General features: G+C 36.7%; 1 protein-coding gene across 1 annotated transcript; it reads right to left on the bottom strand.

Annotated features, from left to right (window-relative positions):
- Nucleotides 1–4,602: 4,602 nt before the first annotated feature.
- On the bottom strand, nt 4,603–67,930 carry LOC108680747. Its single transcript, XM_047882981.1, has 22 exons — nt 67,840–67,930; nt 61,913–61,918; nt 42,915–43,065; nt 23,484–23,713; nt 22,939–23,125; nt 21,474–21,711; nt 20,408–20,513; nt 17,932–18,258; nt 16,884–16,942; nt 16,520–16,581; nt 15,959–16,047; nt 14,573–14,678; nt 13,990–14,144; nt 13,595–13,678; nt 13,209–13,305; nt 12,100–12,308; nt 10,648–10,737; nt 9,024–10,251; nt 8,320–8,835; nt 7,836–7,946; nt 7,286–7,468; nt 4,603–7,090 (listed from the first exon to the last, which is right to left on the bottom strand). Exons 3-22 carry the CDS (start codon nt 43,062–43,064, stop codon nt 5,921–5,923), a joined length of 5,397 nt encoding a protein of 1,798 aa, XP_047738937.1. The 5' UTR covers nt 43,065; nt 61,913–61,918; nt 67,840–67,930; the 3' UTR covers nt 4,603–5,920.
- Between the last annotated feature and the right edge of the window lie 57,995 nt (nt 67,931–125,925).

Below are 125,925 nucleotides of genomic sequence, written 5' to 3'. Positions count from 1 at the left end.
AGATGTTCATACGGAACGTCAAGATGTTCATACGGAACGTCAAGATGTTCATACGGAACGTCAAGATGTTCATACGGAACGTCTGGATGTTCATACGGAACGTCTAGATGTTCATACGGAACGTCAAGATGTTCATACGGAACATCAAGATGTTCATACGGAACGTCTGGATGTTCATACGGAACGTCAAGATGTACATACGGAACGTCTAGATATTCATACGGAACGTCTAGATGTTCACACGGAACGTCTAGATGTTCATACGGAACGTCAAGATGCTCATACGGAACGTCTGGATGTTCATACGGAACGTCAAGATGTTCATACGGAACGTCTAGATGTTCTTACGGAACGTCAAGATGTTCATATGGAACGTCAAGATGTTCATACGGAACGTCAAGATGTTCATACGGAAAGTCAAATTCTTCAAAACAAACGACAAAATATTCGTACGGAACGTAAAATTGTTCATAACGAACGACAAAATGTTCGTACGGTACGTTAAAACGTTCATTCGGAACGTCAAGATGTTCATAACGAACGTGAAAATGTTCAAAACGAACGTAAAAGTTATAGTGTCTATATGTTGATAAGTTAACACCTAGATTTTATTATATGAAGGGCTTAGCTGTTCACATTGTAGAGGAGTGGAACCTATACTGTGTTGAATGTCTTTTTAATAAATAAAGCAGACGCGTTCGCGATGTTGCCGGATTGACCCTGAAGTCCGGGTTAGTAGCCACTAATAACCTTATTCTGTTTTCGCCACCACAGGGAAGAGGTGTGTATTGTGTACTTATCACCGATGTTTTAAAGTAGGACCAGTGCTGTTGTCTTTTATTTCATTATCTTGCAATCAAGTGTGTGAAATTATAACTGTCCAAGTTTAGGTTTTAGGAATTCTTGTTAAGCTTTATTATGTGTTTATGGCTTATCCAATTTGTAAACTCAGCCGTAATGTTCATCTCTCATACAGGGAGACCTTGGAAGCCTAGACTCGACTTCGATTCTTACACACTTGTTGTCATCTCCTGTGTTGAATAAAATCTTAATATTTGGTCATCTTTGTTTCCTTCGTGTGATGAACTGCGAGAAGCATGTCGAACCTGAAGGGTTATAGCGGAATAGGTTATAGTTTCGAATTACGCCCAGTCAATAAGGGCCCCGTAACAACATGTGTCTATATGTTCAAATTGAACGCCTACATTCTGATATGGAACTTTCGGATGTGCATATGATCTGTTAGTATGAAACGCATTGATGTTCATAATAAACGTCTAGATGTTCGTATCAAAAGTCTATATATTTTTCGGAAATGCTTAGATATTGAAAAGCATTGTTCACAATAAATGAGCGTTTCAAAACATTTATAATCTAGTAAAATTCGCTATAAAATTTTTTTCGGCGAAATGAAACGAGTAATCAAGTGCATTAAAATTAAGTTTTTGGTGGATTTTTAGAAAATTTAGTTGCCGATTATGGTGGCGCCGAGCCAACCACTGACTCGTTCATCGTCTGAAACCCTTTGCAATTCCTGAAAAGTAAGACCGTTTCTAGAAGTCCCATCGTCTGAAAGTTATAAAAAATTTTAATTGGAACGTCCAATCTCACATGCTTTCATTGTTACAGTAATTGAAACTAGTAGTCTCGTCGTGACGCTGCAACGCACGTCGCCTAATTAAAGGGCTACCTGGCTCTTTGTCCAGACTTTTTCTTAAGAGCCAATTAAGTAAAAAATTATATTCAGACTACTTACGATTACCTTTACAAATTGCCCATTGTAAAGAGGATGCATGAATCAAATGACACCACAATTTGTCAAACTATCCAATGACGTGAAAAAATATGTTCAATTACGAAATTGAAAATAAACGAGAAACAGTCCATGATATAAGTTATTACATTATTTTTTATTTTCAAATAACATTAAGAGACTTTATCAATATTTTCCACATCCTAATTTATGACAGAATCGGCTTTTTAGAAAAAAATATCTTCTTATCCATGCTCTATTGGAATCAAGCGTTCATTAAGGTAAAGATACGTCCAAATCATGTGGACACATGAGAAACTTTTTAATGACCTCAAGTTGTGCTCACTGCAGCTAACTACGATCGCAGATCCCAAACTAAAACACATCGCAACTCGAGGCCAAACTTGCGCAGCTCTGAGCTCCGCCGCCTGATAATCTCCGAGCGCGAGAAGAAGCGTGGGCACTAAAGCCTTGATCCTGCGCCGAGGATCCTGTCCCATAACGCCAGATTTTTCTCCTGATAGCACGGGTCGTCCGCGGAGTTTTTGAAACATCAAGGAGCCTTTGCTTAATTTCGCCATAGGATTTTTCAGGGGAACAGTTGCTGGGGGCTGGTGTCTTGGTCGCTCCTTCCTCTTGTGTCCATGGATAAAGGATCAGGCCTTAAGAATGACTTTGCATTTATTACCGGCGTTTTTTCATTAGCGAATTCCTTCCTGTGCATTGATAAATAGTTGGCAGTCATTAGAAATGTTGCATATGGAATAAATAACGCGTGAATTTCTGCAACGCAGCATATGCGCAGCTAGGTATGGCTTTAAAATACTTTCAAAATATTTTAATCGTCTCAGCCGGCAAGTGTCTGTACATTTTACAAGGAGTTGATTTCATTTCTAAAAGGAATGACGATTGGTGTCGAACATAGAGTAATCACCTTATACATGTTAATTGTTTTATATATATACCAATTGAGTAATACTATAAATTTGGTACATAAACCCCACGGCTAATTGATCTAATTATGTTTTTATGTTTGTACATTCTTTATAATCAAGAATGAATCAATTTCGGTGTAGCTGAGGTGATAACAAATGGCAACATGAGATTAACGATGCCTTCACATCAATCACTTTGATCGTCCTTCTGATGAACTTTATTTCAAACGTACATCATTGAGAAGGAGAGGGGTGGTGTCAGTTAATGTGTCTGCACTCCGAGGCTTTGTATTGCAAATTATTGAACCTCATTCATTTTCCATAACTATTTTACATAGGTACCATCCCATTTCAAGATCGATGTTTCATTTTTTTCTCAAATAAAACTAAGATGCAAAACTTTATATATATTCCGGTTGGTAGCGCGGATTCCAAATCATTCTAATTATTTAGTTTGAGTTTAAAGCGCATGCAGTAAACCTAATATAATTCCCATCAGGGATTACCTAATCTCGAGGAATTTAAAAACATTTGGAATAATGACCATGACGTTCAAATAATATTCAGCTCTATCATAACTAAGGATACTAATGAATAACAAATAGTTCTCATAGTTCCATGCTTATTTTACCTGCTAAACTGGCATAGACGATATTAGGCAAATTTTGTTTTTAATTCCACCTAAAGGGTTTGTTTTAATTCCACCTTCGCCATTAGGAATAAATTTCTCATTGAGCAGATATAATGATCTGGTGGAACGAGTCCTTTTGATGCTGTGTGAGTTGGTCGTTATAGTTCCGGGAAAGGAACTAATGATCATCATTATTATAGGTAGTCAAATTTTATATTTATATCTTTAAATTTAATCGCTACATGAAAAACACATTTCTTTGCCAATTTACAGTGATAATTATTCGTTTCCTAGGCATTTGGGATCATTCCCATTTATGAATTCTTTTCATAAAAAATATTTCAATGTAAAAATTAGCAAGAATTGCAAAAAATGGACTATTTTCCAGTTTTGAAAACTACAACAGAGAAAGCTCACAAGGATGTAGAAACACTGACAAATTTCAGCATATATTTTTTCAATTATAACAATTCCCATGAAGCGCAAGGTTCTTCAATAAGAACTTACATTCCTAAATAATTAAATCATGTGAAGATGCGGGGCACAGTAAATCCGGTTGACATTAAACTCCTTACGCAAACTTATAGGTGTACGTACACATGATAAAGATCTCTCAAGGGAAGAACCAACACCATACGCGATAAAATAAAGCTATGCCAGATGAGAATAATTATTGAGGCTTGTAGATCAAACAAAAAAACAAATGTATTTTTTGTGCCTTGAAAAAAAGAGTCATGAGTAGTATGAATGGAAGAAAGAAGTGCTTTGTCCATGTAAAACAGGAGAACCACGATCTCGAGCTCAATTGTCAGTCAAGTCTTGGAATTCACCAGGAGAAGGAAGCATTGAAATTCACTGTGGTTTAATGGTGCTAAAGTAATTTCGCGTCACAAGCATCATGAAGTTAACAGCATTCAATGCTCAAATACAACAACATTCGATGCTGGAATATAACAGCATTCGAAGCTGAAATATAACAATATTCGATGCTGAAATATAACAGAATTCGAAGCTGAAATATAGCAACATTCGAAGCTGAAATATTGCAACATTCGAAGCTGAAATATTGCAACATTCGAAGCTGAAATATTGCAACATTCGAAGCTGAAATATGACAACGTTCGAAGCAGCTACAACAAAACTGAACGATGCTCAAGTCTCAACGTAAGCCTAGTTTTGACCAATCTTTTTTTCAAATTCTGTTGAATCTACAATAATAATTTTGAATTTGGCATCTCCTAACAGTTTTTCCTAAATTTTTGAACAACTATTTAGATATTATTTTAAAATATAAGCTGGTAATGAAGTTAAATTAACCAAAAAAAACTGAAGATTCCAAGCGCGCGTAGTCACTTGACTTCAATTTATATAGAACAAAATGGCACGTTTTGTCTAACCCTGTCTAGAAACAATATTTTTAAATTATTTTGGATGCATGATACAAATTAAGGTAGATACTCGGAACATATATAAGCTATTGCAACGCGGATAAAGCTCTGTGCCATGACTAACTTATTTAATAATCTTTCTAAAGCACACTCGATTATTTGCGGAGGCCAAGGAAAGGAAGAGTTTTTCATTGCTGAAGTTTTCTGTCGCGTGATGCAAGTTTGCCCTAGAGCAAAAAAACGCAAGAACCGCCCGCACAATCGAAGTATCAACCACAGCAGTGCTAAATTTCCTTAACGTTTGGTCGAAATCAACGGTTGATTCACTTACAGTATAAATGCTGGATCTGATACGCTAAGTTTTTTTGTCCAATTTTTCGATCCATACGCGTCAATACCGCACAGAGCTGGGTTTGTCATGGCCACTTGTGCAACTAAATAACATAGTGCATATTAATTGAAAAACACATCCTTAACGTGATACATAATTTCTATATGATCCAGAAAACTTGTAAATATCTGCATGAATTTCGTCGAGTAGTACCTTCTATGGTCAATTCATTTGCTCTGGGGTGAATTCACATCCCAGACCCTGATGGACCAAATATAGCAACCTGAAGGTCGGAAACAGCAGACATAGACTGTAATCAGTACTTAGCATTCACTGACATTACTTGCATTGGGGGAATAAAGATGAATGTAATGCATGCAGCAATAATAGTGGCGCCTAAATATGGACCCCAGGATTCCAAAGAAAAAATATTATTCTCGCCTGAATGGCCCTTGTTTCGTCCCATGCAGTTCTGAAATATATTTTTTTATCGCAGATTTAAGAAGTGGGAATTGAAGGAAAGCTTGATGGTTACCTACAAGCGGGATCAGAAGCCGGGTTATTTCTACAGAACAAACTCTTACTATAAAAGTTACAATAAATACGCTATTAAGCTTGAACGAATACGCACATTAAACTGAACAGCTGTTTTTATTTGAGTTCCGAAGAAGACCATTGTAATAATAATGTGGCCGCTATTTTGTTCTCACTTATTGCCAATTCGGATTCCATTTATTTCTTACGGTGTTCATTCTATGTTGATGTAACTCGATTGATAGTAAAGTTTCCTATATTTAAATAGATGAGCATATTTTTTAGCAAATATGTGAGATGACCTAATAATTATTGCAGCAAAAATATTCTCATCTTCGTTAAAATGTGCTACCTAGAGGAGTAGAGGATCGGCTGACTCTCCTGTAAAGTCATACTGCGAGGTCCGAGTCCTCGAGCTCTCGAGCCGGAGGTTAGGTTAGTCATGGAACGCTGGAGGTTGGCGAACATGGCGGACACCGTAGCCGGTCCGCTACGGGTTTCATTTGCTATCTCTAACACCGGGGATGGCCCTCGTAAGGGACTTCTCGTGAATTTTGGTGATGTTTCTGTAGAATTAGGAGGTGAACACATGCTTCGTGACCTTCTGAATGCCGCGTTGTTACTGCTGTTTTCTCGCAGAGCTGAAAATTTCTTTGAGCCGGTGGTAGAGAAAGGCTCATCGCCTAAAGATCGCTGTTTGGCAAGCCTTCTAAATCGTTCTCGGCTATGGTGGAGTCGATCTAAAAGGAATCGTTCAGGTAGAGTCAAACTAGCCAAAGTATTCATCAATTGATGAATCGGTTTATGACTTCTTCCCGATTTTTCCAATTCAGTAGTTCGCGTGAGAATGTTTTGCGAGTAGCTTCGGTAGAGAGAGCAAAACTCTTCATCCAAAACTGGTCTCTCTTCTAAGCTGTATAGTCGAATATAGGGCTTAAGGCTGTCCCTTTGAGACTTGACAAATGTTTGGAGACTAACGACATCCCTGTCGGTGAGGTCATCTAAGTCTTCGGTGGCCAAGGCGCTGTGAACGTCAGCCAGTTCGCTACGTAGTTTTCCAGTGGCAATATCCCTGTCAACTCTACGAGCCACTGTTCTTTGTTCGTCGGCTAGTTTTTGAGCAAGCATTTGAACTTCCCAGTCCTTACTATTGAGTTTATTAGACTTGAGACCTTTTTCTACTTGATCCAGTTGATTTTCTTCCTCCTCCTCTTCCAGGTACCCATCGATAAAATCTTCGTCAATTGTCATTTCTTCAGGTACGTCGGGTTCGGGTGTGACAACAATAACGTGCTCATCGTCGGACGAGAACGAGTACACGTCGTCGTCTGTAGAGGACTCGAACTCAACTATGGAATGTGACCGAGCAGAGAGCTGACCTCGGCGCCTGTCTACGACTTCGTTGGCCGAGAACCGTTGCTGAGGCCATGACTGAGGTTGCGGTGAGATCGGAATTTTCCTTGTACCTACAGTGTCGTTTGGAGAGTGATGGATGATGGATTCGATCGAAGTGCAGCGCTGTAAGAGGACGTATATTACTTCAGTAGAGATAGAGTTCAAACGTCGATCTCAGACATGAAAGATTTGCAAGTTGATGTATTAATTCTCAGCTCTATCATTGGAAAGTTCTAGGTGAGAACTTTCGTCAAACAATAATTTGTTTTTCTAACTCAAAGGTAACACTTAAGACAGATGAATATTATGTTAGCTTACCATGAATAGAGGTTCTTCTTCGTCGGACCCTGAATTGCTGGCATCGAAAGAAGAACCACGTAACTGTTCAGAGTCAGCTCTTCTGACGAGTCCATTCCGTTCCGACGCCTCGAGAGCTGAAGGTTCGTTCACCGGATCGCTTTCATTCGCGCTTGATACGAGTGAATTCACGGTGGTGTCAGGCTGCGGGGCAAAATGTTCATTACTTTACCATTACTGAAATTGATTAATTGACCCGTTAACAAAAAATGCAACTTATTCCTTGATGCTTATATAAGGTGTGCTAATCTTTAACCAGCCGCTCATGTTGTTCATTATTTTTTTGCTGAAGTTCAAATGCGACATCACATCTCGCCAAACTACTAGTCTAAAATATTGTGTAACTTTAAACGAAGTACAAAAAACGAACGATTCACATAAACAACGATTCACATAAACGAAGCAAAAGAATCAATATTTTAGGCGAAACGATTGTTCCAGTTCACATCGCTACTCAATAATTTTCTGCGAAGGCCGACTTAACATCGCCATCACAGGGCAAGATACTTACGACGCCCATGCTGTTCATGAAGTCAGCAAGTCTTCGGATGGTGGCGTCTCTGTCGACAATTTCTTGGTGTAAAGCAGCCATTCGGGTTTCCCAAGCGCTTTCGATGTCAGCCTGTATTAACGATAAACACAAGCTGCAATGGGTAATGATATATATGCGTGAAATTTAGGCAAATGCATTAATTAAGAGTCTATTGTGTCATGCTCAGAGACAAGTTGTGCATACAACTCAAGGCTGGAGGTGGAGAAGTTTGGATTTGCATGAACTTATGCTATTCTTGAAAGCTTGAAGTTACCTATCACATGCCTATGATTACTTAATAACTGAAATGTAAGATTTAACCTGAATATTAATTGCAGTTTTGATATTGTCTTGAAGCCAAAGAAAAAGCACATACAAAATTGTAAAAATACAGATATTGAAAAGTTTAAAGTCCAGCTTTTCAGCTGCATTGCAAATTCTCTGATAACATCCTATGTTGTACCATCTTATTTTGCAAGATGATCCCAACGCCATGGGCAAGTGCCTCGGACTCAGAGATGGGACGCGGATCTTTCCCAGCCGACCCCAAACGAGTGATGAGTTTACTCATACTGTCAGCCGACAGTCCATCCTTCGGCTCCGAAAATTTGATGGCATTTCGTCCTCTTTGGTTGGATGAAGGACTTGTTACTGATGTCTGTCGCATTAAACTGTGTGAAAGTCTACCGTCTTCAGATGTGCTGTTTCTTCGTAAAGCATCTTCGATGGTGCCAGTATAGGGAGGAGAGTTCAAAGTTTTCCGTTGGAAAGAAACTGATTTATTAAACTTGGCTCGGCGGGCGGCATATCCTTCAACGGTAGGAGCTCGCATCAGCTTTCTCAAGTCGGAAACACGCATGAATTCGCTCTTAGCTTCCTGGTTGGACATTTTCTTCAGGATGCTCTTTAGAACTCTCCGTTCCGCGGTATCGCTGCTTTCGGGAGATGAAAGCGAAGGAGGAGTTTCATCCGATGGAACCTGCAAAGGCAATATTAATTGATTGAATGCAAAAAGAATGTCACTTACGATTAATGAAAAATTAACTGGCTAAGTTCCCATTTAACTAAGAAATAATACATAAATTTAGCAAAATAAATTGGCACTAGCCCTGAAAAAATTAATGTTGTCAAAATAAATGCAAAATAAAGATGCCCATCATTGGTTACCTTCAAAAACTTCGGCTGGATTGGTTGGGTTACCAAGTTTTCTTTCAAACACCCGTCATCTTTGGTATTAATTTCTTTGACAACGACATTGTCTTTTTCAGAGTCTGTTTTGGTCTCCACTGTCTGAGGCTGTTCATTGTGTGTTGGGGGATCCGTCACCTTTTCATCGCTGCTTTCTTTCTTGGATAACGAAGAAGAGGATGTTGACGATGTAGACGAGAATGATCTCTTGCGCTCCTTAGAGCCAGTGTCCACTTCACATTTTTTTATATTCATGTCTTTCTCAGAACCGAATAGGCCTTCTCCCATTGCCCGCCTAAAGCTATCACTTCTCTGAACGCCCTCTTTTGGCAGGTCTTCGGGGTCATCAACCTTGCCAGCAATCGTCGAGTCTAAACTTGGCATAGCGGGAGCATCATCAGTTGTTATCGTTGGGATTGTTAGCTCCCTTCTAAAGCTCTTATTATCCTCGGATGATTTTTCGTTGCTCGTTCCATTATTACTTTCTTTATTTTCTACTTTAGGATTCGTGTCTTTATTCAGATCGTTGATTGTGGTGCCTCCAATAGTGTCTGGTAGGATGATTTGATCACCATTTGGATTTTTCTCCAGTACCGCCTTTCTTAAGGCTTTGAGTGGTCCTAATGTTTTCTTTGCCGTAATATTGGTCATGGAAGCATCACACGCTTTGTCTTTTACGGTTTCGTTCGAATTTGTATCGTTATTTGAGGCCATAATGGAAACTTTCGTTTCTTTACTTGAATCGAATGATGGAACAGAAACCACTGTAGTTTCTTTTGCTATACTCGAAGTGGGAAGGAATCTTGCGGGCCTTGTAAGCCTGGAGGCATTTGCTTTTTCCGACTGTTGCCTCTCCCTCTCTAGTCGATCTTCTTTTGCTTTCAGGAGCTTCAGCCTCGCGAACAGAGGTAATCCCGCTCCTATAACTTCAGGTTCCTCTTCAACCACCTCAACTTTCAGTTTATTAACTGGTTTACTTGCGCGCTCTCTCTCCTCCCTCTCTTCCTTTTCCTTGAGGAGTCTCAGACGTTCTATCAACGGAAGCCCGGCTCCCAACACTCCTTGTGGCTCATCCATGGACGATCTTCGCTGGGTCGTCGCAGGGTGAGTGTCGTCGCTCGTCACCCGTGACATCCTCTTGAGCACTCCGCGCACGATGCCGCTTGACGTGTCGCTGCTGCAACCACTTTCATCTCGACCGAATCTTCTGAACGAAAACAACATTTCAATGAACATCAGCGAAAGTAGCCAAGCTACCGGGTTTATCATCTCGAGCATATCTTTGAGAGACGAGATTCTTGTTCGAATTTATCATTAAAATGTAATGTAATTTAATACCTCATTTATTTTACATCAAAATTTGTGGTGAATTTTACCAAAAAGGAATATTACACTAAATTTTTATATATTTTTACTGTAACTCGTAGTAGATTCTTTAAAATTTATCAGAAAATTAATATTTCGCATTTCCTTTGGATGGTTGGTCGCAGAATTTTGCATTTATTCGTAATGTTTGCCACAATAGTTACACCTGGAAGGAGCTATCAACTGAGAAGGTACTGTGAAATGATTGAAAAAAATTGTTATTAAAGACGCATTGTACCTGAGGATCCTCTTGACGACGGGTGTGTCGCTCATCGCGTTGCTTTTCCCGTCAATGGCTATTGATTCCATTTCAACTGCCTCAGTTTCTCTGAAATGTTCAGAAATATAATGACGAGAACATTCATCAACGAGTTATAGATTACGAGGCATGTTTAAGAGTAAGTTTTGTTTTTAAATTACGCCGCCGTAGCACTGCGGCCGCCGTTTAGCACAGGTGCACTGTGTAGCTACAACGGTTTGGAAGCCACAGACGCCAGTACAGAACCTTCCGATCGAGTCTACATCGTGTACGTGATTTCAAATGCCTTCAGCTATAGAAAATCCTGCCGACTGCGAAGTGTGTGCGTTTTTCTGTGCCCAAGGCTTCAAATCCGTAGATATAAATCACCAAATCAGTGAGGTGTACGGTAAACACATCATGAGTGATGGAATGGTGCGAACATGTGTCAGGGCATTTAAAGATGGCTGCACAAGCATTCATGATTAGGAACGAAGTGGGAGTCCCTTCAGTAATCACCGATGATTAAATTTAAATAGTAAACTGTAAAGTGAACGAGAACAGATGATTCACGGTTTCGTCCTTAGCTGAAAAGTTTCTTGTTGTCACAAGAATCGTTCTTTACGAAAGTGTCTAATCATGCGACAAGCTTCTTTGCCGATGGCATACACAAGCCAGCCCCATGATACAATAAATTGCTCAATATTATGAATTATGAACAAAAGTGGGGTAAAGGATGGTCTTCTAAGCAAAAAATTATTTTATGAAAAACTAATTGCTTTTTTATGTCAGAACGGGTCTACTGTTAAAATACGCCTCTTATTATCGAGCATCACAATTAAAATTGTCCATTCTTCAACCTGCCTCTTTAATCTTAATAATCTTATAAAAAAGTGTTATTTGATATAAATCACAGTCATTTATAACTTTGCACAATGCATTTATAATGATTATAAAACAATTATAATTATTTCGCAACCACACAAAATGAAACTCAGATTATAGTCTTGCTTTGGTGAAAAAAATTATTGACTACCGCTCCTATATGAAGAAAAATAAAATTATCCTTAAGCTTATTCCTTCTAATGATTATCAAAACTGCTCTTCTTTTAACCTAAATCTACTTTAAGCCTAATGCAGATTTGTTTTCCATGCTTGGTAGAGCCTTCAATAATTTCATGCTTGGAAAAGCCTTACAAACACTATAACTCTCCTTCATTATACTAAAAACAAATTATACGTCAAATTGTCCTCACAAACACTATAACTCTCCTTCATTATATTTAAAACAAATTAAACATCAGATTATCCGCACCGTGTCATTGCTCTGCTCTTCCTGAAGTGGTAGAGCCTTCAATAATACATGCTTGGAAAAACCTTATCAAATCCTCACAAACACTATAACTCTCCGTCATTATACTTCGTACAATTTATACATCAGTTTATCCGCACCGTGTCATTGCTCTGCTCTTCCTGAAGGCGTTTCTGAAGGCCGAGACGTCAGAGCGTATTTTGCTGACGATGCGCTTGGTGGGCTTCTCCTCGGGGCCGTTCTCGCGGGTGGGGGACGGACTGTCGTGCTTGCTACTCGAGGACGAGCAGCTCTTGCTGTTGTGGCGCGCGTCCATCAGGCGCTTGCGGCCCAGGCTTTGCAGGATTTCCTGCCAGTTTGAAAATTCATTGAGAATGAGAATTCATTAAATTCATTGAGTTCAATGAGAATTCATTAATTTGTATCTTTATGAGAGTGCAGTTCGTTCTTCGTAACTGTGAAACTACTAAACATTCGCCAGGCAATTGAGAGTCAAAGTCTAGGTAAGCTGGGTTAGCTTGAATGGAACTACCGTAACTAAATTTTTTAGTTTTAATTGTACAACCACTGATTAAAATTTAATACCATCTGCGAATTTTTTAATACGTTTCACGTGTATGCTGATATTATTATTTTATCTGCACATCACATCCTTACATCGGCCTTCTAATTAAAATCTGTTAAAATAATGCAACAAATGATACATTTATAGTTTATTAAATTCAATCTATTTCCTGATAAGGACAAGTGTGACATGAATGATGACATAAATGATGTTGTAGCAGGAAAATTACATTCCTAACTTGTCCCGGTTTCTGCCCGTGGGCCCCCTACGAGGATGAACAACAATTTATAATATTGTGAGTGACATAAAATGTATTTAATCAAACGAGAGAATATTGTGACTTCATACAGGGTTGAGATCATTCGAAAAATGAGCCCATGCACAATCAGAGTCTAAAAGAGACGAATTTTGAAACCGCTAGGAGTACACAGAAGCCGACCTATGCTTATAGTAAATAATCTTTCAACAGCCGAATAGCAATAACATTTATTTCTACAGCCGTATAATGAAAATTATTCATGTAGAAATCCCGCTACTGACACCAAGTACTTCCTTAAAAAAGATTTATACACTTATTAATCTCCAGCCTTGCTTGAATAAATATGGCGGCTTACAACTAAATGCGCGGCCAAAAGCTGGCTCGCTAACATGTTAAATTCTGAGGAATTATTATTAATTGTTTACCTGGGCCTCTGGATAGTCTTTCATGGCAGTGAGTACGTCTTCTCGAGACAGACTGAAGAGCTCTGAGTATCCCACTGACCTCACATCAGCCGTACGTCTGAAATTAAAAAAAAATGCTTAATATGATGAGAAAAACTAAAAAACTTACATACATTTTTCCAGAGCAACCTAGCCTTGTAATAAATCATATAATCTCTAAAACAATTATGAAACAGGGACCAAAAACAGGTTAAAATTTAAACTTTGATTTTCATGTTACGAGCTTCCTTAAAAATTTGAATTCATATGGCAAATGTTGAAAGTAACGCTCGCACGACTAACATTTAACGCACTAAGGTTTATGTAATAAAGCGTTGTAAAGCACACACTTAAATACTTCTACTAACTTGTTTAATCCATCCAGATTTAATATTCCAATCTCCCCGAAGAAATCACCAGCTTTCATCGTCGTGAGCACTTTTCCCGTCTCACTGAAAAATAATTAATTTTATAATCACTCTCTATGGTGAGTGACATGTTTCCATTAGATATCTGGTTACAGGAAGAACTTGCTCACGATCTATACAGTTTCTTAAGAAATATACTTTTAATATATAACAAATTTCTGATAAGCTCGAAGCTCGATGAATTTTAACTATTAAATATGAATGCGCTATCTTGTTGATTAGATATGTCTTGCTTGGTTTCATCAATTATCTTTGATTTTACTCAGAAAATAATAAAATAAAATTATCATCAGCATGATGAAACTTGAAATAATTCTTCTATAATATTTATTTACCTGATGACCTCTAAGATACCATCAGCGATGATGAACATTTCCCTTGCGACCTCCCCTTTTCGACAGATCAGGTCCCCAGGAGTGAAGATGTAAGCCTTCATCTTCAGGACCAAGTCGTGAAGAAACTCTGGCTGACACTCCTTGAAGATGCTCACCTGTAATCGACATTCATGAGCGTAAAGGGTGAATACTGGATATATTCATGAAAAGGCTCTACAACTTCACATAGGTACTCATTATGGATAAATAGTAGTGTATTTCTTTCCCGCAATCTTCCAATGGCACTTTCTGAGATCAAGCTAATTTCTGTCCCACTATCAACTACAACACACAAACTAACATCATTTGCATCAACCCGAATTCAGGCAATGCTGCGGACTTGGTGCTAATCACTGTTTAATTTGCGTCAAAAATCTCAGTGGTTCTCGCGTTCCATGAAAGATAAAAATTTTTACTCGAATTTTAGATAGGCATGCACAGTTACTGTTCTCATTTTCTGTATAAAATACATGGCTAGTCGGTGTGTGAGAATATAAAATGTTAGCCTTAAAGTTTAAGAGTTGAGTTCTCTAACAAAACTGACTTTTTTAAGTGTGCACAGGTTGACGTGGAGAGCGAGTTCTGTCCGCAGTTTGTCTGGCAGAAGTCCAAGAGCCGAATTGATGTCGCCTCCACCTTGTATTCGGCCTCTGCCAAAAAATGATTCATTGTGAAAAGGCCCAATGAATTTTATGATGCGTTCTATAATAATCCAACTTTTATTGAACTTTCGGCCTAATTGAAGAGATAAATATTCTGCAACTTTTACAAAAGCAGTGACGTGTAGCTGCTAAAAACCTTTTGTGCATGTGAAACTAAAAATAAATTGAAATCGGCAAAATATATTTTCTGTTGGATAAAAACAATTCCAAGCACTAATGGCTTCGATTAGTCTTTTTTGGTAAGCCATCATCCTGTCCTGATGACACTTGAGCGCAAAATAAATTAATTTTTGTTTTAAGGCTAAAGTAGAACTTTTTTATAAACTTCTCAATCCCATTTCTAGATCTTATTCGATACCGTAGCATTTGTTACTAGATAAATTTAGAAATTTTCATCGAACTTAACTGAAATTATTCTTACTTTTTGAGTCCAGGATATGATGCTACTAATACAATGGAAACAACAATTCCCTATCAATACAAACAAATGCTTTTGTCGTAACTAAACCGAATATTCTAAATGTTTCCACATGCGCCAAAACTCAAATTTTAATAAATATAGTGGTGATTCTCGATCGATATTTTTTTAATTATATGCATGTGCGAGGTTAGGTTAGAGATGAAGAGTATCGGGGGAGAGTGTAGCTTGCTGCGCAATTAGTCCCGTGCGTGTAGGGCTCAACTAATTGGGTTTTATCGAGGACTTTCCAATCAAGCTTCTCATTGGTTGGCTTCTCGTCTCCGAAGTTGGATAAAAAAACCTTTCCCGAAAAAATTTCACGTTGATGTCATCACCGAATGTCCACGTGACGCAACATTCTCATCGAAATGAGCAAAAATTTTCAAGAATTTTTTCACCTAAACTTGTTTGCAATGTTACTTTTATATGTTCCGCTCTCCTTTACGTTATAGTTTCGGTTTATGTTCGGTTTTGGTTCATCTTGGAGAGGATACCGGACTGACACAGCTTTTTTAGGAGATCAAGTTCTGCTGTGGCAGCTAATTTAGAGGACATGGCTTCACAGGGAATAGTTTTTTTGCTCGATGCCTCGAGGGGATGAAAACAACTCAAGTTAATACAAGAAGCGTTGTAGAAGGTAACATTATATATTTTTTTGATAGAAGCGTTGAGGAGTCAAAAGTGTTGATTGATAACTGAAATCTTTGTTTTTTCGAACTTTATAATATGAAGGGGGCATGTGACTTTAACTTAAGTTACGTAAATACTAATTTGCTTTTCTATTATTATTATTATTATTATGACTGACCTGGACCAGGAGTAGTCATACCATCTCTGCACGCGCCTCTGCATTTCACGAGGCACTTTGTGATGCCGCATGTAAAGCTTTGCGCCATCCTGTTCGTAAATATACAGAGTGATGTTAATTCACAGGAACATTTTTAGGGATGGAAAATTAGAATACGCTTTAAAAATAAACGTTTTTTTTTAACTTAAAATGTAATTGATGATGTATCCTAGTTCCAAACTGATAAATAGAGGAAATAAAAAATATGTGGTATATATAGAAATTAGAGACTTGTGATCGATTAACATGCCATTTGTCACCCCCCATTTGGTGAAAATTTTCTAGTTTAATTGATTAATACTCAGTCTAACATGCTTAATTACAGCCCCGCGTTGACATCAATGTTAACAAAATTCCAATAACTATTTAATTTTTATTCGTTTAACTGTTTAGTTTTTAATTCAAGGCAACGATAACTTTTTTAGTACGATATTTTTACTCTATTCAAGTGTGACAAAATGAACAAAGTTCATATTAAAGAAAATATTTTAATTGATACCTGCCAGCAGTTTAAGTACGCACCAATAATCTTTCGAACTCCAGCCTGTTGGCGTTTCTGTTGGTTATGACGTTGCCAACTTGTCCTGAAAATCAAAAAAGAATAATGTACCATCATAAGAACACGAAGACATTAAATCATTTCCTTTGCCACGGCGAGCACTCACGGTATAAATATTATTCAGTGGTACATACATTTTTTTCATCATCCAATTGAAAGTTTAATAAAAGTTGTAAATTTTACATTTTACTAGAGAATAATTTCGTTAATAATTTTTGTGCCAGCGAATTAATTTAGCAAAGGTTTGTTCTATATTTTCTGAGACCTATATATTGGTAGAATATTACTCCAATATTTGCCAACGCAGTTTCTAATATTTTTACTCACCCACGATTGTAGCGAAAATGAAGACTCCGATGAGGTAGCTTACGATAGTGAAGACATATCTGCAGCAAACACAAAATATTGGATATTTCTGAACAGGTTCTGGTTAATATAAATGGACTAACCAACTATAACTAATTGTTATTCTTCCAAGACTATAAGTTACAAAATTATTGCCTGATCTCTTAAAATCAGGCAACCAATTAAAAAAATTATTCCATATGACAGATTAACCCAAACGCTTGTAGATATTTTATTATGGTGAAATCAATTTTCATATTCTCAATAGGAAGGTTGCAGTAATAGCTAAGCATGTATCATCACATTGGTTATTTTTCAATGAGAGGAATTATGATCAATAAATCTACACTGGATAATCAAGCTACTGGGACTCAAGCCGTCAATGCATTATACTGGGATTACTACTTGCATGTGTCAACGTACACATATGAGCAGCACCAGCAACAACAACGACTACGCCTTACTCTAGAGTAGCAGCTATTTATTCAAGGATAACCCCGTAGTTTTCGAACAAAGATACCTTTTTACAAGAAAGACAAGAAAAAATAACGAAAGACGAGAGGAACGTGAAAACTTATCAAGAGCGAATAAGTGGAAGAGTTGATCTGTCCTGAGAGGGAGTCGATTGAATGTTTAGACTAGCACATGTAAGGTTTGGATCAGTGTTCGAAAACATTCGGGTGAGTTAAAGCCAGAATGAAAGAGAAAGAGAGAGAAATTGAGAGCTAAAGACAGCTATACAGATATCGGGAACACGAGTCACAAGGATGGCTGGAAGTGTCACGTGCGGCTCAAAACAAATGAAATCGGGGCTGGGAGGGAGCAGGATTCTAAACGAGATCTCGGACAGACCAATCTCTTACACCACGCTTATTGAGAACTGGTTATTTAGTTAATCAGTAATTTAGACGCTGAGATTTTGTTGAGTGCCTCTCATCTCGTTTTTTTTTTTTCTTTTACACCTGGTGAAATTTTGTTTATTATCGATCCTTTTTCAAAAAGTACGGGTTTATGTACAGACGACACGCACCCAGTGTTGGTTCTTATCAGCAACAGCCTCGACTTGTGCTTCCCTTTTTTGCGCTTGGCATCGTCCCGTACAGAAAGGTCCGTTCTTGAGTCCAGTACATTTTTGGTGAAGTTATTTCCAGAAATGTTTTCACCCGCCGCCACGTACGTATATTCTTCCAGCAGAAACGAGTCGCCCGCCAGCTCTTCACTTGGCCCTTCATTCTTGTCCCGAAGAAACCCCTCTTGACCTCTCATGGGAGTCGAGGTTATGTTTGTTCCAGCAAGAAATTCTTCTATTTGTGTATCGTTGGGCTGTGAAGTTTCTGCTGCGTCATCTGTGCGGTTGCTTTAGCCGAACCAGTACAAAAATCAACAACGGTATTTTTTGTGAAGTCTCAATAACTTCTTCGGGTCACACGAAGGGGGGAAATTGTTCCAATTGTTGTAAATCAGGTTATGCAAATGACTGTGGAATAAGAACTGGCGCAAATAATTGCAGCTGAATTTCTTAACTTGATTGATGAAGCAAAAAATATCTTTGTTATTTCAAACTTAAAAAATCTCAATAATAATTTTTTTAATTGTTAAATATGCCTAATCTATTACTCCACTTCGCATACCGTAGTAATTTACTAGTGTTGCAGCATTGTAATACAGGAAAAAATTTATGTTCTGTTAAAAGATTTGCTCATGATTATGTGAGGAATCAAAAATAAGTGATCATGACCCATTTTCAAATGATGGGAATTATCGAAGATTGTTCGGTGCACTACGAAGTATGATCGTTAGAATTAATAAAATGGAAATTTAACAATGTAAAGAGACATGACCTTTATATTTAATAACATGGAGCGTTAACAATGTAAAAAGATGCCGGGTGCTCTAATTGAACTTTTCAATTTGTATAGTTTAATTATTTATCATTTTAATCGGAATAAGGATGAGCATCAGATCAGCCTTTCTACTCCAAATAATTATTATTCTATACTAATATGTGAATCAGTGACTCTTTCTACGGCAGGATTTAATATTTCTTAATTAAGTCGGCAGATTTCAATTTAGATTCTCAAATATTGAAGTATATGAAAAGTTTTGTACCTAGAATGAAATATTTCGTCGTAAATAACGGAACGGAAAATTTAAACTAGAATGAATATTTTCGGTTACAAAGTTACCGGTCGTTAATAGATGCACAATTACTAATAAAACCATTAAAATTCGAGAACTTAAAAATTTCAAAACCGAGTGTTTCTATCATAATAAGATAGATTAGATTAGTTTCTATTAGATTAGTTTCTACAGAAAAGAATAAAAGTAATTGTCGCAAAAGAGGAAGAATGAGAGCAGAGAGCACACGTAACACTTCTAACCACCTCCTCTACGCTGGAGAAAACATGAGCAATGCTGATCGAGTAGAGTAAACTCGTGTAACGAGTTCCACACTAACTAATAAGGTAGAAAGAGTTAGATTTTAATCTAAAATTATGTTAATGCACGAAGTGATACTATAACGCTGGTCATTTTATTTGACGTATCAAACAAAATCTAATTTAGAAAGCAGAACTACACATTGATCTTAGACTACAAAATAATTGCAATTTTACGTCGTTAAAAAACGTAAACGTAGAAAATGTTTACAATGTATAATAATATGAATATTAAAGAGTTAGAAAATGTTTCAGAAATAATTGTTACATCACAGGCAATCGGAAACTGCACTTTTACATGTGCCAAATATTTGTTCCGATGCATTCAAACGTGTTGGTAATTTTTCAATTGTGGTGCAGGTTTTCTAATAATTGTTAATTAAATATCGCTAATAAAGTAGAGAATAGAACAGTTTAGTTAAGTGGAGCAGTGTTAAATTATTTCATGATTCAATGAAGTTTGTTTTACTCTTTGACGAATGAGACCATTTCAATTTGCAGCAATTATGTTTCTCTACAAATGACGAGCAAAAACACATCAGCTTTAAATGAAAATTCGTCCACATAAGGTAACAAAACATAGGACTGAACATAACATTTGTCCCCTGTAAAATTTTCCTAAAAAAAACTCTGGGAATCAATGTGATCGAGAATCCAAAGCTTATGATAATTCCAGAGAAGTTCTAGGCAGGAGCCAGGCAGCACAGCCGCGGCACCTTGAATTTATTCGATACCAAGAAATTCAACACGACGCTTGAAGCACTTAGGGAACTTTTATCTTTACAAAGGACTTTTATTTAACAGTCATCAAATTCAGAATATTAATACGTCACTACGACCGCCTTTGTGGTAAAAATAATCAAACAATAATTATAATTTTCGTTCAGGCACGATTCTATGGAAAAATATATTCATACGTTAACTGGGATTTCGCATTTCATTATAACCATGCATAGATGAAATTATGTCAGTACGTTTGCAGGATTGATTTAACATTCGCACGGAGAGGACACGCTCGGTTTATTGTCAGGTCGGCAGACGAACATCAATTTAAGGAAAAACACTTACTGCTTATTTGTCTCCGGTGTTGGCAGGTCTCCGATGGTCGTCAGGGTTAAGGTTGACCAGTAAACTGAGCCCAGGTACTGACGTGACAATTCCTGGAACTCGGGCCCTGAATTCAAATCATTTATGGATGATTTTAGAAATTGTGTCAGTTTAAAAGATTTATTTATATGTAGAATCTTGAATTTATAAGATACTTCTCCAGCCTCCAGTTTTTTCTAAATTTATAAAATTTATAAAATAAATTTAAAAAATACTTCACTAGCTTCCATTCACAGGTATCACTGAATAGAAAACTCCGAAGCTGGAAGATTGTAGTTTTTCTTGGGAGATTCCCATTGAAAGAGGAACTCATGACACTATGCAAATTTCACTTGAGGAATGGACTTTATACTTATTCTTGGTTAAAATAGGCATGAGAACACTGATCGGTCTAATCTAGAATGGTTAAGCGGAAACAAGCGGCTGAATTTAATTTGAATACAATTGCTTTTCATGATTCATGTAACGGGGAAATGAAATAAAATTCCGAAAAAAATCTTCTTGAAAAAAATGGATGTTTCTCGCTTGTCCATAAATAATGAAATGAAAAAGGACTCATAGGAGAAAATAACATCGGCATGGCACATAAATTTAAGCTAAAAATAGAATAGTAAAATACTACGCAAGTATCGGAAGGAACAACGCTCCAGGTCAATAATAATTGGCGTGGCGTGATTGACGACGGGTCAATATTGGCAGCTGAAATTGCTTTCAGGTCTGGTGGCTCTCACTGAGAGCGAACCTAATAGATTTAATGTGTTCGGAACCAGCCCTCCGAGACCCACGCAAATATATGCTAACAAAATTCAAAGTCATTTGTATATGGATGGATGAACACACAAATAAAAGTTTGAAATTTTTGCATAAAAATAAAAGGGAAAATACTTTAAATACTCAATTTTTTCGGATTCAAAGCTGGTGATTTTGGGTAAAAAAGCATGAGCATGTACTAGAATGCATTCTAGCATGTGCTAGAATGCGTAGAAAAAAAGCATGTACTAGAATGTAAATGCAACGTTGAACTTACTTGCATTGTATGGATACACCCAATCTCCTCTGAAATTTTCTGCTTTGGAAAGGATGAAGTAGAAGCAGCCGAACCAGTGAGCCAGCAATAGGAGGATGTGAACCAGGTTGAGAACCCTCCACAGGTTCGGATACAAGGTTCTACTTTCTACCATGTAGTAGTAGTTGTAGACCCGGTACACTTTCAAGAACCGAGGGCAGCGGAACATCGGATAACTTTTTTCAGCGGTTCCGTGCATCTGCGGAGAAATGATTCTGTTGGCTGCATAGTAAAAATTCTCCGCTTACTGAAACTCACTGTGACTACTGCAACTAGTGCAACTCCTGCACTTACTATAATTGCTGTACTAACTGCAACTCCACCAATTCACGCACTTACAGCAGCTCCTACACGTACTGCAAGTACGTAATGCATTCACTGCGAGTATATATACTGAAGCTCATGCACTTGCTGCAGCTACTGCACACCTTCTAACTACAGTAATAACAGCAACAACTATAACTGCAGCACTTACGCTATCTACAGTACTAACTGCAACAACTATAACTCCTGCACTTACTGCCACTAGAGTACTTACTACGGTCATATTGCTACCATCGATATAATTTTGGTGCAAGTTACGTATACTTCATTCCTATCCATTATTGGTGGGCATGTGCTCATCGGAATAAATTGTTTTTGAGATAGGTAATAAATTTTTTATTTCTGATTTAGATTAATAGAATTCCATTGCACTCCCTGCAATTTCTGCATTAGATGCCCGATTTCAACTTCCACAACATTCAGTGGCCCGATTTCAACTTATACCATGACATATCGATCGAAGCTTGCTCTCAATTATCGTGAATCGTTTCTTTTGATTTCATTTGGAAATACAAATAATTATTCCAAGGTTACAAACTTTAGATTATGTTTAGGAAGAAGAATTATCGTACGTAATTACGCAATGTCCACGAGTGAACGACCTTATACTAAGTTACTGTAGATCGGTGTCAACAGTTAACGAGTGTTATAATATACTTTCAAATATGTTATTGTTTTCAATTATCAATTTTAAATGTTATTTTTATACTCAAGCAAACGATCGGAACCGATATTTTACAAATTGATCGACATCATTTAATATTCCAAATATTACCATAAATATTATTACCATTTGTTTATGACTGGCATCATAATCATAAAATCAATATTATTCCCGGCCTAAAGCATAAATAATCTGTCCATTATAAGATTTGCCTATGACTGATGACCAACATTGCAGCAATAAATATTATTCACGACTGATAAATCAATAATTATGTTAAAAACACTTTTCATAATTAAAATTTTACAGCAGTAAACATAATTCACGACATAGATTTAACAAATCATTATACTCTGTCAGCATGATACTCTGTTAATAGTAACATTTCCCGATGACGAAACACTACTATTAATGTAATAAATATTATTCAGGACTGACCGCCATCATAAAATAGTCAAAGGGAATGACTGCGATGAAGTCGAGGAAGAAGAACTTGCTGTTGCGGTAGTGAGTGGACAGCTTCTCTGAGTCGTAGACGATGAGGCCTTGTTCCAAGTACCCCGTCCTGTACTGTACCAGGATGTCCAGCACCAGCACCAGGTCCGTACTGATGTCCAGTGCACTCCTGAGGGACATGAGAATAACTCTTAAAACATAGCTTATGGACATAAAAAAACGTAAAATATAGCTGATGGGCTTCGATTTAATGGTTCGGGGACTGTAATATACATATTATAAATTTAATAACCTACATTCAGAAGTGAAATAATGCGAGAGTCATATGGGAAGATCATTCATGGGAATTATTAACAAATATTTTTGACCCTATGAGAGGTAAAATTCGGCGTGGCATAACGGCTCATGAGGTCTTGCCGTACCATATGGGGATTCTTACTATATTATGAGGAAACTTGAGGTTACACCGTACTATGAGAAGACTAAAGATTACGAAAGATTATAGAAAACTTAGGGTAATTGCGTACCATAAAGGGACATAGTTCTCCTGGAGCTCTGGGAAGGACTGCCGTACGATGGCGGTCCAGAGGTTGTACAGCACGCAGATGGTGAGGACGCACAGCCAATAAAAATAGGCGTTGCCGTAAGGATTAAGCACCGTGAGGTGATGACGCTTCTTCCATTTACGTCGCACTTTATTAGGAGAACCTGACGAGTTCTTGCTCTCGTCTTCTTGATCCGCCTGGTCGACAGTGTCCTGCATGCGGCAGAAAACAGAGAGATAAGATTGGAGGTATTTGATATGCATTCAAATCTGAAATCGGTTGCCGGTTTTATTGGTGGATTTTAGCTCTTAGTTGCGTTGCTGATTAAATAAACTTATTAACGAGTATTAATTTTATTGCAGTAGCTGAATGTCCCGTGGCTAATTGCCTGTCTTTAACTTGCAATGATCACGTATAATAGATTGGAACCGCTTCTCGTTAGTATAAGTCCGCGGCAATTGAATTACTACTTTTTGCAAAGTCGCTTGCAGTCAATGCAACAATACTGCATAATGTGCGATTGTGCGGATTTTTTTAGGAATTGTTTGAAAAAAACGAAAATCTAATAACTAGAAGTCAGTTAGATCAATAATCAATATCCTTGCAACTTCCTTTTTCATAAGTAATAATTCACAACCTGTAATCTGAATGCTCTTAAATTCAAGTTAAAACAAAATAGTCTTGATATTGGCTCCTGCTTAGTCTCATATAAGATCCAGTAATTACAGTATCATATTCATTTAAATAACATTCCTGTGTAGATCTTGAAACCTGATCTCCTAACCGTGATTCAGTTAACAGTGAGTGAGAGAACATTTCTCGTGTTTAATTTTTAAGTACGAAACACGGTTTTAAGACGCTAACTTTGTCTGGTCGCACGACTCACACGCCTTACCTGACCCACAAGACGCTTAGTACAACCAAGCGTTTGGCACAAGTTTGGACCTAAAGAGACGCACACCGCGCCTGCAGCATTCTCAGTTATAACGATACTAGTGTGCGCATTATCAGATAATTCAGCGAATCATTACTGTTAATGAATCATTACCGTTATTCAATGAATCATAATTCAATAAAAGATTATTGATAATTCAATGAATGGTTCATTGAATGCACTGTTACGGCGCGATATACCAGATTTGAGCGGAGTCATATTGTATTATAAATGATACGCAGATTCGTCGAAGAAAAATCCTATAATAGACAATTATGTGAGCAATAATTATCAATTTTGTTTTCAGACATATTTTGTTTATAGAGTGAAAAAATATACAAATTATAACCTTGAATTACTCATGGTAATCGATCACGTTCAAAACAACGCACAGTTAAAGCCGATTCCAATGAAAATGGCACATGTCAATGTCACCCAGTCAAGTCAGTCTGCCAGCGATATGTTTTATATACATAGGATCCTTTTACATCCGGCCACTTCTCGGCATTAGCCTGTAAATGCCTTTGCGGACCTGCTCTTGACTGCCGCTTTGAGGATAACTCCATTACGGGAAGGAAGAAAAGCGCAACCATAAACTGTAGGTAACACGTAATTTTGGCTGCATTACACGTAGGAAGAAAAGCACGGCCGTAAACTGTAGGTAACACGTAATTTTTATCTGCATTACACGTAGGAAGAAAAGCACGGTCGTAAACTGTAGGTAACACGTAATTTTTATCTGCATTACACGTAGGAAGAAAAGCACGGTCGTAAACTGTATGTAACGCGTCATTTCGATTGAATTACGCGTAGGAAGAAAAGCACAGCCATAAACTGTGTGTAACTCATCCTTCTAACATCATTTCAACAGTAAGAAGCTCTTTCTCGTCCACTGTCAGTACCACTTCGCCGCGCAAGAAGTGAACCCAGTGAAAATTTGCTGACGCGGCAGCTTCTGATTTGGATTACCAGAAGCTGAGGCGACTCTAAATTTAGTTAGGGAAGCTTGGTCTTAATCAAGATGACACTACCACGACATTGTAACTGCATTTCGTCATGAACCGCCAATACAAGTGACATGACTTGCCATCTACCACCGTTGGTCATCAAACAAATGGAATGGTTCATTTGTTTGCTGGATGTTTGATGTATTTGTTTGATGTCTGTGGGCGCGCCGATATCATGGTCCTAAAGGGCTCGTGTTATATAGGAGGCCTGGAGGAGAGACCCAACGACTGAACGCTTGGCGTCGTGCCAGAACCTCCGCACCTCCGTTCGATGATCCCACACGTTCTAGCACCTCTGCTTTCTTCTCTTTAACAATTATTGCCAGGTGTTACCCGACACAAGTAACTCAAATTGTATTGTTATAAAGACACAAGTTTTCACCGCGCTCAAAACTTTTTGAAAGTTACTCATTTTGTTCGTACAATAGTCGTATATATGGCGGTGAAGAGTTCTTAGCCCTTTCATCTCGTATACATTTACCGTCGTCAATGTCACTCGTATCTAGGGGTTTGGGACTGAGAAATCCCGTCAGTTATGAAAAGGTAATTAAACGGATGACTAACAGAGCCTCAACTACTTAATTGCCTGGCGCCAATCACTGGAGTATTCACTCAATTTTTCTAATCAATATAATATTCCTGAAATCTACACATTTTCGATTAGCTTTACCAAACTGGGAATCAGGTGCCCGTTATACAGTAGCTTCTTCGTGGTACTGCTTATAGTCCTATTTTTAGGTCCTCAAGTAACATGAAGAATAATCCTGCACTTATCCAAAATTGACATTGTTGTATTAGTGACATTGAGTGCCTGCACACGATTTTCAATAACAATGATCTCATTTCAAAATGAAGGTGAACTCAAAAGAAACTCGAATTTCTTGAAAAATAGTTGGAACAAAATAATTTAATTAAAATGATAATTTATGAACAAATATGAAATCGATTTTTTACCGTCGTATAAAAAAATATGGTATAAATTAAACAGGCGTATAAATCAATATTATTTTTAAACTCTATGCAACTAAGATAATTTCAAGCTGTTCGACCAAGATCACACACCATGCTCACAGCTTGGGCTATCAAAAGCTATGGTTCTAGTTCTATATAGGAGATATTTGTGATGACGACTTCCATAAATCTTATAATATTCTTCCCTCATAATTTTGTTTGAATACTACAATAAATATTACAGGCATAAAGTGTCAGTTATTACAATAAGTTTTGGCAACCACTACATTAACAAGTCAAAACAGTACTCTTTTTTTATGAACAAATTTTTTACGAACAAATCTCACTTTAACCCACCTTTTTGTTACCCACTTATTACTTTGACCCACTTATAAGTACCCGCTCTTTTGTCTTTTCACTCTTTAATAAATGGCAGTTAATACCATTAATAGGATTTAATCGTAACGATTTAAACGCAAACAAGAATGACGCATGAATTAAGAAATTTCGTGCTCGTGTTCGTAAAGCGAAGATGCAGGCTTGCAATTGCAGGGCTCAGTGTTAAGGGAAAAATTACGACAGCTTTGCTCTAAACTTAATTTATTTACGAAACAACTGGCAACAATTTCATCCTCGAGCAAAACTTTCACAGATCAGACGGCTGCAGAATTCGAGAACCACGTTTCCGAGAAAGGAAGTTTGAGACTAGCAATTTAGGTGTTCAGTGTTCTGTAGGAAATTTACCAGCTTTAAGATCACTTGGCTGCTTAAGTCGCAAATTCGCCAGGAATATAAAAGTAAAGAAAATAACCAAAAAGTTCACCATTTCTAATAAGAGAAAACGTTTCGGAGTCCAGCTCCATCGTCACGTCAGTTCAAAACCTAGAACACAGTACCTGTGTTCTAGGTTTTGTCCAGCTCCATCCAGTTCAAAAGGTTAGTCCAGTAGCTTTTCCAGTATCCAGTGGGTTAGTCCAGCTCCATCGTCAGTTCAAAACCTAGAACACAGGTACTGTGTTCTAGGTTTTGAACTGACGTGACGATGGAGCTGGACTACGAAACGTTTTTTCTTATAAGAAATGGTGAACTTTTTGGCTATTTTCTTTACATTTAAATTCCTAGCACAGCTTTGTCTTATTTATTTCAAGTATGACCGCCACCGGAGCCTAAAGCTGATAGCTCAGCGCCGCCTGTAGGTGTGTCCCCCCGCTCCGGGAACAGCGCCTGATCTCTGTATGCCAACACTCACGTGAATGAATGGGGGAGAATGAATTCATTGTCTTAATAGGGACATGCGTTTTGCTTATGGCACTGATACGTCATTTGCCGGGCCAAAGTGGGTCAGGATGACCCACACAAGAGCGAAAAGTGCAACGCTAGTTTCACATAAACCCACTAATTTTCCTGTGTGCAGTCTGTGTTCGCGTGGGCAATCGAGAGAGGAACTCAATCGAGAGGATGTTGTTGGGAGCTCAAGTTTGATTTGCTTGCTGCAACTTGAACGATATCATTGCACGCAACGCTCTCCTAATGTTAATTCTAAAATTGAGTAACGTCATTTCTGCGATGACAATTCAATATTTATTCAAGTCTATTATCCTTTTAATTTATATTTTTAAAATAGGTGAAAAATTATATCCAAAGTTTATTACTCTTCTTGGCTGTCAACTTACAAACACGCAAGCGTAACTAATTATTTTCAAATCATGTCTTACTTATCTATTATAATGAAACAATAGTGACCAACTCCATACAATCAGCATTTCACACAAGATAATGCGTATGAATTTAAATTCGGTCAAATAAAATAACGATTAAAGTAGCAGCACTGAACTGCCTCTGGGCGGGCTTAAATGCACTGGAAAATTCCTTCGTGGAAAAATATTTTGATTTATGTTAGGCATAACCAGCCCATTTTTACAGCGCAACTCAGACCCTGGATACATCTGCGTTGTTCTGCCTCAGCACTGAACTAGAATATAAGTTCAACAAAGTTTGCATGTATCTTTAAAACACTGATAATATTCACGTTTTTAAGCATGCACATGAGTTTTCATCTGGAATCATTTAACTGGAAACTTACCTGAGACTTACGGCATAGAATTATATGCTAAATTTTTCACGACAGTTGTCTCGATACTTACTATACTCAATCAATAATAATTACTCCTAATTATTAAAATGATTAGGCTAATAATGTGGAGAGACGGTGAAAATAGGCACTTAGCAAAAATTATATCCAAATTAGAGCAAAAATAAATTTAAAATTTTGAATTTAATTGTCTTAAAATAGTTATTATTGTCTAAAATTTAAAATGTTGTAGAGGAAATAGATTTATTGCTGATTTTTATGTTGCAATGTATTAGGTTTAGGATTTTGATTTTGTCATTTTCAGTTTTCAATCACCTTAGCTGTGACCTCCAGCAGTATTTCGTTTTGTCGATCATTGTGTCTTGTGTCCTTGCCGTGGAGGTACGTTAATCGATAGCTCTGTGATTATATTTGTGTTTGTTCAATTTTAGAAGTGATTTAAGTTTCGTGTTATTGATTATTTTTGCGTGTTAATTTGTTTATTATATATTCATTCTTTAGTTAGTTATTTCAAGCGTTATTTTGTTCTATTTTCAGGAAGGCCTCGATGTTCGAACTTGATAGATGAGCTCAAGATATGAACTCGATATTTGGACTTGATTATTTAACTTTGAAGTGAAGTGAAAGTGATGGAAACGCACGGTTAAAGTCAAGTTAAAGTCAGGTTAGGATTAGGGTGTTAGGTTTGTTGTATTTTTGCTTCTATTTATTCATTGGTAATTATATTTACTTTCAACTGCTTATTTATTGAATATCCTTGGTCTTGAAAAATTGCTTGAAGTCTTGAACGATCACGTGCTATGTGTCGGGGAGACGTCAGCTTATCAGCTTAATAAGAGATAGTCCCCCAACAATGTAACGTCAAAAAAATATCCCATCAGCCATATCCTGCTTGTCATAGCATTCAGTACTAAATCAATGCCTAACAATTATCCGTGAAGATTATATCATCTTGCTTTCTAAATAGCACCTACAGAGTTCATCACTCTATTCTTAGCTCAGTAATACCATATAGAGATTTTACCCGAAATTCTGGATTGTCATGAAGTATGCAATCACATATTTTTCCTCGGCACATACGTACATTTAAATTAGCCGCCATTAACGATTGTTAAATTTTAACAGGAATTTAAAAGTTAGTTCAAGAAATCAAATCCGATAAACTTACCATAAGTCCTCAGGGTTCGTACTAAACCAAACATGGATTTTTCCTCATTCGCTATATTCCCCATAAGCACTGCCCTTGCATTACACACTGATATTCCACCGGTCATTCTCTCATCCCCTCTCCTCTACATTATTTGCAACTTCCAAACAGATCTCGGGGGCGCAATGTAGTTACATCTCAGACTTGATTTCTCTGGAGACGTTGTTAACCGCGTAACTGGCGCGGATGGACTGCATAGCGACTGGTATCAGGATTTTTACATGCAGACAGCAACTAGATCTGTACCAAGAACTTCTCTCAGTCACGGTTATATCACGGGATCGGAGAAGAATCAGCCGCAGTCCGCAGTGCAAGGTACAGTGTAATATGATAAAAAGAAGTTACCGTGTTAAATATCGTGTAATTGGATAAAAACAAGTTACCGTGTTAAATATCGTGTAATTGGATAAAAAGAAGTTACCGTGTTAAATATCGTGTAATTTTATAAAAAGAAGTTACCGTGTTAAATATCGTGTTATTGGATAAAAAGAAGTTACCGCGTTAAGTATCGTGTAATTGGATAAAAAGAAGTTACCGTGTTAAATGTCGCGTAATTTGATAAAATTAAGTTACCGTATTAAATATCGTGTAATCATAGAATAAGAAGTTACCGTATTAAATATCGTGTAATTTGATAAAAAGAAGTTACCGTGTTAAATGTCGCGTAATTTGATAAAATTAAGTTACCGTATTAAATATCGTGTAATCAAAGAATAAGAAGTTACCGTATTAAATATCGTGTTATTTGATAAAAAGAAGTTACCGTGTTAAATATCGTGTAATTAGATAGAAAAAGAAGTTACCGTGTTAATTATCGTGTGATCGGAGAAAACGAAGTTACCGTGTCGAATATCTTGTGATCGGAGAAAAAAAGTTACCATGTTATATATTGTGTAATCGGAGAAAAGTTATCGTGTAATCAGAGTATGAATCTCAGTTCGGTGATGGCGCTGTGTAAGAACATACATACCACTAGTAGATAAAGAACTTGTGTGTCAAGTTGGCTCCATGCTCCTGTTTGAATTCAGGCGGAAAACTTGTTCACTATTTTTAAAGTTTCTCTGATTAAAATGAAAAACTGAAAAAAATCTTTTATACTAATCACAGCAATAAGCAAACATTATAGAAGAACGTAATTAACAGAAGGAACAAAAATGTATAAGTAAGGTATTTTGTATTTAAATGTATTGAACGCAAATACCTTTTAAAGTATTTGTATTTGAATGCATTGAGCCAGGCTCACATCTGAACTTAGCTGTTGAACGTTGGCTTGATAATTATGTGCGTATGTACAACAGCTCTTGTCTCACAATAAGGGACTGAAACATGCCCATAAGGACACGAGAAAAAGATCCTTATGAAGAGTATATAGTAAGTATTCGATTATAAAGTCATTAGGGTAGAATAATAACTTTTCAAATCATATTACTGCAAGGGTTTGCCGGATTTTCTACTCAAAATAAGGCGATGCGGTGGACAGTTGTTTTCTGAAGTTTTTGTGGTTTTTGCATAAAATAAGTTTTTTGGCAATGACGGTATTCCTGATGATATTGTTATGAAGGATCGCTGTAGGATACTGATGATTTCTCGTTGAGAATTTAAGTCACATTTGACGTGACCTCGTTGTTAGGGAATAGTATAAATTTGTTCATATTTCATAGTAATAATTTTTCCATTTTCATTTAGAGCTTTCCACACTTTAGGTTATGCAAACATCCAGGATTCATTCCTTCATGTTTCAGTTACGCGCTGGTAAGGACTGCCGCACGGCACAAAGCAATTGTACAGATGTGAGTTCCCGAATACAATGTGATTACTCAGTATCTTATCTCAACTGAAACCTTTTCATGAGATACAGTAGTGATAAAGAGGTAGTCCCCTATCATCGTATAGAAATAATTGGTATTTGTCATTGCTCGTGATTTCCCCATAAAGGTACGTGTTTTTTTCGAGTACAAATCGTGTTCACTCTGTTTAGTCATGCAAGTGTTGAATCTGTGGTTTTTATTAGCGATGGCGAATTATGTAGTTGTTTATGCTTCATATTCTGCAGATAAATTCTTCATTATCTCGAATTTGTGGTTATTTGCAAGTTTTAGACATTCAAGTTAAGTGATAAGTCGATCAGCCTGAAAGTTGTAAGCTAAAATGAACCCCAAAGTTTATGTTTTTCATAATTTGCATATGAATTTTGTTGCCTTGTCTTTGTTTTTCTGCTATTGTTTTTCTTCATTAGTACTATATCATTATTCTGCTTAAGTCACATGCTCATCATGAATTAAAAAGCAAAGAAAATTCCGAATAAATTCACCACATCTTCAGAGACAAATTTTCGGACACCATGCAGCTTCACCACCAGTTTATAAACTTCATTGAATACAAGCGTAGAGTACCTAAGTAGAGAGAAACGGTAAAGGAAACATAGAAACCAATCGAGTTAAAATTTCAAGAAGATAAGAGAAGTGATCGCGTAATCGCTGTAAATTTTTAAATTGAAACCTTGTCTTAATAACGTACATTGTAAATTGATGGGTTTTTATTACCACGTTTTTTTAGTTTCGCTTCGTCTCTGTCTGTCATCAAAAGTTCGAACCTTAATTTAGAGCACTTCTGATGATCCTAGGAACTTGAAATTTGACATGCATGCTTATGTTTCCTAACAATTCAAGATTTGATCAACAGAAGTAATAATTTAAAACTTTTTTCTATAATTTTTTTTAATTAAAAAAACTTAAAAATTCACGGTTGGGAATCGGGTCTTTTTTTTTGTCGAACATCCAGAAGTGCCAACCCTGAAAAATGATTTGAATTGCTAAAATTGCTAAAATAATAAGTAGAAAATAAAATAAAAAAATAAACTTCTAAAAAACACGTTTTCTTAACGGACAAAAAAGAAAAACAGTAACTCTTACATAACATTAAAGTTATGAAGAGTGTTATGTAATGTTATGTAAGAGTAAAAGTTTTTTTGTCCCTTAAGAAAACGTGGTTTTTAAAAGTTTTATTCATTTATTGTATTTATGTTTTGTTTGCCGTTGTCTCATTACGTTCGTTTTATTCTCTTTCGTGTATACATTAATTTTCGCCAGTGATTGCGCTAGAATTCTATGAAGGTTATGAGCTGAGCTGGTCTCCGAAACGCCTTCTTTGAATACATGGTGGATATACCTGGCGTATTCTTTGCTTTTACTTTTTTATTTATTACTTTAATCAGATGGAACCCAAAATTATTTCATTTTAATCAATACAATGTAGAGCTCTTAAATGTATCGTTATTTTATTGTTAGGTATTAGTCTTTTATTTAATAAATTTGTTGTCAAGTTGGAATGAATGTTAGAAGGTTTGAATAGTAGAATTGGAAGAATGTTTTAGATCGCACTGAAACTGTGCTGGGAAATTGCGGATAGGAAAAGGCAGCAGTAGGAACGCGGTCGTGAAAGCAGCATCTTGTGGTTCGATAAGCTTGTCCCTAGGACTGATGTTAATAGATGCCCAGTTGTTGTGCTAAAGTCTAGTCTGGAAGAAAAAACTTTTAATGTAAATGTAACGTCTGGTGCAATAAAGTATCTTACTAGGACCGTGATTTAAATGAACATTGAACTTGCCACTATATACGCACGACAACAAGAAAAGTTCGAACATGACCGCGAAAGATACAATATCATAAAATCTTGCGTAGAACTATCTTTTTTCACACGAAACATATAAGTCTTGTGGGTTCTGTCATAACCGACACTGTTAATGAGAGGTTAAACCATTTAATAATAATTTCTGTTGCTCGGAAATGTTATTCCAGAGTTGTCCCAAAATAACATTCAACGTCTTTCGTACATCTTGTATGATCTTGAATAACTTTGAAATTACTAATATATATACAGATATTTCACGTTAGACTTATAAAAAACTATTTACAATTGAGATGCCAGACTGTCTCATGAACTATTCATCTTCATCAGGCAACGTAAACTATTGTTCGTAGATTCTGCGAGAGTTGAAAAATAATCAGTTATATGGAGCAATAAAAGTGCGTTCTCTAATTTGAAACTAGATTTTTGGTTCTTGCGATGAAATTAAATTTGATTAAAGTTTAATTTAAGTTGAATCGAATTATACGTTTCAGTACAAAATTGATTTTATTATTATAATTTTTTAAACAGAGTGAGCAGGATTGTCGAAGCATACATTGGGGAATGCATGAATGGTAAGATAAGGTAAGAATAATATTTCACAAATATCCGGCAAAGAGAAGGAAAATGTTTAAAAATTGAAAAATTTACTAATCAATGTTTAAAATGTGGAAGATGCATGACAAACGGATGGAAAATCAAACATTATATAAATGTTTTATAAATAAAAAAATTATATAGATTCAATGAAAATTGTGCTAGATTTAATGGTAAGCATAGTACAAATGCATACAAATTTTCTAAAAGACTCGGGATATATATGGATCTATACAAAAGTTTTCTATAAACGCATAACTCGCTCAAAGACCAAAGTAATTCGGCATAAAAACGTTTACATTAAACGGAACATATAGACATCGCTCTGGAGCGTGGGCTTCAAATAAATTGCCTCAATGTCGCTGCTCACATAAAACCTGGAAAATTAAGATAACATCCATGCAGGACTGCGAGGTGGGCTTCGAAACAACTAATAACCACATGCACAAGCGAAAATATATACGAACTTGGATTATTAAATGCGGAATAGAATTTTTTACTTTAGTAAGTCAGTATAGTTCAGTCAAACCCTGATTCGATGGAAAAATTTACAGATTTTTTTAAAAAATTTAAAACAGACTGAACGGAATAATTTAGCATAGAGATTTGTAGGATCCTTCGATGAATCTTTACCTATTCTTTTCATGGACGAAGTATTCTTTTTCTTAAATTCATTAGTTACGGAAGTGTTGCGAAAAAAAAAATTTTATTTATCACTCGAGCAGGCAATGCAAAGTCTATACCAGTCGTCTAAGCTTGTTCTCAGTATCCAAATATTTTCAGAGCAGGAAAAAATCGAGCGCGAATATGAGGAGCGATTTGAAATCTTTCTGGATGTTAGAATTAAACGTCGTAAATTGAGTTTCTAAAATCATATGCGCAACGTCGGCGCGACTCGTTTTGAAGCGAGATTGCATCTGGAAATAATCTGTGGACTGCATTTCCGATAACTGGCAATCTCAGCCTAAAAATGCCAACGAAGATCACGCCAAAACTGTCCAAAAGCACTCAGGATATTTTTCGTATTCTTTCTATGCGATCGCATCTGCGGACTGAAATATCGCCAACGTTAAATTAGAATACAGATTTTACGAATCCCATCTGCGAGAATTTGATCTCACGGCAGAAATGGTTCAAATGTTTGCGCGAAAATAGAATGGAAACTCTGAATGTTGCTGGCCAAATTATCGAGCGATCAATTAGTATCGTAATATTATATTACAGAATAATATAAAATAATATATGGTATTAATATTTGTTCTTTTAGAATTAGTAATTACGTCAAATAAATTTACCCATTAGTTGATTTGTGTGAACGCCTTTAGACGCCGTAATTTTTCATCTAATTGGTTGGATTCATTTAATATATTTGTACAATTTGAAAAATATTTTATGCTTCAATAATTTAATTTTTTACACTCTCGCGAAGTCAATGTGGATCGATGGTGTTCCGTGTCATGGTATCCCTTCATGTCACGATTCCTTCCCCCGGCACCGGCGTCCCTGAGACTGTATGGACCTTGTTGAGCGATCTTCCTTATTTGTTCTGCAGCCTCAGCAGCGATGCTCTGTTTTCTCTGTAATTTGGCTCGGCGTCTGCGTTGCGAAATGTAAACCAGAAGCATTTTTTACTTTGATTTTTTCTAGAAACCTTGAATAATTTTCTGTTTTGTGTCTGGCGCGAGTTCTTTCTTAGCAGTTTTTGCGTTCAGCACAAACAAGGACTCACTGCAGGCGACGGATTCTTAAACGGAATAAGTATTTAGCTGAATATAATGACGATTCCTATTACAATTAATTCCTGGTACAGAGATTAAGTCTATTCAATTCCTTACTTTTGAGCAATCAATTCTTTACCAACTAATTATTTAAATTAAAGACTAAAGATAGGAAATAAAGAATGTGTAAAAAATCTAATTTATCAGGTCAAGCAGACTTCAATAGTGCACTGTCTGCTGTAGTTGATATCTCCGTCATTACCAAAAAACTTCGATTGAAAAACGAAAGAAAATTTCTCCCCACCGAAATTACAGAAGTCGACGTAAATTACACCTGACAAATACCAATCCTAGTATGAATTTATTAAATGATAAAGCAGGTGCATTGACACGTATTGGCTGTTAGGTAACCCGAACATGTCATCAGAGGGCAGTGCAACTTGGAGGATATTCCATAAATTGTGTGTTTGCATGCAGACTAAAATTCAATGAATAAATTTCATGATTGATTATAATAAAAAACACAAATTAAAGAATATCTAAATACTTGATCAGCCTGTTCCGCATTTTAATCCTAAAATCATTACCGACTTAGAAAAATAAAGCCGGAAAATTACGACGAACGCTATTTTAGTTTGAGATTAAGCGGAAATCGAAAATTTCTTTGACAACGAATTTATTTCTGCACGTTAAATGGTTTCACTCAGCTGAAAACCGTAACGGTTTCATTACGTGGAACCTGTAATGATTTCACTAGCTGACAACTGTAATTATGCAAAAATATCGAGTTTTCTGAACGAAAAATGGGTATTCAGGATAGAATTATAAATGCAGTTGAGGTGTCGGCTGCGAGCGATTAACTTTCAGAGAGTTTCAAACTTTAGGAGGCATTTTTCACTTCCCCGACCCGAAATCTTGAAATAGCGCATTTAACTACATCACCAGATTTTCCGATTATTTTATCAGCTAAAATGCATCAACATTGAAATAAATTACATTGTAATATTCCTTTTTATTACAACAATAAAAATCATCTATAGTTTAAAATAGGCATCATTAATTTTTTGGTTAAGGTTTAAAAACTGGACGAGAGCTTGTCAAAGGAAGAGCTAGATTGATGAACGTAGGTTGAAGCGAGGCCAGGTAGAGATAGCGGCAGTTTTTGTGGAGAAAACTTTTTAACCTAATGGAATTTTTTCGTACTTGACTAAAAGCAAAAACCGCAAACAAAAAAAGCACACACACATTCCGTCAATTCTAATTAAGGCCCCAAAAATAAAAGAATTTGAAATAGTTTCAACGTAAAACAACGTTCATTCGCTGCGATTTAGCATAGACCTGTTTATTTTTATTAATCCCTAATATGTATATTAATCATTAATATATATAAAATGCCTCCCATTAAAAAACAGGTCTATTCTGTACGAAATACTAGAAATAAGATCGTCATCAGACTAAAGTTATTATTTAAGAAGCATTCTATCAAAACTTTAATTCGTCAACTCCAACCTAGCAACATCGCCGCACGAAAGCCGATTCGATATAGGCACTTAAATCCAATGAGCTCCAAAACTATTAACCTAGGCTGAGAAAACTGGAAGGAGAGAAGAAATGGCCCACTATAGTCCCGACCGTAGAGTTTCTAATAACACTTATTGTAAGTGGGAAAGAAATGGAGCAGTCAAGCTAAAGGAACCAGTAAATTATCGGCTCAGCAGGAACAGAGCAAATATCATTAGTACATTGTGATGCATCATGGTGATGAACATCAGAATTTCGATGTTAATATGCCACAAAAGTAATAATAATATATATTTTGTATTCGGGCCAAAGAAGGATATGATATCGTGAGTTAATTATCATTAGCTACTCAGTGAATGTTTTCTGAATTTTTGCCGGAATGGCAACATTGCAGAAACAAATTCAGTGTCAAAACCTATGAGTTGAGTATAAATAAAAAATTTACTTACACACAATATCAATGATAACATCATTGGTGGCGCATTTCTTTTTTACACATTTGCAATACATAAAAAATGCGGAGGAATTTTATTGTGTAGACACTCTTATGAATACTTGTTCGTTCTTCACAGCATCTTTTTCTTTAATTGGTGTGAAGAATTCGACCATCAGTCCACTTCATTGAAGAGAGGCACCACACAGCCAGCCATGCTCATCTTACCCCATCATATATAATCAGTCTAATAACTCACGAGTTGCAATGACTTTCTAGCCTCACTTTTCCTATCGGTATAGTTAGTCTATTCAATTTACGCACATTTGACACCTCCTCAGGAGTTACCGAAGTATTCCTGCAATGAAGGCATACCAACGACGTGTCGTTTCTAAAAGAGTTTGTCGAGAAATTTCAATTTTTAATTTGTTTTCAAAATGGAAAAACAACTAGAATAATTTCAGTGCATGTGTTTTTGCTAATAAAGGAGCGCTTTATAATGTAGGGTCACGCTAGGCTGTAACATGGATCACAAAAAAATTTGCAGGGATTGAAACTGGGATTGTTGGATGGAAATGCGCATAATTCATGCAAAATCACCGAAATACATTTCAGAAACTATTAGGTCCGCATTCATATATATATATAGAACGTTCATTGGCAGCGCAAAAACTGTGTAAAAACAAGTAGTGCAATCAGCAGGGACCTAAATTAACACGAAAGAGATTAAAAGCTGAGTAACCCGAAAAGTTTTCTGTGAAGATATTGTGAATATCCTTGGTATTTCCTCCATTTTTAAATTCTTGGCGAATTTGTGATTTACCAAGGCGACAGTTTGCTACTTTTATACAAACGGCGATTGAATTGCAATGGATTATCAGCACATTACAATGGCCTTCAGTTTTTGCAGAGACGGTAGCAGAAATCGGTCGCTTCTTTGGGAAGTCTTGAAACGTAGCCTCGGCTGGAGGGTGCAGAGGAATAGTGAGGAGCTGCATTTATTCCAGTATTTTCCTTTTTATTTACACCAGGCAAATCGCGCTTCTCACATAAAGCCATTTTTCATAAATCAAGAAATCCCTCATCTGATTATTTATAGAAGGATCCCTATTGAACTGCCTCTATGAAATAAAATAATTTTAGTCACTAATTTAAATTGTAAATTAATTAAACATGCTTTAAATTCGTTTGATGTTTTTCCCCCATTTCGGCAATGCCTAATTAGCCTGAAAACGGATAAAATGCTAAAATTTACTGACTCTCAGATAATCTAAAATATGAATTTAGTATTTATGACAAAAATATATCAAAAATGTATAGACAATTTTGAAACCTGCGTTAAATACGTTCGAAAATATTGATGAACTCGGAACCTTTTATAGAAGCACTATCGTTTGGTTTTAAATTATTGACAAACTGCAGAAAATGTTTTCAAATATTTGAAGAATCTACATAGAATTTTACAGCGTTGACCGGAAAGATTTCTTTTCCCCACATGAGCAGTAAAATAACGAGAGATTTCAAAGCCAAAAAAAAAGAACAACACGCAATAGAAAAAGTTATATCCTGAATATAAAATAATTGATTACAAGTGTATTATGTATATATATCAAAGTATTATGATATAAACCAAAAATTGAACGAGACAAACACATTAGAAGTCCCTAAAAAACAAGACAAACGAATGAAAATATTTGCTTACAATAGGGAATCCGATATGCATGTCTAACACGCAGTTTAGCGTACGCATTTCTCGCTGGTATACGAATGATCGCGTGCAGAAATACCTCAAAAACCTCCTACATACTGTAAATTCTTTGCTGTGTAAAACGTCATCCAGCGCTGCCTCACTGCCACCACGTGCAATCCTATGGTTATCATCATGCAGTATCGTCCCGAAGTATGTAGATAAGGCGTTGGGTACTTGACTATGCAATATTCCAGTAGAGTGCTGGACTCATCTCATGCGGATATGCCTGCGTCGTATTTTCCTGAGGCATCTCTCGAGTTTCGGAGACGACGGTTAGTTGACCGGAGCTCATTTCTCGAAAAACCGAATCATAAACCAAATTTTGATTCATTTCTAGCTCATTTCCGGAGGTAGTAAATTTAAAATTTTAATCTCGTTTATCATTATATTGTGATGAAAGAACGAATTGGAATGTGATATTAAAGAACACATTAGAATATAATAATTACACCCGACACGAACGGACACGAAAGAGTTCATTAAATTAAATGTTTACGAAAATATTCCGGTTTTTCACATCATGAGTGAGAAATTTAAAGACTACGTCTCACAAATGAAGGTGTATTGTGGGAGCTCTATTACAATGCAAGTGGCACAATATGGCGCTGGCAAGAACCGCAAGTTTTCTTGGTCGGGAATGTGCGAGACGCATAAGTGATAGCTTAGCTGCACATGACACACCGGAATAAGACTATTCTAGCCGAAAATAACAGATTTATGCTACACGCATGGTTCGTTTCAAATCTATTCCACAACTTTTGCAGTATTTCGGTTTCAGAAGCTACATTAACTGAGAAATAACCATTTTTGCGTTAAAGTAACGACGTTAACGGTAAAGTGTAGCAGTAGAGACGTTAAAGCAAAAATGAAGTTCAATACAGCGACCGCTTTATGTCTAAACCAGGAAGCCGATAGAAGAAATAAAAATGTAGATTGTCTATATCAATTTTTTCCAAAGAGCAATCTTCCAAAGAGCAATCTTCAATTTTGTATTTATTTCTACAATCAATAATGCCACATTAATATTTACAACTGAACTCAAATCACTCCTAGCTTGTACTATTTTCTCAAAAGCTATTGGCATCGACAAAAAAATTGTTCTTCAACTGCGGCGATCAGGCAAGTGTTGCGCCAACTAAGAAGCAGGAAAGCTTCAAACTCAGACCTCGGACGACACGAGTCCTGACGAGACTTAGTTAGTGTCATCAACTCGGGCTGCAAAGATAAAGTTGACCTGACAGATTAACATGGCTTAGTCGTGGTATTAGATTATTCTGGCTTAGGCTTGCTGTTATCAAAGTGTGGCTTAGAGAGCCAGCCAAGTCTTGCTTAGCCATGTTGCTGGGTTAGCCTCACATAAACTTGGTGTTAGCTTAGTCTTGCTTTTAGCTTTGTCTTGCTTAGCCTTGTTGCTAGTTTAGCCTTGCTTAGCCTCGCTGCTAGCTTAGCCCTTCTAAGCTTTGCTGCTATCTTAGCCTCGCTTGGCCTTGCTGTTTGCTTGACCTGGCTTAGCTTCGCTCATAGCATAGCTTCCTTAGCTTTGTTATTAGCTTAGTCTGGCTTAGCCGTGCTGTAAATTCATCCTTGCTTAGCCTTGCTGTAATCTCATCCTTGCTTAGCCTTGCTGTAAGCTCGTCCTTGCTTAGCCTTGCTGTAAGCTCGTCCTTGCTTAGCCTTGCTGTAAGCTCGTCCTTGCTTAGCCTTGCTGTAAGGCCTAGCCCTTATATTAGCACCAGAGCAGGAGTTACGGCTCGCTTCATGTTGTATGCTAATAGTGAACCAATAAACTCTGACTCCATCCATCACTTCGAGACCGTCCATCGTCTAAATTTTTGTCCGTAGTGCTTAAACTAATTAACCCTCTACCGCTTGACGCGAGTAGCCGGAGCATTATTGTCACAAGCCTACTGCCCAAAAAATACGTTATTGTAAGCGCAAATGTACTTGCACTGATGGTTGCCGCCACGTACGACAACCTTAAAATGTTCTCTGTTGCGCACAAACGTCCTCAGGCTGCTACACTCAATAGTTTACGTATAATTTAACTTGAAAGTAATATACCGGGATAGTGACATACGGCGGTAGAGGGTTGAGAGCGAAGGATGAAGCCGACAGCAAATGAAAATAGATTGTTCAATGAATACATTACGGTGAAAAGCAGCGATTCATCATGAATTCAAAGCAAAATTTGATAAAAAAAATCATATACACAGGTTTGCAAGAAAATGTAATTACCTTTTTGGATTAGAAAGTGAAATAAAATCATAAAATGTAATAAATTACAAAAGGTTAGAGTAAATAACAATTGCTATTAATTACAAATTACAAATAAATCAATTTTGCTCCTAATAAGCAATTCTAATTTTGGAACTCAATCCCGAAGTCCGTGTAAATTAGCATGAGCCAGCTGAACCATTAATTAACAAGGGTCATTAATTGCAATTATGGCCCCAATTAGGCTGAGCTCGCCAGACGGGCCTACGAAGAACGAGCGACGCCATTATTCTGATCTAAATAAAATCTATTATTTTCCAATTATTCCTTTATTTATTCATTTGATAATTCGTGAACACTCTGAATATTTTTCTCATTCCTAAAGGATTAATTCCTTGCAAAAAATAGCGTGGAATCAAAAACCAAATCTCCTACCAAATCTAATTTTCAGCTGATGTAGCAGCGTTCTCTGTAAATTAGGGTACATTTATCACACGCAAATGTTGATGTATGATTAAACAAGGCTGACATTTCACTATAGGGAAGGATGGGAGGGAGCCTAGGGCAACAAGGAATGCTACTGGGTTTATTATTTTTCAAAAATTTATTAAATGAATGTTTGTCTTTCAAAATGCACGCCCTCAACTAATCTAAAATAGCTAATGATTATAATGTGAATCTATATATTTATACCGCCGTGATTTAAAATAAGTATTCCTGAAAATATTGTATCAATATTAATCTTTGAAACCCAATAATGAAATCTAACATAAATAAAAAATGCCAATAATTGTACCGTACTTTAAAGATTTCGCTTACAACAAAATGTTTTTTTTTTCTGAAATTTGCCTCAAAGATTGTTAAGACATAACATCACTCTACTGCAATAAATATTTTCTTGATATTATGGAGAGAACGGCATTGTTAGGTAATGTTTAGTCGTGATTATTGCAGTAAGAAAAAAAATTCATTGAAGAGCCTCGAATTGCGGACAGGAATTTTATTCTTTTCATTGAACATAAGATCATGAGCAAATATGGTCTCAAGTTCAAACATTCTAATTAAAGGCACAATGGTATTAATTATTATTGATGCCATCGATTTCGTATTTCAAAGTTTTAATGAAAAAATTCAAATCCAATAAAAAAATGAACGCATTAATGTACCAAGTTGTTTCTATTCAGTCACGAGGGAAGTTAGTGGCGAATAAAAATTTCTCATTGAAAGTTCTTGTAAAATTAAATTAAGTTCTCTGCATTTAAGTTTAGTAATTTTTATTTAATAGTTATTTTGTATTTAAATTTATATTAAAAATACCAATATATATTGATAAAATTCGGTAGACCTAAGATATGAGCCTACCTGAAGTTCGGCGATCTGTCTGGTGGAGAAGCGCGTGATGAAGGAGTCCTCCCTCTTGAGCGGAGGCTTGACGCGGTTCATTGAAGACGACAAAGCTCCGGACAGTTGAACGGTGGTGCGCAGCTTCAGCCAACGCTGGTTCGATTTCATCCTGGACCATAGAAACAATTGTAAATTATTTGGAAAATATGAAGGCTGATTTGAAATCGGAATCATTTTCGACAGCTTCAGCCAATGCTGGTTCGATTTCATCCTGCACCAGAGAAATTTGTAAATTATTTAGAAATTATAAATGCTGATTTGAAATCAGGAGCATTTCCGAATTTAGATGAAGTGCGTCCTAATGATGAGTTGTTTTGAATATTATTAACATTTTTTTGGAAATGCATTAAAGAAAGATTTAGAAATAAAGAAGTTAATTTTATGAATGGTATATAATATTTTTAGATTTTACTTGCAGCGCCTTGCCATGCGACGGCATTTAAGTGAATGGCACAGGAATCTTGTAAGTCAAAATTGATTTAACATAATTGAGAGTCTTTTCACTCCATCCGATTCTGCAAGCCAAGATTTTAATAAAAATGAAACTCAGTGTAGAAATTAAGGTTCTCGTGCCATATTTTGATTTCAAATGAATACTAATGCGGAAATGGAAATAATTTTGAAAAAGTAAGATTAATTATATTATTATATTGTTGATGATAGATCAAAAAAATATTCAATATAAGTGGCGACTTTTGTGCAAAATTCGAGCACGTTATTATTGTTGAAGAGTGGAAATAGGTATGTTAAATTAAAGACCAAAAAAGTTTCAGCCTTAAATAAAAAATATGAGCAAGAATGAACATTTTTGGAACGGGTAATTTTCTCTGGCAGCTGTAATTATAAAATGGTAATTTGAATCAAACCTGTGACAGCAGGAGCTGCTGCGAAGACTTGTTCTCACGTAGGAAAAACAAGTTTGGAATTTCTCAAGAGCAATGGTAAGAAGCCATATATTCATGAGGAAAGAATCGAAAAAATTCAAATTTTATGTACAAGGATTATACAATACTCCTCAAATTTACGAACAATCCAGTACTATAGGTGAGAAGTACCTCAGTGCTTTTCTTCAGAGTACAGAGTAATGAATGTAAACGCATTATCACAAATTGTGTCATGCCAGCAATCAACGCTTAAAATTCATGCGACAATTACAAAGCGGAAAAAAATTTGTTATTAATCATTACAATAGTACTTACAAGCATATTGTACATCTGATCCAGCGTACTCAAACGTTTTACTGAGATAAATGTGCGAACTTTTTCGCTTCATGCTCATTCAATCCAGAAAACAATCAAATCAAGTTTTGTTTTCGTGCATAATAAATACTTACCTAGCAGGTGAGAAGAAATGTGAATTTGATCTAGTACAATCAGGGAATGGAATTAGCAGGCGTTGGTTGAGAAGTAGGACTAATTTATTGCTCTAGTACAGGTTGAGACAGATTGAGAAGAAAAGCTATTTTAATGCTCTAGTACAATCAAGGTTTAGAACTAGAAGGCGTGGGTTGAGTCTATAAGCAAGTTTATTATTCATGTACATTTTAGGTTGAGATTTAGCAGAGTTGGGGTGAGAAGAAAGGCGAGTTTAATATTCTCGTATATTGAGGTATATATTTATAAAGCGAGGTGCACATTATGGGTGAGGTTTCACAGCAATGAAAGGGAAATTATGTTTTATTTGACAATAATAATATAGCCAATAGATTAAAAATTTAATTTATTGTTTACATTCAATTTAGTTAGTCGCAAGCTGTGAGCTTGATAATTTAAGAATTTAAGAAACTTTCTGCTGCTCTCTAGTTTTAAATCCTGAATTTGTTTATAAGGAAACCTGTGGTATACAAATAGGTATTTTATTTGTCGTCCAGTGCCCGCTAAAATTGTGTGTTCAGTTATTGTTTTACTGGAATTCTAAACATTGAAAATTCTGTACAAATTTTTCTGTAATGGAAAGTTATCTTTTGAATATTAAGGAAGACAAAATACAGTAGCATTCAGCACATTTTCCTGATCACACATATTCCCAAATGTGGCCTCCAGCTGCACCACCGCAAGGGTCGCAATAATAGACTTTTTGATGGCATCATATACGCTTCATGGCTGTCTCACGAGCTCGTCCATCTTTTGGATAAAGTCGTAAATTGAAGAGTGTTGGCCCGCGGCAAAGAACAAACCACATAAATTCTCCTCTGTTTCCTGATACCGCAATGTAGGCATTTGTCGCGATCGCACCTCCATTTCTCAGGTCGTTTTAATGCAGTGCCTTGTGTCCATGTGAAAAGCGAGGTCTGCTTTATTGATGTCGTTGGTCGTGCGTCTAGTGAACTAAAGAACATTTCCCGCCTCGGTTTCTTCATTAAATGAACAGATACAAAGTACAGAATATCGAAGCACTAAAGATACGTGGGGACCTGTTGAGATCACGCCATGGTACTGAAGGACTAAGAAAACTAATATATTCAAATTGTGTTGTATAAATTTTGGTGTGCAATGTATGATGGCAATCTACTTTCGCTGCACAATTAATGTCGAAATAGATTACTCCTCAATTTTATTTAAGCGATGTGACTCAAAAACTAAGAAAGTTCCCAAATATAAATGTTAGAACTGAATAACGAAGAAAAGGTGTATAAAAATCGAAAAGTTCCAACCCTGGAAATTCTGAACAACTTTTTACGACTCTACAGCATATTTTTAGGAGGCAAGTAGTGAAAATTTCGGAAACTTGTACTAAGCATAGTGAACCAAGTAGGTAATAAGAAAAACATGTATTTTATTATTAGTGATCAGATTTGTAATTTGAACCAAAGCTACTGCGCGATTATTGTAAAGTAATTCATTGGTACCTGGAGTTAATGTATATACTACACTACAATTGTTTGATTTAGTTTTATCGGTGTAGAAAGTTCGAAGGAAATAATTTAGAAATATGTTCCTATTTGTTTGGATGCGGTGACAAATTGAAAGCATTCTTTGCATGGTGAATTTTGAGAAACTCACGAGTACATTTTTAAGATATTGAACATTTTTACTTTAGTGAGCATCAATCATGTGTAGTGTAATGTGTGTAAATAGATGTGTAAACATAAGGGTGCATTCATGTTCAGTGCCTTAATTTCCTTATTGTTTGCTTATTGCCATAACGAATTTTTAATGAGGCTGCCGTGGAGCGCGGTAGGTCAGTTTAGATGCTTTTATTTGGAAACTAATCGAGAAGCTTTGTTGTATAAAGGTTATGGTTGTGTTAACCATAATTATATTGAGCGAAACGAAGCGAAAATGATAGGTTATTTCTCTTACGTATTAAAAAAGTTAGAAGTTCGTACAGTTGGATTAAAATGTCTCATCATACAAATCAGGATTTACAATATCATTAATCGATTGAAACGATGTTTATCGTCGCAAATCCGTTGAGTCGTGTGTGCTCAAATTATATAAATATTTCATTATATAAATATTCAAGAGTATTGTCTCACTTACGCTAGTTCGAACGACTGTTAAGCTAAATAAAAGCGAGTATCTATAACAAAACTTCTAGGCGTGTTTCTACTAATAATTTGAAACCTATAGCTTAAAAATGCTACGTGATATATGTTTATCCATCCGCAAACGGCTTTTCGATTGACTGAGACGCAATGTTACTACGCTGAACTGAAATCCTGAGAAATGAAATTTTTTTTCTACGATCTCGTGTACCATTGCCAAGTACTAAATTGTTGCCCTTGTTTTTCCCCTCGTGGCTAAATGTCGTCGAGTGTCCTCGAAGCTCCCATAAATCTTCCATCAAGGAACGAACAAAATTAAAGTCCAGCTTCCATCCAGTGACGAATTTCGTAACCCACTCAAGAGTTTGTCTCTTTCGTGAGAGTTTCTGACAAGTTTGTGATTCCATTTTTTTGTTAATGAACTTACTGCTGAAAGTTTGCTGCTCTGTTTCATCACTGTAGATTAGGGAGATGAGAGAATACTTGTAGCTGTGAAGCTCAGTCCTCGTCAGCCGTGATACTAATGAACGTTAAATTTATATTTATGGTTAATTTACTATATTTTTGTTATATGTTGAAATAATTGGATAGAGTAATTTATTCCATTTTTCCTGATAGAATCTCTACGATATGTCATTTCCGCTATTCAATGTATCATTTTTTCAATTCTATCGTAGGCTCAGAGATCGAATTTATAGTTTTTGATATACCAATAAAGTATGCTTGCGCTGCCTTGAGACGAATCTTGAAGATTACTAACACAGTAACACTTGATATGGACATGCAAAGTTAGTTTATTTCTGTTACACACATGATGAACTAATATCGCATTAAAGACTCGCATTATCTATGAAATGATTTCCTGGAAGGTCATGTACTGTTAAAATGTACTTTTCTCCTCGGTTTTCAGACGATGTCATCGTGAAGTTGTGCAGTCTAATCACAGCAAAAATATTTTCCAAAATTAATTGCCAAATTTTTTCAATTTCAACCCCGATTTTTCCACTTTCTCTAAGCCGTGATGAACAAATATTCTCATTATTGCTGAAAAATAATGACTTACGCTACGAATTTCAAAAAATGTTTCTCGCTGTACATCATTTTATTTGCTGCATCACGTACTCGTCCATTTGAGGTTGACGCCGAGTCCAAGAAGTTCTGTTCATTGCGACTGTGTTCCTCAACGAGAACACACCACGGCGCCGGAGACCTGAAACCTTCGCCAGGGTAGACATGAAGTTGACCTTTTTCACAATCTGGAAGTTGTGACCCGTTCGTTGTGAGGGGAGTGAAGCGTGATTATCTATTATTGTGCGTAGTGAAGAGGTAGTGAAAATTTAGAATTTTTTTCATGGTCCATTTAGGTTAAAATTTGTAGAAATAAAAATACGGAAGGGTTTTGTGTCAGCACCTGTACAGTATATGAAGTGTCTGCACCGCTGTACCTGTAGAGTGTCACCAGCGCTCTAAAGTGTCTAGCTGTACCGCTGTACGTACGCTGCTGCAGGTCTTGTAATGTGTCTGCACCACTGTACCTATTGTAATGTATGAAGTTGACGCGCGTGAAGGCTGGAAAGAACACGGCAGCTCGGAACAGGCTTTATTGGAACCAACAAAATGAACATGAAACAAGAACGAAGGCTTACGGAGCACGACTTCTAAAACGTGCTTCTTCTTAGTGGCTAGTTATTATGAATACAGGAAACTCTTATGAATACAGGAAACTGGGGTACGCCAGAACTGCTTTAGAGACATGATCCTACGGCCGAGCAAAGACAGGAAAACGGCGCAAGATTGACTCTGCCATGAGGGCTGATTGGCCGACTGATCTGTCCCGCATTTATGTGAGCTGTACAGAGGTGGAGGCGTTTCGAGATATGTAGGTTGGAAAAAGACTGATGCAGAGGAGTGGACTTCATGATTTAAAACCAAAGTTCAAGTAATACGATTTGATATTATGGGTCCATTTCAAAAACTAGTCGGTATTTTCTGATTAAATCAATTAAAAAACTTGTATTCCTTCATGTAAGAGACAATTTTTTTAACCGTCTACAGAAACTGTGACGCTTAAGTAATTCAGAGAAAACAGGAGTATTCCACGCAGAGTGTCCCAATTTTGAATATCAGCCCCAACTGATCATCACCAATTCTGATGGAGTTTTAATCATGAGTGAGTATGGGCCCTCAGATGAGTGGTGGTGAATTTGTCCCCGATCGCGCGACTGAAAATCTTGAACTTCCTGTCGCTGTAGTTGGAGTACGTCTCTGTGATAGACAGTGGTTAGAAAATTAAGGTGTCTCTGGAAATTATAGAGGTGTTTCTGAAAAAATTGAGTGAATAATTTATTGGTAATAATTTTCCTGTTGAATAAGGTCGAGCTTGCTCGAAAATCAAAAATTCTGAAAAATTCATTATTTCAGTGCTCTGTAAATAACAGGAAAATTTATTAACTTCCTTGACGTTTGTAAAGTAGATAAATAAGTCCATAGATAATTTTTACTTTTCAATGAAATTTGTCTGAACTCGCTTATAGAATCATCGAAGCCATTTAACACAGAGCTTTTTTTTAATTAATTTATTGAAACCCCTTTTGTTAGAACTGTAATCATTAGACAGAGGAAATGCTGTATTATAACAGACTCGTATGTTAAATCTAGCAATCAAAATAAGCGGGGAAGGTATTTTTCATCTCGTCAGATGAGATAATGGCGGAAGAGTTAGAGATTTCCGATTTTTTTCTAGTTCCTGTAGTATTTTTCGCTACTGGGCGGCAGGAAAAAAACAGTCTTGTACTGTTTAAAGTGTTTTTGACAACGATTCGGCGAGCAATAATGTTCTTGTATTGCTTCAGGTGTTTTCGGTGAGGTTGTTCATGTTCTCTTGAATTATTTATATTAACATAGTTCTTGTATCTCCTGGATTGTCTTCGGTGATGAGAGGGCGATCAATATAGCAGTTGTACTGAATAAATTGTTTCACAGTAGGTTGTGGTGGGAAATATTATTGCTGCAGAACTTAAGTTGAGTGATATGAAGAGGCGGTAGATGGAATTACTGTTCAAGTATCGCTCGAGGGTTTTAAGTGAGGGAGCGAAGTGCAATATAGTTTGTGAGCCGCACGAATCATTTTCGGCAGGGCGCAAGTTCGGAGTATCGATTTACGTCCTCGAGCTTCTAGATGCTTACGGTTAACATTTGTTTACCAACTGGAATTGTTGGTAGAGTAAAGCCGTTATCAAGAGAGGCCGAAGACAGACGCTTCGCTTCAACAATAGCGCTCGATGACCAAAAAAGTGCCCCGAGAATGAAATGAGCCATCGAAGATAAGCTGGTCTCGCCCTCGGGAACGGGAATTTGAACTTTGAATCCCTGCCTTATTCTCAAAAATGATTGGAGCTCGAACTTTTTTAATGTATACCAATGAGCCTATGAATGATGCCTTGGATTTCAGAATGGGTCTTGAAAATTTGCCAAAATCCTTGTGGATCCTGAAAAGATCTTGTTTGTTGGAGAAGGATTTATTTGAGTCTATATAGGGGTTCTAAACGCGAAACATGAAAAAATGTCCCCAACAAAAAGAAGAGTTTAATTCAAAATGATTCTGCAACGAAAATGTTTTGTAACGCAACGTATGCTTGCGAAATATTTCACATCTCGTGAATATGTTACAAGACGTTTGGAGTGGGAAGGCCAGAAGTTAAAAAAGATTTCTTCCGTTCCAAAGAGTTTCCTGAAGGCGAAGGAGAGGGACACTTTAGAAGCCGTTTCTCGACCTCAAAACAAGAATTGTGTTTTAAACGCTGTATTGAATTTAAAAATTGGTGTTGAAATGCTGGTGAGTTGGTTCTATTCTCAATGGAATTGCTGCCGCAGAAGCTTTAAGCTGCATACTAAGGAACAGCACAGAGATGACTGAATTCCACATTTTGGCTCGAGGATTTGAACTAAAAGTTTTCAAGTAGCTATTTAAATTGCCTTAAAATGCGATTCAAGCGCTTTCCATTGAATAAAATATTATAGCAATTGAGGAAAACTGACGACAATTGAAATAGCATTGATTTTTAATTACGTTTTTCTTCATAATTTTTCATGAAGTGAACCAACAGCAGCGTTAATCTCAACAATTAATATGGGTGAAAAATTACATTTCCTTTTAGCAAGTAAAACACAAAACTTGACATTAGTAATTCTATCAGCAAAACCTGGACACTATGATGCTTCCTCATCTCATTTGAAATTATTGTATAAAATAATAGATGATCTTTACGGAAAAAACTTATTTTTTATTGTTTAAGGGACGTTCGAAGTACGAAGGAAGATGCATTTTGAATGCCCGGGATCGCGATGTTATCAAATATCATTCTCGGTAAGAGAGTAAGAGAGACGACCACCACATTTGAAAATCATCGAAGTATCTGCGAAAATTGTCAGACGGTAGTGATGTGTCCATTAATACAGCGACCGCTATTTTCAGTTAGGTAGAAAACTCGAGAAAAACAAGGCTTTGCAGTGGAAGCACGTAGCCGTGCCACATTGATCACAGCATCTAAGAGAAAAGAGTTCGAGCGAAGCAGCTATTCTTGGCAGACGTGAGGCCAGACATTTTCAACGCCGGCATGAAGGTCAACTGGGTCGGAAATAAAACATTTGGCCCTTAGAAATTTCGTTCATTTTTCGGAAAATTTTCTTTCAGCAAATTGTTTTTCCATTGAAATTGCGAAGATGGTTTTGGTCCTTGAAAATTCTGTTCATTTTTTGCGAATTTTTTCGGCATATTGGTTTTTCATTGAAATCGCGAAGATGATGAACAGTAATGCAAGTTAAATGAAAACAATGTTCAAGGATTATGTGTCTCTGATACAACTAACAATCCAAATAAATGCTTGAAAGCTGGATGAATAGTGAGAGTTTTCGCTTACGTTGGCAATTGCTCTCTGTGAGGGATTGAGCTATTCCAATCTGCAGCGATTCGCAGACAATCCGTTAAAATCGAATGAAAGGCGCATGTTAATCTCGATGATATATAACTTGTTATGGTGGATATGTTCTTTTTTAAATTCTCTCGACCGTTCCAAAAATATTTTTGCACAACAGCCAGAAGATTGTTCGATTTGCTCAATGACGCAACACTTTATACGAACCTTTTATTATAGTTTCAAACACAACATCAAAATCCCCGACCATTCAAAGACAGTGAGAAATAAAACTGATGCTGGGCAAAATTTCCCTAACAAAAAGTATTCAGTTAACGGACAATAATTGACCTTGCTGTATTAACTATTCATTGAAACATAAAGTTGACTTAAAAAAATAACTGACCTGGATTTTATTGAAAACATGAGACGAAACTTATTTCAATGAGCTTGCTGAAAAATTACGCAACTAACAACCGAATTTTGTCACCGTTAGAGACAATAATACGGATTTCTATCTCAATTCACTCTATATCATGAATCAGTCTCATATTGTCTAGCTTTAAGCTATATTTCTATTTTAAATAGTAATATATTCACATATTTCATATATATTTAAAATAGTTATAATTCCATTTACTATTTGATTTAAATATAGTTATATATAATATTGTTCATTTTACGAATAAGCCTGATATGTATATTGTTGACAGGCTTGATTTTAAGCTCAGTGAATCTTTCAAATGCGATCTTATTTAATACACGATGAATATAATAGACCGTTGCATCGATGGTAGACACACGAACATTTGGGTACGGGAACTGGTGTGAGAGAAAATTTGATATTTTATCTTCTCTACTGAAGAATTACTTCATAAGAAGAATACAGACGCAGGTATGTATCAGATGGGAGACTTGACATTGAGATCAATGCGCTTCTTCCCATCCCAATATTGAGCACTACAGCATACCAACCTCCCTCGTCCATCTATCAAGAACTGGTATTCCTTGGACGGCAAAGGCCTTCGAGATGCCGCTCACTCAAATTCCTTCATCGATATCAGGTTCTAGCAACTCGTTACTCACGAAATGATGCATGCTTGTGACCCTGAACCTTGGCCGCTTCACAATTACTCAGAATGTATCCATTTCAAATGTGGCCGCGTACGGAAGTGTTCCAGAATATCACTCGACTTACTTATAATCACTTGGTTGTAGATCATTAAAGTTTTAAAGTATTTTTGTAATTGAAGTTTTAACTATCAAATCGCTGCAGCGCTTCACAATTACTCAGAATGTATTCAATTCTAATGTGGCCTCGAATGTAAGTGTTCCAAAATATCACTCGACTTACTTATAATCACTTGGCTGTAGATTATTAAAGTTTTAAAGTACCGGTATTGTTTTCATTTAAGTTTTAACTATCATATCGGCATCGCTGCAACGCTGCACAACTACTCATGCAGGATGTATCAATATCTAATATGGCCTCGTACGTAAGTGTACCAGAATATCACTCGACGTACTTTTAATCATTTGGCTGTAGATCATTGAAGTTTTAAAGTATTGTTTTAATTGATGTATTAACAATCATAGCGCTGCAAGCTGAAAATATAGTTAGTGTTGGCTAATGTTTTTTGATGCATCCTGTGGTTCATAGGCCTGTTCGTCAATTGTCGAAGAAATGAACGGCTCCTAAATGACAGTGAAGAAAATACTTCGTTTCCTTGCGCAAGTTCCCTTCAATATTGTTTCGAAGCTTGACTAAGAAAATTAATTGTACGAAGGAAATATCATTGCAAGAAATGCCTTTAGACTATCTAAAACCAGGAATCTTATCTGATAATACTTGAACTAAAATTCTGAAATTTAAAAAGTATTATATAAACATATCAAATCTTATAACGATGGACACGACCACGTACCTTGGTTATACATGAGAGTAAATGAATGAGAATAAATAAGCGATTTACTCTGATATATATGACCAATCGACATTCCATTTAAGAGCATTCACACTGGACTGAAAAACTAATTCTCGCATCAAAGCACTAAATCCTCATTGTAACTGGTTCTCTATTCACGCGAATAGGAAAATAATCTGTTATATTTCTCTGTCATTTATATATAATAATCTATTATATATCCATCATCTTACATGACACGGAAACTATGTCTACATGCAATACTGGAAATTGATCAGAGCACATTGCCCATTATGCGGACGAGACTATGTTAATTGGCCATTCCGTGCCCTCGCAATACGGTATGCGGTTTTCCACTCGTAAGCAATAGACGGAACAGGAAAGGCCAGACCATAAAAAAGTCAGTGACTTTTTATGGCCTTAAAGGTGATGCGGCGTGGTGATGCCCGAATATCTCGTCGCTCTACATCATCAAAATGGAGTCGCATCGCTGGTGAGAAAATTCATGAATAATTTCACTTTGGATGTTAATGTAAAAGTTTCCGTATCATCTAAATAAAAGATAATCTTTATGAACATGAAGCCATCTCGTCTCAACCAAATTTCCATCCACTCAATGTATATTTTTGAAAAAAAAAAACAGGAAATACACTGCGTGGAAAGCTTATATGCGCGTTACCTTGCTGAGAAATTTTACATAGGAAAATTGCAGTCCAATTTAGTCAATAGTCTTGTACTTTTATATAATATCCTGTATATACTTTTTTTCGAAATACCTCGACTATGTCATCAAGATTCTTATTAAAATGAATATCGCGCATATCTTGCATGCATTTGCCGGTTGCGTGCGCTTCATGTCCTCCATGATGGACGACCGAGATCCAACACGTCAGCCCTCGGCGTCATCCCGCAAAATACTATTCCTCGATAGACGCACGAAATGCATGCAATCCCCAGACTTCGCTGACAGAAAACTTCACTTTTTTGTCGCATTCAAGGGCCTTCAGGGTTCTCGTCGCCTATAAAAATACCCTGAAACTCGAACGCGACCCTTGAGCTGAAGATGGAAATCGATTATGCGAGACGCCTGTGGAGATCCCTTCGTGGTTTTCAGCCATACAAACGAGACATCCGATATTTTATGTGGTAAAACACTGCGAAAATGAAGGAGGATTTAGTGAACTTGGTTATTTCTTGATATTTAACTTCTTCAGATAATGAATGAAGCATCACACGCATATAACTGGTTTCGAGTTTTTCCTGAAAAATTTAAGAAGGTTCATTCAAAGATTCATTAATTCTCCTTTTAGCGTCAATCCGAGGACTATATTCGATATTCATTACCGTCATTAATTGTATTTCTTAAATGTTTATCGTTGAATTAAAAGATTTGGCGCATGAAATCACGATATCCATGAAAATAATTATTATTGAAAATCAGAAAATAAATATGTAAGTCGAGTACTTATTTCTTCATTCTTTTGACTGGAAACTGAAACACGATTTCAAAAAACATTCAAAGTGAATTAAGGATGGCTAATTAGGTACCATATTGTTAATAATTATAATAATAATAATCTTAATACCACATTCAATTGAGTTTACATTGCAAAGTAAAGCAAATAAATGCAGCCTTTTTAGCGCATTTTCTCATTTATGGAAAAAATGCACTATATTGTGCTCGCCATGTCCGTCTGTCTGTCTGTCCGTCCGTCCGTCCGTGACCTCAAGTTTTCGTCAACGAGAAAATGCGCTCTCTGTCACTCACTGCAGTGAGTACTGAGTTATATTTTTTTAATTACATCCATTTTTCTTTTGCTAGATATAGATTATCGAATTTTTTGCTGAACTACAGCAAGCCTGCCTACCGAACTAAATTTAGAATTGCATTGGCTTGAGAGAAATACATCATTTGATCAGCATGACGGGCGTTAAAGAAATAGTCATTTGATCAGCATGACTGCATGGCGTTAAAGAAATAGTCATTTGATCAGCATGACTGGCGTTTAGGAAAAAAGTCATTTGATCAGCATGACTGGCGTTAAAGAAATATTTATTAGATCAGCATGACTGGCGTTAAAGAAATATTCATTTGATCAGCATGACTGGCGTTAAAGAAATATTCATTTGATCAGCATGACTGGCGTTAAAGAAATATTCATTTTATCAGCATGACTGGCGTTGAGGAAAAAATTCATTTGGTCAACATGACTGACGTTGAGGGAAATATATCATTCGGTCAGCACGGTGGCCGTTGACTGGCTTATCAGCATTTCCAATAACTGCCTCGTATCGGTCCAAATTTTTCATCCTTTGAAGCATCCCACTTGGCTGCAGCCTCGGAAAGGACCAGGAATATGAATAAAGCGGTCATTCGGAATGTATATTGCAAGCCATCGAGCGACATTTGTGTAAAATTAAACTAAAATAGTATCCAACTAGTCGTCTGACATAGTATCAACGTTGAATTAAACGTTGTTTGGTTGAATCGACGTCATTTGCCTGGTGGGAAAGCAAATAACTTGCACAGAACATAAATTTACTGTTCATGTATCGTTGATTCTCTCTGTAAGTGAGCAACTTGTATCGTGGCCATGAGAATAAGACTTAATTTAAAAACATTTTAAGAGTATTTCCGCAGTATAGCAGACTTATTTCTTCAGAACATTTCCAACAAACCATCGAACTTACTATTGCCCGTTTAAAATCTTGATTACTCAAACCTAAATTGCGTTGTATAAGTACGAATCAAAAGCGAGTTCGGATGCATACATAAACGCTGACGTGAGGTTATGTTTTCTGGCTTTGAAACGATTCTATCATCATCAGATAATATCGTTCAATAATATGGAATAATATAAAGCCGAACTGAGGTCGAATGCCAAGAAAAGGCAGATAATCACGTACTCATCATCAGATTAACCAAAATTTTTATATAATTATTACTAAAGACACTCATTTAGCCCGAAATTTTAATGTTCAATCGTTCATATGACTGGTATTCGGCGTCAGTTCTCCTGAGAGTCCAGCCACAAAATAAGGAGTTTCACTCACGCAAATTGAGTGAGATCTCGCAGCTCAAACAGTGTGGTTATTATTAGCGTGGAGGCGATATAGGAGGCCTTGTGTAAACGATGGGGCCGGTGATTGATGTGCATCCTAGAGCCTCATACGTCTCTGCCACACGAACATCGTTCCGGATTTCTTCTGGGTAATTTTCAGCCGAAAAATTGCTAAATTCCTGTTCATTCCTGGAGTATTTTTCAGCATAATTGGCACTCGGGTTCACTGTTCATGTTCGTGAATGAAGTGATATGAATATTTAAAATTTCAAAACTGTAATCTTATTTCTCATACACGTAGGCTAAGCAGGAAGCAGGAGCAATCGAGCTATCAAATAAAATCGAGAAATCGAGGGGGGAGAAATTTCTCGAGGGAATTTCTCGAGAAATCGAGAAAGACTTAGGGGCACAAGATTCAGTATTACATTTGTATAACACATTGGATGAAAACGGCCAAAAGTTAAATGGCATTGAAGTGAAACTTGCTGATATAGCCAACAAATTCCCAGGCGGCCTTCATGAATCCACACCTCGAGTTTAGTGCCCAATAAATATTCTGTAAGATACTGTGAGCCATTAATTGCGTTGAACTAACACGCAAACTACAGAGCACCTACACAACCACCATCATTCAAGTGTAAGAGTCGTAACGCCATTCTTTAGAACAGCTTCCCGTACACTTAAAGCATGCTGGAGCAAGCAAATGTTAAATTAAGTGTGTAAAGTGATATCGACGTGGAAATAAAAATTTCGATCTCCAAGTGTCAGTGCTTTTCAAATGCTACGTTCCAGGAATCTCTTACTTATCATTATCAAGGCTGGAGACGACGTTGTTGTGCCGCTCGGTGAAGTTTCCTCTGATTTGCAGGGTTGCAGGAAGGAAAAGTCGGGTCAACATATTGAAAATAAGCAAATGCGGCAAAGATTCACACGCGTGAACAAAATCCTAATTCAAACTCACATATTACCGAGAAACTGAAGCTCTAAGTGCAATCTAGTAGCCTGTTGAACCTGAATGTAAATGTGAGAACCAGCCTTACTGGGATAACTACGTAGTACTAGGATAAAGTACGATGATAGAATGTAAAAAATGTTTTCTGGCCCTGAAGACATTGACTCGGCATTAAAATCGGTCGTACTAACCTAAACACGTAGAATAAATCTCGATACCAGTCATTCAAATCACCAGTTTGGACCTTAAGTCAAATATAGTCGTACCAGTCGAATATAGTCGTCTGGACCTAAATAGTACAATTATGATATAAATAGGTTCAATGTGTCACTTATGAAAACCAGTTTTCTGAAGACAATATACAGAGCAAAATTAATGTGAAAACGAGTTGTCTCAATTTCGTAGCCCGTTAAAGTTTTGAATTCGTCGCAGATTTGAGTGCTGCACTAACGAAAAAAAATCACATAAAAAGCTATCACTTTTGTTAGTAATTTAGACTTAAATTCCGACTCCTCTTGCAACATATAACCGAGTACATCCACTGCATTGTCCGTTTATGGCTGCTGTAACTTGTCAAAGAAGTAACAGCATTCGAAGAGTGGCCGAGCAACTTAAACGCAAACTTTCTTCTTTAAACTTGAGCAAGTAAGATATCAAGTTCGGGGCAAATGCAAGTCACGAGGGCGACAACAAAAAGCAGCAACATTCACGATAAATCAGATGAAGTTTCTTCTGCCAACGCATCCCAGTCAGTGAATTGTACAAGTTATGCCTCTTGCGAAAAGGGCTGTGTCGTATATAAATTTTTTTAAATGGAGGTCCATGGAAACGAGTACATATTTTTTCCTCGTTAAAATCATGAACAAGTTTTTAGGACGTCTGTCTAAGTGATAGTTATTCACATGATACAGACCTGAAAAAATTCAAGACTTGCAAACATTCTGCAGCGTGTTTACCAGAACATTAATTGCCATTCAGGGACAATCCATTTTTTAAACAGTTTTTCAAAATAAATCGTTCTGAAATAGAATTTTTATACTTTATATATACTTTATTTACTTTATATTTATATATAACCATGACTATATGCACTCAATACGGAGAACTTGTTGAAGAGCTCGCTTGTCCCAGGCTGTCGAAGTTAGCTAGTGAAGTTACAGTCTGTAGCCACACAATTGACAGCCTGTGATCGAGGCACCATTACGACTGTCCCACCGGCTGCTTCCCATAAAAGCATCGTCTCTTCAGCCAGCTACTTGTGAATTCAACTCTTGTGCAATAAGTTGCATTGGAATAAAACATTTTCGAAGTTGAATTTACTGGTGATCTCGAATTTATTCCTAGTATTAAGAAAAAAATTCAACCGTTGTCGCAAACGAAAAGCGTTTGCATGAGCTTAATCGTTTTATGCAAACGATTAATACAAAAAAATGTATTTGATCTAAATCAAACTCTAATTTTTATAAAGACAGGGGGTCACCGAGTCCACGTTATTTTCTTTTCAATGTAAACGTCCACCATCAATTACTTCTTTATTCTAAAATTCTCGCGAAGTGAGCTGTACCAGCATCTAAAGCAGCAGCCCGGATGCTGATTCAGGCGATCCATAGGCAATCTTGCCTTATTAATCTAGCTATGAGGCGACCGCGGCACTTATGTCGTGCTTTTGCAGATGAATGGCCTCGTTGTTTAGGACTAAACTGCTTACTGGACACAACGCTGAGGCCGTGTCGGCATACAGTGTGTGACAGCTTGCCGATATGGGGAACACGCAGGCACCTACAGCGTGCCTATAAATGCTTTGGTGAGTGGCACCTGCCAATGAAGGCTATTGCAATTCCGCGCATTTTGGGACATATCTCCATCAAAAATATCGTGCAAAGAAAGTAAAAAATTACAACCATGATTATTTATTATCGACGCGATTGTAGAATTTCCAATCTAAGAGCGCTCATGCATGTGTGAGTTAAATGATAAATGACCACTGACACACCATAAACTTCTAGGTTTCTAAAGGTACAGCACAAAATATGCGCAAAACCTATTATACGATGGAAAAAACCAAGCGAATATTGACGGTGGCTAACACTATCCTGCGCTGCAAACATTATTCTGACATGGTGCATGTCTTAGAATTTGAAACAAGCCGAGCCACACAACTTTGCATGCTTTCGCATCTAAGAGCAAAAAAAAGGCACTCCAATTCCACATTTCCAGAAATCCTGCGATGCTCGAACTTCAGCTGCAATTCAAATCGACGTACGAGCGCATTTGCATTATCAGCAATCAGTAATAACTTGAATGTTGCGCTTGGTTTATTTGGACTGAGATGCAACTGACTTCTAAAGGTCTTGTATGCAATCAAAGCAGAGGTTGTCGCTAGATTAAGAACCCTTGTTTTGGCACGGGAATATCCAATTTGAATTATAGGTGGGAAAAAATAAATGAGTGGTGACCTCTTAACGCTTCGATAATAATTTTGAATTTTAAATTTTATTTAATAAGACGTTTATGAGTGACCTAAACAATTAGTATTACTTTTTCCCAAGAGGATTTGATAGGGTGAATTTTTCGCTCGATTAAGCACTTGAAAACATTCAGTCCCAAGAACTTCTAAATCCAGTGCCCTTTTCAATATAATAATTAAGCTTCTCCCTTGAGCAACATGTAGATGGATTTCAAAATAAATCCTTCAAGAATCACTTGATAAAATTTTAGTTACTTTACATAGGTTCAAATTTCTGAACCACATATTTCTAATTTGTAATTCAGCTCCCGGATCTGATATTTTCATGTGCAGTTTACAGCACCCATGTTGATTGTATGCGGTGTTTAAACTGGCTACGAACTTATCTGTACTTCATTCGTGGAGCTATTAGAGCGAGATGTATTTATCATGAAATTAAAACAATGTAAATACGAAATTTTATACAAAAAGATTCACACAGCCTTTTATTTCAAACCGCTTTTCAATGGCTCGTTTGGATACAATTTGGTCGTTCAGAAGTTCGAATGTACGTGTACTTAAATATGTACTTAAAAAATATTCAAGAGTTGCCTCCCCCTCCCAAGCAGAAATTTCGGGAGACTCCGTCTTTGCTAAAGAAGCCGTTTGTAGGGAAACAAAAGTTTGCGGAAGTCACAAGTTCCTCGTTGGATAAGAGTACTTTTTCGTGGTGGCTTCTTTGCTGCAGATTTCCACTTATCCGAATTTTTTTCACTGCGTACATCGATTACCTGAGTTAACTGACTCGTTGCGTCTAGGAAATTGCCCTTTTGATCGCCAATCGAAAAGCTTCTTTTTATAATGCGTGAGTGCGAAAGCTCTTGATGAAATTCCTTGAAATGGATCTAATAGCTGTATTGAAATTTTTATTATTGAAGCAGTGACTTTACTGTAATTCATCGCTATTATTTTCGCCATCTATGGCTCGATGCATTGATCATAATTCTTGAAGTAAACAGTGGCTCATCTACACAATTGCTGAAATCAAGGAAGTTTGTTTAGTATATGCTATGAAATGAACCAAACGGCCTTTGGTGAATATTGACGATGGGATGATCTCGTCAATTCGAAACTTTTTGACCCAAGGGTGATAAAAAATTACTTGTAAGTGCACCTCTTGCTGCTTTATCATTCTCAGAAGTTTAGATGGAAGATAATTGTTTCTTGCAAATGTTAAAAGATTATCAGATTTCACATTCTAAGATTAAACTGTTATGGTAGAAGACAAATCATCATTGTTGCAAAAAGTCATAATTAGTTCAAGATGCGTAAAAAAGTTCCAGAAAATTTGGCAAAGTAACATGCATTTCTATAATGTTTCAAATTGATTAACAGTGCAAACTGTCATAATATATGCCAGTAATTCATCCGAAATCGAAATAAAATATAAAATAAAAGATATATATACATCCCTCAAACCCGTTTTTCTGCAACAAGGTGTAACTATCCTCTTTTGTATTTCTTATTGGAGACACAGAAACCTGTAACATACTATTTGCCACGTATTAAGAGCCATATAACATGGCAATAGAACTGACTGCTTGCATCAAGGCTAACGATAATAATATTCAACTCAAGTATTGATTGTTTACTTCCTGTGCTTGCGTGTGTGCTGAAAATCCAATGTGTACTAATTGATAACATTCCTTGCCTGCGCGGGGGCTATAAATCTAGCAAGTATTAATTGATTACTTTCTTTGCCTGCGTGGGTGATGAAGATTAAACAAGTGTTATTTAATTACTACCCATAGCACAAGACCTCCAACAAGATGTATTTACGCTAGATGAACAGTAAATCGCAACTTCAGTTAGTTAACATGTCCAATATCATTCATAATGTCCGATATTTCATCAAATAATGCTGGGGTGAATTTGTAAGCTGGTTATTTTTATTTATTGTATATAAACCGGTAAATGTTAAAAACAGTAAAATAAAGTTTCTTGAACGAATTTTAAAATAATATCTTAATCCTGAAGAAATAATGCATTCAGAACTAAATTAAATGTTTTCAAGCTGAAAGAGACGATGCGAGGATGGTCATTAATTAAGAAATAGAGAGAAAGTCAAGCATGGAAGCAAATAGCCGAAACGATAGAGCAAATATACTCACGAATCCCTGTAGGAAGCCAGAATGGGGAAGAGGAACAAAGCACTCAGTTTGTGCATAATTAAACTTAATAGTAGGAGGGAAGAATGAATATTGAATAAGTAAATATATTAAAATTAAATTTTGAATAAACTGAAGTGTCGTATCTGTGGACTGTCGACAGAAGAAGTTTTTTTACGTCGAGCAACATCAACCCTTCAACGTTTCCTATTTCTTTTATGCATTGTCGTAAGTGAATTTTTAAAGCATTAGTTTTTTTAAGAGAATACTGTTCAATCCCATTTTTATCTCAAAGCAGTTGGAATGTTTTTTCTTTGGATTTTATTTTGCATAGTTTCGTCGGATTTAACGCTTCGATAAATGCTCGACTAAGCAATGAAGTAATCCAATAATTGCTCACAAAATATGTAAAAAGTGCATAGTGAATTATTATCTATATTATAATAGATCATATTCATATTTTTCATACCCCATTTATAGAATAGCTGTGATCGATTACAAATATAATTTATGGGCTCTTCGTTTATTATGAAATCATAACATATCGATATAAATTATTTCGAAGTCATACCATATCTAATTTTATTCATCTTACAGTGATATAATGGTGTCACTAATCTTTATTATTTTTTTCCAACTTACTAATTTGACAACTAGATTCAATTGATTGATTAATGATTCTAACTCATGTGGAAATGATTCTGAAAAAAATGCCTTTCAATGATGAACTTTCCAGCATCATGAAATTTTTGAATATAAACAAATATTGGAAAATCTCATTTGTTGTTGACAAAAAAATTCGCACTACCAATCGGCTTGTCTACATGCACAGAAGACACTTCAATTCTTACATATACGGAATATACGTACAGATCATATTTGTGTTGCAACTTTAGCATAGCTTCAGCCGAAAGAATCGTGTCGAGCATTTGGAACTTTTTTCCATACACAAGACGACCATATCATTCCCTGGGCAGGACACAAGGCAGGTATATCCAATCTTGACGCCGTATGAAAACAAAACGTCGAAAACGTAAGTGAGAACAATAAATATCACCCCAAAGGCACTCAAATCCTTATTTTCAGGTAATTTTTCATTTTACATTTCGCATGTATTGTTCAAAGTTCATAGTAAACCATTATCACATTCATCGTCGCCACATTCATGGTCTTTTTTTTGGAGACCACGGAATCATAACTGAAGGCACAAATTCTTTAATTACATTTGCTCGTCTTTCAATTCAATTTTCTTGTGTATGTCAATGTTGTTGCAATAATAGTACATGTGTGTTTGTATTACTGTCAGAACAGCGCTGGTTGTTAACCTCCGTTGTGAAAAAAATGCGAGTAACAAATTTGCTACACTTTATATCCTGCCTTTAATCAATTTTAACAAATAAGAAATTGAATGTTATCAATATCAGAATAAACAAGTCAGACGAATTTTGGTTATTAGTTGTAATTCAATGTTTTTATCATATTTATTGGTTCCCTTTCAATGCACAAGAATTTATTGATTGCAATTAATAATATAGTCTCACAAAAACATAAAGTTAAACCTAGAGGAGTAGAAAATCTTTCATGATAATGGATAATGTAAGTTCTGAATATTTTTGGTTCCATAACCGTCGTTGAGTAACTGATAAATGGTGTCCTATTATTCAGAGCAATTATTTGTTGCAATTTTAAATGGCAATGATGTACATATATATAACTAACGTTTAACGTCCAGAACTTCAGATCGCTCATAGGCGAGCTTAGAGTTTTGGGCAGCAGAATAGCAGAATAAAGCTTCTCGTTTTAAACTTTAACTTTTTTATCGAACGTGTTTTATTATCCTTGATAAAGTTTTAAAAATTCTCTAGATGATTTCAGTCATACTTTAAAAATTCAACTGGAAATAAATAAGCATGCAAGCGAACAATAAATTCATGAATGAGTGCTAATCGGAAATTAAAGACAATGCAATATCGTCAATTCGGACGGATGACAAGGAAGCAACAAAGGGATTTTTCGTGGTTTAAATACATGCATTTGTATTTCATATATCATCGTTGTTCATAAAAAATACTTTAATTATAAAACGATTAGTTGAATTTAGTTAAAAAACTGCAATCTACTCAGAGAAGACTTCATTTATCACAGCATTGCCGCACGATTTTTTCTAGATACATCAGAACTTTTAAGCATTTAATTATTAGAAATATTAGAACAGATTTTTTCCAATAGAACTTTTGTGCTAAGGGCTTCATGTTCATAAGCTTTCGCGTACCATGATTACGCAATGTTAGATTATCCCTCAATGGACCTCTTCGCTTGTTATTTTCGCGAGCTCACAAAATTCACTCACTGTCTTGTACCGCCCAACACAATGAATTCATGGCACGAATTGAAGAGCAAACTTTTTCCACTGCCAAAGCAGTCATTGCACGATCCTGTATAATTCAAGTTCACTTCTAGAACATAGACACTATATCGGTACACGAGTTTCGACCACAAAACTCTCTGTTAAACTCCTAAACTGAGTTTCTTTTGCTTCAAACGACCTAATATCTGCGCTAAGTACCGTCATAATTTTCCGTCATTTGCTGCAATAACACCGCGCGATGTAGCGATAGCGAGAGACGCGCCTTGGACTCTGCCCGAGTCTCTGCAGCTCTGCTGCGTGTGGCGCCTGGAGCCTCACTGCCAAGGATGGAAGGGCCACAACACTGGCGCCTTTTGTGCCACGCCGGCAGAGTGCGTGCGCAAGGGCCTGCACTCAAAATGATGCCTTGCAGGCTGCCGGAGAGCACGCTGTCGCGAGTATTTATTGTGTACTGAGGAACTGCAGAGTGCGCATCAATTGAGGCATGGATGTTCGGTTAAACAGGACGAATGTACATGTACATTTTGTATGATGTTGTCAGCGAATAATGATTTTATAGTGGAGAAATATTGAGTAATATTTGTGCTTACCTCGAATCAAATCGTTTAGATTCATAGAGAAGAATTGCGATAATCCATAAGATGACTTTTATGCTCTGAATTGGCAGAATGTAGAGAAGGATTTTGAAACGTATTAGAAGTTGAACTGGTTTTTATTGAAGGAAATGTAAATATTTTGTTATCATCTTCCCTTTTTTCTTGCCGACTACTGCCTTGAATATAAATTAGTCACAAATTAACCTTATTGAAAACTTCTCACCACATTGAGCATAGTCATAATGATTTCCTACTCAAGAGTTTTTCTATTGGCATCTTCTGAATTTAATCGCTGCATTGACCCGAAGTATCCCGAAAATTGAAAAGATGGGATACCATTAGCTAAATTACAAATGTTAGAGTAGAATCCCCTACCCAATCGGGTAAAAAACTACAAATTTTTCACATCAAGAGCGCTAGAAATTGTTAAATTTTGAATTTGCATGAACAATCCAGGGGCGATTTATTACTTGTACGGTGCTGCGCATGGTTACAAAGATATGTCTTCTTTGCTTTAAAATTTGACTTTAAAACATCATATTCATGGTAATGACATTTGAATGTTGCTTCTGCTAAGTCCGGATCGGAAATTACGTGTACTTGACGTCTTAATGTAGTGTGAATCTTCCACCATACGCAGCCGCATGTATTGTTTCCCATATTGCGAGACAAGTTTAGCCACGCAATGTCTAATCCTGAATTCGATTGCCGCTGTCGTCCGTGGATATTGAGTCGGTACGCTAAAGCTGATCTAAATGACTTGTTGTTGTTGCGACTGTGAGATCCTCAGTTCCATCTAGGCTGCTCGAAATAGACCAGATGTTCGACTGCGAGGGATGTTTGTAATCATGTTTTTCATCTCCCCAGGAAACTTTATTATTGTGGGTGACTAACAGGAAAAGTTAGTCATGCTTTGCCTTTCCTGAACTTTTTTGTCGATTTCAACGAGCTGCGTGCTAACTTACATGACCTTAAAAAGTCCTCATTGTGATTTACGTTAGAATATTATTCGTTCATGTCTTTTAGTTGTGACTCAACAGTAAACCATATTTTGAAGTATTCTCAGACACAAGTCGTCAAGGCTTTTCCGTACATTTACCTCTAACTAAACGCTGAACATACAAAAAAACAAAAACTAGTTATGAACATTCAATAGAACATTAAAGGTGGACACTGGACATATACAACGGCAAACAATTGTCTACGGTGTATACACCGAACATTTGAGTATCTCTATTCATCCGGATTCCAGAACAGATCCTGTAGTTCCACAGCCAGATAATTTTTGTTTTCGATCCTTTGACTCAGGTGTAATCAGCTGTAAATAATACTGTTGTAACGATAATTGCGTCTCAATTAAGAAAAATGCCACAAACGTACCACCTCAAGGTACAGATATCCATTTGCTTCAAGCTCCCGTTTTTAGTGGAAGAAAATACAGTGAGGAGTGCGGATTGCAGGAAGGAGACGGATATCAATAGAGTGCAGGCACATTGGGGTGAATTTCTTCGTGCGCTCTCTCAATAATGACACCGAAATAATTTAGCACATTTAGCAGGTGTCTTTGCCACACATAATGGGTGCTCATGGACATGTAGGAACGATACCTCCTGATCTTGCGTAGCTTGGAGTACCATGTCAGAGTGGCCCTTAGCTTGCCCCACTCCTGCTCGCTTCGGCTCCTTTGGATCTTTGGAGTCTTAAGCTTAGCAGGAGCTTCCTGGTCTTCTGAAGACTCCAACCCAGGGACCAAGAGAAAATTGTGCCCGAGGCCTTTTATTGAGGCTATCTTATCTGAAAACGGCACTGGTTTTTGTTCCGGTTCTTTCTCTTCGACATTTCTCTTGGCCGCAACTTTTTCTTCTCCGTGAGCTTGGTTTGATGGAATTCTAGCACAGAGAATCCGCGGCTGTAATTCTTGTAAAAAAGTTACGTGTAATCCATTCCCTTTACGTGGAGTTATAAAAATAAGAAATTAGATTGAAACAATGCTGTAAACTTAGCGGTCTAAAGCAATCTTTTTTGTTTTATTGTACCCAATGCATTTTTTATTAGATCTTGCAAAAAAATAAATTACGACTGAATTATGAATTGAAAATTTAATTTTACAATGTTTTGGAGTAAAATTTCATTGCTTCTGAAGCTGGAAACACGTATTAACCGATCGAGGAAAGGATTTATTTAAAATTCAGCTGTTATGGCGAATGTGCTATGATTACAAAATAATAATTACGGTTATCGATTATGAAAAGAGAGTCATCTAAATGAGAGTTTTATTTTTGATTATTGAAAACAACAAATTAGGTTGAATCTACCGCGCACAACATCTAAGGAAACACTCAAGCAATCATGCACCAAGAAGGTATAAATTAATTGAACGGGTTATTATTTTAAGTTGAGCTTGAAATCGCACTTTAGACCTTATTCGTAACTATGAATAATTTTGCAAATATCTCATCACAAAAATTTTTAAGTTACCTATCAGTACTGCAGCATTTACATTTTAATGATATATCTAATCATAGAGTATAACTGATATAGTCATAATAGTGCAGTATGTGTCAAGTTTTGGAGCTAAAATATTTTTTTAGAAATATCAAAACATGCCCAAAATACGGCATGGGTGGAAGAGAAACAGTAAAATCGTATAAAATTTTGAACATGAGCTGAAAAATTGAGGGTTTTCCAAATAAGGGGTTATGTGTGTTTTGTCTTTTGAGTCGAAGGATTTGGTAATGAATCGCTTCAAAGAGGCCGATTAAGTTGTTCATTTCTTTTCATGGCTTGAAAGTGTGCCGATTCAACTTCGGAAAATAGTGAGTCAATTTATTGGTTTGTTTACAACAAGTTTAATTACCTTTGAAACATAACCTGAACATCAAAAGCCGCTAAAACTTTTTGCAGTCTATCCTGAAAAACAAGCTTTTCTATTTTCTTCTTTATCGTCCGTTTTCTATGAAACTTACCTCTGCGGCGAGGTGACATCCAGCCCAGAGACGCTCTCTTCTCTCACTGTGCTCTTTCTTCGGCCCCTCCGATCACCATTTTTATCATCATCTCCAGCATTCCCTCCTCTCCCTGTTCCTCCTTCCTTATCATCATCCCCACTCTTCCCTTCCATATCGCCAGGCAAAGTAGTTGGTATGGTTAGTGACGGGCGCCTAGAAGAAGAATCTGTTAAAGATAACTGCGATTCCTGGGTTCGGAAAGTGGCAGCGGCCACAATAGCTGTGGGCAACGGTGGCGGCGACTCGCCCGCCTGTGCAGCGAGCGCCAGGGCAGCATGTGCTTGTTCCAGAGCCTCTCCGGTGATCAAACTCACGCGCCTCGAGGTGGACCGAGCGCGCAGGTTTTGGTTGGAGCAAACCGACGGGGTGTCGGAGGGTCGTCGCGACATGCATGGTGTCGGGAGCAAGGGTTCATCCTTGGAGGTGGGTTTGTTACTGCCAGCGCCCAGTACGTCGTAGTCCAACTCATCCACCACCTGAGGTATGAAGCAAATTTATAGTATATATAATATACACGGGTTATTAGTTAATATGGTAAAAGGCAAGAAAAAATCGGTGAATGATAAAATGCATGAGTCTATCATAAAAACTTCATGCCAAATTTTAGAAGGCAAATAGGCCAGCAGATCTGAATTATTGACAATGAATTTCGAAACAAATTTTGTAGCTTGCCTAATGTTGAAATGTGCACCACATTCAAATGATAACTTATTTCTTGATTAAGTACTTTGAAAATTTCTCACACTTGGGCTGAACAGAAAAGAAATGCAAAAGGTATATTTGAAGTAGAGTAAAATCGCAACGATGACAGCGTATGCAATACAGATATTACACTAAGGTTAACGACAGTAATTTCTTTCACTGAGAAATCATTATTAACAATTCCATGTCTATTTTGCATCATAACTTGAATTTTCCCTCTAGCTGAAAGTTTTCTTCCAATTGAAGAATCGTCCTGATGAGTTACGAGAAATGAGTTACGAGAACGTACAAATATGTGCGGCGGCATAAATTAATAGAGATTCCCTTGATGCTTCTCAATTACATAATTTTGACACAAGGATAACACGGTGCGAGGTTATGAGCTGTCTGGTTACTGCTCAAGCAGCGATCGCATAAGGGAAGAAGTGGCTCTCTCGCCCCCACTGAACTTTCATATTCAAACTAAAAAAATAATTACTAGTTATGTTTTCATTCTATGTTTCATATCGTGTATTTTAGCGAGTTTTTTCTCGTGTCTGGTGTCTATTACTGTAAACATTTATTTGCACTGTGAATAAATGCATATCTCTCTACCTGTTTACCACTATTCATATCATTTTTAGCAAGTTGAAATTTCTTCAAACAGAGGATATTTTTGTAGGCATAAGACCTAACTTTGTATCACATTGAAATCGGGAACAAATATTTTGTTGTTTTTATTTTTATTTAAAGATGGCTCTTCTCAGTTGAACATTTGAACGTATATTTACTAAATTAGCGTTAATATCGTTTAGGAATTATTATTACGATAGAATATAAACAGATTCTAAAACAGCAGTTGTTAATCATCATAATTAATTCCAGGCTTTATCTATATATACAGAAAAGAATTCTCTGTTCATCAATCGCACGTGTGTAAACAAGTAAATCCTGCCATCTAATAATAATATACAGAAAAACATATAAACTTTCTATTTCCAGGAGTTTGTGTCGATCAAGCCCCTTCGATGACGTTGATGACATGTCGTATTTTACCCGCTCCTCTCAGGAACAAATATCATTGTTATTAATTACGAGGTCGCTCCTTAGCACAGCATCTATACTACTATGCATCTGAGCGGTATTCGTAAGAAGAATGCAGTATTTTAGATATTTTCAACCAGTATTTTCGAGAAATACTGGTCGGCTGCTCAAGGTCTGGTATAATAACGCCGGGTGCACCTGCTGCTTACCGGACTCAACCTTCCAAGCAGCACCATGTCAGACAGCTAGTTTGAACTAATTTTTATTAAATATGTTCGCAAAGAATCTGGGTATTTCAAGACCACTCCTGGAAACATTGTTTATATAATATCATTCTAAATTTTTTATATCCTAAAGCCCATCTGCGGGTAAGTGGACTTTCTTATTTGCAGAAGCCACACCAATTTGTTTAGGTATACAATCTACCAACTTCATCGGTTAAGCTAAATTTCTTACAAAATTGCAATGAAATTACAAAATTTCGGTAAAGCGAGTATGTGCTAAAAGCACTAAAACCAGATATTAATAAAAAGTTGAAATACATTTATAGAAACCATGTCGTATCACCAACAATGAAACGGCGTAACGAAAGAGACCATAGTTAATACACGCACAAATTTCACTAAAAACCTTTCAGATTCTTTTTCATTCAGAGTAAACTATAATTTTTTATGTAAGATCGTTTCTTGCAATATATTTTTGCATGGTGGCCACAGCTCGAGCAAGTCTGAGTTTAAGCCCTCGGGATTTCGAGAAGATCGAGTGGTCTTGAGCTCGGAAATTTGTCTCACTTCTAACCTTAAAAGATATCTGTGGTCTGGGAATTTGAACAATTTCAAAGTATTTGTTGAATGAAAAATATTAGAACATCTGTTCAATGAAATTTTAAGTATGAATTTGAGAAAATATTCAAACTGGCAGAGATTTTTAAATTAATGGTAGTGGATATTCGTAATGTAATAGATACTTGCTGGAAGCAAAATTATTTTTTTCGGTCATGCATAGTCTTCCATTACGTGGAGCCGAGAACAATTTTTTGAGCGAATTCTTCAATGCATTTGTTCGACACTTTTTTCGTTTAAAAAAAATGTCCTTAACCAAATTACAAACTTGCCTTTCATCTTCGTAATAACATTCGTAACAATTTTATTGCTATTATGTTGTCAGGATGAGTTTATCAATTCATCTCAGATGATAAAAATAATGACTGCATTCCTTTACGTCGGTGAACCGCTGAAAAAAAATCAAAAAATTATTTCGCTAAAATTGCCTGCGAATCTGGCATTTCCGAGCAATCAGCGGATTAGGTACTACAGGCCGTCGAAGCGCTGTTCAAAACTTTGATGAGAACCTGAAAAATTATTTCACTGCTTGTTTGACACAACATATGTCATTATTCAATGCGAAGAGTCCATCAAAAACCTGCTCTTTCTATTCTAAATAATTGGCCGTATCACATTAAACACACTACATACAAGTTCTTCTTTTCGATCAATAAGATCAATTGTACATGTTCTCTTCCCGCCTCCTAAACTGCTCTTGCTACATAGCAAACCCGTAAAATTTTATTACAGTCGTTCAAATACCCATGGCATCGGGTTTAATTGGCAGAATCAAATAGTTCTTGGGAAAAACTCCCTCGTATCTCAATTGGCAACGAACCACACAATGTTTAACGTCCCGAATGAGTGGATCTAGAGGTCCTCAAGTCTGCTTATGCCGGACCTGCAAACACTCGATATGTTCAAAGAGTTCCACCTGCAAATACCGCAACGCTTTTCTTGGGCCCAACTACGGATGGATTTTACCAAGCCCACTTAGATGCTATTAAAGAATATAATGCTCCATATAAGAGAACGGAAGAAAGAATTAATTTTTGTACTATCGACTAGTTTCAACGAGATACCTAAAAATCAAGCTATACAATGATTACAAGCTAACAAATTTCTTCTCGGGAGATGGAATTGCAATTCAAGTTCATTCTCAACTTAATAGCTGCGTTATTCACAAGTAATTATAATTTTTACCAGTATGAATCATTTTCACAATCAAACAAAAAATTGAACGTAACATGCTTCGAATTCCATTAGTTCCTCGGCCATGGAATTTTTCGGTATCTCCACGCCAATGAGAGAAAACACTTACGAGGCATAATTCTGTAATTTTTTGCAAAATAACCACAATGGCTTGGAATTACTGCATCTCCACGCACACTAGGTACGCAAATGAGAATTTTTTTCACCAATTCTCGGATGATGTACATGAAATGAATAGAGGCCGGGTACGCACCAGACATCAGCCTTCTTTGTATCGCGGATCAGCACGCACACGGACAAAGACGGGCCAGAACTTGCTCGTTCTCGGCCCTATCGTGATCTTGCCGTGCAGATGAAGGCTTTGTGGGACTCGGTCCAACCGGCAAAGGTAGCGCAATCCGCACAATAAAAATGAGCTAAAAAAACACAAATCGGTAGCAACATTCATTGTGATTTATTTTAGTAATTTTTTTTGTGAGAGGTCAAAATTCATTCCAAACGCAGTAGTTACATGTGTTAAATTACGAAGCAATTAAAAGAGAAAAACACAAAAAACTGCTAAAACTTTATCTAAATTAATTTTACACAATGTTTCACTGTAAATTACAGATATAAAAAGGTTTCGCAAGGAAAAAACAAATCAGGTTTGGAGATAACTATCTGAAGAATTTTTTAAAGTAACTATGCAAATAAAAGTTTCTCGCTGGAAAAGTAAAAATTTCCAAACCATTTTTGAACCCCAAGATTCTTCATTTACTCAAACTTGGGCAATCCTTATTGCCCACGTGCAGCGATCGTCGTTAACAATTCAGTATTTGCCACGAAATAGAGACCGTTAAATCATTCCGTGATCACCGAATTTTCGTTCCCTCATTACGCCCGCTAAATGTCATTTGAAATTTCCATCAGTTATCCCAGTCAAAAATAGCCTGAACACATGAACTTTGTGCAGCGACTGAAGATCAGGTTCCATGTGCGCTGCGTCTGCTTTAGTCACAGAAATCATTGACGCAAAAGCCACAATAAAACCAAGACTTGTACCGTCCATTAGAAGGATCAAGGTTGGTTCAGTCGTGGCATGCTGGAATGTCACGACGTCAATACTCCGACCGCATTGATCAAAAAATTAAAAGTTCACCTCCTGTCAATGCGAACTTCTGAAGCGTTAAATTGAGCCACCAGTTTTTTAGTACGACGCTTTAACGCTTGCAAGTTGGCTCCTTAAAAATTGCTTCACCAAAGAGATCACTGATTAGTATTAGGCTCCAAAAGTATTAGCTTAGAACTTTTTCTCTCAATTTAATACGAAAAAGAGAGACTACAAATATTTGGTCACGTATTTGATTTCTTCCCTTTCAACTGTGAATCCCTACATCACTCAAATTTTGTATAAAAAGTTTGAAGTAATTATTATAAATATAATCATTATTTTATTTACGCGTCATTGAATTTGATAATTAAAAACGAATTGAGGCAAGCTTACCATCACCTAAACAAAGAATACTACTTGAGCTAGTGAATTGAATAAAAAACCAATCAGTGATAATTAAAATTGTAATTAAAACAGGCAATATTCCGATCATAAATGTCAATTTCAGGTTGGGTTCGTGGACCTTGCTACAAATGCACGGCCGTGGCTGCAACAGAAGTTGATTGGTTCTATTAGTCAACTTCACTAAACCGCTGCCAGCGTTGATATATCGTGACGCCGGACTCTGGGAAAACAATCAATTTTACGTCCGATTTATGAAGGTTTATCTTCAGGGAAAAATAATAAAGCTTGAGAGACCGTGAAAAGTTTGTGTCTGGGTTTGGAGAGAAATATGGTGGTGTCTTGCCAAGCTGTGTCTGCTGATACAAACAATTGTTAGCGATCCACTTCTTAATCCCTGTTCAATATATTTAAATTCTTTAACTATTTTTTACTACTGGGCTACAATTAATTTTGTATATAAAACTTCAGAAGGCACTCTGAGGTAATAACTCTGCCAGTTTGACTGGAGAAGGTAAAAAAATTCAATATCTCTTATGATAATAACCGAATGCGCCATGTGCCATGATAGGTGAATCGTTAAACAAACAAGTCCTGTCTTCCATAAATTGGAAATTTTCTGCACTTGTTTTTTAATGTTTCACTTCGAATAAATCGATTTCCGTCCTACAGGAGACTGCCGTATAGACATAATTAGGTAAAACCTTAATCTAAATTATAAAATCACAAGGAATTACCACGAACATCTAGCACGTTCAAGTCTAGGCGAGCGGGAAGCTGAAGTGACTCCTCGGCTTGATTAGCTCGTTTATTCTCTTGATGCCATCACAATCTGATGCGATCACACCGTTCAGAAATTCAGGATTTCGATTTTAATCCCAGTGGCCAGAAAATCTTAGCCAAAAAGTAAATGAGGTGATCACGAGAACTCCAAATTACTAATAAGAGATCGAATTTTATCAGTGTTGGGTATAATCGTCAACTGCCAGAAGTGATATAAAATCATTAATTTTAGTATCGAATTCGTTGAATAATCGATAAATAAATAGAGCAAACAACTTCGACAGCAGAGTATTCTCAGCAAACTAAAACAATTTACAGCCTGATGAAAGCAGTTAGACTTCCAAATGCTCGGCAAGCTTCATACGAATCAGCGCATTCACGATTCATCAAACGCGTCATGCATTTTCTGCCAGCGATGAATGTGGTTTTGTTACGCACCTTTTTCTCTAGGCGCCAGCCAATTTCAAACCCATGTGTTAATTGTCTTTGTGCTCGACTGAGGAAAAGATAAATGTTGCCTTCATACAGTACATTGTATGTACGAAAATAAATGTCGGGTGTGTTGTCATTGAAGGACGTGACTACTTCTCGTCCTATTTAATTGGCAGGCTATTGCAAGTACTTGTTTTGATGAAGGGCCACGTGTGAATATAATTTTGTTCACTTAAATGTCGTGACAAAAATTAGTGCACAATTCTTCAAGTCATGAAAGTGCAACTGACTTGTTGTATTTCTTGGATAATAAATCATTTTCAAAATGTAACTTGAATGCTTTTACGAAAACTGCTGGCAATGCCTGCGTGTAAATTCTCCTCATAGAAGACGTAAAACTTCGACTGATGCGGTTCGGTTTTCCCGACCTAACCGAGCTAAACAAATCGTCATCCTGGCTACAACATCAATAATTCAGTACCATTGTTTTCAATATTTCGGATTTCATTAATTTGAGTTTAGAAATTTTTCGAAAAAACATCAATTGTTTGTGAAAAAAATACTGCAAGTTTAGGACAACAGTTTGTTCCAGGAATTTTAATGATATTACAACTTTTCATATCGTTGAAATTGCGCCCTATTTTAGATAAATTGAGGATCCATATGCATGGAGTGTTGTCTTAATCTGAAAAAAACTTGAATATTGATTTTTTTCAGGTCAGATGGCGAGACTTTCAAGAAATCGATTACATTACTGATGGTTGATGTTACTGTTTTGCCTCATATTTAGATGCAGAAATAAAATGCAAATTACCCCCACTTTTCAATAAACAATTAGCAGCAAGCAAAACAAACAAATTTCTGGATAACAGGACTGCAGTACTAATAATAACTACTCTCAAAATGCGTTCATAAGTTCTATTCATCTTAGCATGACATTAGAGACTCAAATTAGCTAGTCGTATAGTACCTAGTTAAAGTGTAGCAGTAACGGCATTAAAATTTACAATAGCGTTGTAATATAGCGTTGTTGTTCGGGCGCCATTTAATCGCACTAAAGGATGCTGAAGTAATTCATGGGCTCGGTGCAGTTCACTGCCCCCAGACCATTTGGCAGATTGAGTCTCGATCCTGATGCTCTTTCATTTCCTTTCGTTGTGATGATGAAACAAGAAACTCAGAAGTCGGAAAGAGGGTATTTTATTCTAAACGCTGGGAAATTCGTTGGGAAATTCGACTTCACTATGATCGCAGTAAAGATAGCACACTGGGGTTGGCCGAGAGGTTATGATCACTAAGATTGGAGTAGGGGGTTGAGAGGTTCGAGTGTAGTTATGAAAATTCTGGTTAAAATCGGCTGAGTGGCCAGGTGGTTAAAAGTCGACTACAGACAAATCAACGCTAACACTACTACATCATATGATATGCAATGTAGCTGTTTCAGTCTGTACATGATAAATGAGCTACAGCTACAATTAGAGATTATTACCTATGGTGAACGAAAACAATCGGTTTAGTATTCTACTCTCAAGAAAAGACGTAGAAGTCTACTACTCTCTACTCTACTACTCTCAAGAGAGTAGAAGTAGTATTCTACTTCTACTCACAAGAAAAGACATTCCGAAAATCGAGCGTGGGCTTTCGGATGAATCACTTTTTCTGGAAGCGACCATATAATCCCAGGTCTTTTTTCGAAAGCTCCAATCTAGAGCCTTTTGAACTGTTCCCGTAGGTGAAAGATTGAAATTGATGCTCAAGTCGTTATTTTTCCCCTATTCTCTATGAAATTTGTGCAAAAATACATAAGCAAGAACTTCCGCGAACGATTTTTTTATCCTTTGTGCCACGTCCAATGGAATCGAACCGGGCCTCTAAACTTCAGTAACACATCAAATGAACTTTTGACAGCAGCCATTTCAAACTTAGGTAGTGAAAAAATAATAATGAGCTAAGTTATAAGGCGAGAGCAACGAGCTACGGATAAATTTTAATTTACGTATACTTTCCATATGCACGTTTGAGTACAAATTTGGCCATCGATATATAGAAATCGCGAGACACCTATTTTAATTTTTTCAAAAATTTCTGCGTGTGTACATAACTGACAGGAATATAATGTGTGCTCATAAATATCTCACTTTTTGCATACCTTCTACGATGGATTTCATGGAAAGCCTATGAAGGAACCTTTTACAATGGATTAAAGATTGTCATTATTCGCTGTCTGTGATTAGATAAGATTTTACTGTTGATGGAGAAATCTCTAGTCGCAACTTGTAACACATTTCAACCAATGCGATGACATTCATCATTCAGAGAACTCGATCCATTGCCCGGTAATTCATCTGCATGTTGATCTTAAATCAAGTTATGATTCGTATAAATATAGAAAAAAAAATCTTTTCTTCCCTGTTCCCGTTTACTCGGAGATGATCGCCTTGCCCTACATTGGGTTCGCGTCTTTACCAATTTTCGAAGAGTCGACTTTTTCAATCATAGTATGTTTCTGGAAAGTTAGCTTGCATGCATGGTTAATCAATAGTTTAAATTTTATTCTTCATGAAGAGTAAAGAAGTTACTCCTTCACAAATGCGGTTCCATTTAGCTTTAGATTCAGTAATGCGTAGTGCGTATCATCGTACGTCAGAAAAATACCGCCTAACTTTTACATCAGCTGGTTGAGCGGACGTCCGGAAAGGAGTTTTCATTCTGAAGTTCTGCTTGCCCATCCCTCCCAGCCTGCTGCGCATAACAACGCTGAACAGAATGACATTCCTGTTAAGATATAGGGCGATGTCATTATCTAGGTTCCAAAAGTCGGTCTTCAGACTATTAGTGTCTGTAACGCCTTCCTCGAAGAACGCTACGCCTAGAACGGTTCAGCACTAGTTTACACCTCCTGACGTACTGAGCTCTAGGCTTAAAAGGAGGTTCAATAATTTTATACTAATCAAGTTTCTTCGTTTAATATTGAAGGAACTGAACAGTTGCAATTATTGAATATATCTGAAAAAAAACACGAAAAATGAATACATAATACAAACTTTAGCAGGGTTATGACAAATGTAGGAGAATCTCAAAAATACACCAGAAAATACACAAAAACCTTATGACCTAGGAACACCGAACAGGTAAAGCGACCCTGGTCGCGGACAGAGTAAAAGTGGCCGGCGGAGATACGTGTCCGTAAATTGCTTACTCTAGCAAGTGTTGCCATATGGGCATTTCGCACTACATAATCGCTAAACTAATGAGCTGCGGCTACAGTGTCATTACGTAACTTTGAACGAATACAATTTTTCGACATTTTAATCTCTCCTGTGTAAATTTGATCAAGTTATTGCTGATGCACGATGCTTTCAACTATAGAGGAAACTGGGCAATAAAATTTATTTCAAAAAGATATAGTGAATTTGTCAAATTTGTCTCTGCTCTTAAATTAATGGGTAATCTGCGATTCTTAAAAAATATTTTTAAAAATGTAATTTCTTATTTTGAACAAAGTCTCTGCGGAATGCCTTTGAGTGTTGTTTGCAGCTTGTATCTGATAGAATATTCATGTAGCGCACTGGCACGATGTTTTTTTTTTTTTTGTCACCAAATAATTCAAGATGAAATGCAGTCTCCCTAATCCGAATTCGTAAAACGTATGATGTTTAGTCCAGATAATAAGACGGCGGCTTGAAATTCTGAGAGGTTGGCGGAAATTTTGAAACAAGCCCTGAGTAGTGAGCACTCCTCCACTCTGCCACAATGGAGAACTTGTTTTTTTTCCATCGCTGCATATTAAGTTAATTCACGTGCAAGAACACATTTTTGAGAGCCCTAAAGACGGAATATTTTGGGAGTTCCTTTAAAATATCTCGGTATGATCTTTTGGGAGTTCCTGTAAAATATCTAGGTACGCTGTAGATTTAAATCAAGTCTTATCTCATAATTTTGTAAGTGAAGCAAATACAATATTCGCGTAAAGCTAGAATTATAAGTAACAGAAAAGAGCCAGTATTTTCTTCCACTAAAGTGATTCCCATTAAAGCTTTAAACATTCAAATTCCAATTAACATATAAATTTTTCAAGTCAAAAGATTCACACAAAGGACAATTAAAGACTGATTCGTACATCTGTGTCTAACTTTCTTGAATATGTGTACCTGAAACTCGCTAACTTGTTATAAACATCAATCTGTTTTTTTTAAATGTCGCCATGGCTAAATTATATCGAGCGGTCGTCTTCCGATAAGTAGTTTTCTAAATTTTACGATGCACATTTAACGTAATAACTGAATATAGACATTATTTGTAACGAATTTAAAATTAATTAATCATCCAATATCCATGAAACTCTGTATAACTTCTGTACTTCTTACTTACTAAATAAATTCCATCATTTAGATTTTAGAGGAAAAAATGCAAGACGCCAGGAAAGAACAACAACGATAGCTACCCAGTAGAAAATCCTGGGGCCATACTTTCAAAATTCGCTAAGTGAACGTAAGTATTTACGCTCTATTTTCTTGTCTACAATTGGTGGGTTTTGATTGAAAGGCCGTCAATGATTGGATGATGAACTTACCATCTCTTAACTTTTTTTGAAAGTATAGGTCGCGATTTGAAGGCGAGGAACGCATTGATAAGCATGACCTGCGCTCATTCTTTCGTTGTGTTGCTAACGCGTCACACAAATGTTGCTATGGTTTAATGGCTACTGTTAATTGGCTGTATTGATAGGAACAGGCAGCTGTCCATTCCTAATAATAACTTTATTGATCTTGCCTATATTCAACGCTTTGACGGTTACAATAGACATTCTAGTTTAGTCTACCGAAGATGTTAGTCATAGTCCAGTCTGTTGTGTTCGGAAACTATTACAATAAATAAGAAAATATAAGAAAGATAACTAATAAAGAGGGGTGTGAAATTCAGAAATAAAATTCGGGAATAACGATACTTTCTATATAAATTTTGGAATTCGTGATTGATAAAGATAATTGTGCCGGGAATCCAGTCGTAAATAAATTATTATTTAAATGTACCTGAAATAATCAAACAGTCGACACTATCGTTACTTCAATCGAGGTATCGGTTAAAAGTAATCATTTTAAAATAAATTTCTCATCAGCTAATAACAGGGTGATAGATTCATTCCTCTATAAATTATCACATTTCTTCAAGAATTCCATCGATCAATAGCAATGTATAGCCAACGAGGACCCTTAGAGCATTTTCCTAATTCTGAGAGATTTTGCTTGAACCTTCTGAGCTAAAGGCTGTCACTTCAACCGTGTTGTAAAAGCGACGACATTCATAGTCAGGAAAAAGAAGCATTGAAATATAATAAATGTTTTTAATATTAATGTAATGTAATTATCTCGTAACGTTTATGGCTAATAATGTAAGCGAAAAATATACATTATTTTAACAGTTGTTTACATTAAAGTGGACACTGCCTGCGTAAAGGCGACAATGCATAGTCGCCACGTCCCATTGTACCGAACTCATCTCCCTTAAGCCACCGTCGGGTTATGGATTTTTGATTTGATGTTGAGTTTCCAACAAGACGGGAAGTATATCAATTCCACATGATTGTTGCGTTGTCACAAAAATAATAAGCTATTCACACGTGATTGAAGGATGAGATTACGTAAAACAAAGCAGAGCTGGGCATTGCTGCACGTATATAGTCAATCGCAGGTAGTATATCGGCGAATCTTTGTATCACAACACGCGTTACCAGAAAAAAAAGGTTATGCAAGTAAATTCTATGCGACGGGATGCAGACGCAGAATCAAGCCCAAGGCAGCACCACGACTTTGAGATACTTTGTTGCGGCGATATTGAGTCTAGGTTTACAAATGCCATAAATTATGAGGTATTTCTCGTGTTGTGGATTGAACGGGCGGAATTTTTTCAAATAAAAGTAGTGAAGGGTATTAATGATTCAAACTTATCGAAAAATCTCTTACCTTTCCATGTTTTAGAGGCCAGATATATTCACATTAAAATAGTCATGTATTTTGCAGAGGTATATTTTGACTGGATATTGCCTTGTCCCTAATGTTTTTTCCTAGTGTTTTACCCAAATGACGTATTCCCATATTATTATGTCCCGTTATCAGAAATTTTTCGACCACATTGTATCAACGTATTTTAAGCGAATTATCATTGCATAACTTAGAGGCTACTTAGTAGAAAAACTAGTCTACTGTGTTGTATTTAATGTTGTTAGTCATGTACGCTGTACAATCATACGTTCTCATATGGCAAGAGAGCCGTCATGTTCTTAGCGAGAATTAATGCATTTTAAGCCTCAGTTCAGCCGAAGTTCCTCCATATCTCATATTTTAGCCTGCTGATATCTTTCCCCTTTGATATTTAAAATGAGATACATAAAATACAAATTAAATATTTTACTTACTTTTAATACTAACTAATTACTTCATATGCCACTGAACAGGTAAACATGTTTCCTTTACTTTCTTAAAAAATAATTTTTGCATTATTGGAAATAAAAAATATTTCATTTGATTAACTAGTAATAAGGACATAATTAACTGTGCGCATAATTTTGTCGATCTTAAATTACTTCGTAATTACAGTATAATTTCTATTGAATATCCCTGCCGTAAACGAGTACAGTTTCCATCCTAGCAAAAAAATGAACATTTATTTGCGCCCCGCTGCCGCAAACGGCTCGTGAGTTCTGAGGTACGAGCGAACTTTTTGTCCTCGCAACAAATGTTGCGCCTGCGATGCCCGCTTGCGAGTTACCCTGTGTACGCTCATAACAGCGAAGTGTCTTCATTAGCAGCACTCGAGATCCTCATTAACGCTTCTTTATAGCAGCTTGTCGGCCTTAACCGGCTGAGAGAATCTTTACTGAATTATTGCTTACTTATGCGTACAGTCTTTCATTTTATTTCTTTGGTGAAGCGCAAAATCGAACTTCATTTTCTTATTGGCTAATGTTTCTAGGAAGACGGTCAATAAGACCGTGAATTAAATGGGAACATCTTTTATCCTGCAGAAAAATCATTCCCTTTTTTCCAGAAAAATTTACCGGCAGAGGTTATGTGTGGCTTTAATATATTTCTAGCAAGCACTAAATGGATTTTTCATTTTTTTCAAATTAACACTGGGGCACTTTAAAATTTCAAAAACTCTGTATCCATAGCGGCGCTCGCCAGTCAGGATCTCGTTTGAGACCAACAATTAAATGTCCAAACAGAGCCTCAAAGAGCGAGATTTTGATTGCTCGATGGTATTGGGATATGCCACTATAGTTAGTTGATTTAATAATTTTTCGAACATTTAATATTATAATGTTGAATAAGACGCAGTTTCGATGGGTTTGCATTGAGCTTTATTATAAATTTTCTAACCGTGGTCTACAGAGCCGTAGAAAAATATTTCAAGTACGTTGTTTTGTTCGACTTCTGGACTTCAAGTATCCCATTATGCATTGAAAATTGTTGGTCTTTTTCGTGGCAACAGCACAATAAACTGAGTTATTTCCACCGAGTTAGATATTCAATAAATATTCCGGTAACTTTGAAAATACTAATTTTCAATTAATTTTAAATCGTGAATTCTACTATGAACTGAGATCCATTATCATTTTTCGCACATGATCTACTAGAGAAAGACTGCTAATTTGCAAGTCACAACACAACTTAATTCCAAATGGAATCAAAAGAACAAAAGTTGAAATCTCATTGGTCCTGCTTAAATTGTGGCTCAGTTTTTCTGAACCATTTTTCAAATATTTTGCGACTAAAAAGACACCATGCCTAAAGTCATCAATAAGCTCAGAGATTATGACTCGAAAAATGTATTATAATCACAGAAATTATACGCACAAGTACAGGAGCTTAAGGGGCTTCAGGATGAAAAAATTACATGCTCTGTATGAGTGAGAAGCCGCATGAAGCACTTACACTGGCCAGATGTGGCCCGGGAGGCGTAGGTTCGTTACCCATGACTTTGATCAGACTAATTTTGTACCTACATGCCGTTAATTGATTGATCCCGACTTTCTTTCAGTGTACCACCTGCAGGTCACGTACAATTGCGTCAGGTACCATCCAGGAATACCGACAACGGATCCTACATATCAGTTACTCAAAGTCATCATTAGTATCATGTTTTCCTGGTAAATACGCTAATACTTGGTATATTTAGTTGATGTACGCTTTTTGGACTAAACTAAAGGTCACTGGAACCTGGTGGGTGGCATGTGGCAGCAGTTTCAAATCTTTGCCAGATTATTTCGTGTTGGACATTAAAATGTTTTGCGTCGCGAAAACTTACAGCCTAACTAAAAAAAATTACTGCACAAGTTTTTCCCGAGCTACTGGCACACCTTGAGAACTTTCGGAGGCAAAATTTAAACTATAAATAGAAGGAAGTGATCAATGGAGAAGAAATAAATAAAAAATTACATGTTTTAAGAGTCAGCTGAGAAGTTACGGAAAATCGAGAGCACTAAGAGTTCAGTTCTGTTGCCACCAAAAATGTCCGTTCTCGGCTAAAAAATAAAGAAACGCAAACCGCATTCGATTCACAGGCACCCCGCATTCAAAGTTCATACATAATTCACCCGATTTACATAAATTTTCATCAAAACTTTGTTCTGAACGGCCAGTGAAAGTTCTTCAACTTGTAACTCCAATAAATCAACGAATTCGTAAAACGTAAGATCAACAACTTCATGTTTGTTTTAGCGTTATATTTAAACGGTAACATGCAATGCCTCACTAAAACGTATGAATTTTGATCATTATCATTGTGGTTTATGAGATTTTGTCTGAGCCTGATTTGAATACCACGTGCACGCTGAATTCAAACTGCTAAATTTTTAATTGCAAAGCATATTTTATTTGTTATAAGTAAATCCTCCGGTGTCATAATTATATTTATTAGGCTGACTTACAGATGATATACAAGACTGAGAAAACTTCTTTACGAGTTAAAGTTACAGCTTTACTTTTTAATAGACTTGAATTATGTAAGTCCGCTTTTTCAAACTAATTGAATTATTATGGTGTAATAATGGAATGTTATGAAATCCTATAACTGAACATGAAATCTCTTAATTAGTGTGATTAATTTTAATCAAATCTCAATGCTGAAATTTTGACTACCCTAGGCTTCTCGCGGCAGTCACATGCACGCTTCTGAACAGAGCATCAGATTCTGATGCATTCTGAACAGTTAAATAAGTTTAAAATCGTTACGGAATAATAACGTGCGTGATTTTTTTTCTCCTGGTTGGTGGAAGAACATGCGTATCCACATGCATCACGTGCAGATTACGTAGGATGAGTAGTTCATCTTCACTCATCCTACTCTTAAAGTAGGATGAGTAGTTCATGCTACCTCACACCTAGCCGTTCACTCGTGATGCATCTTCCATGCAGGGTAACTTTGATACCTGGCAGCAAAATTTTCAAATATGTGTGTTATATTACGATAAAAACTGCGTGCCGTAATGGTAAATATCACGGTCATCAATCGAATGCATTTACAAAGAATAGTTTAAAATATCGTGGTTCGGAATGGGTAAATAGCAAATGGGGTGGTAGTAACAAAATAACTTTGTAATAGTTAGTATTCGCGATAATGAGAGGAATGAGTGAAATATGTTGCAGTGGAATAATTCGTCAAACAAGTAGTAGATACTTCCATCAAGTATCAAAAACAAAACTATCAACACGATGAAGTTAAGATGAATTTTTACTTTTTGCTTTTGATAGCTCTGACTTATTTGACGAAAACTAATATTAGTTTTTAAAATTAAAATTAAATTGATCAAGCTATATTTGTTCATGTTCAGCAGCTTTACTTCTCGAGCAACAAATTAGGAGCCCAACAAGTTGAAATTTACAAACGTTAGTTGAAGAGGGTTTTTGCCAGTTCCACTTCAATAATTTTTCACCTTTCATTTCATTGCCTCATTTCGACAAGTGTAATACCTGGGAGCTGAAGACCGTGACCCAGGTTCTGAGGTTGTTGGGCTGAGACAAGTCAGGACTCTGCAGGACTCTGGCTGCTACTCCTCGGGACTGAGGAGAGGACATCACTTGAAGTGCCGAGCATAATTTCCATTTATGATGTATTCACTCACGTTCGTCGTATAACGAGCGCATTGCGCTCGTTATACCCATATTCTTATTTCACAAACTTTTTTTATACTGAATTATATTCCTCGGAATCAGGTGATATGTATTTGGTATTATTTATTCGACTTAGTTAATCAATTATCAGCAACATAACCAACAGATTTCCCGTTACAATTCCGATGAATGGCGGGATTTCCGATTTTACAATAACTTTACCAAGATTCACATTAATTCGAAAGATCATTTCTGAGCTGCAATTCCACGACATTTTATTGACGCAGCCTTCCACGCCTGCGATAACATTCACATGTACAGTACGTATATACTAAACTCACATGTCACTTCACTTGAATATGAACATTTTCATGCTCATACATATAAAGCTCCTTCTCTAATGACTAGCCTTAAAATTTTTCCCGTATTCATTTTACCACGTCATCAGGATTTTTTCACCGTCTTAACATAAAAATCATTGTTTCAAGCAACTATGGAGTCTATGGAGTCTCTAACAACTATGTCTATGGAGTCCATTTAATAAAAAAAATTTACAGTAAATTTTAATTCTTCGGTCATCTAGTGCAGAGCTTATTTGAGTCAGCCAGTCTACTAATCTTCAATAATTGTTCAGTTCATTTCTTCCTCGTCTGACATGCTTTGTATTATTCCTAAGAAAGTATTGTGTATTTCCTCGTTTGTTCATCACAAGCTTAAATTGTTATTGTTCATTTATTAGATAGACGTTATTCTTGAATATTGGTCATTTGTTAGACAGACGTTTAGGAAATGAAACGTGGCGGTCATGCATAATAATTTCGTCTTCATGACGTCCTATGAGCCGCTGTAGAGTGGCGTTCCATTTTTGAGGCACATTTTACTCGTAAATATTTTCTTTGGGAAGCTATCGGGTCCAGATCAACGATTTTTCATACGGGGAATATAGAGTTTAGGTTTATTTAGTGTCAACCTTGAACCAACGGTTGCGTGGAAGATCTGAAATAACTCCTACATCAATCCAAGGCTACCCAAGACGAAAACATGCCGTTACAAGCCAAGTGGAGCAGCTCTTGAACTTCATAAACACATTTTAGGAATTTAGTATTTCTGATTCAAAGTCAAACTTATATAAAAATATTTACATATTAACAACTGGTCCGATTAAATTTTGTTAAAAATGTGCAGTAATTCTTCAAAATTTTTGTCTGCTCTGAAAAATTTGCTCGTAAGTTTGGCTACCGCCCACCGAATTCCAACAATAAATTTCTGTCCAACTTCCAGCGAGTCGTATCGTTAAAAAATAATAGAGCGGGCTTCATGGTCCATGCACAGAGTGAAATCTTGATAATTTAATCCTCTGCGTCAAACCTCAATTTAGTATCATTTCTGCAAAAAGTAATCTCAATGGGCACTTGAGGGCCCAACAAAGCATCGCCTCACTCCTCTAATTAAATTGAAATGCTCCCACTGTGTTAAATTGTGGTTAAAATGTACACCCTGAAACGTAATATCCTAGAGAAGATCAGGCCTTTGGTCCCAAATTTAGGCGCAGAGCAAAGCTTGAGAGCTTTTGATGATCGTACTTCAGCCTTTCTTAAAATCTGGTCACATAATTTTTGATGCGTAGCATACCTGTGACGTTTGAGGTTGTTTCTTTTTGAGATATATTTCAAGATTTTCCTTACTATTCAGTGAATAATGATGCAGCGTATAGACTATCTACAAAAACCTTGCTTCTCAAAAAACTGAAAATATTGCTTCTGAGAAATGACAAATTTTCTTACAATCTTCTTTGTTGTCAATATCGAAAGATTTCATTATTGGTCCATGAATTTTTTAGGGTATGATAAAATGCCGGGGTGTGTCTTCAATTCCAAGTGATCTGATTCGTTTAGACTGCCGCGCGAGTCTCTCTATAATCTCTATTGATTGCTCTCTTCGAGGTCCATTACATAACAATCCAACTGAGGAACCCGCTGAGATAACCGACAAACTGAGCACGAAATGATTCTTCGGAGCTGATGAGCTTATGGCGTTATTTTGAAACATTTTAAAATAACGAATGTGTGAAGAAAAATGAAATCATTGGGACAAATTGAATGCATTCGATTCATTTATTAACTATTTAGCGACATAATTTAGTGGAGGATGCGGTATTAGAAGTAAAGTAGACTCACTTCATGATAGAGATAGCGATGCGAATTATATAAAGATGTTGTACTGCAGTGTTGGTATCAATTTGTAGGATGTTTATGACCTATAGCTCTGGCAGGTGGAGAACATTATCATGCCCATCATTTCACTATTGCCAAAGCTACACGATTTGTACGATTTAAAACAATACTCATTATCATCAAGAGAGAATGTTTTCCATTTCTTTAACATTGTTTAAAATTAAGATGCTTAGCTGCTCAGAAACAGAGCTATCGCCTTCGTGTTTCTTGGCATATGAAGCTTAATATGAAACAAACAAGTGATTGAACAAATAAATGATTGAACAAGCAAGTGATTGAATAATTAAGTGATTGAACTGGATAGTGATTGACTAGTTGAGTTTTATCTCACTTACGTGATAGAATAATTAAGATACTGATCAGCTGGGTGATGTTCAATATACCGTTGCAATCTTGCATGAAGCAATGCAACAAATTTGTGAAGATACCATGGATAAAAATTTTGATCGTGCTTTACGAGACACGGTTAAAAATCGCAATGCGGATTCAACGCTCAAAACGATCGTTATCGAGATGAGAAACAATGTCATGCGCTATTAACGCCGTTAATTTATAACTCTTAAATTATGTTTTCTCGATCAAAAATAACTGCGTCATGTCGTTTACTTTATCAATAAAAAACGCGCAGTACTGATTGCCTGGAGCTTTGGTAAGGCTGCAGGTACTCTGGTCGCGACTGAAAGGCCAAATTAGAGCCTCATGCGCACCAAAGGAACTCTGGCAACGGACGGATGACAACAAGCGGGTAATATCTGGCAACGGACGGGTGGCAAAAAGCGGGTGATATATGGCAACGGGTGGGTGACAACAAGCTGGTAGCATCTGGCAACGGGTGGGTGACAACAAGCGGGTGATATATGGCAACGGGTGGGTGACAACAAGCGGGTAGTATCTGGCAACGGGTGGGTGACAACAAGCGGATAATATCTGGCAATGGGCGGGTAAAAACAAGCGGGTGATATATGGCAACGAGTGGGTTCGTGACGTCAGGCTGGTACTACCTGGCAACGGGTGGGAGATTCCAGGCGGGTAAAATATGGCAACGGGTGGGTGACGCCAGTCGTGTAACTTCGAGCCAGTTCGTTGGCTGCCGACAGCGGCATTCAGTTCGCGTTTGTAAATATCGGTCTAGCCAATCTCCAGACAGAAACTCGACGCTCGATTGCTGACAGTATCGCAGTTCCAATTTATCGTTTTTGATATCAAAATAACTAAACGAAATTATGATTCTCAACTCAAAAATCTTCGTGCATTTGCCCTTGCTTAAGCGACACAGATCTTCACTGTTTGAGTGGATTTATATTTTGCTTCCGTAGAGATTATCAATTGTTATGCAAAGGAAATTCATCATAGATTTTTTATGAAGATCCCAAGTAAGGCTGATATTAGGTAAATCATTACCAAGTTTCATAAATTGTACATGAAAATATTTTTTAAAATTTTAAGCATGTTTCGGTATGGAATCGCAGTAAAATTGAGATGAGATTCGTAGGCCTGATTACCGCTGAATAACTTGTTTCAGGTAAAAAATTTTTGTCTAATTTCAAAATTATTTTATCTGAAAAGAAAGTTTTGAGGCGCCGAAATTTCATTATAGAATTCAATAAATGATTGGAATATTAATTAGAGTATTACTTATTAAACATTATCTGCTAATAAAAGTTATTGAGTTCAGTTCATTTCGGTCGACTAGAAAAATCTGGCCTCTGACTTATTTGTCGCTACGAGTTGGGTTGACAAATTTCACACAACACATTTGAACTTTATTTCCTCAGAATACTGAATACATTTTAACCATGAAGTGTCATGATCGAATATTTCGTGACCCCATTTCTTTACGTTTAAAATGGAAAAACAGTGCTGGAAATCAGGAAAAATATTTCAAGTACGAGATTGGTCCAAAATAATATTTCTGATGATCGCTCATTTAATTTATGGGAATATTTTTTAATATTTGAGCGTGTGGATTGAATATTCTTTCCACGGATAAATTTCTAATTAAAGTTATTAGTATCCGCACTTGAATAATATGTGAATACTAGCAAATTAAAGATCGAGCATTGCCGGAAATGATTCATTTCGATAATTTGACAATCCTGTGATCCTGTCTCCTTTCATCCTGAATCATGTCATTCCTAACATTCCCAATAATGTCATATCCAATTCGGCAGCTAATTAATTATTTTGCAATTAATGAAATCTACTGAAAGAAATTCCCGTGGCAACTAAAATTTAGTAACGAACTGCAAGCTAGTTCTCAGTTTGAAATTCAAAGCAAATTTATATTTTTTAATTTGTTCAAAATTTAATAATTTAATGCACCCAATTGAAAGTAAATTTTTAGTTACAGATCAAATTATTTCCTGCCAGTTTTACAAAGCCTTAATAGTCACTCATTAAGCGTACATTTTCAGGTCCAGGTGATATCAGGACACGATAAGTATCCTGGATACGCGCCCCAACAGCCCGTATATATATGCAGCGTCAGGCTTCAAACTCACACATAAACTTTCACAAAAACCCAAAATTTTGCAAAATACACAAAAATAAACTGAATTTGACTTCATTTATAAAGAAAACTGACTAAAGAGTTGCAGCATCGGTGAAATCTCTGTAAGAAAACCAGTAAAAGTGTAGAACTCGAAAGTTGGGAAAAATTCAAAGATCCATACAACAGCGCAAAATTACTTCCTCTACATGTTTGTGACTCATAAAAATATTTTTCTAAATGTAAAAATAAAAGTTGAGTATTTCTTAGGCATTTTTTGCCGATTAAATCGCAACACAATAACATTCACTGAAATTTTTAAGCTTTCAATTCGCGTAAGTGTGAATGGATCATTTTCAAATAAGTGAAAGTAGCATTTGGATTTTAGTTCTAATATCTGCCGGCACAGGAGCAAGGTTATGATTTTTAAATCAGGTCAAAATATGAAATCATGAACACCGCAGTCTTACTTCTGCAACATTTTAATTGGATACGTGATAGGTTCATCCACTTATTTGTATGAATGTTTCCTACCACTTAATGAAATCAAGTAAATATTCATTGATGTGTAATATTTATGAGCATTACCATTCGCTCGTCCTTTTAACCTTCTTACAAAACAATCCTGCACGTCTACCGTTGACCACACGTCGCACGTCAGGGCGAGCGCACAGCGAGTTACGTCGCGAGGGCGACCTGCAGTGAACAACTGAGAACCGAGCGAACCTGCGGCCCTGGCGATACGCGCGCATCTGTGATACGCGCGGCCTCTGCGATACGCACGCATCTGTGATACAGGCGGCCTCTGCGATACGCGCGCATCTGTGATACGCGCGGCCCCAGAGATACGCGCGCATCTGTGATACGAGCGGCCCCAGCGATACACTCGCATCTGTGATACACGCGGCCCCAGCGATACGCGCGCATCTGTGACACGAGCGGCCCAGCGATACGCGCGCATCTGTGATACGCGCGGCCCCAGCGATACGCGCGCATCTGTGATACACGCGGCCCCAGCGATACGCACGCATCTGTGATATACGCGGCCCCAGCGATACGCGCGCATCTGTGACACGAGCGGCCCAGCGATACGCGCGCATCTGTGATACGCGCGGCCCCAGCGATACGCGCGCATCTGTGATACACGCGGCCCCAGCGATACGCACGCACCTGTGATACGAGCGTCATCTATGATAAGATACGCGAAAATTTGATGAAGTAGCTATAACATTGAACATGAGACGAAAATTTATGCAGTTTCTTATATAATTGTTATGAAGAAAGAAGAATACATATGATTAACTGACGGAATAATTTTCGCTTGGCGCAATATGTTTTTATTATCTTAACAAACAGTTTCATCTTAAAATGAGTTTGGGTTGCATTGTAATGTATAAATCAACACTTAGGAAAGAAGATAATTCCCGCTTATTATTCGCAAGTCTGAAGCAAAAATGAGAATCAGGATAGATGCATATTCATGAAAAATTTGAATTGAAGCTGCTTAGCTGAGAGCAATTCCAATGTTGAATGCAAAGTGAGTTATCGACGACTGAGTGGTGCATAATTTGCAATATGCTTTGCTCTCCCGAATGGTGCTCAATAATAGGCTAGTATCGTGCTCTTGTTTGTGCCGCGGTGGAGGACATTGTAGTGATTTGTACCGTATAGATTTTATTAGCATCTTACGAGCGGCGGAAATACACCGAAGAATTTTGGAAATCAATTCTAGACATATATTGCGAATTAACTGCTCAGTAGTTAGATTATAAATTCTGATATACCGTTCTTCGATTCTGAAGTATTTTAATGTTCATTTGCGGCTTAATCAAAAATTACATAATATGCGTACCAGAGATATTTTACCTCTCTTTCAGCATGGAAAATAAACAACTAATATTACATAACAGCAGCTCGTGTGCCAAGTCTTGTTGATGGAACTTTGATACCCAGTTGGTTACACTTATACGTATATATGAGAGGTGACCTGCCCAATTAACGACGCCTTTACATCGCTGTTCGTTACAATGTGTGATGGGAACTTAAATGTCTATCGACTGCGTTTCACAATTTTTTATTCAGCCTCGGAATGATTAAAAGGATCTCCCATTAGTTTCAAAATACATTAACCAGTTTCAACGCTATTCGAATCTTTAGGTCTGTTAACGATGGTTCCCGTCAGAAGACAAAAAGTTAAAACCCATAGCCATACTTCTCTTGTGTAGATGACTCCATCATTGAGAACATAAATCGCTTTTAATGATAAGAATATTTTAATAATAAGCCTTAATAAAAAGCCATAGAATTCAAGGAGTGATTGAATTTTAAGACGTAATTTCACGGTGGTCTGGTTACAAGCATCAAAATTCGGGTCCGACAGATATGCGGTGGAAGTAACACACTCTCGCTTTAAGCAATGGTCAAATAGAAGCGATAGTCTGTATGTGTCCGGTTATGAAGATTTATAAACATTATTAGAAAACTCTAAACTTACTAAAAAATTATCTACTGGTTTCATTGAAAGAGATTGCTCAGCCTGCAGTTGAAGCCATTCTTGGGAGAGTCCAGAAATTCAGAGGCTTCTCTTCAGAAGCTCTGACGTCTCATTACGGATTACTGTCAGTCCAATGGAGATCGTAGTTCGTTTGAGATCGAAGCTCTATTATAGATTTCATTTATCCCTTCAGCATTGGAATTTTGGAAACCATCAATACAAACTAGCACCCGTTACCGCCTCTTTGGTCGAAGGATTGTTCAGAATGAAAACTCGTCGATGATTTTATTTTGAGGGCAATTTGATGAAAAATTGATGAAAATTTAATTTTAAACAGCGTATAAGAACAGCATTGAAGGGTCAACACTATAAATAATAACGTATCAAATTGCCAAACAATCTTGTGCGAGTCTTGGTTAGGAACTAAATTTTTTCTAAGCTCATCGGGTCCGGTCCTAATCTAAAGGGTCCAAGTTTAATGTACAAGGGAGACGTATGCCGCATAAGTAAAAATCACAACAGCTTATAAAACGCGAAAGATGCACAGGTAAATAAATAAAATATAGTTATTCGGGCGAATATTAATCAATGCAGAATAAACATCTCATCATCGGGGATAATGTAATTCGGCACAGACGCATAATTGGGGCTTAAATACATAAATCAATAATTTTCCTGAATTACTTTTAATTATCATGAGAATTCATAGAGACTCGGTAGATTAAATGATAACTATATATCCGACGACAATATAAAAAAATTAAATCAGTACTCGCTGCAGTGAGTGACAGAGAGCGCATTTTCTCGTCCGTCCGTTAAGTCACGGACAGACAGTCAGACAGACAGACGGAAGGACGGACATGACGAGCACAATAGAGCTTTTTTTCCATAAATGATAAAATTCGCTAAAAACACTGTAAGAACGAATAAATTGACGTAAAACTGGAAGAATAAATCGTACTTCTGACCAGAACGCCAGCAATTGACAACGCCGAACTAAACGCCAGAAGTGGCAACTGTAGATGAATATATAAACAATTCTAGATGTTAACAGCAGGACCTAAGGGTAAATATAGATTCGAAGTCATGAAAATTACGATTGGCAAGCTGTACCGCGCAATAAGATTACTATCCCTTGAATTTGACGATGAAACAACTTCTAATTAAAAATACAACGCAAGCTCTAGATTTTCATACATTGCGCACGATGCCGAACTTCAAAGCGGTTTGGTTATCAGAGCTGAAATTTTTAGATAAAATTCCCATTGATGCACAGAGATTTGTACTCAGACCGTGACAGTACCGGTATGAGAGGAGCTGCGACCACTGCCACACATCCCTGAGCAACATTGGCCGTTTTATTAGAGACGATTGACTTTGTTGATTAATTGAACTGCTTTTCTGTTCGCTAGTAGAATAATCTAATATTTTTAATGTAGTGTTATATTAATTCTCACTTCCGTGGTTACTTTTTCGGTCATCATTAATTTTGATTAAACCTGAATTCTCCATTCATTCGTTTTCTTTTCTTCTCTTCGGTGATCTTTCATTCTGACTATCGTTTAATCTGGATTCTCATTTCAACGATAGCTTCTATTTAAAAATCAAATAAAATATTAACTATAGATTGCTGCATTAAATTTCATGAAACTGGATGCAAACCAGAAGTACGAATCCCCGTTAATTTCTGAAACCTGCAGCGAAATTATGAGTTTTTTTTCCTCGCAGCCTTGCTGGAACTTAACCCAACATTTAAAGAAATACGTAAGTTATATCATAACTTATAAGCAGAACTCAACGACTGTTAGTTTATTTCCGTGACTCGCAATTGGAGGCAGCTAAGTCTGAGCATTACGATCCAGACCAGGCAAATGGAAGAAGTTGGTCGCAGTAGTAAGCCTTATTTGCCTCAAAACTTCTCGAACTTAAGTTGTTCTCTGTGAGGAATGCCGCCAGCATATCAATAAACTCTGGTGCGTTCTGATATGGCGGCAAAAAAGTTCGATACGAAGCATTTGTATAATATCAAATGCTGCCGGTAGAAATACCTAGAAGATCAGATGCGTAGTTATATGTTGAAAAGAACAGACTTACATATGCGTGACTGATGGAAACTGATCTTTACTTGGTAATTTCGATTAGGAAATTCATTAGCTACCTGAATAAACTGACGCTGGACTTTAATAGTTTTATCGGTAATTATTAGTGAATTAGCAGGTTAACCTGGCGTTGGCTGGGATAGATCATCTTGACAATCTGAGAATCTCATTATTCTAGAGTATGAACCGTCCACGTAGACCAAATCATACTGAATTACTTGAAATCAAAGTACCATAATAAAAGAGAGACGCTTTGAAATCCACATTCAGTACGGCACTCATGTATAACTCCTGATGTTAAATTATTTTTGATTTAATTTTAACTTGCACTTATGAAAAAAATATATAATTATATTGCACTTTGATGAGCATAATTATAAAATTATGCTCATCAAAGTGAAGATCACGATCTCTCTTTCCCATATCTAAATGTTACAGGATTTCACCAACATAAATAAAGTAATATACCCACAGTAAGAATCGTGGACACCCGCTCAAACATCCCATATAACTTTGCAGATTTGACTTCAGATATACAAACTTTTAGAAATATATTTCTGCAAGTTTTTTTAATAGTTCCAAAATATTTGTCTCGAATTCACTGTAAATTGCGGACATATACACTACATCACACACTCCAAATTTTATTCCTTATTTATTTAATAAACTTTTATGAGTCTTGGTTCAACTCAACCCTCGTTCGAAGCTAGTCTTTGTTTCTACCAGTAACATCTAACGCAAAGCTAATGACCTCGACGTACAAGAAATCTATTATTATACGAGGGTCTAGGACCGAGTTGCTATCGCTGAACATAAAGTCTTTTAAGCCTTCAGGTCAGGGGTTTTATTGTTGAGTAATGACACCCTAGAGAGCCCACGCAATGGATGACTCCCCTATTTTTTATCACGGGTTTTCGGTTGTTTACGAGGCCCGCCGTAAAGTCTTTACGGATTCATTTTAAAGCCCGTAATGGAACGGAAGCTCCTCTGCTTATCACATCACAATACCTGATTATTGACGGGAGGTACACAGTAGCGGGAGAATTATTCATAACCAAAGTCGGAAATATTTCGTGATGTATATGAATTAATTTCTGTTACCATCCCATTTATTTTCATCAAAGCTATCTCACTCAAAAATTCGGGTTCGAATACGTATGAAGCACACAAATTTACTATGCTAAGTTCAGAGCTGTGCAGAGCTACTTTGAAATGTAGCGGCCGCTACCGCTCCCGCTACATGCTTTAAATGTAGCGGTCGCTACCACTACCGCTACAATTGCTTAAATGTAGCGCCGCTACCGCTACATGTAGCGCGCTACTGCCCACCTCTGGACTAACAACTAACATGTTGACACTAGTAACAGGTTGAGGTTGACAACATTACACCGAAATCTTTCGTACAGTTTTATTCTGTAATTTATATTATGTATGTATCATGCTGGTTTTTAAATAATATTTAATACTATTAAGTAAAATCTAAAGGCTTTATCTATAAATGCAGCGGTAGTGCTGTAGCGGCAAAACCTCGTATCGCTACTTAAATGTGTAGCGGGCGCTGCCGCTACGGCTACAATTGTTGTAGCGCCGCTACCGCTACTGAAAATGTGGCGGCCGCTAGCAGCGGCCGCTACATGTAGCGCGCTACTGCCCACCTCTGGCTAAGGTTAGAGAAACGAAGTTCCCGCAATTAGTTGGCGGGAGCCGTAATTTCATTAGTGATGTAAACGGTCATTGATAAAACTCTCTATAATTTTTTTATCAAATAAGAAATTATTAAAAGACAAAGTGAACAGCAGCTCACCTGTAATTTCTCATCTTCAAATTTCTGCTCACTTTGTGAAGTCAGTCCCTGCCAATAAAAAATCGGATACAAAACAAGCCAAAAAACCAACTTAAACTTTAGACCGTGTGTCAGCCAACCTTCATGGCTGGCATTCGTCAGCACCAAGGACGCTGACATTAAGAAATAATCCGCTGGAAGTCAGCCAAGTCTTCAACATGGGAGTCTTACGAAGTAGACACAATATCGATTTGGATTTCAGACCACTTTTTATTTAAATAATCTTCGACTTTATTCACCGAACACCTGTCACCATAAACTAAAACTTTATCGGCTGCGCTTGACAGGATTTTTGTTCGTCTAGTGGATGGCTGTGGTGGTTGTCTCCAATCATTGGCTAAATAATTGGAATGGATGACCGCATCGAATGAACCTCCACATAATTAAATTTATACGCAGTGCAGCCTAATTTGACCCTTATTACCTGAAATAAAATTATGTTTCAACACTTAAATGCTCTCTTTTAGATCAGTATAATTAATTTTGTTCTGTAATTGTCAAAAATATTCCACATCGTAACGGATTTTCGTGTTATGTTTATGGTAATACTGGAATATCGGAAACCATTCATAATAAACTATCATTTGATATCCTGACTGCTCGCTAATTCAGCTAGATACAACGTCAGGGTTCCCTTGAATGATGGTGTCAATTTTCTCTTTTGGCCTAATTTCAAGAATAACCTTACGCGAATAAAAATGAGTCTTAATATCCATACATTATCAAAATCAGCGATTAATCTCAAATATTTGCAGCTTCGAATGACGAAGGTTGCTTCGTATTTCAACGAGTATCGTGTTTCAAAGCATCGTGAAGAGTATCGTGTTTCAAAGCATCGTGAAGAGTATCGTGTTTCAAAATCAACCAAATTGCGGTTTGAACAGTGGATTGATGTCACTCAGTCGGGACTTTATACCAATGCTTGTACTGACAAAAACCAAGTTCAGTCCGTTAAGAATTCAAACGCTAGCCAGCGACGTTAACCTCGTCGCACTGGATGCTTGTCGTGTAAACGGAGCTTGCACATCGTTTACCAGCGATAAATGGTGCCCAGGGACAACACAGAGGCTATAGCGGACGTTCCAGGTGTAAATACATAATGTCTGGTGTGAAAAATACGCATTCCTGTCATTAAATTTATTTAAGTTCACTATTTAACGTATGTCACTGTCAATGGTGCAATGCAGGCAGAAAGTTTTTCGATGTTTTGATATTTATTTTCGGATAATTTCTTCAGATTTAACTGAAATGTCTGATCAAGTTATCAAATGAGCCACACCTCTAACCGGATTTTTTTATAGTTACATAATTGCCCCTCGACCTCTAAGCAGTTTTACTGTCCTTATCAAACCCATGACAATTTTCTGAGAATGTTGTAAGAGTCTGTGTTACAGAAGAGGCAGGTCGCTGCCCTGTAGCTCGCTCGTCGCAGGCGAGTGCACCGATATTTATTCACACCGTTCGCCTACGTAGACACCGACAACGGATCTGAGCCGCCCGAGCTGACCGCAGCATTTTCATGGTTACTTCACAAACGGAGGAATTATTTTTATAGCAACAGCTATATTTATATATTATATGCTGATGTGGCACAACCAATTTAACTTTGTTTGAGGTTCTGAGGTAACTATAATGAATAATATGTTTTTAAAAAATACTTTTTAAAGACAACACTTCTGCACAATCCAGTGTCTTGGATGTTACACATATACAATGAATTTCTAATTTTATTTTCAAATATTAAAAAAATTATTTATTCTGTCAACTGATTCATGCATTGTCCCTGACTTTATGCAATTGTGCAAAATTTCAGATCGATTGGACAGGTCAAATTGTGTCATATACGGATTATAAGATTAGTAGCAGACTAATTATTTAATAACAAAAAATTTAATTTATAAAATTACTTATTCGGTCAATTGATTAATGCATTGTCTACAAATTTACGCAAGTGTGCAAAATTTCAGATCGATTGGACAGGTAGAAGTGTGTCAAATATCGATAATAAGATTTGTAGCTGACAAAATTATTTTTAATTTTTTTCTAATATTGAATGAAAAAATATTATCTTAAAAATCATTTATTTGACATTTGATTCATGCATTGTCTCCCACTTTACACAAGTGTGCAAAATTTCAGATCAATTGGACAGGTAGAAGTGTGTTAAATATTGATTATAAGATTTGTAGCAGACAGACAAACAAACAAACAAACAAGAAGTAAAGTAAGTGTGCAAAATTTCAGATCAATTGGACGGGTATAAGTGTGTCAAATATCAGTTATAAGATTTGTAGCTGACAAAATTATTTTTTTAATTTTTTAATATTAACAAAAAAAATTATTTTCAAAATCATTTATTTCGTCATTTGATTCTTGCATTGTCTCCAACTTTACGCAAGTGTGCAAAATTTTAGATCGATAGGATAAGTAGAAGTGTGTTAAATTTCGATTATAAGATTTGTAGCAGACAGACAGACAGACAGACATACAAACAAGAAGTGAAGTTAAAGAGAAGTGTTGTAATAAAATACCTATATTTTTAAAAATTACTTTTTAAAGACAACACTTCTAAAGAATCCAGTGTTTGCAATGTTACAGACGTACAATGAATTTTTTATTTTATTTTTGGATATGAAAAAAAAATAATTTTTCAATTTATTTTAATATATAATATTTTTTTCAAAATTATTTATTCTGTAAATAATTGATTCATGCATTGCCTCTGACATCACACAGGTGTGCAAAATTTCAGGTCAATTGGACAGGTAAAAGTGTGTCAAATATCAGTTATAAGATTTGTAGCTAACAAAATTATTTTTTCAGTTTTTTTTAATATTGAAAAAAAAAATACTTTTTAAAATCACTTATTTTGTCATTTGATTCTTGCGTTGTCTCCAACTTTGCGCAAGTGTGCAAAATTTCAGATCGATAGGGTAAGTAGAAGTGTATTAAATTTTGATTATAAGATTTGTAGCAGACAGACAGACAGACAAAAAACAAGAAGTGAAGTTAAAGAGAAGTGTTGTAATAATATGTGTTTAAAAACTACTTTTTAAAGACGAAACTTCTGAACAATCCTGTGTCTTGGATGTTGCACATGTACAATGAATTTCTAATTTTATTTTCAAATATTGAAAAAAAAATATTTTTCAAAATTTTTTTAAGATATCAAAATTTTGTAAATTTTCAAAATTATTTATTCTGTCATTTGATTCATGCATTGTCTCTGACTTTATGCAATTGTGCAAAATTTCAGATCAATTGGACAGGTCAAATTGTGTCATATATGGATTATAAGATTTGTAGCAGACGAAATTATTTTTTAATTTTTTTAATAATGAAAAAAAAATTTATTTATAAAATTATTTATTCTGTCAATTGATTCATGCATTGTCTCCAACTTTACGCAAGTGTGCCAAATTTCAGATCGATTGAAGAGGTAGAAGTGTATTAAATATCGTTTATAAGATTTGTAGCAGACAGACAGACAGACAAACAAGAAGTGAAGTTAAAGAGAAGTGTTATAAAAAGTAGTTTGATTTTCATGAGCAGTAGAGTTGATCACTATCATAACCATCTAGCAGCGACAGAAATTTTTCATCGTTCGCTCAGCAATTTTTCATCGCCATTCATTGTCCTCATCGCCATTCATTGTCCGTATAATTATTACGTAAAACTTAACGAAAAATAAATTTTTTATCAAATTGTAATATTCAGATTCGCATTTGCTCATAATCAAGAGAAGGAAAACAGAATGAAATTAGTTTATCAGATTCTCTATATTCTAAAAAATTAGACTCAACAATTATCTTCTTGCTACTTTTCTCTACAAACTCCCATTAAACCAAAGATGGGAAGCAAGGAAGTTTTGAGTGACTGCAAAGCTAACAGCTTCCAGGGCCATCGATTTCTATTCATTGAACCACGAACGTGGATGCAAATTCGAAGCATCGCGCCTGACCGAGGGCGATGCCTGGTAATGAATTGCCTGTGGACGGCACTACGAGCTCATGAAGGGAGTGCCTCTTCGATGTCCTGAGCGCTCCTTTCTCTCGAAAATTATGCCCGCTTGGTCATTTGAAAATGCGTTGTTTAGGGGCCAAAATATCCGGCGAAACAGCTGTCGTAATATCTCAGCAAGCTGGAACGATGGAATGAACTTTAAAGGCCAAGAGCTTTGAGCGCGAAGACATTGTTCAATCATAAGCATTTTTTACACTAATTGACAAGTTTCCGTGAATTTCAGAAGTTTTTTATAATTTAAATTAATTATTTGAAGAGAATTAGATTTTGATCTATGTATATATCAGTCATTAGATGCGAAAAGCTCATACGTGAAAACATGAAAGTCATTATCCAAGAAGCTAAGAGGTTCGATTTTGTCTACCATGCCTTATCGTTTTCTGTATATCTAAGGAAATATTTCACAGGGCATTCTATTTATTTCTGACACAGCCCAACAAGTTGCACTGAAAAATTTAGTTATTATTTGCACAAAATTTATTTTTGGCAGCACACAATCTTTATTCTTCACAATTTATTCCAAGACAGGTTGGACTGATGCCATCTAATTTAAGAGAATTTTCCGATTGGAAAATCTCTGAATAAAAATTACAACTAGACATATAGTAAGCGATATAGTGAAATTTATCAACATAAACCCGTAGATTTTGCCTCGGGTACGCAGGCAAAAGAAGTTGTCATACAATTTCCTTGTGAGTACACTGATTAGTTACTGAGGTGAAACGTTCTCATTAAATTTCCTTGTCCATACAGTGATTAGTAACGGAGGTGAGGAGTTCTCAATAAATTTCCTTGTTAGTCACTGATTAGTAATGGAAGTTAGGAGTTCTCATTAACTTTCATTGTCAGTACACTGATTTGATATGATTACCGAGGAACTCACATAAAATTTTGTAGTAACTACATTGATTAGCTACGAAGGTCAAGAAGTTTACATAGAATTTTCTTGTCACTAATTGATTATTCAAAAAGGTCAACGAGAACATAAAGTCTTTTTGTGCACTCCACCGCCGGCCAGCGGCCAGCGGTCCTGCCACCAAATCGATCAGATGCGAGGCCAGGAGAAGTCGATATCTTGTGGAGTTATGGTGAAAGGTCAATCAGAACCTGAACGCTATCTTTAAATGATACACGACGAGGAAGAACCATTAATATAAACTAAGAGGGCATGATATCAATTAGTTGTGATAAACTTACCGAGGAAGAATAAAATAACTAGGCTATCTTTAAATGATTCACTAGGAGGAAGAACTATTTATATGAGCTAAGTGGGTATGATACCAATTAGATAAGATGAACGTTCCGAGGAAGAATAAAATGAATAGTCTTAGAGATTTCAACAGTTAATATTTAATAGAGCTTTGCGGAATGAGCTAACGAAAAATATATTTTTTTTCGTTTCATGGCTTATTATCAACTTTAGAGCGGTTGCAATTAACTGTAGATTCTTGGAACTAAAATTAACGTGAATGTTAAATGAAAAAGTATATTGAATAGAAGAGAAAATGTTGGAATAGCTTATTGAATTGAAGACAAAATGTTGGAAGAGTGAATTGAATTTTCAATACGTAAGTTCGGCAACTACTTCGAGTAAGCGACAATGTTTGTCCATTCAGTGTATATGCAAGATGCAAGGTAGTTTAGAATCGAGCGACCTCTCGCTTCCTGTTTACTAAAACCTCTTCCTTCGTCGTACATATTCTAATAAATATGTAGAATTAAAAAAATAACATCCTTACTGTCATGCTTCGTCATCCTTAATTCAAGAATTTCGTCGCTTCCTGCTCTGGTCTAAAAGCCTCCTCCGAGATTCCTTCCTGTACGACATCACCGGCCATAATTCGCAACTAAATGTTTTTCTCGTCCTGCAAGGTCGCAGCCATCTTCCAATTCAGACATCCTTGTACCAAGTCCAACCTGTTACCTTGGACTAAATTTTTGGCCTGCCATTGATTGAAATCTTGATTTAGAACGGGTAATACGAGTTTAAATTTTAAAAATTCTTCACACAATTCCGAGCTGAAAAGAAGGCAATATCTCTCACTATTGTAACCATAAGACATCCGTGCGACGGAGGCTCTGGAACTTGTTTACTTTCATCAAAGACCAAATGATTGACAAAGACCTGCGCCTGACGCCACTCTAGATCAAGTTACTCAGTTACCCTGAGCGTCAGGAGAAGTTATTACGAAAACGAAAAAAAAACTGGGGGTGAGGGTTGACCGGACAGATTGCATCTATTGGACAGAATTGAAACCCAATTGAATTACTATGTTCGCTTCTGGGTTCATTGCATTATCTCCAAGATGCTTACTACAAGCTGCCGTACAGATACGACTGTTAACTAGAAAACTTCCTTCTAATGTTTCATTTGACGGTTTTCAATTAATATTTCACGGGGAAGGTGTCACTTGAAAACTTCACGGGCTTAGTCTCGTCTGAATGTTTCATGAAGCCAGAGTTCACTTAAATGTTTCACGGCTGCGCCCAAATGCCTTCCAGCAGCTCTTAATCATAATTAATTCGCATGATATTTATAGATGCCAGGAATTATCGCTTCAAAATTTAAAAGCTTTTAGGTAGCTAGATTTAAACCCATTCGCTTCAAATAACAAAATCAGCCTCACTACGATGAAACAATTTAATATTCTTGTCATGATGAAAAATAAACTAATATTAAAACGCCAAAGTTATGAATGTAAAGTCGTCATCGAAATATAACGAATTTTATACAATTTTTTTATAATCGGAAAAATTGAATGAAGCAATCCAGTGTTTAGTAAACAATCGCAACCAAACATATATAAATTTCCTCAAAAATTTTGAACGTCAAAGAGATGATGCAATAAATAGCTTAGGTCTACAATAGAACACCCTTTAATGCTTAGCTTGAGACCTCATTCTCGCAGCACTTCAACATTACAACTGTTATGCAGCTTACCAGTATTGATTAATTCAAAATTACGATCTCTATTCAATCCCTATTCAGTCTATAGGGAATTAATTCGTCGCTAGCAACTTGGATGCCACAGCCGGATCTGCATCAGATCATTTGTATGGATTGACATGGCAACTTATCCCGATTAAGCGATATCGACCGTCCTCTGAATTCGAACATGATGGTCTAAAGTTACAATCACTTTCACGCATTTAAATACAAGAAACTAGTTACAAATAATTTACTTCACGTTGCTTGTTCATATCTTTGCAGCAATGCTTTAAAATTCAATGCCCAACCAAATGCACGACTACTGTAAAATCTATTAGATTTTTGATCAGCTTATAATTATTCATCATTTCTTTACCAAAATTTTAGTTCTCTATTGGCGACTTTAATGCAATGGTCATAACACTCACCGAAATAAGAGGTAGGGCAGCTTCCTCACAACCTTAGATGGTGATTAGTACTACTGGTACAATGGCTACTTAGATGCAGTGGTCATTATACTCACAGAAATGAGAGGTAGGGCAGCTTCCTCACAACATTCGACGCTGATGCTCTTCTTCTTCTCAAAGAAAACTTCACGGAAAGTCCAACGTTTTTTTGAGGAAGTGCTCATTAAATCTACATTATGTCTAGAGCCCACATGTAGAATTTAAACAAATTAAAAGGAAAACAAGAAAATTTCCGTAGAAGATACTGATTTAAAATACTTCTATATGAATGCATTGTCATGTTGAATAACTCTTAGAACATTTCTACTTAGATATTTCCTCTACTACCTATTCAGTTGCTGTACATTATTTATTTGTATGATTAAACAATTTTATTATATTTTTTGTTACCACAATTTGTGTTTTGTGTCTGCTGTTAATAGGAAATTTAAGTGCGTTATTTAATAAAGGTGCAATTTAAAATTAAATAAGATTCGTTGACGTCGTAAATTCCACGTCAGGCGATGGCTACAATAGCCTCGGCTTTGCTGGTAATCTGCTGGACATTTAAATGGCGTGTTGTCATCATTCGATACGTTCTTCAAATCATTATCGTTGAGAGGCCTGGGTTGGAATTACTGTCAATTTTCTACTTGTGTTAAACGTGATTTATTTTATAAAAAAAATGCTCTCTAAATCCTTTTTTTTAAATCTAGCATTTTAAATGTGCAACGATTACCTAAGGTTTTTAAACAAAATTAAGAATTGGCAATGATGCTCTGATTTTTTTAGTGCATTATAGGTATGTTAGGCCAATTCCTTATCGGTAAATCATCTTCCTTTTCGAAAAATAACTTACAAAGATAGTCTTTATTTCGGTTAATTAAGTTTTTGACTTCAGTAATTCGGCCGCCTTCAAAAATAAGAGAAGAATACTTGTTGCTGAGACACAAAAGCACACCTCCAACCACCACCGCCTCCCACAGCGCACTGAAAGGCCTATCTTTGCAATACCTCTCAGGACTGGCCTTCCCTGTATCTTATTTATTTCTAAGGCGAGAAGAGAGATATATCATGTTGTTCATGATACATATTTGATGCAATGATACACATTGATGACGGAGACGTCAAAGCAATGCCTTTTATTTAATTAAATGCCATGTATTTTGAAATTTTGAAGAGATTGCTTCATTTCAACAGGTTATTGTAAGCAATTGCTTTTATTGTGTCGGCGATGACAAAATCTCAGGTCTTCAGATGACATCGGTGCGTCAACTGCCGCGTGTAAAATGCATTCTCCCAACCCAGGGGGCTTTGAAAGCTTGAGTTTCAATTGAGGATATTTTCATTAAATCAATTAATTAAAAATCGAGCAATTTTATTGGACTCTGAATCATACTGTGCATCTAGCATAGACTTTATGGAATGCAGTCAATTAATCAGAGACAAAGATCTTTTGGTCGCCAAAATATTTGGCATTAAGTTTTATGGTTATTAAGTTTATTGAGTTTAGTTTCACTAACCTTCTAAACTTCATTCAATATGAGCTATTACATTTTCAATACCCATTCATTGATATACTGTACAATCAAAAGCAATTCTTTTAAATAAATAATCACGAAACCAACGAAGACCAAAAATGACAATTCAATTTTTGTTAATAAATGCCTCTTCGTCCTTCTGTCTTGTCGCGCTCGCACCAGCTCGTGTTAACTCTACCTTCGTCTTGCCCTTGCTTGGCTTCTCAACGCCCGCGTGGCTGCGGCGGCCACGGTGGTAACGCTACTTTTGTCTCATCACAAATCTAATACTTCTTCAAACAAAATAATTATCTTGAGAATTATGGACAAGTTTTGACCAACACACTATTACCCAGCCATTTTTTTTGTAATTTAATCAGCAAATTATGATGTCAAGTGGAAAAATTTACTGAATTGCCATGATTTATCACTTATCAAAATTTATATAAAAACGAATCATGTTTATGTAATTGGAACCTAAAATTTGAAAATATTGCGTGGCCTGAACAGAATCACATTTTATGTAAAGTGCATATTCATATGTTGTTATAGGTCCATTTGTTCTCATGTGTGCATATATTCCAACCGCAAAATAATCGGTGTTTTGAACTTGAAGTCAATATGGCAAGAGGAATTTTCGTCCTTATTATTAATCCTGGAACGGATTAACCCTCAATGCTATTAATGCCGTGAATTCATAAGCGAACTGATGCTGCTTAGGTGCAAAATAACTGATCAACTTTCCAATTATATATTTAATTGAAAACAGAATTGAAAGCTTCGTATCGACATTCCTATCGTTTTCTGCCTCACGAAAGGTAATGGTTTCATTCTTGTTAAAAATTTCTTGCTAAAGACGATTACAGAATTTTAATGCACATATGGGAGAATTTTACTAAGTTATTTATGATCAGATAGAGAATTACCGAAACATTTTATAATAGTTTGTTATATTACTGTTATAATACTCAATATTTTTTTTTTCTTGTGAAATGTCGACCTTGCCTTATTTCTTTCAGTCCCCCATCAAATTTTTCTTTTCAGCGAAGTTAAGTTCAAAGAAAAGTATGGCTCAACTACCTATTCAAATTTGTTCTGAAACGATTTGGAGATGCTCCGTTCTTTTTTTTTTGCTCTAACTTTGGTCAATGTACTTATTTTTTATAATTTTTAGTAATAGTATTACAAATCTAAAATTAATATGATGCTTAGGTGACGGAAGAATTTCGAAGAAAAAAATGACAAAATTTTTGCACCTATACAGGTAACTGATTATTACCTACAGGGAATTAAAATATTCGGGTCTTCAAGCATAATTTTTTAATTAAATACTGGGAAGCTTATACTACTCATATAATCAAATTTTATATCCAAAAATCCAGTTTGAGAAAGTATCCTCGTTTACATAATAGCCGCGACGAAAATGATTGCAGAAATAGATAGTTGAATCTTTGTATGAAAGTCCGGAGACTTTTTGATACTTCCATTGATTCTTGGTCACTCATGCTCCGTCCGCAACCGCTAACCAGATTCAGTCAGAAAAATACAAAGGTCATCATCGTAAGTTCATTCTTGTATTTCATACAGTAGAATGGTTAGTGCTTCTTTCAGTTTAGTCGAATAAAACTATAGAACTGGCCCTTTTTATATATCAAATAATTTATTAGAATGACTGAGTGGACTTTTCACTCATACATTCAATTATTGACATGCTGCAGCGAGCTGGGTTTTGTAGGACCATATCGTTCAGCAGCTCCTTCATTTGTCATGTTCTGCTCGCTCTTAACTTTAAAAAGTTTTAGTACAGAATTGAACCAAATGTACCTCGATAATTTTGCCTTCCGTAAACATATTTTCGATCCCGCCGAGAGAAACTCTAAAAACAACCCTTGATGGACGTATGTGCGAGGTTTTCATATTGTGCTCTGATCTTTAAAAACGTACTCCAATAAATTTGTCACTAAGACACTTCAGGCATCTTCCTACTTCAGTCCTATACTATGCAGGGAAGCAGTATAATGATTTTTCTCGTACTAGCTATTGCCCTAGTAATTATTTTCATGATTCAGGTTTTAGGAACTTCTGACGCGACCGGCTTATGATAGCTTTGTACTTGTGTTTCGCTCAGGCCGGCTTTTGCGCTGTAACTCGTATTCTGTACTCGTATTCTGTAGCTGTGGTAATATTTGTTTTTCGGATTTTGAATGATATTATTTACGCATGATCTATTGTGTTTTTGTTATATTTGTGTTTTCGATTTCTACCGGTAGTTTGTTGTTTGCAATTTTTCCATAATTTGTATTCGTTAAATTCTTATATTTGTATATTTCAATATATTTCAAGCAGGCTCCGGAAATTCAACAGAATTCGTGTCGAAAAGTATTAATTTTATTACCGATTTGGCATGGGGCGTGCGGCATACATTTTTCGATCTGTAGTGTATATCATTCGTTTTATCACTACTTTTTCGGGTTATGCATCTTTTCTTAAAACTAAATGTTAGTTCACCGTACGCCCATTTAGGCTAAATTTTGCATTGTTTTAATATTATGAAGCACTAATATTATCAGACTGCTTATATCGCAAGTTCACAAGGAATTTAAAAGCAAAGAATACTCCCATATTGAAAACGTTCAGCTCCATCATCAGTTCGACAATCTAAAAACGAATAAAATCATTTTATAAGTCAAAAATCTAAGACAGACATAAAACCTAAACAAGACCTAACACTATATCAAAAAAAGGACTCGATTGGAACAACTTGGTCCTAGGAGTCGCGAAAATGAAAAAATTTAAGAAAAAACACTAAAAAATAGAAGCCTAGCGATTCCCTATTTCAAGAGGATATGATCTAATCGCATTATATAGACATGGTTTTCGTTTGAAGATATGTAGAGACTCCAAAATCCTCAAATCCGAGCAGCCAGAAGTGGAACCGAGTATCCTGAAATTACTCTCAGATACAGCCACGTCGCACTGCTCTGCATGGAGGCGAACGGGAGACTGATAGGCTTGCCGAGAGGCAAATTAGAACGATAGCTCCTGCCGCAGTGTTCAGAAGCCCAGATGTAGAAGTTACGCGACGTCATTCCAACGTACGCAGGTGCGCAGCGCGCACAACTGTACTCATAGACCAGGTTTGATCGCATCCGGGCAGGACTGCCATTGCGTATTTTTGCTGCGTATAATACCCCAAGCTTCAACATAGCCATATTTTTAGTTCTCATTTTGAATTTTCTAACTACTAATCAGTTTACTGTTGATAATACATTCTCATTTGACGACCGTTTGACAGATTTTACCGATGTTTAGCACCTGACTATGGCTTCGTTTGATGTGGAAAATTGGTTCACTAATATTCCTCTTACAGAAACTATTGAAATTTATTTTAAACTGATTTTTTAAAATTGGTATATTGATGATACCATTCTGATCTTCAAGCATCCCTGTCATGCGGGCCTTTTCTTTGATTATCTAAACCTCAGACATTCTTCAATAAAATTCCCTATGGAATTAGAATCCAACAATTGCTTGTCGTTTCTCAATTGTAAAGTTACTAAATCTGGCGTTCGTTTTCAGACTTCCTTAAATCGAAAATCGACATTTACCGGCTTTAGTATGAGTTTCTTTAGCTTCTGCTCATTTCGTTTCAAATTGAATAGTCTTCAAACTTAGATATACTGCGGCTATAAGGTTTGTTTTACCTTCCATGATATGCATTTTGAATTCAAATTTATTCGTAATATATTTCAGCTGAAAGGTTTTCCATCGTGCATTGTGTTTAGTAAAATCAAACGCTTCTTATCTAACAAATTTTCTGAAACTGTGACTGAATGCGATAGTAAGAAAATTATTTACTGCACATTGCCCTGATTTGGTAGTGCGTCTAAAACTATGTCCAGAGAACTATAGATTTTGTTTATGAAATATTTCGCTAATACTAATGTACATGTTTTGCTAGTAAATAATTTGAATATTGGTTCTTTCTTGAGGTATAAGGACGTTATTCCTGCCCGGATGCGATTAAACATGGTCTATGAATACAGTTGTGCGCGCTGCGCATCTGCGTGCGTTGGAATGACGTCGCGTAACTTCTACGTCTGGGTTTCTGAATACCGCTGCAGGAGCTATTGTTCTAACTTGCCTCTCGGCAAGCCTCCCGATTCTTTCGTGCGCCTCCATGCTGAACAGTGCGACGTGGCTGTATCTGAGAGTGATTTCAAGATACTCGGATCCACTTCTGGCTGCTCGGATTCGAGGATTTTGGCGTCTCTACATATCTTCAAACGAAAACCGTGTCTCAATAATGCGTTTAGTTCACATAATCTGGAAATAGTGAATCCCTAGGCTTTTATGCTTTAGTGTTTTCTCAAGTTTTTTATTTTCTTTTCGTGACCCCTAGGACTAAGTTGTTCCGATCGAGTCCTGTTTTTTTCGATTATAATGTTAGATCTTGTTTAGGTTTTATGTCTATGCTAGAATTTTGACTTATAAAATGATTTTGATCATCTTTAGATTGTCGAACTGATGATGGAGCTGGATTCCGAAACGTTTTCCATATCGATATGGTGAATTTGCTTGGCGCGTTTTCTTTGCTACTAAATTATTTGTGAACATTATGAAGATTATATAGACTGCATTCTCTCTCAAAGTCAAGTGTTCATGGAAGAATACGTGAACACTTTATCTGGAAAGAGTTTAATTCTCGAAATCAAGTGTTCATGGTAGAATACTTGTACACTCCTTTTAAAATGAGTGATCGTTTTCTAAATCAAGTGTTCTCTGAAGCATACATTTGCGAGTGCGTGCGTGTTCGTGTGTGAACTATCGAATCAGAAGACGACGTGAAATGAAATACGAGCTGTTCGCCTGAAACCCGCCCCAAACCCACCGGAGACGCCACCTTTGTTGCCTTTGAATAAGAATTGACTTAATTTATTTTAAATGTCTATTCCATTTTTTCTAAATTCATCACGTATCGTGTGTACCGTTTTGGGAATTTCTAAAAGTGGTGGGAGCTGTAATCAAATTCTGTGAAGTTAGTTTACATGGTTGGCAATGAGGCCGACTGTAATTTATTTAGCTTTTCCCACTCGACAAACGTTGCTCATTAATGTTCTTACTCAATTTTTCGCCATAAAGAAGAGGTTTAAAGGGATTTTATATTGTACCTCGTCTTTATGGGAGCGATTTGCTGCAAAGCTTGCTTGCCACTATGGAGCTATGTTGGTTAAAATTGTGGAGTTCGAAATAATAAAACAAAACTTTGTAAAATTTATATGCCTATCATCCCACCAAAATAAAGGGTGTTATCAATCATGAGTAACTCAAACTTAGAAATATTCTAGATACTATATGATAGTCTCTTGCAATCCAGCGTGAAGCTTCGCAGGAAAAAACTGCAATTCATAACCGAGAAAGAAGTTTAGGCACAAGGTAATTTGTGATAAAACTTCGTGCGTCGGGAGACCTTGCAAGTTTAGCGATACGTGCGGGCAAAAAATTGATCAAGTTTTTCATCGTGAGTAGGATTTTCGGAGAAAACATTTGAGATATAATGTTCACTCGCACACCGCACGGCGAACATTCAAGCGAAAGAGAAAAACTAAGCAATTTTGTTTGGTGCCAAATAATTAAGAAAAATCAACGAATTATTCAAATCCAGTTTCTATTTATCTGCCTCACATATTGATAAAATTTTATACAATCACGCGTCTTCCAGTGCCTCATCACAAGTCAGAAAATGTTAATAATTCAAAGGAATCGGCGGCAGGTTTCGCCTCCACACACAACTTCTTCCTCGAGGACTTCACGGAACGTAAAATGCAAACGGATGCAGTGATCCCGAGTAATTGGGGCTTTTGCCAAGCCTGGTAAACATTCTGGCCCCTCGACAAACTCTCCTCAGAGCCAAGATACAAGACGCTCTCAGACTTGGCCAACACTGAACATTCTACAGACAGAAAACTACCTCGAACAAAGCTTGGCTCACAGGAGGGGAGTGAATAAAGGACGGAGTAAAATATAAGACAGTCTGAGACTCAACCAACAGTGAGCTTTTTACATCGGTGAAACTATTTCAAACAAAGCGATGTATTCAAGAAAGATGCACAAAAAACTTATTGCCATAACGAATAAATATGGACGGGAGTCGAAATTCAAGGTATTCTGAGAGTCGATAAAACAGTGAGAATTTTCCTTGTCCTGAAGATAGCAAACCTTCAAAGTTCTTGGGAGTTGCGTGAATTTGTGAGACACAGAAGACATAATGCAAATAGCAGTGAACTTTGAAGTTCGCAGACGAACCAGAGAGACTTCAGATTTTTTGAAAATTCGTTGTTTTGTCCGAACTCACACATTTTATTTGGCAATCAGTCATATTTTGAATGAATATGAATTATTTAATGAATGAGTGAATTTAGTATCTATAGTTCATCATGTATAAAATGACGTTTACAACTCGTAAAGCAAATTTTCAAACGTCCAATCAATCAATAATATTTAATTACTATATTACCTTTTGGCAATCATCATTGATTGTTGAATTTCTACATTAAAGCCTTATGATGATTTAGTATAGACTCCGTCTCAAGGGCCCCACAAGCTTTAAAAATTATCACGGTTCTGCCTAGGCCCACCTTAAGGAAATCAAACCCTGAGTTACGGTTGAAAACGCCCAAAAACTCATGACTGAACACCCTCGTGAAGTCTTAAGTATTGAACAGTTGTTTGCAAACTGTGCTGTGCGCTCCTCTTGTTCGGCACAGAGACATGACAAGGCAATTTTAGGACATGAATTTTAAAAATTCATGTTCATTAAACAAATTTTTATTTATTGACAACATAAATACCACATCATATTATATCATATCATATCTTATCATATCATATCATATCATATCATATCATATCTTATCATATCATATCATATCATATCATATCATATCATATCATATCATATCATATCATATCAAGTCATGTCATGTCATGTCATGTCATGTCATGTCATGTCATGTCATGTCATGTCATGTCATGTCATGTCATGTCATGTCATGTCATATCATATCATATCATATCATATCATATCATATCATTTCATATCATATATCATATCGTATCACGTCACATCATATCATATCATATCATAGTGATGTCAGCGCTGAAGAATAGGTCTGATGTGGCCTGTCGCCGATTCTTTTATTTTACTTTTCGTGACTTGTACACAGGAGATCTAAAACAGGTCCTTCGATCGGATCTTTTCAAGACTGACGATAGTTTGAAATAGATACTAGACTTCCACCGGGTTCGATCTGGTGCTAGGCATTTCAAGTCTGAACATATATTTTTCCATGGCTTTATCTAGTCTCTTCTTGAACGCGTTCATACTTGGAGCGTCGACGATGTCATTGGGGAGGCTGTTCCACAAGTCGGTGACTCGAAGCGAGAAGAAATTTTATTGCGTGGATAAGTTGCAGCGCAGTTTTTTTTTTTTAGTTTATAGCCGTGGCCCCTGGTGTTGGTTCTGGTTTCGAATTCTATTAATACTTGCGGGGCTCTGAATTAACCATGAGTATACTTGTATACTTTAATGAGGTCACTATACAGACGTAATTATCATGCATTGTTGCACGGCTTTGAACTTTCTATACTAAATTTTTGTCCTTTTCAGGTTTAGGTGACCACACGGGTTTCCTAACTCTAGGTTTGCGAGCATGACAGCGACAAACAACTGCTTCATCGTTTATGCATCTAGGAACTCGTAAAAACGTCTGATCAGTCCACGAACTTTATTGGATTTATTCGCTTGCGTTTCAATATGCCTAGAAAATTTCAGTCCATGTAGATATATGCTTCCAAATCTTTTTCCACTCTAGAATTTTCAATCATTACTCTTTCGTTGCAACCATGTCTTCTCATACTTTAATCTTGCTGTTCATTGTTTTTCCCGAGGTGAAGTACTTTACACTTGTCAGCATTAAAAAGCAGCTGCCACGTATCAGCCCAGTTAACTTAACTATCAAGATAATCTTGCAATTGCACTTAATTGATGCATCCTTGACTGTTTTATAAACTAATATGTCATCGGCATGCACGGAGCACACGCTTGACACTACTTCTAGCAAATGGTTTATGAAAGCAAAGAATAAAACAGGCATAAGAACGTTTACTTGTATGGAAATAAGTGAACTTTGTTCCAAGCAACGGCAATATTCCGAAGAATCGAAGGGATTCTTGTATTTGTACTTGCACAGTATTTCCTTCGATCAGGTTAGGTAAAAACATTAGAGAAATAGAAGCTTTCTTCCATGCTGTTTAGTGATGCCTGTCCAAAAAAAATTCGAAGTTAATTGAAAGTAAGCAGTTTTACGTCCGATTCATACCACAAGCCATGTGCGGCCTTATAGCAATATTCCAGCTTATATAGCTGGAGGACAATCTGGATACGTAGTGCAGGAAGAAGATAACCAATAATTACTATCGTGTCATAATAATGAGAATTTAATTCTCTGTTAAGTTTTCCAGAACTGCGTGCACTGAACACGATTGTCAGTTATTGTCAGTTTTGAACGTAAACTCCAATGTTGCACATATGTCTGCTTACATGCGACATGTCTGTATTCTGAACGATCATTTTAAAAGTTTATTGCTACCACATCTCTGCTGTAAACACTCGAATGAATATTCAGGAGTACGATTTGATTATCTTGGTTTTACTTGTAGGAGTGTTTTACGAAATTTTCAATTTGAGAATCTCCAAGCATCTGCAGTTATTAATGGTTTCCACCACGCAGATGTAAATTAACTATCAGAAATATCTGCAAAAAACATTCTAAGGCTGATTTCCCCACACACATTTACTTCATTATAGATTGCAGTATAGGAATATTCATTAATTGAGCTGAGACTTTTGTATACATACAGCTTCCCTCGCCACATCCTCATTTTATATATATACACCTCGCCAACCATCCTCACTTCTGGATTTAGTCAACTAAAGAAATAGGCTCATTTTAGTCAACCCTGTTAGATAAATTCATTCATGTACAGTTCATCACCAGGGGCCGTATTATCAAAACTTCGTAAGTACGCAAAATCGACTTACGAGTGGCGTTGCTATGACAACGTAATACTAGCGGTGGTATTATAAAAACATTTGCGCGGGAAAAATTTGAGCGGGAAAAAAATTTAGGCTTTTAGCTAAGACTTGCGTACGAAAGTCTTGATAATGCCAAAATTAGGGTGTATTTACATACCACAGAACTTTTTTGTCGTAACTTTTTGTACTTACGACAAAAAAGTTCTGTGGCACGTAAATACAGGGTGCGGCGCGGGAACTTACTTATTTGAATTGCGCGCCACGTGGCGGCCATTAGTCCTAGGAAGGTGGCGCCATGCGCAATATGGTGCGCAGGCTATGAAGTTTTTCGTCCACTCAGTTCAGTTGCGACCATGCAGTGGTCGAGAGAGGAGCGCGCGTTCGCAGTCTCTGTGTACTTTTCTAGTGACCGGTCTATCGTTGCAACCCAGCGTGCGTTTAGGAGGCAGTTTAATGTCGCGCCCACTGGTCGTGTTCCTGGTCGTACATCAATCGTTCAGTGGGTGAATACTTTTATGAATACAGGCAGTGTGTGGAAACAAAAACCAGGTCCTTCCAAAACCACTAGGACGCCAGAAAATGTCGAGAGAGTAAGGCAGGCGGTTTTGCAATCACCTAAGCGATCCGCACGAAAACATGCATCTGCGCTTAGAATTTCCGATCGCACAGTTAGGCGAATTCTGCACCAAGACTTAAAATTCCACCCTTACAAACTGGCAGTGGTGCAAAAACTAAATCCACGTGATTTTGTTTCACGACAAAGGGCATGTGAAGCCATCGTTGAAAACTTGCCTAACAACGCACTTGTGTTTTTTAGTGATGAAGCACATTTTCATCTGTCAGGGTGTGTGAATAAGCAAAACATGCGATATTGGAGTGGTGTGAACCCCCGAGAACTTCATGAGAAGCCCCTTCATGCAGAACGAGTGACTGTTTGGTGTGCCTTATCCAGGACTGGCATCATAGGCCCATGGTTTTTTGAAGAGAACGATAGGGCAGTTACAGTCACTTCTGAACGGTACATTCAGATGATTCAAGAGTTTTTCCTTCCAAAACTTGATGAACTTGGTGTAAGAAATGTGTGGTTTCAACAAGATGGGGCCACGGCTCACACAGCACGCGCTTCAATGGCTCTCTTGCGCGAACACTTTCCACAACGCGTGATCTCCTTAAGGGGCGATCTCCAGTGGCCAGCGCGCTCGCCGGACTTAGCCCCCTGCGATTATTTTTTGTGGGGATACTTGAAATCCTTAGTGTACACCAATCGTCCGAGGACCCTAGCTGAACTGAAGAACAACATTCGCGTTGCTATTGCTGACATTGGTCCAGACATGCTTGAGAAGGTGGAGCGAAACTTCCGATCTCGTCTGACAAAATGTATTGAACAGCATGGAGGTCACCTACAAGATGTAATATTCAAGAATTAAACTTGTAAGTAAACCCAACGAAACTTTAAATGTAGCTCTTTGTAAAAAAGAAAGAATTAAAACGCTATCTTTAATACTTTTTACTTTGTGATTTTTTTAAAAGAGTAAGTTCCCACGCCGCACCCTGTACAGCCTAATTTTGGCATTATCAAAACTTTCGTACGCAAGTCTTTGCCAAAAGCCTAAATTTTCTTCTCGCGCAAATTTTTAACACGCAAATGTTTTTATAATACCACCGTTAGTATTAAGTTGTCATAGCAACGCCACTCGTAAGTCGATTTTGCGTACTTAGGAAGTTTTGATAATACGGCCCCTGCTCTGTATCTGTAAACAATATCTGTAAATGCTTCACACCGTAGTCCAGCCTCTCCCTTGCCTCTGAGTGTCCTGAAAATTTTTATTCCAGCAGTAGCAACAGGATCTTTACAAGTTTGCATACGAGGCTTCTAGACCTAATTAAGAGTGTCTAAAACCAAAACATAGGTCTTAACCCAACATTGGATATGATCTGAGTTTGCCAGTTTCACAGCAACATCGCAGTTTGCTGAAGTGGTTACCTTGAAAACTAGTCACATTGCAGCCACTATAGTGAGTGAAGATATTTCTGTGCTATTTTTTCGAACTAATTTCGAAAGAAACGTTGTTTCAAACTGTGTTTGTAATAATTTATTGATTGTTTTTTATTTTGATAATTTTTTTACGTATGAGGGCGCACCATCATTTCATTTATTTTCACTTCTTTAACTTTGTTTTATTGGTTTAATCGATTGTGCATGAGAAATTGGATATCTTTAACCTCTGTCTTGGTTCAATAATGTAAATGTTATCGAAAATATTGTTATTGATTCCTCAATAACTGTTAGTTGGGGCGTTAAAATTCACTCTGTTTCAACTTAAGGAATGACTAAAAACGTTTGAAAACCACTTCTTCTTCGTTTATGAACGTTTGCTAGCATAGGAAGCCTCACCATCGTGGTTACAAGAAGTGGCCCTGACAGATCTCATCGTCTTATGTTTCAGCGTCAGGAAGATCAGTGCTGAGCGCTGCCACTCGCAGCCCCGCGTTGACAGGCAGGCGTTTAGTTGGAGCGCATGGAACATTCAAGTGAACTCTGCTCCATGCAATATTCAGACAAGACCAAGCTCGTGGAGCTTTCAAGTGACACCTTTTCTTGAAAAATTAATCGGGAACTGTCAGGATGCAACATTTAGCAGATGGCTATTCTTGGAAACAGTTGTATCAAGATAATTAACAATTTTCCAACCAAAGAACCGAAATTTTTTTAGCCTTGATTATAATTTATTTATTAAACTTCTTGGAATTCAGCTATAATAAGAGTTACAGGGGATGAAAGAAATCCACGAAAATGCTGCGAATTAAGTAAAAAGAACTCCTCATAATTTGTCCCCCCCCCCCCAAAAAAATTAAATTGGCTCTTGACATTGCCTCTGAACATTCTTACATTTTTCTTTAAATACTCCGTACGGTTTTAGTGTCATTCTAGATCCTTACCTCATCATTACATCCCTACCCATATCAAAGCTCAAACCGAGCTTAATAATAAAAAGACAACCCCTAAACTTGAAAGCTCAGCTTACTGAACGCGAAGAAACTCAGTCTTCGTTTTGACATACACGGCAAGTCAGTGGACTCATTTAAAGTGTCCTAAAAGAGTCATCGTTTTTTACGACCGCCTCCAAAAACAGAAAATAGTCGGAGTTTTGCTGAGCGCCTCTCCGTACAAGTTGAATTTACCGCGATACTTCTCTGGTGCTTCTCGCTCTTCTGGAGCGTGCAGCGGCATTTAAAAAGTGATAAGTGACATTAAAAAATTCCCTGAAATTTTTTCCTTATTTGCATGCCTAAACCCCCGAATAAACAGAGAATATTTTCTTCGAGTTTTAAACGAACCTTCGAACTTTTATGCCAAACACGTGCAGTAATTACTAAACACATGATATATTTAACGACTGAAATTAAAGCTCAGAGCTGGTGGATAACAAATATTTTTCGTTGGAATGGGTTTTTGTTTCATTTTAGAGAATATGAGTTTATAGTCTGCAACATTGAATTAAAAATACAGGTAAAAATATGAGGTGAAAATTTTATATTACATTTGCCGCATAAATACCTTACCGTTATACTGCAGCAGCGCATGATTATAATTTTGTTCCCTAGGGAGACTTCTGTGCAGGGAACGAGTTAGTTTCCATCATCGTTTTGTAGATGAAAAATTATCAGGACAGTCAACATCAGCGGATAAATTATTTACAAAGGAGTTGTGTCTCTAACTTGTGACTGCGTTGTGCCCCGAGCCTCCGTAAGTTAATGTCTGAATTCTATAAAAATATTTATAGCATACTGACTATGCGCCAATTACAACTAAAATGGAAGCACCAATTCCTTCGATTCGAGCATTCAAATACAAATAATCACAATTTATTAAATTCAATAAAGTAGCACAGCTCTTAAATAGTAACTATTTCCTCATTCAAATAAAAAAAAAAACAAAATAAAAAATACGATGAAAAATATCTTACCTGAGTAACCTGGATACAGGGCACGGGTTCGTAGCCGACATAGTCCTCCCTGATGATGATGTCAGGCACGCGGGGTGAGCGCTTCTTGTGGCTCACGCCCGCGCCGAAGCTCTCACCGCGGTGGATGAACATGGCGACGAGTGTGGCGGCTTCAGGCTACAGCTGAGAAACGAGTTTACCGGGTTTACCTTGAAATTAAGTCTATGTGCTGAGCTAAACCACGGCACAGTTTTCAGGGACACACTCCATAATTTCCTTTATTTCGAGCATTAGTTTATTGTAAACTTTGTTTGGCATCAGTACAATTCGGCATATCATAAAACGCTTTATCACTGATTTGCCTCAATAAAATCACATAAGGTTTTGTATTGAATTTTCAGGATCACATCGTATCACAAAAACTTCGAATTTTTGACCTATAATCGCCTTTGTTGTTGTTTTCTTGGAGGGTTATTCTGTGATGCAAAACTTAACAGCTGCTTCACTCTCCACGTTTATAGAATTATGATTGATTATGCATATGTAGTAAAATTATACTATGTAAAGCATAAGTATCAAACTTCTCACATAGCTTGGTAGTCTAACTTACGTAAGACTAAACTGGCAGCACCTAAACCTACAATGGCTACAAATCATCAGTGATGTAGTGGGCAACTAATTAGCATAATAAGCACGATTGACAGCTAGCTCCACTGTTCTCAGCTTAACTTGCTGCTATTCTATTCCACTATTGGTCGAGCTGCGGTAGTTAAGTACAAATTTATTACGTTACTCAAGCATTTAGTTCACGCTACCATTACTTTAATAGATGTACTAGCTTATGATTGTCGATGCCACACTGTTTCCTTAATATATACAACAAGTCAATATTATTTCTCACAACTTCGGCACATGCTGCCTTTGTTTTTTTTTTACTATTAAAATTATTTATTTTGTGAGTATTAATATTAATATTTGTCCAGCAAAGATAATTCAAGAATACCGGAAACCTACTTTTGACGAAGTATATTAGTTCAAAATTTCTTTATGAATGATTTGCAATACTAAAGACTTTCAAAATCTAAGGAAAATCATTCGTTTCACTTCAAATTAATTTTTCACTTCTCATATCTTAATAATTGATTCTTCTAAAATCAAAAACACACAGTTTCCTCCAATTGAGAGCCATTAGAGAAAATTTTTAGACGCAATAAAAAAAATCAGTTACTTTAAAATTGTGCACTAGAACAAAAATTTGAATTTTATAGAATAACTCGAAAATTTGCTTATGGCGAACCGAACTTTTCTAGATACTATTTCACGAGGGCGTCAGCTTTCCAGCCGCTGATGTGGGCTTCAGTGATGAAATCGTCGCAGCGGCAAGCCGCTCACCACAGAAATTCTTTTCGCAAGAATTCAACCAAGAATTTTCCCCTTCGATTCGAATTCCAGATGGCATGATGAACCCTGGGTGTCGTGGTTCTCCACCTGCAGAGAAAAACATGGGAATGTGAGAATGGTTCATGATAGGAGTCCTTCTGACATAACAATTTCGTGTTAGTCATGATACAATTTAAACGAGATTTTCTGCAATTATCTTGCTAGTTTTTCCTCGTCAATAAATTGAGATGGCATTTGCCCCCGGTTTGATATACCCAAACGATCTAATTGATTATTCCTTGAGTTAAGAGATGTATTGAAAATGCTGATAGTTTAAAACATTCTAGTTTGAAAACTTTCGTAAAAAATTGGCCTCGAAAAAGTTCATTTTCTACCACGATTTTGAGTGGGCGACGACAGCTAAGTCCATAAAGGTCGAAGTGTCTGCATGAAGCATAAATTATATAAATTGATAAATTTCTAGACAAGACTGCCAGTTGGCCTAAAAAGGCTTTACGGAACATGCACATATTACACATTATAAAAATTGCACACGTTCCAGAATCATTTTTGGCGCCAGAATCAACAGTGAAACTGCTTTACGGAACATGCATATATTACACATTATACAAATTGTACACGTTCCAGAATCATTTTTGACGCCAGAATCAACAGAATCAATCCACACACGCCGCGTTGGAGGTGAACCGGAGCAGACATATCCAACGGCTTTCATCGCGCACTGAAAAACCTCGTGTACACACATTGGAGTGCGGCGGTATCGCGGTGTGCTTACTTGCGCACAAAGGCTGTCCAATTCGACGTTATTTGGCTCCTCGTATATTTAGAGTGAAGAATTTGCATTTGAGGAAAGGGATGAAGGAAGGTAATCTTAGGATGAATAATGTGAGCTGCATTATTCATGGACGGCCGCGTTCCTCAGTAGTGAGCGACATGCCGTGCGCACATTTTATCGCTAAGCGATCAAGTGCATAAAATTGAACGCTTTACGCCTCCAAAATGCGTCGTGTAGCGTTCGCAAATTTTGCGTAATTTTTACATCCTGGCTGTAAAATTGAGAATAAATATTTTTCAAGCCAGGTGTATGCGACTATGAATTACAATTATATAGGCAAATATAACTAAATCATAAATAATTCTAATATGCTAAGCGGGTCTTGAAATCAAACGAAGTGAGTAGTATGATAATGTCATTGAATATTATTTATGAATTAGAGTATGGTAATATGTGCTGATTACCAGTGATATATGTAGCCATTGATTGCTACAATTCATTTTATTTTCTGCCAATATTTTTCTACGAATTATCTGTTCTTTTTGTATTATTTTTTGAGTAGTAAACTGTTTTTATGAATAATGTTATACCAATAATGAGGAGAAAGAATAATTCAAAAAGGTGCTCATGATATCTGAAATAACTTGTTTGTTGCAGTTATTTATTCATTATTCGTTAGTCGCTTAATTCACTATTAAAAAAATCCCCGTTAAACGATCTCACCGGAGTTCAGTGGCCGGCCGGCACGTGAAAAGAAACACCGTCTGGTCGTTTCTATTGAAATTTAACACTAGAAACCCGAACAACATCTTTAAAAAACGGCTAACTGTTTATTTTCATGTGGCGGCCGGCCACTAGAACGCCGGTGAGAGAGTTTTTTACCGTTTTTGCGAACAGTGTGATGAACCTCTCTCAATTTTTGCTAAACCAACTTAATCCTGTACGTGCGTGCACTGCAGAGGGTTAAAATATGCTGATGTATTGATGCCAACTAACGCACGCTATCCCCTCGTGCAAAATTTACAAAAATTAATTCCTTATGCACCGTTTTTCATCTGCAATCCATAGAAGAGTAGACCATTTTTATCTACGTCATCAGTGAACCATTGAAGACAGTGACCAGCTGCTCCACAATTCAGTTCAGTTTCAGCATAAGAAGAACAAACAAAACCTTACAAATTCTTCCTCCACCCACATGAAGCCCGCGAGCCTCATTGAAATGGAAGCTTCACGTCCGCACACGCACTCAGCGACATCATCATTCGGGAATTCAAAAAGTTCTCCAATTACTTGGAGTTTCTGAACTCCGACCGTCATCGGGAATACTCCCATAACTCATAAAGAGATCGTCTTCATTTCCAGTATACCTATTAGAGCGCTTGCATATATCTTAATGGATGATCTCTCTGGGCATTTCTGCGTCAATTCCATTCCAGGATTTTACCCTACTTCTTTTGTATCTTCCTGATTTACGTATTTATGAAAAAATTTTGATACATGAGATATGTAGAATCAAAACGCAATGGCATGATAAAACCAAAAAGAGCGAGTAAAGGTGTTTGAAAATCGTACCAAATGTCTAAAGATTTTCAATTAACCAAAAAAACGACCTCCGTAGGAGGTTCAACTTCATCAGACGTAAAGTTATGTATTTATAGACTGAAAACCAGTATAACCTAAAAGTTATGATCAATTATAATGTCCATTACAAATAATCAATAGGGTTTACTAATAACTTCTTAAATAATTAAACGTTTGACATGGCCCACATAAAAGACTAAAATCATTTGAGCAAGCGCAAAGGACTCACGGAGGTTGGAAATTGAGAAAATGGATTAATTTTAAATATTCTATGATTATTTACCATTCCATGCCATATTAACCCATAAATCTTAAGAAATTACGAGTTTTCAGTTAATGTACTATAGCGCCGGAACTTTCTCGCCGAAGTTATAATGAAGAAAAGACAACGCTATAGTTTTCTTTGGCGAGTCCGACAAAGGAGTTTAAGTCGTGGCTGTCGAAATTCAATTACAGTGTGACAGAATAATGAATATTAATATAATTCGTTGCATAATCCATATTATTCCATACACATGAAGCTCTTGGTATAATTTTTTTGTACCTAATTCATATAAATTCGCTAGGGAAATGACACCAAACAAATTCTCGCCGTAGTGTAGCTTTAGTATTGCAAGCTGTACGAGCCTACGAGGTGCGTTCAAAACCGTTACAAAACCGCTGAGTTTTCTATTTTCTTCTATTGTGAATCATGCGTACGACTCACAGGTTCAAACCTTGAAAAAAAAGAACTTCTCTGAGGTCTATCGCCGATTTAACGATGCTGTTTGACGCAAACGACCAAATCTCTTGGCAATTCAATATCGATAACGCATCCGCTCATTCTGAGCATATAATTGAGACTTTTCTGGTCATTCACAACAGACATCGCTGCAAAACAGAGCTCTATGCTCTCTATATATCCAATATACAATATATCCGTTTAATTTTCTAATATTGAACATACTCGAAATTTGGACATATGTCTTACATTCTAGTATACCATTCAAAAAGCTACCTACCGCCGAAAGTCGCCAAATGAACATCAACAACTAAGTGGAAGGCTGCAGTGAATTGAAGTGTGTTGCGAATTTTATTAAGACATACAGTAGTCCTTTGATCGACTCTTGCCTTTGTTTTTCTGCTGTCTGTAATCTGGACTTGAGCAAGGTTTGTAACTTGATTAAATTGGTTCATGGCTTTTAAACTTCCAGGAGTTCCATGTCCTTCTGGCCATCAGGCGGTAGCGTTGAAAAATAATTAAAAAATACGATTATAAAATTCTTGGAAGATTTTGTTGCAGAGATTTTTTCATTTGACGAACTAGGTAAATTTCTTTAATCGAAAAATTCAATTTCTTCTTCTTCTTCATATCCAAAAAACTATCGATGGACATTATTATTTATAGACGCCCTCGCCGCCCTCTCTATTTATGGGTATTTTATTTCGATTTTTGACAGCCCTGACTACCCATCGGTACGCCACTTATAATCCACACCCACCTACATACATCGCTGAGCCATCCTTAATTCTTATTTGGGACGGGCTCACAATACTCTGATTGATATCATAATTAATATTCAATTACCGTCACTAGCGCAATCGATATTTCCTCAGTTTTATTTGTCTCTTCTGTCAAAGAGAAAGTGCTATAATGGCAAAACCATTGTTTGGCTTGCACTACCACGAGGCAGGCGTAAACTGTATGTATACTTTAGCCGGCCATGTCTCATAAGCTGCACAATACTTAGGTAGAGAGTGAAAAATTTGCTGAAAGGTGGAGTGAAAAATGCACTTTATTCTTCTATCAGTACAGAAATTTTGGGATACTGAGCGGATAGTGAGAAAATAGTAGCAGAGACGAACAGCGTTGCTAAATATATGAAAATATATAATAGACATGCCATAAGTAAACCACTCGCGCAACAGTTAAACGTTTACGTGTGTATCTTTCAACAACTTCCACAGCATCTTGCGCTGACGTTGCAAGTTTTCATGGAGCTCCAAAGTGTAGCTTGCCAAGTTTATCGAGCAGCAGGAGCCGTACCTCGAGTTCCGGAGGCCCAATCACCTTGCAACGAGCAATATTGGCAAGTTTGTGACCGTCAACACCGATATATATGTTGTCCTAAGAGCCCTTGCTTACCGAAAGATTAGGCATTATACAGGACAACTTCTTCTTTAATAGGCCTGAATTTTGGCCAACGAATGAGTCCTGGACATTGCAGGAAGTTGTTCTTGCATGAAACTTCCCGTAGGCACGATTACGAACTCGAGACAGCCTAATTTATTTATGAGGTAATACGGTATGCATGAACAGAAGCTTCAAATTGGCAAACCGCTTGATTTATTATATAATACTGGAGAGATCATACGAATCTTTTAAAGCCTTTGAATCATTTATATACATAAGGAGATCTCGTGTACACTGTTAGAGTTAGTCTCGAAGATAAGTAAGAAAAAATTCCATTGTTAATTAATTCCTGCCATGAGTTCGGTACTCTCTTTTTCACTCCGTACCTGTCCTCACGCGTGCCAAATGTGACATGTAAATATTAATCGATTGATTCTCAATACTAATCGTGATACTGTAGGTTTATTTGATAGGCAACTCTAACTATCAATTAAAGTTATTCTCGTCAGTATCAAGAGACGAGTCTAAATTCATCATTTTTTGCGATCAAGTTACTCATCCAGAAATCCAGTAATGGCTTTTGAGCCAGCGTACTTTCGTGGAATGGATAGGGCTTTTCCACAACTTTTGCTTCCCTCTCATGAGCCTTGGTGTGGCTTGAGCCAAACAAACCGCTCCTCTTCTATTTTCTTGACATAAAAGAATGAGGGAATTGCGGCTCGAGACTTCCATTGTTTCTTGAGTAAACGTCGAGAAGCCATTGCGAGACAAAGCTTGGTCTCGCTTGAAGCTTCGGAAATTCAAACTTCGCCCCACTGGAAAAGTTCCGTTGCTGGGAAACGCTTTGACCACTGCGAGCTACGAGGCAGCCGCCCCTCGTTGACTCGGGTGAAACAATCCTTGAAGAGTTGCGGGAAAGAACTGCAAGTTCTAAATAAAGATATGGCATCGTCGTTGTTGCTTATTTGCTTTCCGGTATATTCAGAAACAGGAAAAGTATTGATCCGTTTTTAGAGAGGAAATCTCGTACTCACGCCTATGGGAAGCATCATGAAAATTAACTTTATAGCGCATTTTCTCATTTATGGAAAAATTGCCCTATTGTGCTCGTCATGTCCGTCCGTCTGTCCGTCCGTCCGTCTGTCCGTCCGTCCGTCTGTCCGTCCGTATGTCCGTGGCTTCATGGTTTCGTCGACGAGAAAATGCGCTCTATGTCACTCACTGCACTGATTATTGAGGTATATTTTCTAGACCAATAGAGCTTCAACTGGCGAAAAAGTTATAGCTTCAATTTTCAGGGGTCGTGTTTTCATTCAAAAAAAGTTTGCCTGAGTGACGTGGTCTCATTCATAAATCTGTCAGGACAGCGTTGGAAACTAAACTATCTTATCGGAAAATTAACATTTTTCTTGCCAGTTTCTAACTGTTCTTATACTGCGCATGATTTTTAGAACGATTAATGTAGCTCATTTGTCATTTTTGGGTGACCAATAATCAGATTAGATTTGGAGGCAGGGGGAGGAGGAGTTCCAATTCGGCACGATGCCAAATGCATCCTGGCCATTTGACAAGTTTAGGGGCGATCCTTCCCTTTCTTCGTACCGTGTCTGGAGTCGAGGAATAGATATTGTCGAGCTGAGACTGCCATTACTCAGGGATTAATAGAATACCTGCAAGGTCAGGTCTTCTTCATGGAGATCTCTGTCCAAGGTCGTCACTTCTGAACAATTCTAGAAAAGAAATGTCAAATAGAAACTTATGTTTAGTGTCGAAATGGAACTAAGTAGAAAGAGCTCTTAAGATAATTCCTTTCATTTTATCTTCACCTGAATGAAAATCCTAACGCAAAGGTTTAGGACACAAAAATAATACTGACGCATTGACTATTTCGATCACGGCTTAGCAGTTAATCTCGAACGTTAAGAAAGGTTATGAAAAATCTGGAGAGATTATGCTTAGTTAATAAACATCGGGCCAGGAGCAGTTAACAGACAGAGAAATCCCCATATGAGCAGGGAAATTTTTATGCTTTTTTCGTCGATGTTCTGATTAGCATTGCGTACCTAATGCAGCAATGGCCGCGCACTGATAAGCAGAACTAATATGATTTTGATTAAGAAGCAGGGTTCTGTAATCTCAGTTGTTTGGATCAGTATAGCAGCGTATCTTATTGGGATACGCATTCACGTATCTGATCGCACCATCAAGCCTGTGATCGCTGGATTGCCAGAATGAATTACAGTGACGTATCCATCATCGTATCCACTGTAGGAACCATCATCGTATTCATTGTAGGAACCATCATCGTATCCGTTGCATAAGCCATCATCGGATCCGATGGCGAAGCCGCCATCAGAATCGTCTAGAGGTTGGCTGATGCCGGAATATTGGCTCATGCGGACTTCTAATTAGTTCCTCTGCGAGGCAGCTCAATTTCAAGGATTAATTGATTATGTTAATTTGAGAATTGATGT

This window comes from Hyalella azteca, unplaced genomic scaffold, assembly GCF_000764305.2.
Source record: "Hyalella azteca isolate HAZT.00-mixed unplaced genomic scaffold, Hazt_2.0.2 contig11733, whole genome shotgun sequence".
Lineage (NCBI taxonomy): Eukaryota > Metazoa > Arthropoda > Malacostraca > Amphipoda > Hyalellidae > Hyalella > Hyalella azteca.
Note: the sequence above shows the minus strand (reverse complement) of the source record. Positions and strands in the feature narration are given on the sequence as shown.

Excerpts from the sequence above, each read along its gene's own strand:
- LOC108680747 (XM_047882981.1), bottom strand. The coding sequence starts at position 43,064 with ATGAAATCGAACCAGCGTTGGCTGAAGCTGCGCACCACCGTTCAACTG. Across the intron at positions 20,514-21,473 it reads GGTGTATCCATACAATGCAA|GGCCCGAGTTCCAGGAATTG; the intron begins GTAAGTTCAACG and ends ATTTGAATTCAG. Across the intron at positions 16,582-16,883 it reads CATTTTCGCTACAATCGTGG|GACAAGTTGGCAACGTCATA; the intron begins GTGAGTAAAAAT and ends TTTGATTTTCAG.